The 144,179-nt window shown below is 38.7% G+C and overlaps 5 protein-coding genes, 1 long non-coding RNA gene and 1 other non-coding gene across 9 annotated transcripts in view; 3 read left to right on the top strand and 4 right to left on the bottom strand.

Annotated features, from left to right (window-relative positions):
- Positions 1–65,344: 65,344 nt before the first annotated feature.
- LOC138883248 (uncharacterized) lies at positions 65,345–66,347 on the bottom strand. The gene is made up of 2 exons (XM_070163921.1): positions 66,075–66,347; positions 65,345–65,890 (listed from the first exon to the last, which is right to left on the bottom strand). Exons 1-2 carry the CDS (start codon positions 66,345–66,347, stop codon positions 65,345–65,347), a joined length of 819 nt encoding a protein of 272 aa, XP_070020022.1.
- A 9,259-nt stretch (positions 66,348–75,606) lies between these two features.
- LOC104245595 (small COPII coat GTPase SAR1A) lies at positions 75,607–78,670 on the top strand. Its single transcript, XM_009801214.2, has 3 exons — positions 75,607–76,023; positions 76,695–76,826; positions 78,169–78,670. The coding sequence occupies exons 1-3, from the start codon at positions 75,895–75,897 to the stop codon at positions 78,487–78,489; spliced, it is 582 nt and encodes a 193-aa protein (XP_009799516.1). The 5' UTR covers positions 75,607–75,894; the 3' UTR covers positions 78,490–78,670.
- A 1,798-nt stretch (positions 78,671–80,468) lies between these two features.
- On the top strand, positions 80,469–80,541 carry TRNAA-AGC (transfer RNA alanine (anticodon AGC)). Its single transcript has one exon. It is a non-coding gene; the product is annotated as a tRNA-Ala (tRNA).
- A 4,275-nt stretch (positions 80,542–84,816) lies between these two features.
- On the bottom strand, positions 84,817–96,276 carry LOC138884159 (uncharacterized). Of its 3 annotated transcripts, XM_070165119.1 has the most exons (5): positions 96,139–96,276; positions 94,156–94,407; positions 93,927–94,076; positions 93,781–93,853; positions 84,817–84,937 (listed from the first exon to the last, which is right to left on the bottom strand). In XM_070165119.1, exons 2-4 carry the CDS (start codon positions 94,368–94,370, stop codon positions 93,808–93,810), a joined length of 411 nt encoding a protein of 136 aa, XP_070021220.1. In that variant the 5' UTR covers positions 94,371–94,407; positions 96,139–96,276; the 3' UTR covers positions 84,817–84,937; positions 93,781–93,807. The 3 variants fall into 3 exon arrangements, with proteins under 3 accessions (XP_070021220.1, XP_070021219.1, XP_070021221.1); XM_070165118.1 differs by lacking the exon at positions 84,817–84,937 and having other exon boundaries at positions 90,072–93,853; XM_070165120.1 differs by lacking the exon at positions 84,817–84,937 and having other exon boundaries at positions 90,072–93,853; positions 94,156–94,349; positions 96,139–96,245.
- On the bottom strand, positions 92,456–93,127 carry LOC138883246 (uncharacterized). Its single transcript, XM_070163920.1, has one exon. The coding sequence runs from the start codon at positions 93,125–93,127 to the stop codon at positions 92,456–92,458; it is 672 nt and encodes a 223-aa protein (XP_070020021.1).
- On the bottom strand, positions 96,081–129,018 carry LOC104245596 (uncharacterized). The gene is made up of 10 exons (XM_009801215.2): positions 128,778–129,018; positions 128,587–128,667; positions 128,443–128,467; positions 127,864–127,946; positions 99,731–99,763; positions 98,841–98,919; positions 98,612–98,664; positions 96,836–96,896; positions 96,496–96,578; positions 96,081–96,394 (listed from the first exon to the last, which is right to left on the bottom strand). Exons 1-10 carry the CDS (start codon positions 128,796–128,798, stop codon positions 96,305–96,307), a joined length of 609 nt encoding a protein of 202 aa, XP_009799517.1. The 5' UTR covers positions 128,799–129,018; the 3' UTR covers positions 96,081–96,304.
- Positions 129,019–143,959: 14,941 nt separating this feature from the next.
- LOC104245597 (uncharacterized) overlaps positions 143,960–144,179 on the top strand; it is a 2,383-nt gene continuing 2,163 nt past the window's right edge. The window contains exon 1 of the long non-coding RNA XR_011404407.1: positions 143,960–144,179. This exon is cut by the window's right edge and continues 136 nt beyond it. This is a non-coding gene — a long non-coding RNA (uncharacterized lncRNA).

Here is a 144,179-nt window from a genome sequence, read left to right as displayed (position 1 = left end):
AGCCGCATGTGCGGAAGAAGGAGCGCACATGCGTGACCGGAGGTGCGGGTACTGGACTGCAGATGCGGAAAAGGATGAATAAGTGAAAACCGCAGATGTGGTTGATTTGACCGTAGATGCGGTTGATTTGACCGCAAAAATGGTCCGTAGATACGTGAAAGTGGGCCGCAGGTGCGAGATGCCTGGGTAGAAGGTATTTAAGGAGCCCTTCGCGAATTTTTGGGTGTTCTTCACCATTTCTATCCAGATTTTGGAGATTTTTGGAGGGTTTTGAAGAGGGGATCAAGGGGATACTCATTGAGGTAAGTTATTTGAGTTTAATACTCATGATTATTGTAATTTTCAGTTGATTAAGCCTGAAATTGAAAGAAATTAGGGATGAAATTGAGGGGTTAGGGCTTGGAAATTGGAGTGTTTAATTTGAGGATTTGAGAGGCCATTTGATGTCGGATTTTGATGGTTTTGGTATGTATAGACTAGTAAGAGAAGGGAGTTTCTAGTTTTGTGATTTTTGCCAGATTCCGAGACGTGGGCCCGGGGTCGGGGTTTGGATGAATTTCGGGATTTTCATGTAAATTGTTAGTTTTTCATTTGGAATTAATCCCTTGGCCTATATTGATCATATTGTATTGCTTTTGGTTAGATTCAAGGCGTTTGGAGGCCGATTGCAGAGGCAAGGGCATTGCGGAGTAGGGATTTGATCGGTTCGAGGTAAGTAATGTTTGTAAATCTTGTTTTGAGGGTATGAATCCCCAGATTTCACATCATTTCACTATTTTTTGAGGTGACACACATGCTAGATGATGAGCGTGCAGGCGTGAACCGTTGGGAATTGTGACTTGATCTATCCCGTAGCAACTATTAAGTTGCATAGTCGACTAAAAACTATTTGATACTTATGTGCTTTAGAAAGAATTTCTATGAATTGGGCTGAATGCCATATTTGGGCTTCGTGCCAAGCTGTTTGAACCCTTAGGGGGCCTTTTACTATTATTTCCTTACTGTTTTGACTTAAGATCTGTACTCAGTCATACTATACTTTACTAATTTCATAACTTAGTCTTTATTACTCTATTTTGATGCATAAAATGATATTTTGGGCTGAGCACCCTATTTTACTGATAGCCCGAGTAGCTTGAGAGATTTCTAACTAAGTGAGGCCGAGGGCCTGTGTTGTGAGGATATTATGGGATCGGGCTGCACGCTGCACCATGTTATTACTGATTTGTGATTATGAGAGGCCGATGGACTGATTTATTATGCCACGAGGTGGCTTGTTATAGTGCTTGGGTTGTAGGAGCCCTTCCGGAGTTTGTACACCCCCAGTGAGTGCGGGTACCATGAGCGAGTGATATGATGTTTCCCGAGAGGCTGTTATTGATTCATGTTGTTCCCGAGGGGCTATTTACGAGTGATTGTAAGGTTGCCCGAGGGGCTGATTCTGAGTGATGTTATGCCCGAGGGGCAGTTTATGATAAAAGTTTTTCCTGAGGGGTTATTTATGATTTTTATAACTTTTACTCTAAATTTCATTGAATCTTTGTTGAAGCTGTTGAAAAATATCTTCAAATGATTTTTTTTATCGAAATTAGATTTTAAATGAGATGATTTGAATTCTATATTGATTTGAAAGCATGTTGTAGTTACTAAGATTTCATGACGTGGATTTATGTATTTCTTACTGCTCAGTCTTTATTTACCTTTATTACTTACTGAGTTGGCGTACTAACATTACTCCCTGCACCTTGTGTGCAGATCCAGGGGTTGCTGGACGTGATAGCGAGCACTGATATTTCATCCGTCATAGATATTCGGAGTCGGCAAGGTAGTTGCATGGCGATCAAAGCCTTGCTTTTCTCCCTCTTATCTTCCTTAGACTATATTAGTATTTTCCAGACTGTAATAGTCTTAGTTGTTTCAGATAGTCCTTAGTAGATGCTCGTGACTTGTGACACCTCGATGTCGGGCTTTTGTTTTCTATCTGCGCTTTGTTATTTAGACTTATGCTATGAAGTTTTATTAATTAATAGATTAAAAACATTTTTATTATGAAATGTCGAATTATTTTGGGATTGTGGCGACTGGCCTAGTTCCTTGATAGGCGACATCACGACCGGGTTGGTTTTGGGGTCGTGACAGACTCAACATGATCCCCCTGCCCTATTAGTGATTGACTGAGATCTTGATAGTTATCTCAACTTGATCTCTCTACCCTGTTTGAACCATTTTGCTTTATGACATAACTTAGATCTTCTCTAGTTGATTAGTCTATTATGGAAATCCCAGAATACCTACATGTGTCTACTATCTCATATTGTCCTGAATCTCTGCAATGTCTGTCTTGCATGTGCAATATGTTGTAATTTGTATTAAAACCATTTTCTATCGACTATGATCTTGCTTCTATGCTAATATGTTTCCTAGTCTGTCTTTTCATTTCATACCCTGTTTCTTCCAGTATTTATGTCACGACCCTGAACTGACCCAGTCGTGATGGCGCCTATCGTAAAACTAGGCCAGCCGACACATTCCAAAATTAATCCACATTTCTTTTAAAACTTAATAAAAACCATTTTTCAACTTGAATCCAATAAAATATATAAAGTCAAAATCAAACAAAGCGGAAAAATACAAGCCCGACCTCGGGTGTCACTAAGTCATGAGCCATGCTACAATAGTTCCGAAACAAGACAAGACCAAAAATAGTCTGAAAAGTGAAACTGCAAATCGTTAAGCAGCTACCTCGCTATCTCCGTGAAGTTCGCGACCGGAATAGTCAACAGCCGCTACCATGCCTTGAGATACCTGAATCTGCACACAAGGTGTGGAGGGTAACGTGAGTACACCAACTCAGTAAGTAACAAGTCCAAGCTATGTATAAGGCTCAACAAGGCTCTAATCTCTATGTACCAATGCACAGAAGCATGAAAAATGTACCATGTACCTCTACTCACAAGTGTTCTACCACTCGGTACTGTATATGGCCATTCGGCCTAGGGAAAATCCATCCCGGAACATATACACATCACTGTCCACAGTCATCCGTACCTAGGAAGGCCATTCCAACACTATAGAGAAGATCCATCTCCAGGTATAAATACTTCGGACAAGATCCATGTCCAGGGAAGATCCATCCCTTAATAACATCAACTGCAGTCACTGGGGGTGTATAGACTATGGAGGGGCTCCTTTCAGCCCAAGCACTATAACAAGCCAACGAAGGCATAATCAATATCCCGCTGCAAGTGCAGCCCGATCCCATAATGTCACTCAATATCAGGCTCTCGGCCTCACTCAATCATCACTTCCAGTCTCGCACACACGGGCTCAAAATGTCATAATACTAGCCCGAAACAATGATAGGATGTGCCAAGTAACAATAATCGAGAATGAGGCATGATATAATATGCATAAACAAGACTGAGAACATAATATCAATGAAGCTAATGATATGATAGCAAGAAATGACCTCTCGAGTATCAACAGTAATGACGTGAAGCCTTAACATGATAATTAATATGATTTACAGCTCATTAACTTAATTACATAATCGCAACACAGAATCGACAAGAAAGAGTCACCAAGCGGTGCCATGGAATGATCCAGGCCACGATTTTCATGGTGCACGCCCACACGCCTGTCATTTGGCATTTGCATCACCTCAACAGTAATCATAGAACACGTAGTTCGGGGTTTCAAACCCTCAGAACCATGTTTGAAAGTGTTACTTATCTCAACCAAACCAAAACTCTAACCCACGATGCCCTTGCCTCTCGATCTGGCCTCCAAATGCTCCGAATCTAACCAAAATTAGTATATTACCATCAACATATGCTAAGGGAATGAAACCCATACGAAAATTATCAAATTAGACCCAAAATCCCGAATTTTCACAAACCCGGCCCCCGGTCCCATGTCTCTAAATCCAACAAAAATCGCGAGACTAGAAACTCCCTCCACTCCTGAGTCCATACATACCAAAATCATCAAAATCAGACCTCAAATGGTCCCTCAAATCCCCAATTTAAACTCTCCAATTTCAAGCCCTAATCTCCCAACTTTCTTCCCTAATTTCCACTAATATCATGATTAAACAATGGAAAAATGGTCATAAACACAAGTAATAAAGCTTAAGTAGCTTACCCAACTAGTAACCCTTGATCCCTCTTGAGAAATCATCGCCCAAGCTCAACTCCAGTCTTCAAAAATGGAGAAACGTAGCAAAATTCACGAAGAAGGCCTTTTATACCTTCTGCCCAGTGTTTTCCGCATCTGCGGTCCCAGATTCGCTTCTGTGACACTGCACCTACGGAAAAACCATCGCAGGTGTGGTTTTCACTTAACCCTAGAAATCTCGTTTCTGCGGTCAGCTTCTCGCTCCTGCTGTCTCGCAAATACGGTCCTTGTATGCACTTGCGGTTTTCCACAGCTCCCCAAATCTCCGCATATGTTGTCCAATCCCGCTTCTACAAGGATCTCACTTTCGGTCCCCAATCCGCAGGTGTGGAAATGACTGAAGCAGCAAAGTTTAACTGCTCAAACCAAATCCTAATCCTTTCGTTAACCATCCGAATTCATCCTGAGGCCCTCGGGGCCTCAATCAAAAATACCAACAAGTCATATACCACTATTCAAACTTATCTCAACCTTCGAAACACTCAAAATGACATCGAAACACCAAATCGACATCGGATTCAAACCTAAGTATTTAGAAATTTTCAAATTCCGCAAATGATGCCAAAACCTATCAAACCTCATCCGAATGACCTGCAATTTTGCACACACGTCACAAATGATACAACGGACCTACTCCATTCGATGTTGCTCGTTATCAGGCATAACTGGTACCACAAAATCTTAAGCAGGTGCAACCGACTGGGCTGGTGGTGCCTCCGATGTCTGCAGTCCCTGAACAACCTGCTCGAGTGTACGGGTGGTAGGAGTTTGGGTGCCTCCCCCCGCGTGAGAAGTAGTTGCTGCAGTAGAAACTATGACCGCCCAAGCAAGGCTAGTGCACACTGTCGCACCCCCTTTTTTCCCTTTTTGACGGGGAAGTTCGGGTTTCGACATTCATGGAGGGGGGGGGGGAGGGAATAACTCATTTCCTTTTGGGAATTGGGTATTTGAAGAGTCTCCACCTAACAGATTATGGTGCGTTAGGGCACTTTAGAGTGATTAACTTATGGACTAGTTTGCATTACCAGAGATTAGGGTAAGGGCTCGAAATAACCTTGAGGGAAAAGTGTTAGGCACCCCTCGCGGTCCACAACAGTGCGTCCTGGCTGAACTTAAACTATGTGAATTAGTCATGTTAACAAATAAACAGTTTTAACACATATTTGCAAATAAAGGCATGTTTTTGACATTCTAAGTACATGTATAATTCAAGTAATGAAAGTAAGGGAAAAGGGTTTGAACAATTTGCACATATGTAAAGAAAGTAAATTCATTTAAACAACGGGAGTTGGGAAAAAGGGGTCCTAGGTTGGTTAGCCTACATGATCATACCCACACAATGACCAGTAATCACTCCTTAAGGAGGAGCTACACATGACATTAGCGTGTAGTCATCATATCCTTACTACCCAATTCCTTCTCTTTGGTCATAGCCTAAAGCTTTCTAGCATCCTTAAAAGATATCATATGCGTGCACTACCCGTCCCTTCCTTGTGGCCCTGGAGATATTTAGGACCTCTAATTTAGGTAGTTCTAGACCATCCTAAAGTACTTAAAGGAGAAAAATCTAGGCATCAATAAAACAGTTAGGATTGCATTAAAGAGAACAATTAAAGGCTCACATTTACCTCCATAAATAGAACAAGTAAGTGCACGTCTCAAACAACAGTTTCAGTTATTTAAGAGAAAACCTTAGAGCATGATATTTAGGTGGGCAGAGAATATGCAGTACTGAATTTTGACCAAAGTGTCAAAGACTTATTCAGCTTGCCTACTGATTTTAGACATGTTTGAATATGAGCAGTCACAGATAACAGAACATAGTTTTACAGTTGCAGGATTTTTAAGCACCCTACAGGCTTGCCTAGGTGTAAAATAGTGATGTCCTATGAGCATGGTATCTGTTATTGATTAGGAAGGCAGTAAATCAGTAAACAATTTTAAACGGGTAATTTGGATCCTATAGGCATGCTTTCTAGTGATATTGATTAACACGAAAAGAGTAGGTTATTTAATTAAACTGATTCAAAACTTACCAGTATAAGCTTAGAGTTAAACTGATTTTAGGTCTAACTAAACTGGTTTTAGATCCTATAGGCACGATTTCTATTTGATCATAAGGTGAAGCAAGCAGTATTTATTTGATCAAAGCGAAATCCCTATAGGCGTGATTTCTATTAAGACTGATTTTAATCCTATATGCAAGATTTCTAAGGAGACGAATTTGAATACATGCTATAATGGAAACTGAACTTCAATTGATTTACACCCTATAGGCATGATATCTAATTATAAAGCTGATTTAGGTCCTATAGGCATGGCTTCTAATTATGTGAAAGTAACGCATGCAGAATTTATTTAAACCAAAGCAGATCCTTTAGGCATATTATCTAACAAACACATTTGAATCGAAATAGACCCTATAGGCATGTTATCTACCCGATTTTACCCACAATATGCAACTACCCACCCTTTTTCACTAATCACCCCAATATTTGTTTACAATAATTATTACAGACCAAGAACTGAATATAAATTACATAAATAAAATAGAAGCTAAGCTATAGGGAGCCTGAAGCAGGCCCAAAATAGTCATGGTGTACCAAGCCCTTACTGGTCTCAAATGCCCAAAGTTCTATAGCCCGATTCATGTCCAGGTGTGTCAGAGTTCCATAACGACCTCAAAGATCCCGGGTAGTGCTCACACCCTAACTTTCCTCAAACAAAGACTGATTATGTGCAGTGTGGAAGTGCCGGACCTGATATGCCAGAGTTCAGAGAGATCTCAAGAGTCTCAAAGCAGTACACATATAAGAGGGGCAGGACTTAGTAATCTAAGAGTAATGAGAGAGTGAATAATGATTAGAAAGAGTTTGGTAAGCAGTAGCAAGAGGGACTTAGGAATGAAAAAGGATATTCTAAAACCAGTACATAGTTAGGGTGAAAACAATTTGAGAAAACATAAAGAACATTTTTTGGGATCAGAGAGCAAGTCACCGAACACACAATTTCAGAACAGGCTTCACACAAGGAGAAAGGGGTAGGCGACACCTAGGATGCACCTTACTGGTGGCAAACAAATACACAGATTCCTCAAGAAGTTATGGAATTGACAAGTTAGTTATAAAGTTATGTTGAGAACACACATGTCTTAGACACAAATAGGATCTCATTAGTGAAGTAGAGCAAGTTAGACTTAGATGAACAACTGACAATCACTTTATGAAGCATTCAAGGTTTTAGAAATACTAATCATATACAGAACAAGCAGAATTTAGACATGCAAGGTGATACAGTAAACACAAAATGCAGCTTGGACATACTAGTGAACAAATTATCTAAAGCAGGATTGGCATGCTAAACAGTATACTAGCTATAGCTTTTAACAGAATAAACTTAAACATGTTGAGTGACACAGTAATCTAGGCATCCTGATTGCTCATTGAATAGAATAGCAAATAGAACTGAAAATCACAACTAATGAGTTGCAGCAACAAAGAAAAACACATAGTTTTGGAATGGGAATTGAATTAGGACATACTAGTTAAGGAGAGAATATAGAGTATAGAGCAGAGGTGGTGCAAGTAGCCAGCCTTGGCTTACAACCTGCTGGATTAGTGAGAATTACAAGTGACATAAGAGAATAGAGAGCTTTTGAGAGTATGAGAGTGTAGATGAACTAATGTTCGTGTCCAGAAGTGAGGAGTAAAAGAGAGTATATATAGCAGTTAAGAGCAAGGAAAATAAGGTAAAGGGAATCAACCCTTGTGCAATTAAGGAAGCCACAGAATCAATTATACACCAATTAGTATAATTTTTCCTTAATTAAGGGTAATTAACCAACGGTAAAGGCAGAAAATATTTAAGGAAAGAAAATCAAACGAGCAATTAGGGGTAAATAGTTAGAAGTTTAATTAAGGAAATGATTAGTGAAGAATCAGTGAATATTGTAAGCACGTGATTTTTGCTTCACGGGAATTACTCCAAAAGAAAAGAAAATCAAAATATATGCATAAGTGTTTCTTGTTATTGGTTGATTTTTATTAAATGTAAATTTGTGGGTGTATAATTTTACTTTGTTTTATTTAGAAGCTTTTGGTTTAAATTAAAATAGAAAAGCAAAGGAAAATGAGGATACTCGGATTGGGCCAGAAGTTAGAACAACAGGCCCAAACCGTGTCTGCTATCCGGTCCAAACCAAGCCTGCCCATGCACATCCCGAAACGACGTCGTATAAGGCGTCTGATCTGAGCCATTCAATCACACTCATCCAACGGTCCACACTCACACCCATAACCCGACCTATTTACTCGGGTCAACCCAACCCCTCACCTAAACCAAAACGACCCCGTTCCCATACCAAACGACCCCGTCCTGTCACCTACCAATAGATCCAAGCCGTTCAGATCACTTGATCTAACGGCTCCGATCTATCTTCCCTTTCCGTATATAAACCCTCCATCATACCCCACGCCCCCCTATCCAAACACCCCCCGATTATATCGTCCCCAAGATCCCAACCCTAATTTCCCAAACCCTAGCCGCCCCCCTTCACCTTCACCGTAAAGCCGGCGGCAAGGACATCGGTGACCACCCCCTTAACACCCCCGATGCATCTCACCACCCCGAACCCAAATCTGTTACCCCATGGCCTCGAATCACACTCCATCATCTCGAATCTTGATTTGAAGATTCAGGACCAAACCTCGATCTACACCAAACCAACCCAGATTCACACTGGACAACCCCCTGACATCCCTCGTGACCAAACCAAGCTTGGTTTGGTCCGAATCTACCCACGACTCCAAGAATCTCAAATCTGCAAATCCAAACCCTAGAACACAAGAACCTGGGGAATCCGGCCAGTTTTAATAGAGGTTTGAGGTCTAATAGACCTTAATCAGGGTGTTCTCGGTTGAGAACACCCCGATTAAAGTTTGTTCGGCCTCAAATGGTCAAATCTAATTCGGACTTGGGTCGGCTTTGTTTGAACATTTTCAGTAAGTTTTCCTTTTTCTTTTCTGTTTTATTTGAGTACCGATTGAGTTTGTTAGCATGTTCTGTTGTGATTGTTTGTTATTTTTTGATATTTTTCTTTCAATTTCTTCCATCCTCGTAAAGACCTTTTATTTGGTCGTTTGTTTTTCTGTGTATATGTGAATACGTCTTGTGATAGACATGCTCGATTAGATTAGTCGTCGCATAGATAACTCATATAGATTCTCTGTGTTGTGCAAAGTTGTTAAAGGCAGTCGATTGCCCTGGTCATGTTGTTTATGTGATCGATTGGTTATTTCTTGTCATAATTAGTATAGTCGATTTGATAAATGTCGTCGATTGGTTTTCTATGACTGAATGATCAAATGGTCTGATAACTTCACATGACTGATCGAACCCTGTTGTTGACTGGATGCTTGACATTGTTTGAAATTAGTTTGTTTGCATTGCAAAACAACTGAAAGATGCAGTCCAGGGCAGCTTTGAATTTGAACTTTCAGAGGTTCAAAATGCCCTACGGTTGCAGTGAGTTAATACAGTAATAACCAGGATTAACAGGGGTAATTTGGGTGTTAAAAAGAACAGAAATAATTAGTTTAAGTGATCTAGCAAATAGGGTACTGAATTAGGATTAAATTAATGCCAATGGGGAACAAGACATAAGAGTATAGGAATTAAAATGAATACTTAACTAAACCCATAACCCTTGATTAGAGTAATAAGACAGAGCATGGGGGTTGATTAAGGATTCCGAGAAAGATGCATTTAGGCATGGGGAGTTAAGGGGTATGGGCAGACTGCAATTGGCAGAATCCAGGCAGCTTAACTGCACTGGGTTGTTGGCTTATAAATAAGTTGTTTTCAGAACCTAAAAGGGGCTGGACATTTTTAGTCTTCAGAGAAAACAAGAAACATAAAGTCTCAGAATATTGTAACCAAACACTGTCTGAAAATTACATAAGAGTTCAAGTTGGTCAAGCTGTCTTGGCCAATTATTGTTGGTTGCCTGTTGAGCTGCTTGTGATTGTTGAACTACAGGTGTTGTTACATTGAATACTCTGTTGTTTCTGCTGGTTCACTACTCTATTTCTGGGATTGTTTGTTGTTTGCCCGACCACCTGTGGGTTCAGTGTCTGAAATTGCTGTTGGTTGTTCGTGAACTAGTGGTGCTATTGTTGGTTGTTGTTGCTGTGTTTGTTGTTGTTTACTTGTTGTCGCTGTATTTGCTGCCTACTATTCAGCTGACCATTCTCCTCATTCTTTTGCTTTGCTATACCAGGTACATGATTAATAGTGTCGATGTAACTTGAAAAGTTGAGCAATAATACAAAAGAGAAGAGTTGAAGATTGTTTATTTTTAGACATAGCTTGTATACTGAATATCACGGAATGTATAGTAGTTTTACATTTCTGTTTGGATACTTGAGTTAGCTCTCATACATAGCAAATGTCAATGGTAGGGTAACTTGATACTTTATTATGTGTGTAGGTTGATAGATAAAAGGTTTGACAGTATAATAGGCTATAACTCAGAAATGAGCTATGTCTGTGATTAGCATGTCCATTAATACATGAAAATTTTCCATCATTAGTTAAATCTCCTTCCCTTTTGATATACTACCTTATTATAATTGATAAACCACGCCTTTAAAAAAAAGAACACAAGTTTACGGTCTCAACCTCATGAAGGTCGAGCCCAAGTTGAAACGGACCAAGCAGGACCTCGTCAGAAAGTCAGTGGCCCGGGTTTGGCCAACCCCGCACAAGCTGGGTTTGGGCCCATGAGATTCGATCGCTTGCCCGTGGGCGTGGCCCTGTTTCTGAATTTTGTAAAAGTATTCAAAATCCTGCCGTAAACAACTGGCAAGCATGTAATTAACTAGGGTTATTTCTGCTTTCAATTAGTAGAGACAAACACAACAAGAAACGTAGCTGCTATAGGATATCCTTTTAAAATAAAGACGGGATGAGCCTCGACAAAATAAAAATGCACAAGATGCGGGGCCCTCGTTCAATGTATATATCAAAGCGTTCAGTTTTCCATGGCGGGTCGTTTAGCAAATTTCACGGCCCCACCCAAAGTAATGACACGCTAGTCGCTTTAGGCACGTATTTAACAATGCTATCTCCTTAAACTCGGGTGCACATTTATGTGACCCAAATCCAAATTTCAACGGAATCGAAATGTGTCTCTAATCACGGGTATATTGGTTATGGCGTGGCCCGAGATGCATTTCCATGATGTTGCAAATTCTTTAATAATAAATGAGACGAGCCTTGACAAACAAATGTACAAGTCGCGGGGCCCTCTAAATGTACATATTAAAATACTTAGAATTCGGGACAGGCCGTTTAGCGAATTTTACGGCTTTCCCCAAAATAACAATACGCTAGTCGCTTTAGGCGCGTCTTAATAATTTATTTTCCTTAATTCGGGTGCACATTTATGTGACCCAAATCCAAATCTCAATCGAGTCGAGATATGTCAACAACCACGGGTGCATTTATGTGACGTGGTTCGAGATATATTCTCACGACGTTGCAATTTTCGTAAAAAATAATAATAAAAGTGGTCAAGAGTTAAAATTTGCATATAAGTTCATATTTGCATAAAATCAGATAATCAAGCCGAATATAACAGTTGAGCGACCGTGCTAGAACCACGGAACTCGGGAATGCCTAACACCTTCTCCCGGGTTAACAGAATTCCTTATCCGGATTTCTGGTACGCAGACTGTAATATGGAGTCATCCTTTTCCTCGATTCGGGATTAAAATTGGTGACTTGGGACACCCTAAATCTCCCAAGTGGCGACTCTGAAATAAATAAATAAATCCCGTTTCGACTGTCCTTTAATTGGAAAAACTCCCTTGCACCCTCTCGGGTGCATAAAAAGGAGGTGTGACAGCTCTGGCGACTCTGCTGGGAATCTCTTCCTGACCCAGAACCACTGGTTCAGGGTTAAGAATTCGAGCTTAGAATAATTGTTATTATTCGGCTTTATTTATTATCTAATTTTATTACATGTTTTAACTCAATGTGCTAAATGATACTTTTACTGCTTTGATATTATTTGAATTGTCTATAAACTGTACCGAAACCCTTCTTTTCTTACCTCCAGGGAGAAGCTCGCTGGTCGAGACTCCCTATTCTGTTAGTGTCAATGCCCAAGTAGAAAGAGGCTTGGATAAGTTACAAAGCCGGACGACCCCGCGGGTCCCCGGTACGTAGCCCCCTCCTCGACTCGAGTTATCCGCTCGTGTAATCCAGGTCTAGAACAAAGCCCAGTTTGAAGCTTAGTAAAACATAACTTCATGCCGGATCCCTAGTAGGAAAACGCTTATTTGCATCACGTTGCATTTGACTTAGGGGGCTCAACACAGGGGTTGGGCCCGTCAAGGAATATCAACCTGAAACAAAACAAAAGGGAGACCATCATATGGCATTTTGTCTGTTATCGCATTAATTTGCTTCAAATTTGCATGTTGACCGGCAGGCTGTAACGAGAATTTTGAAATAAATAAATAAATAAATAAATAAACAAATAAATAATGAAGTGATAAAAAAATGAAAAAAGGGAATTTTAAAATTTCTCGCTTGAAAGGCAGTGTCCAAATGTTTTTGAAAATTGTTGATAAAATTCTTACTCGAACTACGTCGGTTTGATTCCCACCGGATATGGGATACGTAGGCAACCCTTATCGGGTCCAACTCCCCAATTATGTTTACCAAAAATTATAGATACCCATGTATGTATATACACATATTATTTCTTGTCTAAAAACACCTTAATAAATGTGCAGAATGAGCACAAATAGGAGTTCATCTGAGGCCATTATAAACAAAGTTCCTCTGGGCTTACGCATGTGGTGGAGCGACTTGGGAAGATCATGGCAAGATACGGTCAAAATATACTTGGGAAATTTGGTCGGATTGCTGGATATCGATCCGCGAGGGGACGTTATTAGGGCTCTAATTTCATTTTGGGACTCGGCCCACAACGTATTTCACTTCTCAGATTTCGAGCTCACCCCGACACTGGAGGAGTTGGCAGGGTACATTGGATGTCCTAACATCCCTATGAAAGAACAGTATCTCATTGCGCCAAGGGTCGTAACCATACACAAATTCCTGGATATCGTAAAGATCCGCAGAACGGTACATAACCCAGAGTTATCAAAGGGGTTTTGTAGTTTTGCATTTCTGTACGATAGGTACGGTCATCTGGGAGGGTTCAACAATCCCGAGAGTAAGATCTGCAGTGGGGAGAACCGGTTGGAATGGGAGAGGCACAGATGTATTGCTTTTATGATAGCCTTTCTGGGTTTTTTGGTGTTCCCTAAAAGAGACGGAAAAATTAACATACAAATTGCTGGGGTCGTCAATACTTTGATCAGACAAGAAAATAGCACTCTGGCACCGCTGATAATCGCGGAAATTTTCCGCGCGCTCACCTTTTGCAAAACCGGAGGAAATTTCTTTGAAGGATGTAATATACTGTTACAAATGTGGATGATAGAGCATCTATGTCATCGCCCTTAATTTTTGAAGTACGTGTCATCTCAAAAGACTTGTATAGAAGAGTTTCCCACCAGGATCGACGGGTTCAGATTGCCGGAAGGAGTCGCCGAATGGGTCACGCTACTGTGCTCCGTTTCAGCAAACCAGATAGAGTGGGCATTCGAGTGGCTACCCCTAGATGAGGTCATACACTTGGCGGCCACCGAATCTTATTTGATGTTGATGGGTCTCCAAAGTATCCAGCCCTACGCACCGTGCAGGGTGTTGAGGCAGTTGGGACGATACCAAGTGATCCCGAAGGAAGAAGATCTCAGTAGCCAGGTGATTGAAATTGGACCTGGTGGGCAGTTCCCTGAAGCATTCGTTCGGAGGATATGGAATGAATGTCAAACCCTGAAGTTAGATACTTGTGTACGAGATCGGGCTAAGGGCGAAGTGTCTCCGAAATACCTCCCGTGGTACAGAAGAGAGCTTGAACATCAGAGACCAACTAAGAGCGCACATCCAAGGCTTTGAGGAATCTTCACAGGCAGAGTGGAGCTGGTTAAAAAGAGAAGAAGGCTAGCGGGATGAAATCGGGAGGCTAAAGCAACAAGTCGAAAGGCTTGTATTTGAGAACAACGTGCAAGTCGCCTCGGAGCATGGCGAAAAGAACAAGATAGCCCAAGAGAACCAGACACTAAAGGCCCGCCTACGCCAAGCCAGCAAAAGTAACATTGACCGACAGAAACGTCGTGCCGACGAAAGGTTGATAGCAAGTTTGAAAAATCAGGTCGTCCAAAGCCAAGAAGAATTAGAACAATCAGAAGCCCGCATATTGAGGATGAAGGACAGATGGGCAAAATGCACAATGGCCCGGAAGCAGCGTCTGCAACAGGTCATAAGGGATTATGAACTGAGCATCGGGACATTAAGGGAAATGAATTCCACTCTTCAAGAGCGGGTCTTCAAGCAAACACGAGATGCCCAAGCCGACAGAAGGCGCTGTTACGATGCAATGACCAGAATGGAAAGGCAAATGGAGATGTTCCAGGATCAACTTGCCAACAATGCGCAAACACTAGGATTAAAGAACCAACAGATAAGGCAGTTATTCGCGGAAAGGGAAAACATTCGAGGAAGGATCGACGAGATTGGGCATTACATCTACATGAGATGCCTGGCATGCGAGCAAATGCCTCGGAAGACCCTCCTTGTTTCCGTCATGGGCTGCGTCCACCGAATCATGAATGAATTGAAAATCCTGCAGAGGGACCTCACACCAAGGGCCGCGAAAAGGCCGAATGATGCCTCGCAGGCCCTTAAGTTGGAAAATTAATCTTTGGTCGAGTCCTGTTTATTTGGCTTTGTTGCTTTCCCATATGTTGTTTCTTTTCTTTTAGTCAAATCAAGTTAAAAACTGTGGAGTCTGTACTGTTGCTATTTTTGTTTGGAGTAATGTGTAATAGCAAATTTTGATAATGAAATTAAGTGACTCCAGAAGAATTTTTATTTGTCTTTACTTTGAGGCAGAACTACTCCTGGTCTGATTTGCGCGGGGACGTGATACGTAGGTAATCCCCATAAGATTCGACCGCTTTTAATAAAGAGAAAAGAAAATACAAAAAAAAATTAAAAAATATAAAATACAGGGTTTCTCAAAGTACTTTAAAAAAGGGACAAATGAGCAAGTCGGGATGACGCATGTTGTTTGAAGCAAAGCATGTAGAAACGGTTAACTGCCTAGGAGCATTGCATCCTCTATGTGTTATGATCAAATCTGTTAAACTCTAACGCTAACAAAGTGTGTTGTTGTCTGATACCAGACAGTTAGTTGTTAAAGAATTCTGGCAACACACTCTTACCAAACCAGATCCAAAGGACCGGTAGCAACAAGCATGACTACTTCAGAGAATAGTAACGAGGAAGAAAGGCCGATGAGCCAATTGTTAAAAGAAGCAATGGAAAAGATTGAAAGGATGGGACTAGAGATGAATGCAATGCAGCTAGCTTTAGCCAAAGCACAAAAGAGCCCTGAGCCACTGGGGCACATGCAGGAGTACCCTCATTCCGGCCCTTCCACAAACCTCCCAAATCCCCGTTATCATCAGGAAAGAAGCCCCCATGATTCCCAAGCTCCACCACCCTATCAACCTCTCCCAACACCAAATATTCGCACTTTTGTGGGACCCACATCAGCCACCTTGCAAAGAACGACCAATGAGCCATTGTTTCAGGCTCATGATACGCAATACTATCCCCCTGAGCCTACATTCCATGCCCCCGAACCACAGGCCTACAATCCGCACTTGGAGGTACCGGCAGAGATTGAAAAGCCGGTTAAAGCCCCTGAACAGGATGAGGTATTGAGGAAGTTCAAAAGCCTGGAGCAGTCCTTCAGGAACCTGCACGGATTGGGCAACCAAGTCAGTGTGGCTTACAAAGATCTGTGCCCTTTCCCAGACGTCCAACTCCCGGTTGGGTTCAAGATGCCTAAGTTTGATTTATATGAAGGGCACGGTGATCCCATGGCACATTTGCGGGGATTCTGTAGCAAAATGAGAGGGGCGGGCGTCAAAGATGAGCTGCTGATAGCTTATTTCGGCCAAAGTCTGAGCAGATCTGCACTAGAATGGTATACCAGGCAGGACTCCGGTAGATGGTACACTTGGGATGATCTGGCGCAGGCTTTCGCGGGTCATTTCCAATACAATCTCGAGATAGTCCCTGACCGTCTCACATTGTTGAGGACCGGGAAGAAGCCCGGGGAAAGTTTTCGCGAGTACGGGTTCCGCTGGAGAGAGCAACTGGCCATAGTCGATCCTTCCATGAGAGAGGTAGAGATGGTGGACTATTTCTTACAAACATTGGATCCAACCTACTTTGGTCACTTGGTGACGACGGTTGGAAAATCCTTCAACGAGGTAGTGAAGATAGGGGTCATGATAGAAGAGGGTATGAGGTCTGACAAAATCTTGAATTATTCGGCACTCAAGGCCACGACCCAAGCTATTCAAAGTGGCACCGGAGGTGCGCTGGGAAGAAGAAAGAAAGAAGAAATTGCCACGATCGAGGCAGGCAGTTGGTCCAGGGATGGCAAGCCACACTACAACCAACCCAGACCTCACAGGCCAAACTACCCATACAACCCGCCACAACATTGCTATCCACCTCCAGAACCACATTGTTCTGTACACCAGGCTCAGACATACACTCAGCCTCCGGTTCGCCCGCAATGGCGTGCGCCGGCTCCCCAGAACACATATGCACCACCACAAAACACCTATCCTCCACCAGGGGCATATAGAAACCCTCCAGGGTCAGGCTTTCGGGGAAACCCAGCTGCTAGGAATGACAGGCTGCGGAAACAAAGAACTTTCACTGAGTTGGGAGAAACCTACACCGCTTTGTTCCACAAATTGAGGCAATTGGGTTTGGTTAGTCCGGTCGAGACTCGAGGACCAAATCCCCCACCCCAAAACTTGGACCAATCAATAAGCTATGAGTAATGCTCAGGGATGTTGGGGCATGATACCGAAAAGTGTTGGAAATTGAGGCATGCCATACAGGATCTTATTGACACCAATAAGATCGAGGTCCAAACACCGGAGGCTCCCAACATCAACCAGAACCCACTGCCAGTGCACCATGAGACTCACATGATTGAGTTGGTGCATGAGGGAGGAGAGTTGAGAAAACCCTCACAGACAGTGATGATGATCCAGGCCGCCCCGAAAGAAGGATCATCCAGTGGGGGAACGAGGGTACAGTCGCAGGGGGAAGGCGTCAAGCCAGTAGTGATATTGGGAAAGAGCCCGTTCGCCATAACAAGCAAACCCGAGCCAAACAAGTCGGTAATATCAGGGACTCCACCCACGCCTGCAGTTGTGTTGAAAGGGGTGTGCAGGGAACTGGTCACTATAAAGCCTGTAGTCCAGCTGCCGATGATTGATCGCAAGGCTATGCCTTGGAAATACGAGAAGGCAGTGGTGATGTACAAAGGAAAACAGGTGGAAGAAGTTAGTTGTGAAGCGCAAGGGTTGACTCGATCAGGTCGGTGTTTTGCTCCGGTGGAGCTAAGAAGAACCAACCCGGCTGCAACCAAGAAACCTGTGTCCGAAGAAGAGGCTGAGGAGTTCCTGAGGAAGATGAAAGTGCAGGACTACTCTGTGGTCGAACAGCTGAGGAAAACACTGGCCCAGATCTCGTTGCTGTCATTACTGATCCATTCTGAGGAGCATCGTCGGGCCTTGATGAAGATATTGAACGAAGCTCATGTGCCCAACGAGATTTCTGTAAACCAGCTGGAAACCATTGCTAACAAGATTTTCGATGTGAACAGGGTAACATTCTCAGATGACGACCTGCCGATGGAAGGTACAGAGCATAACAAAGCTCTCTATCTAACTGTCAAATGTGAAAACTCGGTAGTTACTCGGGTATTGGTGGATAACGGTTCAAGTGCCAATATCTGCCCATTATCCACTCTGAACCAGTTAAAGATCGACTATCCCGCAAGTTTAATAAAGTTCTCTTCTTTTGTCCCATTTTAATTTTGTTTTGTTCTTTTTCTTTCTGAACAGTTCTCTTTTTACTGGTTCTAACGACATGGCATGCACAGCGGATCTTCGACCTAGTCTAATAAATCAATCTGAATCCGACTTAATGACACAAGAGGTCATTTGCGACGATGAATCTGAATATGATGAAGATAAAGCCTTCGAAGAGATAAACCGAGAACTGTGCCAATTTGAAGAAAAATCCAAACCTAACCTAAATGACACTGAGGCTGTAAATCTAGGAGACGCTGATAATGCCTGAGAAACCAAGATCAGCATCCATATTGAGCCGAAGGTCAGGGAAGAATTGATTAAAACCCTCATGGAATTCAAAGATGTTTTTGCATGGTCATATGACGACATGCCGGGATTAAGCACCAATTTAGTGGTTCACAAATTGCCCACTGACCCAGCATACCCTCCGGTCAAGCAAAAGTTAAGGAAATTTAAAACAGAAATGAGTGTAAAGATCAAAGAAGAGGTGATTAAACAGTTGCAGGCGAAAGTCATTCGGGTCACTCGATATCCCGAGTGGATGGCCAATGTGGTACCAGTTCCAAAGAAGGATGGGAAAGTCAGGGTGTGCATCGACTACCGCAACCTCAACAAATCAAGTCCCAAGGACAATTTTCCATTGCCCAACATCCATATCTTGATCGATAATTGCGCCGGGCGCGAGATTGGATCCTTTGTGGATTGCTATGCGGGTTATCATCAGATCCTAATGGACGAGGAAGATGCGGAAAAGACAGCTTTTATTACGCCATGGGGAACTTACTGCTATCGGGTAATGCCGTTCGGGCTGAAGAATATCGGGGCAACGTACATGCGAGCAATGACTGCTGTGTTTCATGACATGATACACAAAGAAATTGAGGTGTATGTCGATGATGTGATCATAAAGTCTTGGCGTCAGGAGGACCATGTAGCAGACCTAAGGAGATTCTTCCAAAGACTCCGAAGGTATGATATCAAGCTTAACCCGGCCAAATGCGCATTCGGGGTTCTATCAGGAAAGTTGTTAGGATTCATCGTCAGTCGATAGGGGATTGAGTTAGACCCATCCAAAATCGAATCCATCCGAGATTTGCCACCGCCAAAGAACAAAACAGAGGTAATGAGTTTGCTGGGTAGACTCAATTACATCAGCAGGTTCATCGCTCAACTCACAGCAACTTGTGAGCCCATATTTCGGCTGCTGAAAAAGGATGCTGCGGTAAGTTGGACGGCAGAGTGTCAAGAGGCTTTCGACCAAATCAAAGGGTATCTGTCTAATCCACCCGTATTGGTCCCGCCTAAGCCAGGGAAGCCCTTAATTCTTTATATGACGGTCCTGGAAAATTCATTTGGTTGTGTACTAGGGCAACAAGATGACACAGGAAGGAAGGAGCAGGCCATCTACTATCTTAGCAAGAAATTCACAGTATATGAAGTCAAGTACACTCAACTCGAGAAAACATGCTGCGCCCTAACTTGGGTAGCTCAGAAGTTGAAGCACTACCTGTCCTCGTATACTACTTATCTCATATCCCGTTTGGACCCATTGAAGTATATCTTTCAGAAACCTATGCCCACAGGGAGGTTGGCAAAATGGCAAATTCTGCTCACAGAGTTTGATATCGTCTATGTGACGAGGACAGCCATGAAAGCCCATGCATTGGCCGACCATTTGGCAGAGAATCCCGTTGATGAAAAATACGAGCCTTTAAGAACGTATTTTCCCGACGAAGAGGTAATGCATACAAATGAGCTGGAGTTACCCGAGGAACCGGGTTGGAAGCTTTTCTTCGATGGAGCTGCAAACGCGAAAGGGGTTGGAATAGGAGCAGTACTCATTTCTGAAACAGGACGCCATTATCCTGTTACGGCTCAACTACGCTTCTATTGCACCAATAATATGGCCGAGTATGAAGCTTGCATTTTGGGTCTGCGATTGGCTGCGGACATGGATGTCCAAGACGTTTTGGTCTTGGGAGACTCGGACCTCTTGGTACATCAGATTCAGGGTGAATGGGAAACGCGAGATTTGAAACTCATACCATATTGACAATGCTTGCATGATCTGAGCAAGCGATTTCGATCGGTGAAGTTCAAACATATCCCGAGAGTTCATAACGAGGTTGTGGATGCATTGGCCACCTTAGCATCAATGTTACACCACCCTGACAAAATGTATATTGATCCTCTGCACATCCAAGTCCGTGATCAGCACGCTTATTGCAACGCCGTAGGAGAGGAAGCAGATGGCGAGCCCTGGTTTCATGATATCAAGGAATACCTTAGAATGGGGATATATCCGGAACAGGCCACTGGAGACCAAAAAAGAGCCCTTCGGCGTTTGTCAAATGGTTTCTTCCTCAGCGGAGGAGTTTTGTACAAAAGAACCCCGGATTTGGGATTGTTGAGATATATAGATGCCGGTCAAGCCACGACGGTTATGGCAGAGGTACATGCTGGAGTTTGCGGGCCACATATGAGCGGATATGTATTGGCAAGGAAGATCCTCAGGGCAGGGTATTATTGGCTCACCATGGAACATGACTGTATCACTTTCGTGAGGAAATGCCATCAGTGTCAGATACATGGAGATCTGATTCATTCTCCGCCAACAGAGTTACATACGATGTCAGCACCCTGGCCGTTTGTGGCATGGGGCATGGATGTCATTGGACCCATCGAGCCAGCAGCATCCAACGGTCATAGGTTTATTCTAGTAACCATTGACTACTTCACCAAATGGGTTGAGGCTAAAACCTTCAAGTCGGTAACTAAAAAGGCAGTGGTGGATTTTGTACACTCCCATATCATCTGCAGATTTGGGATCCCAAAAGTAATCATTACGGATAACGGTGCGAATCTTAACAGTAGCCTGATGAGAGAGGTATGCCAACAATTCAAGATTACACACCGCAATTCCACCCCATATCATCCCAAGGCGAATGGAGCGGTCGAAGCAGCCAATAAGAACATCAAGAAGATACTGCAAAAATGGTGGAAGGATCTAGACAATGGCACGAGAGATTACCCTTTGCTTTGTTGGGTTACCGCACTACCATCCAGACTTTTGTAGGTGCAACTCCTTATTTGTTGGTGTACGGAACTGAGGCCGTAATACCATCGGAGGTCGAAATTCCGTCCCTCCGGATTGTCGCTGAAGCCGAGATTGATGATAATGAATAGGTCAAAGCTCGATTGGAACAGTTGAGCTTGATAGACGAGAAAAGATTGGCAGCAGTGTGCCATGGTCAGCTGTATCAGAAGAGAATGGCGAGAACAATAAGAAGGTACGCCCCAGGAAGTTTGAAGTAGGGCAGCAGGTATTGAAGAAGATCCTCCCACATCAGGTCGAGGAAAAAGGCAAGTTCGCCCCAAATTGGCAATGACCTTATGTCGTGACTAGAGTATTGTCCAATGGAGCTTTGTGTTTGACGGATATCGAGGGAAGATGTGTTGACATGGCTATCAATTCGGATGCAGTCAAGAGATATTATGCGTAATTTCTTTGATTATGTCAATTATTGGTTCGTTTGTTTGTACTTGGTACTTATTGGATAATGAAATGATGGAGGCAATTCTTTTTTCTATCCAAACACTTTTTACCCTTGTTTCCCCCTTTTGAGCCTTAAGTTATTCTTTCATACCCCTCTTTTGGAATCACTAACGGAAAAGATATGTAAAGAGAAAGAAGAAGAAAAGAAAATTTTAAGAGAAAATGAAAAAAAGAAGAAGAAAAAAAAGAGAAAAAGAAGAAGAAGATAAAAATCACAAACCGTTGGGAACTATGTTTGACCTGATTCCTCAAAGAGGATACGTAGGCGCCTCACGGCTCGGTCATAGTGTGCATCATAGTGCACATAGTGTGCATCATAGTGTACATATGTACGCATAATAGGCACAGTGTGCAAATGCACATAGCTCAATATAGAGTAAAAATAAAATCCCCCAAGCAAGAAAACTGGGGCAGAGGCTATGTTTTAAAATTCCAACAAAGGTTTGATTCCAAAAGTTGTAGCGGATCACCCATCAAACTTATTTCATTTTTTTGATAAGCCTTTCTTTTAGCCCCACACCAAAACCAAAATCGACGTCCAAAAGACCTCCCGATCAATATCCAAGAGGTGCCAAGTCAGGCAAATGAAGCCGAGAATAATACACTGATCCCCGGCAAGGAAGAGGATCATAAAATTGGAAATGAATTGATAGTCCAAAGGAATCTCCAAAGATAGGGTCATATCAACAGCACTCCGATTCCTCGCTGAAGAAATCAAATGAGAGAGTCTTATCGGTGAAAACCTTCACATGCACCATAAGGCGACGAAAGATGAGAGATATAAAACGAGAGAGTCTTATCGGTGAAAACCTTCACAGGCACCATAAGGCGCCGGGAGCTGAGAGAAAAGAGAGAGAGTCTCATTAGTGAAAACCCCTCGAAGGGCACTATGAGGCGACAAGGCAGATCAGCAAAAGGGTCCGCGTTCGCAAAGAAGTGGACACTCATTTATCCCCAGCGAGTAAGACCATCAGGCTAGATGATTGATACAAATAGACTAGGTCGGGAATCTATGGTGCACATCATGATCATAAGGACCAGTCATGTCATCCAGATAAGTTTTGGTCCAGAAAGATTTTTCTCCTTTCCTACCTTTTTCATTTTTCTTTCTAAAAATTGGTTTTGAAAAGGATCTTTCAAAGTTTACTACCAGAAACTGAAGGGGTCCAAAGGCAAAATACGAAAGGGATAGGCCAAAAACCAAGAATAAGACAAAAGGCGTCGAATTGCATCAAAAGAAGGGGGACGTAAAAAGGGCGGAAAGTGACGGGTGAAGGACTCGTGGACCAAGTTCCGAGAAGGTTTCCCCGCAGAACGTCGATAAATCACGGACCCAAGTTCGAAGTGGTCAAACTCCATTGGAAAGGGAAATTGATCTGATGCAAGATAACAGTCCCAAAGGTTATCCCCAGGCAGTAAAGTTCTATGCCTTGTAGTTCCCGGAGGAAGTAAACTCTTAAGGGGGTGGTTTCGGGAGGGAAGCAGACTCCCACAGTTGGTTCTATAAAGAGAAAAGCAAAAAGGGGGATAAATGGAAGACCATCCCCATCAAACGGGTCACCCCCAGCAAGCAACTTTGTCCACCAACCAGTTGTGCGGGCACAAAGCCAGAAAAGAGAAAGAAAAAAAAAATCATCTCCCAGCGGAAAGACACCGCTGCCCACCATGATTAAAACTAACTAAAGCCTTTTGTCTGTTGCAGGAAAATAAAGGTTGATGATGGCAGCAAGACGCGATGCCAGAGAAGTCGCCAAAACTAGGGCAGAAAATTTTCTGCCATTGTCAAAATTTTCTCGGAAGAACGAGGAAACAAATTGAATACTTTCTGTTCTAGGTCGCCCACCAGTAAAATGCGGGAATACATTCTGTTCTAGGTCTCCCACCAGTAAAATACGGGAATACTTTATGTTCTCGGTCGCCCACCAGTAAAATGCGGGAATACTTTATGTTCTAGGTCGCCCACCAGTAAAATGCGAGAATACTTTATGTTCTAGGTCGCCCACCAGTAAAATGCGGGAATACTTTCTGTTCTAGGTCGCCCACCAGTAAAATGCGGGAATACTTTCTGTTCTAGGTCGTCCACCAGTAAAATGCGGGAATACTTATGTTCTAGGCCGCCCACCAGTAAAATGCGGGAATACATTCTGTTCTAGGTCGCCCACCAATAAAATGTGGGAATACTTTATGTTCTAGGTCGCCCACCAGTAAAATGCGGGAATACTTTATGTTCTAGGTCGCCCACCAGTAAAATGCGGGAATACTTTCTGTTCTAGGTCGCCCACCAGTAAAATGCGGGAATACTTTATGTTCTAGGTCGCCCACCAGTAAAATGCGGGAATACTTTCTGTTCTAGGTCGCCCACCAGTAAAATGCGGGAATACTTTATGTTCTAGGTCGCCCACTAGTAAAATGCGGGAATACACTTATGTTCTAGGCCGCCCACCAGTAAAATGCGGGAACACTTATGTTCTAGGCCGCCCACCAGTAAAATGCGGGAATACTTTATGTTCTAGGTCGCCCACCAGTAAAATGCGGGAATACACTTATGCTCTAGGCTGCCCACCAGTAAAATGCGGGAATACTTTATGTTCTAGGTCGCCCACCAGTAAAATGCGGGAATACTTTCTGTTCTAGGTCGCCCACCAGTATAATGCGGGAATACTTTTTATATCGCAGATTTTGAAATCCGTAACCCCACCAGAAGGCAGAAGGTAACAACAGGAATCCCCAGCAGGAAACAATAAAACCCCCCTAGCACAGGGAAGCATAAGGTTGCAAACTCAAGTGCATGCGTCAAAAGGAAGAAAGGACGCGTTTTGAATGAAGCGGCTTGTGAACATTAGACCATGCCCAGCATAACAAATCTAATGAAGAGAGCCGTACCACCAAAGGAACTATTGAAAAGCTTAATGAAGAAGGCCATGTCTCCAACGGATCAAGCAAAATGATGAAAGCTGGTACTCAGAAGAGCAAAAGGCCAGTACCATCCCTCTAGTTCACAAAATAAAAGCATCGGAGGAAAACGCAAGGCGACAAGGAAGCAAGGCGACAAGAACAAGTTGAAGATGGATGAGACCTTATGATCCACAGTCTAGCCTAGCTTCTTGTTTTTCCTTTTAGAACGATGTAACAAGGATATCGGTAAGAGGTAACATCCTACAACAGCATGTAAGCAGCACACAACAGCAGCAAACACTACAGTCACACGGTAGTCCCGGCTACCAAAATTTCCCGAACTACATTGACCTGATTCCTGTTCAGCCCAGGATATGTAGGAAACCTCTGAAGCAAAGGTTCAGTCAAATCTTTTTCAAAAAATGCTTCACACGGAGTACTCAGACGAGCAAAAATCGCCCACTTTATCTTTGCGCGAAAACCCTTCGTGTCTTCGGGCAAAGAGGGGCAGCTGTAAGCACGTGATTTTTGCTTCACGGGAATTACTCCAAAAGAAAAGAAAATCAAAATATATGCATAAGTGTTTCTTGTCATTGGTTGATTTTTATTAAATGTAAATTTGTGGGTGTATAATTTTACTTTGTTTTATTCAGAAGCTTTTGGTTTAAATTAAAATAGAAAAGCAAAGGAAAATGAGGATACTCGGATTGGGCCAGAAGTTAGAACAACAGGCCCAAACCGTGTCTGCTATCCGGTCCAAACTAGGCCTGCCCAGGCACATCCCGAAACGACGCCGTATAAGGCGTCTGATCTGAGCCATTCAATCACACTCATCCGACGGTCCACACTCACACCCATAACCTGACCTGTTTACTCGGGTCAACCCAACCCCTCACCTAAACCAAAACGACCCCGTTCCCATACCAAACGACCCTGTCCTGTCACCTACCAATAGATCCAAGCCATTCAGATCACTTGATCTAACGGCTCCGATCTATCTTCCCCTTCCGTATATAAACCCTCCATCATACCCCACGCCCCCTATCCAAACACCCCCTGATTCCATCGTCCCCAAGATCCCAACCCTAATATCCCAAACCCTAGCCGCCCCTCTTCACCTTCACCGTAAAGCCGGCGGCAAGGACGCCGGTGACCACCCCCTTAACACCCCCGATGCATCTCACCACCCCGAACCCAAATCTGTTACCCCCTGGCCTTGAATCACATTCCATCATCTCGAATCTTGATTTGAAGATTCGGGACCAAACCCCGATCTACACCAAACCAACCCATATTCACACTGGACAACCCCCTGACCTCCCTCGTGACCAAACCAAGCTTGGTTTGGTCCGAATCTACCCACGACTCCCAGAATCTCAAATCTGAAAATCCAAACCCTAGAACACAAGAACCTGGGGAATCCGGCCAGTTTTAATAGAGGTTTGAGGTCTAATAGACCTTAATCAGGGTGTTCTCGGTTGAGAACACCCCGATTAAAGTTTGTTCGGCCTCAAATGGTCAAATCTAATTCGGACTTGGGTCGGCTTTGTTTGAACATTTTCAGTAAGTTTTCCTTTTTCTTTTCTGTTTTATTTGAGTACCGATTGAGTTTGTTAGCATGTTCTGTTGTGATTGTTTGTTATTTTTTGATATTTTCTTTCAATTTCTTCCATCCTCGTAAAGACCTTTTATTCTGTCGTTTGTTTTTCTGTGTATATGTGAATACGTCTTGTGATATACATGCTCGATTAGATTAGTCGTCGCATAGATAACTCATATAGATTCTCTGTGTTGCGCAAAGTTGTTAAAGGCAGTCGATTGCCCTGGTCATGTTGTTTATGTGATCGATTGGTTATTTCTTGTCATAATTAGTATAGTCGATTTGATAAATGTCGTCGATTGGTTTTCTATGACTGAATGATCAAATGGTCTGATAACTTCACATAACTGATCGAACCCTGTTGTTGACTGGATGCTTGACATTGTTTGAAATTAGTTTGTTTGCATTGCAAAACAACTGAAAGATGCAGTCCAGGGCAGCTCTGAATTTGAACTTTCAGAGGTTCAAAATGCCCTACGGTTGCAGTGAGTTAATACAGTAATAACCAGGATTAACAGGGGTAATTTGGGTGTTAAAAAGAACAGAAATAATTAGTTTAAGTGAGCTAGCAAATAGGGTACTGAATTAGGATTAAATTAATGTCAATGGGGAACAAGACATAAGAGTATGGGAATTAAAATGAATACTTAACTAAACTCATAACCCTTGATTAGAGTAATAAGACAGAGCATGGGGGTTGATTAAGGATTCCGAGAAAGATGCCTTTAGGCATGGGGAGTTAAGGGGTATGGGCAAACTGCAATTGGCAGAATCCAGGCAGCTTAACTGCACTAGGTTGTTGGCTTATAAATAAGTTGTTTTCAGAACCTAAAAGGGGCTGGACATTTTTAGTCTTCAGAGAAAACAAAAAACATAAAGTATCAGAATATTGTAACCAAACACTGTCTGAAAATTACATAAGAGTTCAAGTTGGTCAAGCTGTCTTGGCCAATTATTGTTGGTTGCCTGTTGAGCTACTTGTGATTGTTGAACTACGGGTGTTGTTACATTGAATACTCTGTTGTTTCTGCTGGTTCACTACTCTGTTTCTGGGATTGTTTGTTATTTGCCCGACCACCTGTGGGTTCAGTGTCTGAAATTGCTGTTGGTCGTTCGTGAACTAGTGGTGCTATTGTTGGTTGTTGTTGCTGTGTTTGTTGTTGTTTACTTGCTGTCGCTGTATTTGCTGCCTACTATTCAGCTGACGATTCTCCTCATTCTTTTGCTTTGCTATACCAGGTACATGATTAATAGTGTCGATGTAACTTGAAAAGTTGAGCATGAATACAAAAGAGAAGAGTTGAAGATTGTTTATTTTTAGACATAGCTTGTATACTGAATATCACAGAATGTATAGTAGTTTTACATTTCTGTTTGGATACTTGAGTTAGCTCTCATACATAGCAAATGTCAATGGTAGGGTAACTTGATACTTTATTATGTGTGTAGGTTGATAGATAAAAGGTTTGACAGTATAATAGGCTATAACTCAGAAATGAGCTATGTCTGTGATTAGCATGTCCAACCGGCAAGCATGTAATTAACTAGGGTTATTTCTGCTTTCAATTAGTAGAGACAAACGCGACAAGAAACATAGCTGCTATAGGATATCCTTTTAAAATAAAGACGGGATGAGCCTCGACAAAATAAAAACGCACAAGATGCAGGGCCCTCGTTCAATGTATATATCAAAGCGTTCAGTTTTCCATGGCGGGTCGTTTAGCAAATTTCACGGCCCCACCCAAAGTAATGACACGCTAGTCGCTTTAGGCACGTATTTAACAATGCTATCTCCTTAAACTCGGGTGCACATTTATGTGACCCAAATCCAAATTTCAACGGAATCGAAATGTGTCTCTAATCACGGGTATATTGGTTATGGCGTGGTCTGAGATGTATTTCCATGACATTGCAAATTCTTTTTAATAATGAATGAGACGAGCCTCGACAAACAAAAAATGCACAAGCTGCGGGGCCCTCTAAATGTATATATTAAAATACTTAGAATTCGAGGACAGGCCGTTTAGCGAATTTTACGGCCTTCCCCAAAATAACAAGACGCTAGTTGCTTTAGGCGCGCCTTTAATAATTTATTTTCCTTAACTCGGGTGCACATTTATGTGACCCAAATCCAAATCTCAACCGAGTCGAGATATGCCAAACAACTACGGGTGCATTGATGTAACGTGGTTCGAGATATGTTTCCACGACGTTGCAATTCTCGTAAAATAATAACAATAAGTAAGAAAGCGGTAAAAAGATAAAATTTTGCACATAAGTTCATATTTGTATAAAATCAGATAATCAAGCCGAATATAACAGTTGAGCGACCGTGCTAGAACCACGGAACTCGGGAATGCCTAACACCTTCTCCCGGGTTAACAGAATTCCTTATCCAGATTTCTGGTACGCAGACTGTAATATGGAGTCATCCTTTTCCTCGATTCGGGATTAAAATTGGTGACTTGGGACACCCTAAATCTCCCAAGTGGCGACTCTGAAATAAATAAATCCCGTTTCGACTGTCCTTTAATTGGAAAAACTCCTTTGCACCCTCTCGGGTGCATAAAAAGGAGGTGTGACAAATATCACGGTTAATTAAATAAGGTAAGAAAGCTAATCAAGATTGTAAATAAAGGAAATAGTCAGGAATTAACACATAGGTCTTAACAAACTGATAAATCAAGAATCCAAATCAATTACTGATTTAAGGAGAAAAGTATAGGTTTACCATGAATAGGTAAAAAATGAACATAGACATATAGAATCAATAGGAAAGTCGAACCAAGAACATCAATAGAGGCACATTAGGATAAAAATCAAAAGACGTCGAATTCGGCTAAAGAAGAATCACAAAAACCAAGCATAGGACAAAGTCAGTACACAAGTAACCTAGACAAACTCAGAATCCAAACAATAATGTCGAAAAATTAGGGTTTTTAAACAAGTTAGGGTTAAAGCAATCTTCATGAAATCGGTTAAAACACACAAGAAACAGAAGATTAAACACTAAAAATCATCAAATGTTTTTGGAGAAAGAAATTTTTAGGAAACCCTAGTTTGGAAAAACTTAAAGAAGAAAACTGGAAGGCGTGTCAACATACAGAGATTCGAACAAATAAGAAGTCATAGAAGTCGAAAAACCTGAAGTATTGTAGTGTTTGAAATCAGTCAGTAGTAAAGGAATAAGAGAAACTTAAAGAAAAATCACAAAAATTTGAAAAACATTTCAAGTATGTAGAGATTCAAATAGTAGATAGCAAAGAACCCAAAATATAGTGTTAAAATCGGTTAACAGTAAAGAAACAAGAGATCTTTAAAGAAAAGTCATTGACAAACTTAGAATCCTTCCAGATCTACAAAGATCGGGATGGATTCATGTCCAAAGATTAGGGTTTTGAGGAGAAAGGGGAGGGGTAAAGAGAACCTGGTTTTGGACCAGAGATTTGAACCATGAACTTTAGTAGAAATTACTCGCAAACCATGGACGAACCCTTGAAGAGATTTGAACGAGATTTGGACCAGATCTCTTCGAGGTTCTTCCACAAAAACCACACAATCGAACAACCAAGGGAATATGAGATAAGTAGAGGCTTCGTGCAGCCATAGGACGCCATAGATCGGACAGGGATTCAAAGGATTAGGGACGATTTTGGGTGATGGCGATTAGGGTTAGGGGTTGGTTTCTGAGAGAACCAGAGAGAAAAGGATTCAAGGGCGGCTGTTGGTGAGAAATGGCTAGGTTTTGGGGTCGTTTGGAACTAAAAAGGAAGGGGTTAATTGTGGCTGTTGATCTCTGTGATCAACGGCTGAGATTGAAAGGGTTTGGGACGGATAGGGTATTAAGGTTTGGGCTGGGTGTGTTTGGGTTAAAATTGGGCTGAGTATTGGGTCCAATTTAGTATTAGAATTGAATATAAAATGGGGCCAGATTTTAAATAGCCAATTTTAACAACTAAATAATTTATAAAAAATAATAAATGAGTACAAAAAATGTCTTTGTTCACTAAAATGATTTAAAATAGTTATTTAAGATTTTAAAAAATATAAAAGATTATTTTATTCATAAATAATGTAATTATACATTAGTATGGGCTATTATTGCAAAGATGTGTAATTTAGCTTGAAAAAATGCAAATGTAATTACAAAAAATGCACTAAAATATTTAAACACTATGTTGGTATAAATAATGAATTTAAGTGACTAAATCATCACAAAAGTAGTATGAAGGATAATTATTGGATATTTATATAATAAAAGAGGAGAAATAAATTGATTTGGAGCCTTTAAAACTATAGAAAATTATTTAAAAAATATTTATGCATGCTTATAACTGAATATATACTATTTTGAAAGTATATATATGTATTAAAAATATGTGAGGGAAAAACTGGGTATCAATACACACGGTCAAGATCTGAGCCAAGGTCTCTTGAAGACCCGAAATAACAATAGGCATAGTCAGTGCCTGAGCTGGTCCTGCTGGAGCATCCGCAACTGGGACCTGATCATGAACTGGGCCGGCTGGCCTAGTTTTATGATAGGTGCTATCACAATCGGGCCGGGTCGGGGTCGTGACAATTTATCACAATGTGTGTCCCCCATCATGTCTAAATACTGATTAGCATGACCCTAGAATGCATGCTTAGCTTAATCTGAACCTCTTAGGTCGCAATTGGTTTAATGTCATGAATGATAATCTATGTATATCTTGCAAACCTGTTTTTTCCCCCAAATTCTTTCAATATGAGGCTATCTATGTGGTGCTTTGTTATCATGCTGAACCTACTGGCCTATTTGATTAATTACTTTATATGCTCAATTTGGCTATGTCTACTTTAGGATATGAATGTATCCCCTGACTTCTGTCCACTCTCCTTACTTGCAACTTATGCTTTTTAGAAGTCTTCATTCTTAGCCGGCTAAAAGCCAAGGCTACCAAGGTTCTATTGTTGGCCTCCCTAGTGTGAGCACTGCTTGGGGTCCAATTGAGACCCTTGTGAACCCTGACGCACTAGGGCTTGGTTCTTAGATACTCCCTCAATCTCAAACTGTTCCTATTCACTCTATTTCCCCTACTATGTTCTGTGTACCTTAATTGGCTGATTTAAATGGTGCAACACTTGGTGCTATGGTTGAGTAAATTGGTTCAGGACTCCTCTATGGATCCTCGAATCATGTATTGAATGTGGCTCATCGTTGAAGGCCTGGGTATGTTGCATAAAAGTTATTGAAGGCCCAGGCAATGCTGGGTATTTTGACTTAGGCCTGTTGTAGGTGTATTCTCACTATTATGTAACATTCGTACTTTTACTCTTTATTGGGCCTGCAATAACCTTTGTATAAACAATTGGGGTATTAGTGAAAAGGGAATGGGTAAAATTTTATATATACATGAACAATGGGTAGATGACATGCATATAGGACTTGACAATGTGTTTGCTATATGTGTTGTTCGATTGCATAAGCACTATAGAAATCGTGACATTAGGAGAAGCACACACAGACACACACTTACTACTTGTTTACCATTAATCATGAGTTCAGATGCTATGTCTACTGCTACATGTGTATAGACAACATGCCTATAGGAAGTGAGCACTCTGCATGACTACTTTCAAATGCATTAGAAACCTACCTAGAGGAACAAATGGCAACAAACTTTCTCTCAATTCTCTTCAGTTATTCACTAGAAATCATTCCTATATGATTTTGATCACTTCATTCACTATTATATCGCATTGATCACTAGAAATCTTGTTTATAGGACTAAGTATAAATAAAGCGAGTTCTAATCATCAACTGTTAGAGATCCTGCCTATAGGAAACAATTGCTTATTAATTGATTAACATTAGACTACTCAAACACTGTTTTTGAGGGTCATTGTTAGGAAAATCTGGATAATTCTAGGACTCTTCCCGGCAAATTCTATTGTACCTAATTGCATAAATCACCTAGGCATTACATATGGGATCGGTAACTTAAAACTGTTAATAATTAGCTTGTAATCCCGTATAATTCCGCCTATAAATAATATCTTGCATCTGAAATTCACCCGCATACTTTGATCGCCTAGAAAACATGTCTGTAGGTTTAAGATTCTGGATTCTGCCAATTCCTAATTGATATACGTGTTTGCGTGCATTTTGCTGCTTAAGTGTGGAGGTGAATGTGAGCCTTTAATTGTATCAATGTGAAGTCTTTGGGTGTTTTGATTGTCGCCTAGCTTTTGCATTTTTGAGCAACCTAGATAAGGTCTAGAACCATCCAAATAGAGGTTCAAAACCTCCTGGACCATAGGTATGGGATGGGTAGTTCATGCATAGGGAACGATTTAGAATTGAATTAGAGCTCTCTTAGGTAAACAACTTTACCATAGTAATCGGGTAGCAGGAGATGATAGTCGGTAGCAGGAGATGATAGTCTGTGCCCGCTGAATAATATGAGTAACACCCTATCTCGAGAGAGTTACAAAAGATTATTTATGTTGCACAGGGTGATCCATTAGGCTAAAAAACTTAGGACCCCCCTCCCATTTTCTTTCTTTTCCTACTAGAATCAAAAAATAGTTGTACCCCTCTGTTCAAGATCTTTTTATGAAATTCTTAAATTTTGTGCTCTCTCTTCGTTTATTTGAACACATAGACTAATCCATATAATATAAGTTCGGCCGGAACCCATAGTTATGGACCTCGAGGAGTGCCTAACACCTTCTCCTTGAGGTAACTTGATCCCTTACCCGATATTTGGGGATGTTGACTAATTAAACCAGAGTCATTTGCAAATAGGTGTCGTAACGCACCTTGAAAATCGTTAGGTGGCGACTCTCGTCTTTTAATACCTTCCTTAAAAGAGTTGTCACGTGTCGAAACCTGCTTTTGCGAGAAAAACGGGCGCGGAAGCATGGCGGCTCTGCTGCGTATATACTTGGGCTCTTACTATAATGAACTTGGCTTATGTGAATTATTTTCTTTGTTATAAAATGCACATCCCTTCCCTTCTCCACATTTATTTGTTTAAATTTGTTATAACATGCACATCCCATCCTCGTTCACCATTATTTGTTATGACTGCTCTTCATTTTGGTTAAAGACTGCTATATCATGCCTATCCCATCCCTACTCCCTTACTTGCTTTATTACATTCTCGCATATATTCCACAAACTTTCTTTCTTTGTCATTCTTTTTTATGTTTTTCATGTTTTACATTAATACTGCATTTGTTGGTTTCACACATTTATTACGCAAATATTTGGCAACGTGTTATATCTTCGCATAAAGCATGCTCCACATCATATTCCACTCGTGCTAATTATCAACATAGCGGTGCTTGATGAGTGTCTACGCTCTTCCAAAATTACCCTTTTAAAATTGAACATTTCTAGAGAGGTGAATATCGTCAAAAGCTTCTTCGACGAGCGTTGAATGACCACATAGCTTACCATCACCCAAAGAGAATGATATTTATCCCAAACAAGTTTGCACAACCTGGAAATGTTGTGAGCTGGCTGCGCTTCTTCGACAATATAATGGACGAGCAGGTACATTGGATGTTCGAATGGTTTCCTAGCAGTGAGTTCATCATCAGATCAAGAGAGACTTCTCATCTAGTACTGATCGGGTTGAGGGGAATTTATCTTTATGCTCCCATATGGGTAATAAGACAAGTGGGAAGAAAACAGGTTATACCTTGGGTTTCCAACATGGTTTAGTACAAAGAAGATTTTAAAGGGGACGTTATACCATTCAAGTTCGAGGCACAGCATATGTGGAATCAGAAGGTCATTGTGGAAAAGGATACTATTGAGCCTGACAGATATCATGTCGGTTATGTGTACTTGTACCCATCATGTCTAGTGGATGATATAGAAGGTGATGTAAAGCCAGGAGTTAATCTGGAAAATAGGATCATAGATGACGTTGCTGTAAGGCCCCGTAAATATTTCTACCCAAAAACTGAAAGCTCGCGGTTCGGACCCTTTGGACTGATCTGTGCATTAAAAAGTTAAGGAATAATGTTTTCCAGAAAAGTGCATTTCCGCGGTCCATTATGCTGTCGCATAATAGCTATGCGGACCGCATAGTCACCGCAAAGTCAGACAATTTGATGGTTAATTTTGAGGTCAACTATGCGGCCAATTATGCGATTGCATAATCAATATGCGGGCCGCATAGTCATCGCATAATCCCCTTGGAATTTTTGCGAGGGGCAGTTCTGCGGTACATTATGCGACCGTAGAACAGATATGCGGACCGCATTCTTGCCGCATACCCGGACAGTTTCAGGTGTTTGGGACTAGTTTTGCGGTCCATTCTGCGGGCCGCATGTCCATTATGTGATCGCATATGCGATCGCAGAGTGTGTCGGGGCTCCTATTTTCTAACTTTTAAAACCTGACCTGATCCCATTAAAACACCTTTTTAGCTCCTTTTTATGATATTTTACTGTAAATAGAGTGAGAGAGGAGGTTCTAGAGGGAGATAGTGATCTTCATCAAGTTTCCCACTCAATCCTTGCTTGAACCCTTGAAGATTATCAAGAGGTGCTAGGCTTTCACCCCAAGAGGTAAGAACTTGAGCCCTAACCTTTAATTTCGAAATCCACACTAGAATGAATAATTAGCAAGTGGGTTCATAGGTAGAATGCGGCTTCTTGCATGCATAAATAATAATAGGGTATGGGGAGGTTGAGAGCTAAAAAGATAGCAATTGGGGTGTAGGATGATAAAAATCTCACAAAAGGGTCCTAAAATCACAATGCACACTAAGTGCTTGATAATATGCTCAAATGAGCTAGAACCTTAATCATGTCTCTAATTCTTGGTTCAATTTGTAATTCTCATAAAATAGATCGAAGTTGCTAGGAAATTCCGGAATTTATTGTAAGGATTTAAGGAAAGCTCTATTGAGGTATGTATGGCTAAAAATCCCTCTTCTTAGAAATTGAGCTTCCATGGTGTTTTTGCAAATGTTATAAGTCCAAAATTTGATTGATGTAGTACTTGTTATATCAAAAGGATCGATGTTGTGAGAATGTATGTGGAAGGTGCGTCTCCATGTGTTTTATATGTTATTCTTTGTAAAATTGAGGATATGTGAAGAACATGAACTATGTGCTAAAATGCCTAAATTTCCAAGTCAAGGTTACACTATGATTATTATGCCGAACTAGATGAATTCCTCTCTATGCTTATAACTTAAAATGCTCTTGTATGTGCGTATGATCTTAAATGGCAAGTTAAATGTTTAAAAATAGGAATAATGTGAAGCGTGAGTTATGGAATGTGGCCTATTGCCAAGTATGATGTGGTAATTGTGGCCCCAAGTGCCGATGAACTAATGTATGTGAAACCAAAAATGGAAGTGAAATGATTAATAGAAAAGGGTAACGTCTTGGTAAGACGGCCTAGCCGATCGGGCCGTGATCGGGCGTCATGCTATATACATGGTGGTAATGTGTTTATAATTGAAACCGGAAAGCAAGAATGAAATGATGATTGAGGTATATGTCTCATATGAGGCAGCCTAGCCGATCGGGCCATGATCGGACTCCGCTCAAGAAAGCGGTGGTATTGTGAATGGTGATGAACAATATTAAAGACCCCAACCTAAAGCTACGAAAATTATGTGAAAGTTATATGATTCTTTTATTTGATGATGTGGTGTTCGTTTAAAGCCTTTGATTGATTCTTTGTGATTTCCTTGTTCATGTATGATAGTTTTTTTCTAATGAGATGGTGTTTAGTTATAAATACTAGTACTATTCCATGGTACTAATGCCCTTTTTGCTGGGGTGCTACATTTTTGAATGAATGTAGGTTGCTCTATAGCGGACAGTGCCGATCGCACGTAGCGGAGTATCTTCCTCTCAAAATCTTGGTGAGCCCCTTTTCCTTCAAGGGGTTATGTTGTACATCTTTTGTTGTAAATTTCCACTTTTGAGGTATAGTCGGGGCCTTGTTGCCGGCATTATCATAACTATCTTTTGTACCATTAGAGTCTTCGTAGATGTTTGTATGGGTTAAGTTCCGGTTGGACGGGTCACTAGACCATGTTGAAATTCTGAACTCCTGTTTCCTCTAAACTGTAAACTGTATGATGTTTTGGGAATATAACCACAGTTTAAGGTTTATGATATAAGATGAACTAACAATGTTGAATGTATGATCTCTCCTAATGTCTAAATAAACAAAAGCATGGTTCCCTTAATCATATTGAGTTGGGTAGGCAAAAGGGTCTTTGAATCTGAAGCTAGGCAACTAGAGCAACACAAATTGAATATGGAAGCAATCAATGAATGGAGGGAAATTGCCACCAAATCAACAGAGAGATTGGAATATTTGGAGCAATGGTTGATGGAACTTGAAGGGAAAATAAGAAAGAGGGTTGCAGGCTGTCAAAACATGGATGGAAATGAAGGAGGGCTCCTCGCAAAGGCTATCTATTGTGGATATGCGCGACTTAGGGAATCTGATCAATAAAGTCAAAAGAGCGAAGCACAGGAAGGGTCCTTCTGAGACAGAGTAGATTAAGGAAATGTTGTTTTACTGCTTTCTAGTTTAGTTTAGATTTCGATTGTAATAAGGCATCTACCATTAGTAACTTTCATTATTGTCGTTTTAGTAAGGATTTGATTTATCTCCACATTAATGAAATGACAATATTATTGGCATCAATTTTCTCCAAGTCTCTGTGTCGCTAGGCCTACCTCGGGCACAACGAGGTCCCCAAATTAGGATGCGAATTTATTCTGCAAAACATGTTCAATATTGCAAGCATTCTTTCAATATTCCTTACTGACTTGGTTACCTTTTATTTTTCTTTTCTTTTGTTTATTCCCATTCCCCAAGGTTGGTCTGTGCATACTGGCCTCATCAACATATTATACTAGATCCAGAGGCCTTCCACCTCCTCCTCCACCTATTGATCCTAATGGCAAAAACAAAGGGAAAGCAAGGATGGAAGATTTAAGTGGTATCAGAAAAGACAATGCAGAAAATGTTGAAACTTCGGACGATCGGAGTACTCCAACACAGAATGAATTGGTCCTGCACCTGGAAAAGAAAAGATTGAAGCTACAAGGGGAGCTTGAGCATTCCCTCACCTTAAATGTCTCCGATTCAACAAGCAAAAAGCAAATGCCCAAAACCCGACACCTCCCTAGAACACACAGAACCAAAACCCACCACCAAATCCTCTCATACCACATTAATACGCCACACCTCCTCAGAACCAAAACCATCTATCGGTACCTACTCCTCAACAACACCATCACCATCCGACTCAATACCCATAAACGACCACATACCACACTCCCCTGAATGCATCACAACCTACTCATGATCCATAAAACTCAACCAATGACCATCATTATGCCCATATTCCCGGAGTCCACCAAAGCAATCCCATATACATGGAAATTTTACCCCAAACCCCACAATAGACCCTATACATACCCGAATCCGCTGAGAAGGACCTGCTCATCAAGAACATGGCGGAAGAACTCAAGAAGCTTACCGGCAGAGTTCAAAGCGTCGAAGGTGGCAAAGGCATTGAGGGCTTGAATTATGAGGATTTATGTATTCAGCCAGATGTAGAACTATCGAAAGGATACAAACCTCCTAAGTTTGAAATGTTCGACAGAACTGGTGATCTGAAAGTGCATTTGAGAACGTATTATGACAAGCTTGTAGGGGTTGGCAAGGACGAACGGATTCGTATAAAAGTGGTCATGAGGAGCCTCACTGGATATGCCTTGTCTTGGTACATCAGTCAGAACCCAAAGAAGTGGGTTAATTGGGTGAGCATGGTGCCAGACTTTATAGACCGATTCAGGTTCAATACAGAAAATGCACCAGACGTTTTCTACATTCAAAATCTCAAGAAGAAACCAACAGAAACCTTCCACGAGTATGCTACTCGATGGAGGTCTAAAGCTGCGAAGGTAAGACCGATGCTTGAAGAAGAACAGATGCATAAGTTCTTCGTCAGAGCTCAAGATCCACAATATTATGAAAGGTTGATGGTTATTGAAAACCATAAGTTCTCTGACATCATCAAATTAGGATAAAGAATAGAAGAAGGGATTAAAAGCGGAATGGTGATAAATTTTGAAGCACTCCAAGCCACAAATAAAGCCTTACAGTCAGGAGGTATCTCCAAGAAGAAAGAAGTAGGTGCAATAATGGTAGCCCAAGGTCCAAAGTTTCCTCTTACATACCAAACACCTCCACCCACATATCATCCTTCACTCCCCCCAGATACCAACAACCTACAACCACTTACCATACTTATAACACCCAACCTACATATTACCACTCACCACCACCAGCCCGCCAAAATTATCAAAAACCAAGACTAATTTTTTACCGCAGACCACCTAGATAATACACCCCAATTGATGAACCCATAGACCAACTTTACGAGAGGCTAAAGTTGCTGGTTATGTCACTCTCATTCCCGATGTTGCTATGGAAAACTCTTCCCAGTAGATTAACCTAAATAAGACATGTGCCTATCACTCGGGAATGAAGGATCATACTATTGATGAGTGTCATACTTTAAAGGATAAGATTCAAACACTAATTGACACTAAAGTCATACAGGCAAAGGAGACTGCACCTAATGTTCGTAACAATCCTCTCCCATATCACAAAGGTGAGGGTGTAAATGTGATAGAGACCGATGAAGAATGGGATCCGGAAGGGTCAATTGGACTCATTCGAGGGAGGGGATGATCCTAAAATATCTCCTGAAGGGTCAATTGGACTCATTCGAGAGGGGGATGATCTTAAAATATTTCCAGTCACCCTCACACCCATTGTAGTGCAAACTTAGGCACCGATTGAAGTTGAGGTAGCCATACCAACTCCGTTTGAGGTTGAAGTAACAACACCCTTCACCGTAATGGTAGCACCTAAGTCGTGTTATATGTCTAATGCTATACCATGGGATTATGTTGTGGAGACAAGAAGGAAAGAAAAGGCAAAAATGGAAGAAACAGGTGCAGCACAAGGCATGACCAAAACCTGTAGGGTTTATACACCCGAGCATTTAGGAGGAACAAGCAAAGAAGCTGCCTCTAAGCTGCCTGTCATTGAGACTGGCCCGGATGACCTTTGGAGAAAGGTGCAAGTAAGAGAATATTTTGTGGTTGATCATCTGAACAAAACCCCTGCTCAAATATCCATTATATCACTACTGTAAAACTCCGAGGCACACAAGAATGCCCTGATGAAGGTGTTGAATGAAGCCTATGTACCCAATAACATCACCAGTGGAGAAATGGAAAACATGGTAGGACAAGTGTTGGAAAGCCACAAAATCACTTTTCATGAAGATGAGCTGCCACTGGAAGGACTAAGCCACAATAGGGCACTACATATCATAGTGCAATTTGAGGACAAATTCATCGTCGGGGTCTTAATAGATGGGGGTTCAAGTCTCAATATATGTCTGCTAACTACTCTGAAGAGGATGGGTAAAAGTCTGCATGAGATACGAGCAGGGAGTATGAATGTGAAAGCATTCGATGGGTCTCAAAGGGCCACGATTGGAGAGATCAACCTCAGCCTACAGATAGGCCCAACCTGGTTTGATGTTGAGTTTCAAGTGCTGGATATATCTGCAACCTACAATCTACTTTTGGGACGACCCTGGATACATACCGTTGGGGTTGTAGCTTCTACTCTGCATCAGGCTGTGAAGTTTGAATGAAATCATCAGGAAGTGATCATCCATGGAGACGGGAGTATTCCCATTTATACCAATCAGACTGTTCCGGTCGTCGAGAATAGAAGGAAGTTGGGTGGAGAAACATACCATCACATCGAGCATGTCAACGTAATTGAGAAAGACAAATGGTGGAGCAACAAGATAGAAAGCATATTGCTATGGACAGGGTATGAACCCGGCAAGGGTCTCGGCAAGAATTTCTAAGGGATCACCAAACCGGTACAGTTGAAGCATCATGGTACGACTTTCGGGCTTGGGTATGAATACACTTGGCAAGAGTATCAAGATTGGTCGCCACCATGGCGTGGTCCTTCTTATCCGTTGGAACAACCAGTACCATATTTGCACCAGACATTTCAACAAGCTGACGTGATATGAGGGTCTAAAGAAGATGAAGCTTTAGCTGGCATAAGGAATCTATTTTTGGATGATGAAGACGTGGACTGTAGTGTGATATTTAAGGAGGAGGAGGAAGGCCTTACTATTCGGATTGTGGAGAAAGGAGTTGTTCTCAAGAACTGGACTGTTGCACCATCCCGGGCCCGTCGAGTTCTTGGGTACCCTGGCAATTAGCATCATTTATTTTTGAAAGCAATTTTATGAGCATCTAAGACATTTTCAATATTTTTGTTTTGAACATATTATGTTTTGAAATAATTGCTTGAGTCATCGAGCCGTACTTGTTTTGATGTTTTCAAGATTTACTTAACGCATTGCTATTTTTAGTATTTATTATTATCCTTTATGTTTTTCTCTACATCTTTATTATTACTTATCCCGATGAACCTACGACTATGACATGTAATGAGACAACACAACATAAGGATAGTGATTCAGAGGATCTGGAAGATGATGTAATACCTGAGGAAATTGTTAGAGAAGTGAATTTTTTTGAAAGTAAGACTAAATCCAATTAGGATGAGACTAAAACAGTTAACTTAGGGGATTCCAAAACAGTCAAGGAAACCCGTATAAGCATTCACCTATGACCATCAGAGAAGGAAGAGTGCATCCTGTTCCTGAAGGAGTATGAAGACATATTTGCATGGTCTTACGATGACATGACTGGCCTAAGCACATTCATAGTGGCTCACAAGTTACCTACCAATCCCACATGTCCACCAGTGAAACAAAAGCTCAAAAAATTCAAACCAAATATGAGTTTAAAGATAAAAGAGGAAGTTACTAAGCAAATCAAAGCCAAGGTTCTTAGAGTGGTTGAATATCTAACTTGGTTAGCCAACATCGTGTTGGTTCTGAAGAAGGAGGAAAAGGTCAGAGTATGTGTCAATTATCGAAATTTAAATAGAGCAAGTCCCAAAGATGATTTTCCATTGCCCAATATACACATACTGATCGACAATTGCGCCAAGCATGAGCTCCAGTCTTTTGTGGATTGCTTCGCGGGGTATCATCAAATCTGGATGGATGAAGAGAATGAGGAAAAGATAGCTTTTATCACTCCATGGGGGATGCATTGCTATAAAATGATGTCGTTTGACCTAAAGAATGTTGGAGCCACTTACATGAGGGCCATGACAATCATTTTCCAAGACATGATACACAAGGAAATAGAGGTGTACGTGGATGATGTTATCATCAAATCCAGAAGAAGCACAGATCATATAGCAAACTTGAGAAAATTCTTTAATCGGCTTCAAAGGTACAATCTGAAACTGAATCCTGCAAACTGTGCCTTCGGAGTCCCTGCTGGAAAATTGCTAGGTTTCATCGTCAATCGCCGAGGGATTAAATTGGACCCGTGAAAGGTCAAAGCTATCCAGGACCTGCCACCTCCAAAGAACAAGAAAGATGTGATGAGTTTCTTAGAGCGTCTCAACTATATCAACCGTTTCATAGCACAATCAACTGTGATCTGTGAACCGATTTCAGAATGTTGAAGAAATATGCTGCAACAAACTAGACTGAAAAATGCCATAAAGCCTTTGACAAAATCAAGGAATATTTGTCCAAACCACCAGTCCTGGTCCTATTGGAACCTGGAAGACCTATGCTACTCTACTTGTCTGTACTAGATGGAGCTTTTGGATGTGTCTTGGGACAACACTACGAGACAGGAAGAAAAGAGCAGGCCATATACTACCTGAGAAAGAAGTTCCCACCTACGAAGCACGATATTCTTTGCTGGAATGCACCTGCTGTGCTATAACATGGATAGCTGAAAAGTTGAGGCATTGCTTTTGTGCCTACACCACATATCTCATATCAAGGATGTGTAGACATGTAATTCTCGACCCTCCCCAAGATTTTACACATTTTAGCGTAAAATTTAGCTTAGTTTTAATATCGTTATTTTAAATAGTTTTGACTCTTTTACTTTATTTTATCACAAAAAAATAAAATAAATATTTCCATCTTTAGGTTAAAGTCAATTAGTATATTTATATTTACAGTATTATAATATTTGAAAATACAAAAAAAATATTAGTTTCACTCGTAGTATTTAGTTTTATATTAGTTTATTTTAATTTAGAGTGATTTTTATATTTTTATAGTTACATTATATTATTTGGTCTTTTTAGCCTAAGTTCAAACCCAAAAGACATGGTCCAACCCAATTACCCTTAGCCCATTCTTCCCAAACCATTAGCCCACTTAAGTACAAGATTTAATCATAGCCATCTATTTTCTTTTAATCCAATGGTCATCATCTCTTCTCACCTCCACATAAAATATCCAATTATAGAAACCATACCCTAAGTTTTTTTCAATTTCTAGAGCTAAAACCTAGCACTCATCTTCTTTCTAAGGCTTCTTGGCTAAAAAACGGCAGCCAATACCAACGACCCTCCCCTAAGAAATCTCTTGGAACCCATCAGATTTGTCTCTTGATCTGATTTGGAAAAAAATAGCAGTCGCGTTCCCCAAACTCTCCAAAAAGCCCTCTGCCATCTCCTAAGCTAACAACATACACACAAAAAAGTTTCTACCAAGCTAACCTCCCTCATTTTCTTCAACCTTCAGTGGCCAACTCACCCTCCATCCAATTCTCCAACACCCAGTGACACCCAATTCCAAAAATACCAACCTAGCCATCTCCCTTCATCAAAAATCACCTGCTAAATAGCCAAAATGCACAAGTTTCAGCCGAGTCCATCAAGGTCATCAAGGTCGCCGTTCGAGTGTTCCTATCACGGTTCTTGTTCGAGTTCTTTATCCGTGTTGTAATCTCTGGGATTCATGTATATTGATGACGTTGGAAGCTTTGCGTTTTGATCTATTGAAGAAGTTTATTTGCTGAGTATAAAGGTTCATTCTCACCTTTTTTAAAATTTTTGTTTGCTCATGAATATTTTCCATGTGTTTTGTTTGGGTTTTGTTAATGCAGTCTTGATGAATTCATGAATGCTTCATTGTGAATGAATTCGGACAACAGTATGTTTTGAGTTTAATTAGAATTAAAAGTTTTGATTTTCAGTTGTTTTAAATAGATAATATACTAAAAGGGGATTTGGCCCGGTAGGAAAATAGTTGGGGTTGTTAATTGTCAATTACTTGAAGCATGAATTTTGGTCATCGAACAAAGTGATTAATTGAAAAGCTGCAGACCTTTTATATATTTCTTTAGAGAAATTGATGAATTGTTTCATTACTGAAAGATTAAATAATTATAGCTATAATAGTTGTTAAACATGTAAACAATCATTTGTGTTTGAGGATTTGCAAGAAACATTAGTCGTCGTTTCTTTTCATTTGAACCAGAAAGCAAACCAATTTGTAGAAATTCGTTTATTGTGTGTATGGATCTTTGTGAGTTTCAATATTTTTAATAAATATTTTATTGGAGTCACGGTGAGGTCCGACTAGAAGAAAAAGGCCAAGTAGACTTTAATGGGAAGCGAAATTAACATTGAGAAACAAAGTATATAGGACTGATATTTAATATTGTACTGATTTGTTATAGACAGTTAAGAGAATTAGTAGTTGTATACTTTATTACTAATAATGTGAGAATAATAATGAATCATCGTGACTATGGGTACGGTTCCCGTGATATGGTTACGATATGTAGTTCCCAAATTCATATGACCCGACCACAACTTCAAACAATAATAAAATAAACATGTTGTAGATCGTGGGTACGGTTCCCGTAACACGATTCGCAATGTGTACCAAACAAACAAGTGTACGACAATCGTAACTTGTTCAAGAAATTTTTTCAAAAATAATTAAAAGCGGTTATAAAGTTAAAAGGGCACAATAGGTTTAAAACATGTAGTAAATCACATAATAGGTCAATTATTTAATAGTTTAAGCGACCGTGCTAGAACCACGGAACCCGAGAATGCCTAACACCTTCTCTCGGGTTAACAGAATTCCTTATCCGGATTTTTGTATTCGCAGATCATAAATAAGAGTCAAACTTCCTCGATTCAGGATTTTAAACCGGTGACTTGGGACACCATAAATTATCCCAAGTGGTGACTCTGAATTTGAATAGATAATCCTGTTTTGATTATTGTCACTTTAATTAGAAAAACTCCTTATTATGCCTCTCGGGTGGTAAAAAGGAGGTATGACAACTCTGGCGACTTTGCTGGGTAAAAGAACTCAGAACTTCTGGTTCAGGGTTCAGAATTCGAGCTTAGAATAACGGTTATGCTTGGCTTTATTTATTATCTGATTTTTTACATGTTTGAGCCTAATGTGCTAAATGCCGCTTTTTACCTCTTTGATACTATTTGAACTATATATAAATTGTTGTGAAACCCCTCTCTTCTAATCTCCTGGGAAGTGCACGCTGGCGTGACTTCTTTTCTGTTAGTGCCATACCCTAATTTAGAAAGAGGATCAGATCAGTTACAAAGTCGGATGTCCTTTTGGTTACCGGTACGTTGCCCCCAGCTCGAGTTGTCCGCTCGGGTAAGTCAGGTCTAGAACAATACACCCAGGTTTTAAACCTAGAATAACATAGCCTCATGTCGGATCCCTAATAGGAACGCTTGTTTGCATCACGTGCATTTGACTTTGGGGACTCAACACAGGGGTTGGGTCCGTCTAGGACAGGTATACCCAAATTAAAAGACCATCCTGATGCATTTTATGACTACTTGCGTATCTGTCTGTTTTGGCTTACATGTTGACTGGCTTCTAGAATAGGGAAAGAAAATGAAAAAAAAAGAGAAAGAAAAAAGAAAAAGGAAAAGAGAGTGAGAGGTAGGTACTTGAAATATCCTGAAAATCTGTCAAAATTTTTTTAAAAAAAAAAAAGAAGAGGAAAAGTCATTTCAAAATAATTCAATTTATGTTCCGTCAAAACTGGACGAACTACGCTGGTCTGATTCTCACCGGATGTGAGATACGTAAGCAAACCTCATCGGTTCCGACCCCAATTTTCAAAAAACAAAAAATATTTTTCTTTACTTCCTTCTTTAGAAAAGTCGTTCTTTGAGACCCCAATTTTAAAAAAAAAAATCCAAAAATATTTTCTTTTATTTTTTTCTAAAAAAATTTCAAAAATATTTTCATTCTTCTTTCAAAAAATTGAAAAGAAAATTCAAGATTCAAAAATATTTCTTTTTTGTTTAGAAGCATTTCTTTCATAAATTCAAATTAAAATTCCAAAAATATTTTCTTTCTTCTTTAGAAGTTTTTTTTTTCGAAATTCCAAAAAACAAAGATAAAAAAATTCAAAATTCAAAAATATTTTCTTTCTTCTTTTTATGTCTTTCTTTCGAAAAAAGTTCAAAATCCAAAAAAAAGAGTTAGTTTATTTATTTTATTCCTAATCTTCGCGAACTACGCAAGATCTGATTCATGTTCCCACATGATACGTAGGCAACCCACATCAGGTTCGATCAACCAAAAAAAATTAAAAATCAAAAAACCAAAAATTATGATAATAATAAGGACTGACTGAGTCCATTCTAATGTGTCTTTTGTTTTGAATTGTGAAGTAAGTTTGAGGTGGTCGGCTTGTGGCAAGCTAACAACACTAAATCCAAAGGGAAAAAATGACAACTGATATCGAAGCTGTTGCAAGCAGTCATGAGACTCAGGGTTAGCGGGTTCGACAAGAGTCTACCCTGTTTGAGGAAAATAGAATACTGAAACAGCAAATGACCAAAATTTGTCAAGCATGTGCCAATGGCCAAGGACAGCCTTGTCATGAGTCACAATTTTCTACCCAACAAGAGCAGTACCACTCTCCTGAGTACCACTCGTACTTGTTTGATCTTCCTGCAAACATTGAGAAGCCTGCCCGAAAGATGACACATGAAGAAATGACCCAAAGAGTAAAAAGCTTAGACAACGGTTGAAAAACATGCAAGGGTTGGCAGGTTAGAAGAGTATTGCCTTCAAGGATCTATGTATGTTCCCCGATGTCCACTTGCCGCCTGGTTTCAAGACTCCCAAATTTGAAAAGTATGATGGACATGGAGACCCCATAACCCATCTGAAAAGGTATTGCAATCAACTAAGAGGTGTGGGAAGAAATGAAGAATTGCTAATAGCTTATTTTGGGGAAAGCCTTACAGGTGTAGCCTCCGAATGGTTTATGGATCAAGACACATCTCGCTGGTATGTCTGGGATAACATGGCAAAAGCCTTTGTCAAACAGTTCCAATACAACATTGACATCTCCCTAGACCGCAATTCCCTTTCAAACCTGAAAAAGAAACCAACTAATGGAGAGAGCAAGCGGCTAGAGTTAAGCCACCCATAGATGACCACGAGCTAATCATTGTCTTCCTTCAGGCGCAAGAGCCAGATTACTTTCAAAACATGATGTCCTTGGCAAATCCTTCTCGAAAGCAATCAAAATGAGAGAAATGGTAGAGAATGGACTTAAGACAGACAGAATTATAAGTCAAGAAGCTCTGAAAGCTGCAACTAGCTGTCCAAATTGAATCTGGTGACACGAATGAGATGGATGAAGAAATAATGAAGACATCAGGGTCGAGAAGAGGTCCTAGGAGAACATCTCGAAGGTATGACCAACCTCGTCTGTTTTTAATTACTCCCCTGAGCATTACTATCCACCTCAGAACCCACAATACTCTGTTGATCCACCTCAGTATGTTGTCCAGCCACCAAAACACCCTAGAACGCGAGCACGAGCACCGCAAAATCTCCACCAGCCTCCACAAAATTTTCAAGTGCATATAACCCACATCCAAGCCATGGGTATAGAAGGGAACAAAGGTTGAAAGATAATTTTACACCAATATAAGAGTCACGTGCAAGCTTATTTGAGAAGTTAAAGCATTATGACATGATTGCACCCATTCCTCCAAATCATGTGGACCCACGTGCAAGAAGCTTTGACCCTTCTAAAAGGTGTGAATACCATTCCAATGCCCAAAGGCACAATGTTGAAAGTTGTCGGGATTTGAAAAGAGAAATACAGAGGATGGTCCAGGAAAACTTAATTGTGATCCAAGATAGTGACGCAGAATTCTTTAGCTGCACATGATGATGCACACTTTGTGGGGATGATGCCTGGTGACATGGAGTATGAGAATCCTCTCGGGAACTTGCCGACTGAAATTGAAGAAGGCCATGGTGCTTCTGATGAGCAAATTTGTGGCTAAATGTCAAGCTTAAAAATTGAAAAGTCATTCTCTCCTTACTAGGAAGGAATCTTGGTAGTTTGTTTTGATGTTTTTTCTACTATCTGGGTTATTTTGGGGTTGTCATCTAGATTTTATTTGTTTTTTTAGTCAAACCCTTCTATCCCTCCATTCTGTTTGTGTGAGTTTTGTCTGTCTGTTCTGTTGCTATTTTCATTATTCGGATTATTTTTAGGGAAGTAACTCGGATCTTAGGTTGTTTGTCTTGTTTTTAAACCCTTCCATCTTTTTACTCAATAAAGTACAGTTTGTCCTTTTGTGTCATTCTGTTCTTAGTTCTTTTCTCGCTAGTTCGAATAACATGACATGCATGGAGAAATTTTGGCCAGATTTTAGAAACTGATTTAATCTGGAATTGGATAGCTGAAAAAAACACTTTTGAGGATGAATAAAGATTTGAAATACTTTGGAATTAAGGTCGAGTAAAATTCACTTTCAAATCATTGTGAAGATCGGGCTTGAGGATGTTTAATCAATTGAAGTTTATTGGAAAGTTTGACATTAAGGGATGGAAAGTATCTTATGACCACGATACACCAAGAAGACAGACATGTTCATCAATGCTGTGATCGCGAAAAGATACTATGTTTGGTGTTCTCGAGGTTGGGAGGCTCTTTTGCTGCTACCTAAACGCTTTATACACATTGTTACCCCTTTTGAGCCTGTGTTATTTTCTTTGGCCACCCTCTTTTGGAATCAAGTTTAGAGTTAAAAGTCAAAAAAAAATGGAAAAGTCCATACCCCCAAAGTACAAACTGGGGCAACTCTTAGAAAGTTCAAGTAAAAAAAAAAGAAAAGAAGAAAAGAACGGTCAAAGGTCCATGCCCCATAAAATAAAAGCTGGTGCAACTTGTTTTACAAAAAAAAAAGAAGAAAAAGGGAAAAAAGAGATACAGAAAGAAAGATGAAAAAAATAGTTAGGTCAGATGTTTGAACTACGTTCGACCTGATTCCTTAAAAAAAGGATACGTAGGCAGCCTTACGGTTCGGTCTAACCAAATAAGAATTCAGAAAAAAAATTCCAAAAAAATCCCCAGTATCTAAAACTGGGGCAAGGATTTTATTTTACTTTTGAAAGAGTCGATTCCAAGAGTTGTAGGTCTACACACCCCCCCCCCTTATTTTGAGTCTACATTGATCCTTCATGCTGACTCTTATGTCCAACCCTATCCAAAACCTTCCTAATAAAGACCTTTTGATATGCCTTCAAGAATGACAAGAGAAGCATGCAATGAGCAATGGTTGCCACGCGACAAAGACTACTGTCAAGTTGCTCACAAAAAAGAAGGGGAAAGAAAAAGAAAAATAAAAATGAGAGAGTCTTATTAGTGAAAACCCTTACGGGCACTGTAAGACGACGGTAAGCAGAGATGAATAAATGAGAGAGACTTGTTGGTAAAAACTCCTCGGGGCACCACTAGTCGAAAGTGAGTCATGAAGCCGATGCAAAGGATCGGCACGAACAAGCCTGACTTCAAAGGTCATAAAAATGGTAAAAGGGAAGATTGGATTAGTTTGATAGATCAGGTCGTTAAGTCCAAAATGCATGTCATGATCATTAAGGCTAGTTATTGGTAAAAAAAAGGAAAAGAAAAAAAACTCTTCCTTCTGTCCTTCCGACAGGGGTATTTCCTGTTAATACTTGTTTCTTTGCATCATTGTGTCCTTCAATCTGAGTCAGTACTGTCAAAACAAGCAAGAAAAAAATTCAAAATTTGCTACTAGCTTTTCAGTTGCATAAAGTAAATTTGGCCAACACACTCGGTTGTTACTGTCAACGTGCCTTGAGGATTCATGCAAAGGCTCCCCCAAAAGACTCTTGTCAGCCTACTTGGCGCAAGCAAAGATAACTGGTGATTCTCTCTGATAGACAAATTGCTCAAAAGCAGGAAGTCATTCAAGATATCAGAAAAGGTCACCTAAGAAAAATCTCCAGTTGGATAAGGTTGATTGAGTCATAAATACAAATGGTACTGGGTGTGAAACAATTAGGGTTGATGCAGAGCAAAAGTCTCTTGAAACCGACTCAAGCTGATTGAGCAGAAGCCAAGCTGCCCAAGACTCAAGGCCACAAACCGATCACCATTTTCAAAACTGACAAATTTTTCTTTGTGTGAAACAGGAACAAAGCAGTGCAAGAAAAGTGGTTAAAAGATTAAAAAAAAAAGAAAAAAAAGAAAAACAAACAAACAAAAAAAAGAAGAGAAGAAAATAAAAAAGAGAGAAGAGCCGACAAAGGGAAGTTTCTCAAGTCTTTGCCTTTATTTGTTTTGTTATTGTGCATAAAATCTTGCCATTGATCTTCACATTTTTCATCCTTGGATAAAAAGTCCTAGTTTGATGGATTTTCCTCCCAATCGAAATCTTAGTCTGATGAATCTTTCTCCTAAGATAGAAATCTTAGTCTGATGAATCTTTCTCCTAATATAGAAATCTTAGTCTGATGAATTTTTTCTCCTAAGATAGAAGACCTAGTCTGATGAATCTTTCTCCTAGGATACAAAATCTTAGTCTGATGAATCTTTCTCCTAAGATAAAAGACCTAGTCTAATGAATCTTTCTCCTAGGATACAAAATCTTAGTCTGATAAATCTTTCTCCAAGGATACAAAATCTTAGTCTGATGAATCTTTCTCCTAAGATAGAAGACCTAGTCTGATGAACTTTCTCCTAGGATAGAAATCTTAGTCTGATGAATCTTTCTCCTAAGACACAAAAAAAAGACCTAGTCTGATGAATTTTTTCATAGGATCAAAGTCTTAGTCTGATGAATCTTTCTCCTAAGATAGAAAACCTAGTCTAATGAACTTTTCTCCTAGGATTAAAATCTTAGTCTGATGAATTTTTCTCCTAAGATAAGAGCCCTAGTCTAATGAATTTTCTCCTAGGACAAGAAATCTTAGTCTGATGAATTTTTCTCCTAAGATAGAAAACCTAGTCTGATAAACCTTCTCCTAGGATAAACGTCTTAGTCTGATGAATTTTTCTCCTAAGATAGAAAACCTAGTCCGATGAATTTTCGCCTAGTATAGAAATCTTAGTCTGATGAATCTTTCTCCTAAGATACCAAAAAAGGAAGAAGAAAAGAGACCTAGTCTGATGAACTTTCTCCTAGGATCAAAATCTTAGTCTGATGAATCTTTCTCCTAAGATAGAAAATCTAGTCTGACGAATTTTCTCCTATGATAATTTGAAAAGAAAAAGGGAAGTCTAGATTTGAAAAAAAAAAGAGGGGCAATTTTTAGTTTTAAGTTATCAATTTTTAGTTTTCTTGAAATCAGGGATCCCGCCTGGAGAATAGGGTCAGTTTTACTTTAGTCAAACTTAGTTTATAGTTTTCCGCAAGCTCAGTCTCAAATTTAGGAGATGCACTTCTTAGTTTGGGTTGAAATTTTCTTATTTTACTCACATGAGACGACATCATAGTCGAGTCTTCAATTTTACTTTCATCAATAGCATAGGTGATTTATAGTTCTACTAACAACTCACAAAAATTCCTAGTGCAAAGTGCAAACTGGGGCAAAAAAGTTTCTTTTGTTTTGTCTGTTTTGTTGTAGTAGTAGGCGCCCACCTGGAGAACAAGGGAACTCATTTCAGAATTAATTTCAGAGTCATGTGAAGTTTCAAATCACTAGCAGGCGCACACCTGGAGAATGAGGGAAGTCCTTTCAGAAGTCAAGTCAAGTTAGAAGTAGCGGAAGCTCGCCTCAAAAATACGAGTCGACAATCCGAGATAACCAAAAGAAGTCTCAATCAAGAATAAAAGAAAAAAAAGAGTGAATCCAAAGTGCAGAAGCGGAGAAAAGATATGGATTGCTCAAGACATAATTGAAGTCACAAGCTCTGCATGTCCCGTCTTGATCTGAAAAAGCTGAAGAAAATCGAACAAACACCTGCAGCTAACAAGCATCAAGATTCAGATTAGAGTCTGCATGAAGAACCAATCAAGACTCAAGATCAAGCTTCAGAAGACTCATAGATAGGAATCTTGTAACTCGTAGCTGATAGGCTTAGTTAGTTTTTTTCATTTTTAATTTTGATGTAATAACAGGACCGCGGACCGCAACCTCAACGACACCTCAATCGGCTCTCCACCTCGGTACTCTATCACTCTTCCTAATTCTGAACTACACGTGGCCTAATTCCTTTATAGCCAAAGATCTGTATGCAGCTCAAATACTAGGGCTTGGTCACATTCTCCTTTCTCTTAGTTTTTGGTCTCTCTAAATAAGGGTCGGGTCAAAAAATCTGCCTCGTCATTCTTTATCTGAAAACTCTTCGCGTTTCCAGTCAAAGAGGGGCAGCTTTAGACATGTAATTTTTGACCCTCCCCAAGATTTTACACATTTTAGCGTAAAATTTAGTTTAGGTTTAATATTTTTTTTTTAAAATAGTTTTGACTCTTTTACAATATTTTATCACCAAAAAATAAAAATTACAAAAAAAATAAAATAAATATTTCCATCTTTAGGTTGAAGTTAATTAGTATATTTATATTTATAGTATTATAACATTTAAAAATATAAAAAAATTAGTTTCACTCGTAGTATTTAGTTTTATATTAGTTTATTTTAATTTAGAGTGATTTTTACATTTTTATAGATACATTGTATTATTTGGTCTTTTTAGCCTAAGTTCAAACCCAAAAGACATGGTCCAACCCAATTACCCTTAGCTCATTCTTCCCAATCCATTAGCCCACTTAAGTGCAAGATTTAATCCTAGTCATCTATTTTATTTTAATCCAATGGTCATCATCCCTTCCCACCTCCATATAAAATACCCAATTATAGAAATCCTACCCTAAGTTTTTTTTAATTCCTAGAGCTAAAACCTAGCACTCATCTTCTTTCTAAGGCTTCTTGGCTGAAAAACGGCAGCCATTACCAACGACCCTCCCCTAAGAAATCTCTTGGAACCCATCAGATTTGTCTCTTGATCTGATTTGAAAAAAAAAAGTAGTCGCGTTCCCCAACCTCTCCGAAAAACCCTCTGCCATATCCTAAGCTAACAACATACACACAAAAAAGCTTTTGCCAAGTTAACCTCCCTCATTTTCTTCAACCCTCAGTGGCCAACTCACCCTCCATCCAATTCTCCAACACCCAGCCACACCCAATTCCAAAAATACCGACCTAGCCATCTCCCTTCATCAAAAATCAGCTGTTAAATAGCCAAAAAACACAAGTTTCAGCCGAGTCCGTCAAGGTCGCCGTTCGAGTGTTCCTGTCACGGGTCTTGTTCGAGTTCTTTATCCGTGTTGTAATCTCTGGGGTTCATATATTTTGATGACGTTGGAAGCTTTACATTTTAATCTATTGAAGAAGTTTATTTGTTGAGTATAAAGGTTCATTCTCACCTTTCCTAAAAATTTTGTTTGCTCATGAATATTTTCCATGTGTTTTGTTTGGGTTCTATTAATACAGTCTTGATGAATTCATGAATGCTTCATTGTGAAAGAATTCGGACAACAGTATGTTTTGAGTTTAATTAGAATTAAAAGTTTTGGTTTTCAGTTGTTTTAAATAGATAATATACTAAAAGGGGATTTGGCCCGGTAGGAAAATAATTGGGATTGTTAATTGTCAATTACTTGAATCATGAATTTTGGTCATCGAACAAAGTGATTAATTGAAAAGCTGCAGACATTTTATGTATTTCTTTAGAGAATTGATGAATTGTTTCATTACTGAAAGATTAAATAATTATAGCTATAATAGTTGTTAAACATGTAAACAATCGTTTGTGTTTTAGGATTTGCAAGAAACATTAGTCGTCGTTTCTTTTCATTTGAACCAAGTAGAAGAAAAAGGCCAAGTAGACTTTAATGGGAAGCAAAATTAACATTGAGAAACAAAGTATATAGGACTTGTTATAAAATATAACCCAAAATAACAATATAGAACAAGCAAAAACAAACTAAGAGAAAGAGAGGAAGAGAGATTCTTATTTCTTCTTCAATTGTGTGTATTTTTCTATCTATTACAAGGTCTTTATATAGGCATAAAAGTTGAAGAAATTATGTCATGGAATATGTCATTGAACATACAAAATATGTCATTGAATATGTCATTAAATATTTGAGATGAAGATCATAAAAGAAGAATAGACATCCAACATAATGTGATATTTATCATAACACTCCCCCTTGGATGTCCATAGATAATATGCCTCGATAAAACCTTATTAGGAATAAACCCTATGGGCAAAAAAAATCCTAGTGAAGGAAAAAGAGTACACATATTTAGAAATACGTCTTTTGGTTGCCTCATTAAAAACCTTGCAAGGAAAACTCAGCGGGACAAAACCTTGTAAGGGAAAAAGAGTGCAACGCGTATTAACTCTCCCTAATGAGAGGATCAACTCACATCCTTGAGCCTTCGCATCCCAATTTTGTACACCAGTTTCTTGAAGGTTGATGTTGGTAGAGATTTGGTGAACAAATCAGCCATATTATCACTTGAATGAATCTGTTGCACATTGATATCACCATTCTTTTAAAGATCATGTTTAAAAAATAATTGTCACGACCCGGATTTCCCGCCCTCGGGAGTCATGATAACGCCTACTAGTGAAATCTAGGCAAGCCAACCAACTAAACTATCTACCTTGTTTCCATTTTTAATATGATAACAGTTAAGGACAATCAGATAACAACAGAATTGAATAAGCGGAAGGCTACATTTTAAAGTTTTAATAATACTGCTAATACCAATCCATAACAAATCTACCCAAGACTGGTGTCACAACTTCACAAATTGTCTAGGAGTACTACAAATAAAGGTCTGAAAGAAATAAATACAACACTATCTCTGGAAATACATGAAGGAAACAGGAATAATAGATAGAAGGAGACACCAAGGCCTGTGGACGCCTGCAGGACTACCTCGAGTCGCCTGATGAACAAGAAACAGCAATCTCGCTATGGTCCGAAGTCTACAACACTGAGATCTGCACAAAAGAGTGCAGAGTGTAGTATCAACACAATCGACCCCATATGCTGGCAAGTGTCTAGCCTAACCTTGGCGAAGTAGTGACGAGGTTAGGACCAGACTACCAAATAAACCTGTGCAATATAGCATACAAAATAATAGGAAGCAGATAACAATGATGGAAGCAATGATCAACCAATGATATAAAAAGCAGGCAACAAGAATCCATAAATGTTCCCCAACAATTAACAAATACAAGTGCAATCAATTAATCAAGTCCTTCAAATATAAATCTCTAAGGTAATATGCTTTTCAATGAATATATTTCCTTTAAATAAATATCTTTCAGATAAGCATCTTTCGAATATAATTCTTTTAAGTAAAGGTCACCTTGTGACGCCTCATTTCATAATCATAAATAATCTTCGTGCACATATTTATATCACAATCGCACGGACAACTCATGTGCCATTAAATAAAACCATAATATTTTCCCCGGCACCTTGTGCCCACATATTTTTGCCTCACATTGCGCAACAATATCCTCATGTTACTCAGTTCATAGGTTCCATAAATCCAATACAATTAAGAATGTTCAAAGAGCCTCATTCACTTAACATAAAGTAGAGTACAGCTTCCAACCCAATTTGGAAATCAACAAGAAAAGATGCAGTTATTTTTAGAAATCATTTGATAAAGAAAATATTATTTTCAATTAAAGTACAATATCGAATGAATCATTACCTTTAATATGAGAAATCAATAAATCAAAACACAGTAGAAATTCCTTTTTAAGTAAAGTACAACCCCAAACGGTTTAAGGAAAATTTAATTGAGAAATCAATTGAGTTAAAAATGTAACAAATTCTGAAATTTGAAGTATTGAACATATAAAAAAAATAAGGCGAGGTATTGTAAACACTATGGATTCCAACACAAAGGATCACAACAGTAAAGGGATCTAAACAGTTAATACACTTGAATTGTTAATAACAAGTAAACACAGCAAACAGAAAGTGCACGGCATCACCCTTCGTGCTTTAACACTCTCTCACCAAAACAATACACACATCACCCTTCGTACTTTACACTCTTCCTCACCCAAGCAACAATCACAAGAAATAAGGGTAAGGGAATCTATAACATCGAAATAAAATCAAGTAACAAAGAAAATCAGTAAATAAACGTAAAGGACAACATAACTCAATTAGAATTAAGAAAAATCAAGGACAAGTGCACGACATCACCCTTCGTGCTTTTACTCTCGTCCTAACCATAAGAATTAATATAAACTGCACGGCATCACCCTTCGTGCTTTTACTCTCATCCTCACCATAAAATTAATATAATCGGCACGAAATTGTACAACGTGCGGCACGACATCACCCTTCGTGCTTTACACTCTTCCTCACAAAATCATACACAGCATCACCCTTCGTGCTTTAACACTCTTCCTCACCAAATCATATACGACATCATCCTTCGTGCTTTAACACTCTTCCTCACCCAAACAACAATCACAAGGAATAAGGGCAAGGAAATAAATGAAATCACAATAAAATTCCGGCAAGGGAACAATAGTACAACAATCAAATCCCGGCAAAGGAAACAACATCAAAACAATAACATCCCAGCAAGGGAGACAATATCATGATTCTCTCTCTCTCCTTTCTTCTTTCACATTTACTTAACAACTCAATTCACAACTTGAGCCAATGCTCTACAATGTTCAACAATTCAATTCTCAACTTGAGCCAATGCTCTACAATGTTCAACAATTGAATTCTCCACTTAAGTCAATGCTTTACCATGTTTAATTAACAATAATACTTCCACAAGTCATATTCCTCAACAGAAATTATCATATAGAGCATATACATTACGAAACGGAGTCACATTAATCAAAGTATAAGACACACGGGCATGCTTGACACCAACGTATAGATACTCGTCATCATGCCTATACGTCGTACTCAACAAATAACACATAACAAATAGGACACAACTCCTAATCCTTCAAGCTAAGGTTAGACCAAACACTTACCTCGCTTTGCAACCAATTCAAAATTCCAACAAGCCTTTGCCTCGCGAATTCGTGCCCAAAATTCTCAAATATAGTCATAAACAATTCGATTCAGTCAATTAAAATTATAGGAATTAATTCCATATGAAATTCTATATTTTCCCTTTAAAATCTGAAATTGCACTAAAAATTTGCTCGTGGGGCCCACGTCTCGGAACCCGACAAAAATTACGGAATCTGAAACCTCATCCAACCACGAGTCCAACCATACCAATTTTACCAAAATCCGACATCAAGTCGACCTTCAAATCTTCAAATTAAACCAAGAGGGTTTTCAAGATTTTCCCAACTAAAATCACCAATTAAATGCCAAAACTAGTAATAGATTCAGGTAATCTAACCAAAATTAAGTTAAGAACACTTACTCCGTTGTTTTCTCTGAAAATCATCCAAAAATCGCCTCTCCCCGAGCTCCAATTTGGTAAAAATGGAAAATGAGACGAAGTCCCATTTTCAGAACTTAACATTCTGTCCAGAATTTTTTGTGCTTACTGTTCACGGTCCTATTCACGGATATTGTACACGGATACTGTTCATGTGTATTGTACACGGGTACTGTACACGAATACTGTTCACACAGGTGCGGTCACTGTTCACACGTGCGAAAAATGCAGAAACTGCCCAGAAAATTTCAGCAGCCTTTTATATCCGTTAACCTTCCGAAATCTACCTAAGGCCCTCGGGACCTCGACAAAATACACCAACAAGTCCTAAAACATGATGCAGACTTAGTCGAAACCTCAAATCGCATCAAATAAAGCTAAAACCGTGAATCACACCCCAATTTAAGCCTAATGAAACTAAGAACGTCCAACTTCTATATTCGATGCAAAAACCTATCAAATCAAGTCCGATTGACTTCAAATTTTGCACACAAGTCATAAATGATATAACAAAGCTATAAAAATTTTCAGAACTAGATTATAACCCCGATATCAAAAAGTGAAATCTCCGGTCAAACTTAAGAAATCTTTAACCTTAGATTTCTAGATTCCGTTAAATGACGATAATTTGATCTAGGGACCTCTAAATTCGATTTCGGGCATATGACCAAGTCTCAAATTATGATACGGAATTACTGGAATGGTCAAAACTTTTATCCGGGTTCATTTGCTCAAAATATTGACCGAAGTCAACTCAATTGAGTTTTAAAACTCTAATTCACAATTTAATCCATTTTTCACATAAGAACCTTTTGAAAAATTATATGGATTGCGCACGCAAGTTGAGGATTTATTGATAGTGCTCTTCAAGGTTTTAAAATACGGAGATAATTATTTAAATTAAAGATGACATTTTGGGTCATCACAATAACTTTGGTGAAATGTGCTTTGTCCTATCTCCTTTTATGAATCCTCCCTTCAATTGGGCTATGCATGCTGCATTATCTTCATACAAAATTGTGGGTAGTTTGTCACACTTCAAACCACATTTGTCTAGGATAAGATGTATTATAGACCTCAACCAAATACATTCTCGACTTGCTTCATGAATAGCAATTATCTCAGCATGATTAGAAGAAGTAGCCACGATTGATTGCTTAGTCGATCGCCAAGATATGGCAGTGCCACCACATGTAAACACATAACCTGTTTGAGATCGAGCCTTATGCGGGTCAGATAAATACCCAGCATCGGCATAACCAACAAGATCGGGATTGCAATCATTGCTATAAAATAAGCCCATATCGGTAGTTCCTTTTAGACATCGCAATATGTGTTTGATCCCATTCCAGTGTCTCCTTGTAGGAGCAGAGCTATATCTTGCTAAGAAATTAACCGAAAAAGTTATGTCAGGCTTTGTAGTGTTAGCAAGATACATTAGTGCACCAATTGGACTAAGATATGGTACTTCAGGACCAAGAAGCTCTTCATTCTTTTCTTGAGGTCAAAACGGGTCCTTATTCACATCAAGTGATCGAACAATCATCGGGGTACTTAATGGATGTGCTCCATCCATGTAAAACCGTTTCAATACCTTTTTTATGTAGGCAGATTAATGAACAAAAATCCCGTTTGTCAAATGTTCAATTTGCAAACCGAGACATAATTTTTGTCTTTCTGAGATCTTTCATCTCGAATTCCTTCTTTAAATAATCAATTGCCTTTTGGAGTTTTGTAAGAGTTCCAATAAGGTTTATGTCATCGACATATATAGCAAGTACAACAAATTCCGATGTTGTTTTCTTTATAAAAACACATGGACAAATGACATCATTTATATAACCCTCCTTTAATAAATATTCACTAAGGTGGTTATACCACATTCTTCCTGATTGTTTTAGACCATACAAAGATCTTTGCAATTTGATTGAAAATATTTCCCGAGACTTTGAATTCTGTGCGTTAGTCATTTTAAATCCCTCGGGAATTTTAATGTATATCTCATTATCAAGTGAGCCGTAAAGGTAGGTTGTAACTACATCCATTAAATGCATGTCAAGCTTTTCATGAACAGCAAGACTAATGAGATAACGGAATGTTATAGCATCCATAACAAGAGAATATGTCTCTTCATAATCGACACCAGGCCTTTGTGAAAATCCTTGTGCATCCTTATATCTTTGTACCTTATTTTTCTCATTCCTTTTGCATACAAAGACCCATTTATAGCCAACAGGCTTAACACCATTAGGTGTTTGGACTACAGACCCAAAAACTTCACGTTTTGCAAGTGAACTTAACTCTAATTGGATTGCTTCTTGCCATTTTGGCCAATCAAGTCTTTGTCGACATTCTCCAATAGATTGAGGTTCAAGATCCTCACTTTCTTGCATAATGCTAGATGCAACATTATATGCAAAGATGTAATCCACCACTATATCCACTCGATTCAAATTTGTCTCAATATCGATTGGATTTATTGATAGTTCCTTATTTTCTTGAGTCTCAGGCTCATTGATTTCCTCATGAATCTCAGGATTGGTTAAATCGTGAATTTCTTTATGAGACTCTTTCATAGTGTCATCTTGATTATTTGTTTTCCTTTTTCTAGGATTTTGATCCTTAGTACCTAATGGTCTGCCACGTTTTAGGCATGCTTTTGACTCATTAGCTATGACACTAGAAGATTGTCCAATATGGACATCAATACGGATTGGAACATTCTCTGCAGGGATATGTGATTTTGTTATCCTTTTCATATCCGTAAATTGTCACGACCCAAATCTCGGTCGTGATGGCGCCCAGCACACTACTAGGCAAGCCCGACCATTATTCAACACTTAACTCAATTTATCAAAAATAGCGGAAAGAAATATCAATTAAGCAAGATTAAAGTACTGAAGAATTTAACAAAATACACAATATAATCTCACTAGGACCCGGTGTCACGAATCTGAGCCTCTAGAATACAGAATATCATCCTAATACACGGTATATCGAAAGTCCGATAATGCGGAAATAAAGAGATAGGATAGGAGGGAGAAGATCAATCGCTGCGAACGCCGTGCAGCTACCTCGATACTCCCAGAGGCTGGATCTGCTGATCAACTGGATCTACTGAGCCTGAGACTGCCCTGGATCTGCACACAAGGTGCAGGGAGTAAAGTGAGTACTCCGACCCAGTGAGTAATAAAAGTAACTACAGTCCGAAGATAAGAAAATCCAGTAAATACACAAAGTAAGCTACAATCCGAATATACAGCAACATATGGAACTGAGCAGCTAAACACCAGTATAAATACAAATACATGAATGCAATGCAATGCATATGATGGTACATTCCAGTACCCACTGCGGCGTGCAGCCCGAGCCATCCATATTTATTTATCGTCGACGGCGCTCACTGGGGGTGTGTACAGACTCCGGAGGGGCTCCTACAGCCCAAGCGCAATATCTTGGTCAGTCATTGTTACCTGACCGGTCAGCCATTGTTACCTGACCAATTTATATCATACAGTGCCATTGTTACCACTGTTCAAGTATATCATCCAGTGTCATTGTTACCACTATTTCAAGTATATCACACAGTGTCATTGTTACCACTGTTTCAAGTATATCACACAGTGTCATTGTTACCACTGTTTCAAGTATATCACACAGTGTCATTGTTACCACTGTTTCAAGTATATCACACAGTGTCATTGTTACCACTGTTTCAAGTCACTTTATAATCAGTCCAGAAAATAATATAATAAGCCCCTTGGGCATTTACAAAACAGAAGTTCCCAGCCCGGAATACATTTAAAAATATCATTTAAGTTTTCAACACTTAGAATTATGGCTGAGTTTGCAAAACAGCATTTAAAACCTTGGACTGAAATTAAATGATATGCAAATCATGCTAAGCAGTAATATCAATCCTCGAAGGATTTTACAAATCGGCACAAGGCCCCAAACATGGCATCAAGCCCAGTAATATCAATGAAGTATGTGTATCAATCACCAGTATAGTATAAACATCACACGGGATGGACCAAGTCACAATCCCCAATAGTATCCGACCCCGCACTCGCCATGGAGTGCGTGTCACGCCTCAATATAGCATTACGATGTGAAAGTCCGGGGTTTCAAACCCTCAGAACAGCATTTACATCTATTACTCACCTCAAGACGGCCAAAAGTCTACTCCGCGATGCCCTTTCCTTTCGAATCGACCTCCTCGCGCGTCAAATCTTGCCAAAACCACAAGGAATATATTACAATAGGCTAAGGGAATATAACTCAATCGAAAAGACTCAAAAAATATCGAAAATCACGAAATTTGCAAAACCCGAGCCCCGGGCCCACTTCTCGAAAAATTACAAAAGTCACATCACCGGATTCCTCGTCTCGCCACGAGTCCGTACATATAAAATTTACCAAAATCGGAGTTCAAATGACCCCTCAAATCTTCATTTTAGAATTTCAATCTCAAGCCCTAATTTCTTATAATTTGGCTATGTTTTCATGGATTTCAAGGATGATTCTTCAATAAAATCATGTATTTAACTCATAAAACTTACCTCCAATCGATCTCAGTTGAAACTCCCTTCAATCCCCGTCCAAAAGCTCTCAAAATGACTGAAAATGGTGGGAAAATGACCCAAAATCGGATATAAACTCATTGCCCATATTTTTCGCAATTACTGTTCACCCGCGCGGTACTGTTCACGCGCGGGTTACTGTTCACTGCTGCTAAAAAAATGCACCAGCAGCCAATTTAAATTGCAGCACAACCATTTTTCACTAAAATGGCTTTAACTCCATCATACGAACTCGGGATTAGACGATTCTTATTCCTGTGAGTCACAAATAATAATACGAACACAACCCTTCAATCGAAACTCAATTCGGAGCTCATTTGCCCAGTGCGATATCCATTTCGCTCGTTAAACAATTACTCATGTTTCGCGTCAAAAACCTAATCGCGACTTGATGAAATTAGACCAAAATTTCCAGATCAATCCTATAATTCATTATCAAAATTCCGAAAGTCTCGGAATCAAATTTGGATCTCTAGAACTAAAAATGAACCTTTAGATCATTACATTTATGCTCAAAACGGCAAAAATCTTCCAAAAACTCTTCCAAAATTTGTCCGAGCCTCATGGGATCCCAACAAAGTATACTAACAAGTCCCATAATATGACACAAACTTAGTTGTTCCTTCGAATCACCAAAAACAACGCAAAAATACTAAATGCACCACAGATTCAAGCCTATGAACTTTGAAACTTCAAATTTTCACATCCGATGTCGAAACACGTCAAAACTAGTCCGAATGATCTCAAATTTTGCAGACAAGTCCAAAATGATATAACGAAGCTACATCAACTCTCAGAATTCCATTCCGAGCCTCGGATCAAAATCTTACCTATCAACCGGAATTCGTCAAAATACTAACTTTGCCGATTCAAGCTTAATTCTACACCGGTCATCACAAAAATATTCCGGACACACTCCTAAGTCCCAAATCACCTAACAAAGCTATCCGAACCATAAAATTTGCATTTCGAGTGCTCTAACACATAAGTCAATATCCGGTTGACTTTTCCAACTTAAGCTTCCTTAACAGAGACTAAGTGTCTCAAACCTTACCAAAATCATTCAGGAATGACTTCAAATTTTGCACACAAGTCACATTCGACATTACAGACTTGCCCCAACTTTTGGAATCGCATTCCGACCCCGATATCAAAATTTCCACTTCCGGTCGAATTTTCTCAAAAACCTTCAAATTTCTATATTTAGCCAAACGGCTCCAAAATGACCTACGGACCTCCGAATTCACTTCCGATCGCGCTCCCAAATCCAGAATCACCATACGGAGCTACTCCCAGTCTCGGAATTCCAAACGGACATCAATAACACTGAAATGCATTTTAAGCCAAACTGATGCAATTTCTTCTAAAATGCTATCTTCCACAATTGGCGCCAAAACGCTCCCGGGTTATCCAAAACCCAATCCGGGCATACGCCCAAGTACTAAATCATCATACGAACCTGCTGAAACCTTCGGATCCCAATTCCGAGGTCTTTTACTCAAAATTCCAATCCTAGTTCATTTCTTCAATTTTAAGCTTTCAAAATGAGAATTTCCATTTAGATTTGACTCCAAACTTCCTGAATTTTAATTTTGACCATACACTCAAGTCAATATACCTGAGATGAAGCTGCTCATGGCCTCAAACTGCTGAATGACGCACCGGAGCTCAAAACGACCGATCGGGTCGTTACATAAATGCATCTGGGATTTGATTTGATATTTTCTGCAAATGGATAATCTTTTGCACCTCTATGTCACAAATAGAGGCATGTGGATCAAGATGAGACAATGATGTATTTTTCCACAAAATTTCACGTTTGGTTTCACTAATTTCTCCCCCTAATTTTGGGAAAAATGCCTCATCGAATCGACAATCTGTAAAACGAGCAGTAACAAATCTCCCGTTAATGTTTCAAGGTAGCGAATAATGGAGGGCGATTCAAACCCAACATATATTCCTAACCTTCTTTGGAGACCCATCTTGGTACGATATGGGGGTATTATAGGCACATTTACAGCGCATCCAAAAATTCTTAGATGAGATATATTAGGTTCATGACCCAAAACTAATTGGAACAGGGAATATTTGTGATAATATATTGGTCTAAGACAAACTAGCATTGCTGCATGCAAAATGGCGTGACCCCAAACAGAAGTGGGCAACTTCGTTTTCATGAGTAACGGTCTTGCTATCAATTGTAGACGTTTAATTAAAAACTCTGCAAGGCCATTTTGAGTGTGAACATGAGCTACAGGATGCTCCACTTTTATCCCAACTGATAAGCAATAATCATTAAATGTTTGGGATGAAAACTCAACAGCATTATCAAGTCTAATAGACTTAATTGGATTATTGGGAAATTGTGCTCATAATCGGATTATTTGTGCCATTAATTTTGCAAACGCGAGGTTGCGAGATGACAATAGGCATACATAAGACCATCTAGAAGATGCATCTATTAAGACCATAAAATATCTAAACGACCCACTAGGTGGGTGAATAGGTCCACAAATGTCCCCTTGTATACGTTCTAAAAATGCAGGGGACTCAATCCCAACCTTTGTTGGTGATGGTCTTATAATTAACTTGCCTTGATAACAAGAAGTGCAAGAAAATTCATTATTTAAAAGAATAGTCAAATTCTTTAATAGATGCCTATTTGAGTTTTCTATGATTCGTCTCATTATATTGATCCAGGATGGCCCAATTGATCATGCCAAAGTACAAAAGTATTGAAAGCAGTAACCTTTTGGTTTAAGGTAGAATGTGCCTCAATTGCACTAATTTTTGCCCAATACAGGCCACAAGATAAAGATGGGAACTTCTCAATAACTCTTTTCTGGCCAGAGACATTCTTGGTAACGATGAGATATTTCATATTATTCTCATATATTGTCTCAATATGAAATCCATTTCTGCGGATATCTTTAAAACTCAACAAGTTCCTCTTGGACTTGGAGGAGAACATTGCATTCTCTATGATAATTATTGTTCCCTTAGGCAGAGTTATAGTAGCTCTTCCAGAGCCTTCAATTAGATTACTACTACCAGAAATTGTAGTAATATCTATCTTACACACACTTAAATGAGAGAAATATTTCTTCTTTTTGAATATTGTATGTGTCGTACATGAATCAATTAAGCAAATACTTTTACAATTGAACTTCGATCCAAGTTTACTTTGAAAGATATCCATATTTGCTTCCCATAGTTTGACATACAAAAGAAATATATGAATAAATATTAGTATTTTTAGAGAAAAATAGAAAAGAAATAAAGTTAAACCAATAATTCAATAGCAGCCTTTAATGCATTTTCTAGCAAATTCTAATTATTATACAAATAATTACGCAAAAAAATAATACAAGTACACATATGACTAATACAACTACAACAAATTTATTTACATGTATAAATTATTTGCATTTTCCTATACATTGTATGAAAAATAATTGATCCGTGTAAGAAAAGAACATACTCATAAAAAAAACAATTGAGGGTGAAGTAACAAAAGTTGTTCCAGGGTACTTGTAAACCTTTTTTTAAGAGAATTAAAGTAACGTAAAGGAAAGTTAAAATCGTTAAAAGATCACTGAGACTAGAATACTAATTAATAGGATATTACTCCTTATTTGTGAAATTTATAAAATTTCAGAAATAAAAATATTCTTAAGAACTACATAAGAAGAATTATAAAGTGCAATAAAAATTACGAGATGTTTATTCATTACATAGTACGAATAGGAAAGTAATTAAATTGCTCCATCATCTCTAACCACAGATCTATCACCGATCAAGTGGTTTATTTTTTCATCAGGGTGCTCAAAAAAATCTGCCACATCCAAGTGGGTGATGTCAAATTCATTGTCATAGACAAGATTGGCTTCAGGACCTTTATTCTTCAGAGATGCTTGATAAAGCTCAACCAAATATTTTGGTATGCGACAAATTTTTGCCCAATGCCCTTTTCCACCGCAACGATAGTATTTAGTTTCTGAATCCTTTGTGTTTCGCTTCTCATCTTTCCCTTTCCATTTTTGGATGTTATTTTTCGTTGGAGGATGATTAACACCAGGAAAATTTCTTCCTTGGATATAGCCACGACCACGACCGTGAATATGGCCACGACTTTTTCCACGATTAGCATAATGGGAATACACCTCATCCTCTTTAGGCAATGGTGTAGACCCAGTGGGTCGATTTTCGTGATTTCTGATAAGCAATTCATTGTTTCGTTCAGCCACAAGTAGAAGAGAAATCAACTGAGAGTACTTTGTGAAACCTTTCTCTCGGTACTGCTATTGCAACACCATATTGGAGGCATGAAACGTTGTAAATGTTTTTTCAAGCATATCATAGTCACTGATATTATCTCCACAGAGTTTCAATTTAGAAGTAATTCTAAACATAGCAGAATTATATTCAGAAACAGACTTAAAGTCTTGGAGCCTCCCAATCATATCGTGCTTGTGGAAGAGTGACCAACTTTAAGTTGTCATATCTTTCCTTTAAACCATTCCACAAAACAAGTGGATCTTTCATTGTGAGATATTTAATTTTCAACCCTTCATCAAGGTGATGGCGCAAGAAAATCAAGGCCTTAGCACAGTCTTGGGTAGATGCCTTATCTTTATCTTTAATGGCGTCTCCAAGACTCATTGCATCTAAATGAATTTCAGCATCCAATACCCATGTCATATAGTTCTTGCCCGAAATTTCAAGGGCAACGAACTTTCTTTTCATAATATCAGACATAATTAAAAAAATACAAATTTGAGAAAAATTATACCTTAATTTTCTCAAAGATCTTCTTGAGATGGTATAGCCTCGTGCTGATAACGTTTTATAAAATATAACCTAAAATAACAATATAGAACAAGCAAAAACAAACTAAGAGATATAGAGAGAAAGAGAGGAAGAGAGATTCTTATTTCTTCTTCAATTGTGTGTATTTTCCTATCTATTACAAGGCCTTTATATAGGCATAAAAAGTGAAGAAAATATGTCATAGAATATGTCATTGAACATACAAAATATGCCATTGAACATTTGAGAAGAAGATCATGGAAGAAGAGTAGATATCCAACATAATGTGATATTTATCATAACATGACTAATATTTAATATTGTACTGATTTGTGTAGACAGTTAAGAGAATTAGTAGTTGTCTACTTTATTACTAATAATGTGAGATTAATAATGAATCATCGTGACTATGGGTACGGTTCCCATGACATGGTTACGATACGTAGTTCCCAAATTCGGGTGCACATTTTATGTGACCCCACCACAACTTCGAACAATAATAAAATAAATATGTTGTAGATCGTGGGTGCGGTTCCCGTATCACGATTCGCAATGTGTACCAAACAAACAAGTGTACGACAATCGTAACTTGTTCAAGAAATATTTCTAAAAATAATTAAAAGCGGTTATAAAGTTAAAAATGCACAATAGGTTTAAAACATGTAGTAAATCAGATAATAGGCCAATTATTAATAGTTTAAGAGACCGTGCTAGAACCACGGAACCCGAGAATACCTAACACCTTCTCTCGGGTTAACAGAATTCCTTACCCGAATTTTTGTGTTCGCAGACCATAAATAAGAGTCAAACTTCCTCGATTCGGGATTTTAAACCGGTGACTTGAGACACCATAAATTATCCTAAGTGGAGACTCTGAATTTGAATAAATAATCTCGTTTCGATTATTATCACTTTAATTAGAAAAACTCCCTATTATCCCTCTCGGGTGGTAAAAAGGAGGTGTGATAGGTGGATCCGCTAAAATACATCTTCCAAAAATCCATGCCTACGGGGAAGTTAGCAAAATGGTAGATACTACTGAGTGAGTTCAACATCATCTACGTAACTCATAAGGCGGTCAAAGGCAAGCATTCGCGGATCATCTTACAGAAAATCCTGTAGGTGGAGAATGTATTTCCCCGATGAAGAGGTATCATTCGTAGGAGAAGATATCACCGAAGCATATGATGGTTGGTGAATGTTCTTCGATGGAGCTGCAAACTTCAAAGGAGTGGGTATTAGAGAAGTTTTAGTGTCAGAAACAGGTCAACACTATCCAGTATCTTCAAAGCTCAGGTTCCCGTGTACCAACAACATGGCAGAATATGAGGCCTGCATCTTAGGACTCAGGTTAGCCATCGACATGAAGGTTCAGGAATTGCTGGTAATTGGAGATTCAGACCTTTTGGTACATCAGGTTCTAGGAGAATGAGCTACAAAGAATACCAAGATATTGCCATATTTGCACTATGTACAAGAGTTGATGATGAGATTCACAAAGATAGAATTCAAACATGTTTCGAGGATTCAAAATGAGTTCACCGATGCATTGGCTACTTTATCTTCCATGATACAACTCCTAGACAAGAATTTCATCAACCCTATCCTAATAGGGATTCAAAATCAGCCGACTTATTGCGCCATGTTGAAAAAGAAACTGATAGAAATCCATGGTTCCGCGACATCAAAGAATATTTGGAAAAAGGAGAATACCCAAAGCGCACAAATCATACTCAGAAACGTACACTCCAAAGGTTATCCAACCATTTCTTACATGGTAGAGGAATTCTGTACAGAAAGACTCCGGATCTGGGGTTATTACGGTGTGTCGACGCCAAAGAAGCATCTAGATTGCTCGAAGAGTTACATGACGGAACTTGCGGACCACACATGAATGACTTCGTCTTAGCTAAGAAGATATTAAGAGCATGATATTTTTGGATGATTATGGAAACAGACTGCATCAGGTATGTCCAAAAGTGTCATCAATGCCAAGTATATGCTGATATGATACGAGTACCACCCAATGAACTCAATGCAACAAGTGCACCGTGGCCTTTATCCTCTTGGGGGTTGGATGTCATCAGACCAATCGAACCTGCCGCTTCAAATGGGCACAGGTTTATTCTAGTGGCCATAGACTATTTCACAAAATGGGTTGAAGCCGCATCCTACAAAGCTGTAACTAAGAAGGTCATTGCAGATTTTGTTAGGGATCGTATTATTTGTCGATTTTGGGGTACCAAAATCAATCATTACCGGCAACGGCGCCAACCTTAACAGTGATTTGATGAGATCCATGTGTGCAACCTTCAAGATCAAGCATAAGAATTCCACGGAATACAAGCCGCAAATGAATGGAGCTGCGGAAGATGCCAATAAGATCATCAAGAAGATATAAAGGAAGATGGTAGATAATCACAAACAATGGCACAAGAAGTTACCATTTGCCCTACTCGGATATCATACCATGGTTCGCACATCAATCGGGGAAACTCCTTATTTGCTGGTCTATGGTACTGAAGCCGTCATTCTCGCCGAAGTAGAAATTCCTTCTTTGAGAATTATACAAGAGGCCAAACTCAGTGATGCAGAATAGATGCAAAGCCGCTATGAACAACTCACCCTCATTTATGGAAAGAGAATGAATGCAGTATGTCACAGTCAACTTTACCAGAACAGAATGTCTAGAGCTTTTAACAAAAGGGGTAGGCCTAGACAATTCGCACCAGGGCAGTTAGTGCTAAAGCGGATCTTCCCGCATCAAGATGAAGCCAAAGGGAAATTTTCACCCAATTGGCAAGGGCCTTACATGGTTCACAGAGTACTAATAGGAGGAGCACTCATACTTGCAGAAATGGACGGAGAAATTTGGCTAAAACCTATCAACTCAGACGCAGTCAAGAGATACTATGTTTAGATTGTTTACACTTCTTCATTTGATGTAACTAAACTACGCTTGACCTGATTTCCATTTAAGAGGGGATATGTAGGCAGCCCTATGGGTTCGGTCACATCTCAATAAAATCTTCATTTTGCCATGGTCAGAAACTGAAGCAAGTCCAGCCAATTTTATCATACGCAGAACAGTCAAAGAATTGCTTTCAAACTGGGGAAAAGTTTTGAGGAGGACCCTCAAAATTCTAAATCAAGGAGGTCGCAATGTCTCTAAAATATGTCACAGTCATTGGTTCACCAGTAATTGCCCACATTTTACTCTATGACCATTCAAATATCTGCCCTGTGATACATTCATAACGTCTTAAATTCACATTCATGACTTCGCATAAATTCATCTGATACTATTGTACCCGAAAGAACATTTTCCGAAACATACAGCCATTTCTATAACAACTCTGTCGGTTTCATTCACCGTTGGATTCAGAACTACACACGGACTGATTCCCGTAACACCAAGGATATGTAGGCAACTCAGGAACCAGGGTTCGGCCCCCATTTTTTCAAAAGTACATATTCCCTCACTCAATTCGGCCAAAATTGGTCATCATTTTCTTTACCCAACAACTCTTTCATCATTCCCGATTAAAGAGGAGCAGCTGTTGATACCCAATTTTGCCCTCATATTTCTTTAAAATATATACATGCCTTCAAAATAGCATTTTATGCATCATTATTTAGTTTACAAATCTATACAACCATTTCCTATAATTTTCCATATTTTTAGAGCTCTTAAATTAATTTTCTTGCATTTAAATTATATAAATATTTATTAATTATCCCTTTAAATTATTTTGTGATGACTTAGTTACCTAAATTATTATTTTGTACCTATAATATATGTCTCATATATATTTATTTCATTTCATGCAATTATATTAGCATTTTTAAGCTATTTATCTAATTTTGCAATAATAACCTATATTCATATATAACTGCTTTTATCTATACTATTGGTGTCAATAAAGCCTTATATATTTTTGTAATGCTAAATTATTATTGTTAATTATTTTAGTGCATAAATAATATTTATTTATTTATTAAGCATTTTTATAAATTGTTTTGATAAATTTTGGGTATTTAAATAACAACCCAATTTTTAACCAATTTTAGGGCCAGAATCAGCCCAATAATCCTAGCCCAAACTAGATAACCCCTTAACCCAAAACCCAGTCGGTAGCCATTATAATTGACCCCCCCCCCCCCCCCCATTTTTTAATCATGGCCGTTGATCTCTCAAGATCAACGTCCCTTGTTCATTCTCTTCTTTTAATTATCCCTAACCCCATTTCCCTTGAGAGCCGCCTCTATTCTCTCTGTCACTCCTCTCTTCTTCACTAAACCCTAGCCGCCTTCCCTAAATCCCTCTTTCAATCCCACTGATAATGGGATTCGACTACTATTCTCTTGCCATATTTGAATTCTTTTGGTACTGGTTGTCTGTTTGTGGTGTTACCTAGGTACTTGCCTAAATATGGCAAGCAATATCTTCCTAAATCGAACCAAAGTGGTTCGAATCTTTGATTTCGAGCACTATTTTGTCTATATACGTTCAATACTACACTGTGTGAGTCTGATTTTGTTTGGATTCTGCTGGTTTACACTTTCCCTAAAAAAACTAGGGTTTACAGATTATTCTCTTAAATTGATTTGCATGTTTCTTTTTCTTGTTTATCGTTTAAATTATTCTATTTCCTTATATGTTTTCTCTATTTTTGGATACTATATAAACCCCTTCATTTTCCCTTTTGGGAGAGACTTTTGAAATTGATTCTTACTAAAATTTGAGTTTTTTGCTACTCTCTTGCTTGGTATTCTGTACTGGCCGGCTGAAAGCCAAGGCCCTTAGCATCTTGTTACATGTTCTTAGTGCGAGCATTACCCTGAGTTCATTGAAGCTCTTGGGAACTTTGACGCGTCGAGGTTTCTGGGTTCTTGTGGATCTTTTGTTCTTTATTGTTGTCCGTTTAACTAGTAAGCTACTTGACTCTTGCAGTTTCATCCCCATGTGCCTTTGATTTGCATGTGTTCTCGCCTCTAAAATTCCTAGCTTAATATGTTTTCTTGATTACTTTTGTGCACAATTTTGTTAATTCTACCTTGTTCTAAGTCTGATAGCATCTAACTTCCTCCTAATGCTACTAGTTCTGAGTTTGCCTAAGTCTAACTTGGATAATCTGATCCTCTTAAGTGTATGGGTGTCTGGATGTTCCCTAATACATGCTTACTTGCTTTGTCCTTAATCTCTATAGTGAATGTTTCATACTTGTGCTAGAACTTCCTATGTTAATTGTGACATGTTCACCTACTATTTTGTCACTCAGCATGATCCCCCTACCCCATTAGTGATTGACTGAGATCTTGACAGTTATCTCAACTTGATCTCTCAACCCTGTATGAACAATTTTGCTTTATGACATAACTTAGATCTTCTCTAGTTGATTAGTCTATTGTGTCAATCACAGAATACCTACATGTGTCTATTATCTCACACTGTCCTGAATCTCTACAATGTCTGTTTTGCATGTGCAATATGTTGCAATTTGTATTAAAACCATTTTCTATCAACTATGGTCTTGCTTCTATACTAATATGTTTCCCAGTCTGTCTTTTGTTCATTTGATACCATATGTCTTTCAGTGTTTATCATAATGTGTATCCCTCGTCATGTCTAAATACTAATTAGCATAACCCTAGAATGTATGCTTAGCTTAATCTGAACCTCTTAGGTTGCAATTAGTTTAGTATCATGAATGATAATCTATGTATATCTTGCAAACCTGTTTCTTCCCCAATTTCTTTCAATATGAGGCTATCTATGTGGTGCTTTATTGTCCTGTTGAACCTACAGGCCTATTTGATTAATTACTTTATATGCTCAATTTGGTTGTGTCCACTTTAGGATATGAATGTATCCCCTAACTTATGTCCACTCTTCTTACTTGCAACTTATGTTATTCTGAACTTTTCATTCTTAGCCGGCTAAAAGCCAAGGCTACCTAGGCCTTTAATAACCTTTAATAAAGTAGTCATGCATGTAGATTTGGACCTTTAATAACCTTTGTATAAATAATTGGGTATTAGTGAAAAGGGAATGGATAGAATTCTATATCTACATGCACAATGTGTAGATAACATGCCTATAGAACTTGACAATGTGTTTGCTATATGTGGCCGATTGCATAAGCACTATAGAGTTCATGACATTAGGAGAAGCGCGCACACACACTACTTATTTACCATTAATCATGAGTTCGATGCTATATATACTGCTACGTGTTTATAGACAGCATACTTATAGGAAGTGAGCACTCTGCATGACTACTTTCAAATGCATTAGAAACCCGCCTAGAGGAACAAATGGCAACGAACTTTCTCTCAATTCTCTTCAGTTATTTACTAGAAATCATGCTTATAGGATTTTGATCATTTCATTCGCTATTATGTCACATTGATCACTAGAAATCTTGTTTATAGGACTAAGTATAAATAAATCGAGTTCTAATCATCAACTGTTAGAGATCCTGCCTATAGGAAATAATTGCTTATTAATTGATTAGCATTAGACTACTCAAACATTGTTTCTAAGCGTCATTGTTAGGAAAATCTAGATAATTCTGGGACTCTTCCCGGCAAATTCTATTTTACCTAATTGCATAAATCACCTAGGCATCACATATGGGATCGGTAACTTAAAACTATTAACAATTAGCTTGTAATCCCGCATAATTTCGCCTATAAACAATATCCTGCATCTGAAATTTACCTACATACTTTGATCGCCTAGAAAACATGTCCGTAGGTTTAAGATTCTGGATTCTGCCAATTCCTAATTGATATACGTGTTTGCGTGCATTTACTGCTTAAGTGTGGAGGTCAATGTGAGCCTTTAATTGCGTCTATGTGAAGTCTTTGGATGTTTTGATTGTCGCCTAGGTTTTGCATTTTTGAGCAACCTAGATAAGTTCTAGAACCATCAAAATAGAGGTCCAAAACCTCCTATACCATAGGTATAGGACGGGTAGTGCACGCATATGGCACGGTTTAGAATTGAATTAGAGCGCTCTTAGGTAAACAACTTTAACATAGTAATCGGGTAGCAGGAGATGATAGTCTATGCCCGCTGAATAATATGAGTAACACCCTATCTCGAGGGAGTTATTATTTATGTTGCATGGGGTGATCCTTTAGGCTAAAAAACTTAGGACCTATCCCCCACCCCGACCCCCCATTTTCTTTCTTTTCCTACTAGAATCAAAAAATAGTTGTACCCCTCTGTTCAAGATCTTTTTATGAAATTCTTAAATTTTTTGCTCTCTCTTCATTTATTTGATCACATAGACTAATTCATATAATTTAAGTTCGGTCGGGACCCACAATTGTGGACCTCAAGGAGTGCCTAACACCTTCTCCTTGAGGTAACTTGAGCCCTTACCCGATCTTTGGCGATATAGACTAATTAAACCAGAGTCATTTGCAAATAGGTGCCCTAACGAACTTTAAAAATCGTTAGGTGGCGACTCTCCTCTTTTAATACCTTCCTTAAAAGAGTTGTCACGTGTCGAAACCTACTTTTGCCAGAAAAAGGGGCGCGACAAAGAGCATAGACATGGCGTTTTACTTGACATGGGACGAGGCTTAAGCCTCAAGACATGGGCGTAAGCTCAACGGATATTTAAATTTTTTAATTTATAAATTAACATTATAACATAAAAAATATAATAAAAACATTAAAAGGTCAAGAAATTTAAAAAAAGAATTAAATAAACTCATAAAAATAAAAGATTTAGCATATTTTACAAGTATAGATAATGCAATACTATTAAATTTACTTTGAAATTTAAATCAACTATAACGTCTTAACTTTCAAACAATTAAAAATTATATTTTCTTTACAAATATTATCAAACTGCTCATTTTATCTTTCTAAAAGTATTAATACTTATTAAATTTTACCAATCCTAAAATTTAAATTATTACTCCTTTATGGTAAATGTAAAATCATTTTTAAATAGTAAAATAGCAAATATAAAGAAGATCTACCAAGTAAAGATATAAAATTTGATTTATCTATTTTCAGAAAAAAATATTCAAATGATATTCACCCTCACAATATTCTCAATTAGTAGATATGCAATATTATGGTTCGTTATTTGAGTTGTTCACAATTTTTATATTCATATAGATGGAAATAATTTTAGCCATTCATTTGTTAAAGAATTTTGATAGCCAACAGTGCTAATTAGTGAATTCGACACATGATTTGCACATGAATTGTTGCGCGAGCCCCAAGCGATAGGCGTATTTAGGGCGTACAATCGGACGCTTAGGGGCGTAAGTCTTACATAATTAAGCCTCAGAAATGAACTTAAGGTGTTTTGATAGTGCATCGTATCAGAGCGAATCCCGAGGTGAGTTCCAAAAATGCCTTTTAAAATACTGACGAAACATAGGGGTGGTGGAGGGGCATAGTTTGGGCAAATCTGAAATCCAAACCAAAATTTGAATTATTTGAAGTTTTGGTTTGGATTTTCGGATTACAGATTAGATTTTGGATTTAATTTTAATTTTTTTTTGGATTTAAAAATTGGATATTAGATTTGGTACTTCGGATTTTTGGATATTCGAAAATTCAAAATTTTTATACTTTATATTTAGTCCATTATCCATATGCCAATGTAATAAGTTCAATACCCTACCCGTTAGATCTTATCTCATATATTTAATATTAATTACTAAGTTACTGTCAGAATACTTTCTATTTAGATATGATTTTACTATTGTTACTTCTTATCGGTCCTATTAATGTCTTTGTTGTATTTTTTTTAATAATAATTTCATTACTTGAATACTTTATTTTGATGATTGCGGCAAGAATGAGGAACTTTTCATATAATTTAACACGAGTACTTCATTTTGGATATTCCTTTTTGTAAAAAGTAGAAATATCAACTTATATGCTCAAAATCGAAATCCATTATATCCAAACCAATTAATCTGAAATCGAACTTAAAAAATACGATCCAATCCGAACTTAAAAAATCCGATTCAATCCGAACTTATTTGAATTGAATTTGGATTGTCATTTCTTTAATCTAAAAATCAAAAATTCAAATTGAAATTTTCATATCCAATCTCAAACTGTCTGAACTCCCCAAGCGAAATATGATAACTAATTTAGAATTGAAGAAGAATAAAATAGAATGGAGAGAGTATTTTTTTAAGGTAAGAAAAGAAATCATTTTGGAATGCGGCTGGGGTATTGACATGTTATGGTATGACTAGAAAATACGCGCAGACACAGACGGGCCACCACTGATGGGCATTTAGTCCCTCTCTCTCTCTCATACGCAAACAAACAACCGCGCTCCTGTACGTTCGCACACTAGCGATAAAGTCTGCCGTTTCGAGTAAAGATTCTCCCTCGAATCCATCGAGAAATTGCGATACTCTTTTTGTTCTTATATCATTCGATCCATCAAGCACCTTTGTCTGTTTTCTTAAATCTGTATCTTAGGGCTTGTAGTCAATCAAAAGAATGTTCTTGGTCGATTGGTTCTACGGAGTTCTCGCATCGCTTGGTCTGTGGCAGAAAGAGGCTAAGATCTTGTTTTTAGGCCTTGATAATGCCGGCAAAACTACCTTGCTTCACATGTTGAAAGACGAGGTCTGTTGCACTTTTTGCATTCATTTTAGTGTAACTATCTGCAATCAAAATTCTATTTTGCATCTTTTCCTGTGTTGATGAAAGGGAAACACATGTGTAATTAGTTGATTTTGTGTCAGAAATCAAGCCTTTATAGGGTTGTCATGTTCTATTCCCATTTCGTTATATTCTAAGAGAACGTGTAATTCTGTCTTATAGACAAATTACTGAATATTTGAATGATATGGAACCAATTAAAGGTAGCCTGACATCAACTAGTTTGGGATTGAGGCGTGGTAGTTGTTTTTTCTTTTTCTTTTTCTTTTCATGCTGTTGAGCCGAGAGTCTCCCGGAAACAGTCTCTCTACCCTTTCGGAGCAGGGGTAAGGTCTACTCTCCCAGACCCAACTAGGGGGATTTTACTGTGTATGTTGTTGTTGTTGTTGTTGTTGTTTTCATGCTATGTTATTATTTTCATTGAGCGGGAGGAAGGACTTCAAGATCCAATTCTAATTTTTGTTTCAACTTTCCTATTTATTATCTCTCTTAATTGTGTCTTGTCAATGATTTTTTGAGCCTTATTCTTAAAGAGTCAGGATTAGTATTTTAATTACGTTGAGCTGTTTGCTTTTGTTTGGTGGACCTCAGTGTGATATTGAGCTTGAAAAAGTTAATGTTTTGGAATTTGGCAGAGATTGGTTCAACATCAGCCTACACAATACCCGACATCTGAGGAGCTTAGTATCGGGAAAATTAAGTTCAAGGCATTTGACTTGGGTGGGCATCAGATTGCTCGTCGAGTGTGGAAAGATTATTACGCTAAGGTATTTTACTTTATGCCACTTGTAGTGATGTATCACATTAGTGATTGCAGTTCTAATGGTGTATCGTTTTTTTTTTTGGGGGATAAGTCTAATGGTGTATCTTTTTTTTTTTTTTTTTTTTTGGGTTGGGGGGGGGGGGGGATAAGTCTAATAGTGTATCCTGTTAATGCTTGACAAGTGTTTAGCTACCTGTGGTGGAAGAATTTCATGTTGGGGAGAGTGTCTTATCATTGCAAAACATAACTTTCTTGAATTCCACTGCCAGAGCTTTGCTCCCTCTGCTACATTGTTTTGAAATGTTTTGACATGCATCTACAAAGAATACTAACACTAATAACATATATAAAGAGGATAATGTAACTATTAGACAAAATTCACAAGTTTGATGATACTGCCTTTGGTTCCAGTGGAGGTATTTCAATAGTACCTTACCACACACTTCCCCAGTATCCGAATTAATGCATCTGTATTCATTGGAAGAATGACAGAATAGTAATACGGGATCTATGAGTGTCGATGTTCTTTTTTTATCAAGTATATGAGTGTCTGTGCCTTGTTTTAAAAGCTTGTGATTGGGCTGACAGCAATGATTCTTCAAGAAGTTCCACTGTCGAATAAGACATGACAAGTTATTCTCCTTCCTATTTACTTCCTCTTCCTCTACTTTATGTCCATCTGCTTAGTGAATGGCAAACAGAAGAGATTCTCTGGACCAGCGCAAAGTAGCTCATCGAGTTCTTTGTTTTCTACTTGTTCTGTTTGTCACGATTCTAGAGTCTTGCTTGTGTCTAGGTATGATAGGTCTACATTTGATCTTTGATAGATAATGAAATTCTCTGAATTGCCAGCAGTTGATGCCACGTGATGAGCTTGGTATAACTTGTGCTCTGTTTCAATATTCTGCCGTTGAAGCTTGTGTGAGCAGATATTCCGAAGTATGAATTTCTGGTTAGTTTCAGAAAACTATCAAAGAGAAGTCTTACATGGAACTTTGTTGATTGGTATTGTGTATCCAATTTTTTTTATAAATAATCTGTAACCTATCACACCTAAATTACAAACTTCTCTATCGAAATAACCAAGTTATGTTTGAGAAGTATTACCACCAAAGAGAGGGAGAGGAGAGAGTGCGCAGACTATAAGGAAGTTCAATTCTTTAGGATTTTGTGCTATGCAGGAAACTTTAGGATTATTTGTGTATTCTGATTGCTGTTAATGCAAAATTACTTATCTGGAAAATATGTCATTTTGTCTCGTGCTCTTCTTTTTGTCCTTCTCTAACAAGCTGCAGGAACTATTTGGCTAATCTTATAGTGCTTTAAACATGCAATTTCATGTGAAGGTGGATGCTGTTGTTTATCTGGTGGATGCCTATGACAAAGAAAGGTTTGCAGAATCTAAGAAAGAGCTGGATGCTCTCCTCTCTGATGAGTCGTTGGCCAGTGTTCCTTTTCTTATACTGGGTAACAAGATAGACATCCCGTATGCTGCATCAGAAGATGAATTGCGTTACCACATGGGCTTAACGGGCATCACAACTGGCAAGGGAAAGGTAAACCTGGCGGAATCCAATGTTCGTCCCCTTGAGGTATTCATGTGCAGCATAGTCCGCAAAATGGGATATGGAGAAGGCTTCAAATGGCTCTCTCAATACATTAAATAACAGATGTAGGAAGTGAGATATTGTTATTCCGTTTTACTTGTGCTTTTGTACTGGATATGAGTTGGAAGGTCTGTTTGAAAGCACAGTTGATTATGCTTCTCTTGTTTTAGCTTTCTAGGAATATGGTGAACGAAAGGATGTTCAAGATTTTCTTGTTACATAACAAAATGTTTTACTGAAACTCTCAACCATTATTTTGTTTGGCTAACAGACAATACTGAACACCCTCGGCTGAGACATTAATCTATTTATTTTGAACTCAGAGGGAAGTTCCAATTCTTTGCTGTCTTGAACAGTGCCAACGTAATAAAAAAGTTGTTTTTCGGAAAATAACAACAAAAATAATCCTAACAAATTTTTTGTTACATCTGAGAATTATCTGTCAAGTAATCATATGGAATGACAAGAGCAATATAATATTGAAACCATCTATCTATATCTATGCTATATTAAAAGTACGAAGGTCTTTAGCGAAATGTCGCTACTCTTTTTTACCCTTTTAGAATATAGTTCACACTAGAAAAAATAGTCATTTGATTATTCTCCTAGCTAATATTTAAGAGTTTAAAATTAAATCAAAATTTATTTTTTTAATCTTTCCTTATTTGAATTAAGTGAGAAGTCCTTAAATTTGAGCTTTAAAATCATTAAAATTTTACCTTATATAAATCCTAGAATTAAAGTATGATTGAGTAAAACTGGAATCTTTATGCCTATAAATAGTGTCTAATTAAACGTTATTTATATGCTCAAAAGAGATTGTTTAATTGTGCTAAATTTTAGGGGAGTAATTATTATGTATACAAAATAAAATAAAGAAAAGATTAAAGAAAGAGAAAGCATTTTGCTTGGTTGTTTATTCCAATTCTAATTAAATTGTAAATGCTCTGAGTAGTCTATGTGAGATTGGTCCACTGAATATTAATTTTATTCTTCGATCAATAATTTGCTTAGATAAATTTTAAAACATAATTAAATATATAATTACAAAAATATTTAATAATAGCAAAGAGAAAGAGAAAAGAAAAATGATTGACAAAAGTCATTTACACTAATGCTTCGACAAATATAAAGTGCCAAAGTTCGAATATTTATCATTTGAAAATAGATCTTTGTGTGGATAAAAACTGTTATAAGTAAATATTTAATATATTGTATGACCTAATATTAACTATTTAAATCCTCTAAATAATTTTTTAAATCTTTTTAAAGAATAATTAAGTATTTAAATAAACTAATTAGCAAAGTAATCTAATTCATTCTTCCCAAAATTCATCATATAGGTAAAACAAATTTTCAAGTTTACACAATCTTGGAATACAAAATTCTTTACATAAAAAAGATATTAGCGATGAAAGAAATTAGAAAATAAAACAAAATCGGTTATAGTTTTAAGAATTAAATTGGTTAAAATGCAAACTTAAAGAAATGATGATGAAATAATAGAAGACAAAATGTATTCCTAAAGAGTATCACATATTATAAGATATGTATCATTATAAAATAATACACAATTAATTTAACTAAATTTACCATCTTTGCATAGTCAGAAGATATTGAATTCAACTATTGTGCCAATGTGATAATATTTACTTTCATCATTTATACAAATATTTTATTTTATATTAACGTTAATGTATATAATTTTAATTGAATAACACTACACACGTACAACACACGTATACTAATACTAGTAATATAATAAAGCAATTCTAAATTGGAAGAAAGATAATAGCCATGGAAGGACTAATCAATTCTACAAAGGGTACTGAAGTGTTTGCACTTCGCTTGGACGAATTTTGTATGAGAAAGTTGGGAAAAATACCTTTAACCCATAGTAAAGCTCTTTATAACCAGAAAAAAGTAAACAAATCTTTTAAGACGACTGACAAGTATCTATCAAGAAAGAATTACGTGGGACGATCCTTAAAAATTGAACATGAAATTTAAGTAATTACTTTACAATATGTAAAGCAATTGGGGATGTAGCTCAGATGGTAGAGCGCTCGCTTAGCATGCGAGAGGTACGGGGATCGATACCCCGCATCTCCACTTTTTTACAATATTCTTTTCTCTTATGAAAAGAAATCGAACCCCAAGAAGCTCCTTACTCAGGCAAAATATCATATCTGTCTGGTATTTATTTAAATATATTGAAAACTATATCATAAACTGTATGTCTGGTTTTAGAGAACAAAAAAAACAGTTCTTACATATATTGAATTTCTTGTTAACGGGAAAAAATCTCTGAATACATAAAAGTTAGAAAACTAAAAAATATAGGCAAGACATACATACGAAATTATTAAACTATATCATAAACTTACAATTGATATATTTTCTTTGCTTAGTAAATAATTTGGTTACATGGATATTTGTTTAGAAAAAATGGTTCTTTATTTTATATATACTAGTCTCTATGTTCGTGCGATGCACGAATATTTGTTGTTAAATATTGTAACGCATACCAAAAGTAAAACACTTTCAATTGCATATATATTCTCAAATTATTTAATAATCTGTTCCTTAAAATAAAAAATAACAAAGTATAACATATAGTGTAAACAAACTCATTAATTTTTTCTTGACGCAATCAAAAAACAAAATGAAACTAAACATTTTGAAATCGCATAGTTTTAGATTTCAGTTGTTAATTCATGTTAAGAATGCAACGGTACCTTCTTTTTGTGATGCAAAAATTTACTTTAGTTCAACCTAAATGATTCATGTTAAGGAGGTCAATTTTAGATTAAGATTTAGTGTATTAATGATAATAATAAACTGATTAATTTTAATAGGTTTCCAATTTAAAATTGAATGAGGAAGTCAAACAATCTGCGTTCTGCAAGAACACGTCCACAGTTGCGAATAGATGACAAATGTCATCTCTTCATTTGATTCTCATATTTATGAAATATAATTACATAGCACTTTTATAAAATTTGCTTAAACGGTAAAAGAAGTTTGATCACATGTATATTCTATTTTTTAAAATTATAATACTATCAAGTTCTTATTAAATATTCCATGGTATCAGGCATCACCAAATTTCAAGGCACTTTTATTTGTTTTATCCAAAAATTAAAAATAAACTTATATTTAAAAGCATATCTATTCTTATGATTAGTTTCCTTCCATCCATCAAGCTCCTCAAAATCTAAGTCCTATTATAATGAAATTAACAACTAATAGGATCAAGTAATCCAAAAGCAAGTTCTTTGTTTTAATTTATTTTCTTTCAATGGAACTTGTCTTAGGGAAAGTACTTTATGACAAAACAACAACTTTCCATTCTTTCTCAATAAAATTCCAAATTATCAATAAATTGTTAAGGTAACAATGATTTACCAAGTTGCTAGACAAAAAAGGATATTTAAAAGCAAACAGAATCTGATTCTTTATAGTGGTTATTAGCAACAACAACAACAACGACCCAGTATAATCCCACAAGTGGGGTCTGGGGAGGGTAATATGTATGCAGACCTTACCCCTACCCCGAAGGGTAGAGAGGCTGTTTCCATATAATTATGTTATTAGCATGTACATATAATTCTTTAACGTAATCCTAAGTTGTTTGAGTAGCAAATCAACTTTCAAAAGCAGTTCTTATTTAGGCTTTTTTCTTTGCTTTGATAAAATAATTTCAATCGCTTAATTTGTTAGCAATATAGTTAATGTAAAAAAATATAGAAGTCTTACATTTGGAACAGGATATGACTATTGTTGAATTTAGTACATTGATGATTCACCAAAGTTAGGCACAATTTTAATTGAATTTTTAAAATTAGGTAAGTTTAAATATAACAATTTTATCCGGCGTTCAATAACAGTTGATCAATGTTTTGAGGATAATTTTGTATATAACTTTTTTAGACTATAAAAATTCAATAATAGACGGAATTGCATATTCTAATAGACAATGAAATTTACGTTTGTCTTGCACTTCATATTTCTTTTTCGAATCAAGCGAGTGCCAAATTCTTTGCGGTTCACGATTGCCGTCTATGGTATAATTGGTAACGTTTTGTATTACTCGTCATACCATTGTAGTGTCTATAGCCTTGTGGTTTGCAAATTATTGTGGAAGCAAAGAAAATTATTGATAGTAAAAGCTCAGAATAGGTCTCTTTTTTTAATTAACTGTATTTGAAAATCTATCTCATTCCTTTTGATAGATGATAGTCCTAATTCTTATTTGAAAATACATACTTTATTAGACGTATATATTCAGTTGAAAGAGTAGTACTTGATTAAAGTGATTCTTTTTAATAAAATTAAACAAATAGTGGCTCTTGAATTTCTTGGCCTAATGTTTCTAGGGTAACAATAACGTGCAATTTGATACGGACTCTTTATAAACTTTATGTTTTAGTCGGATAACTCCCTATTTAATAGAACTCTTCATTGTAATGACAATTATGGCCTTCACCGGTAGAATTAAATTTCAATTGTTCAAGGATATTTTCATATACCAACATTATTATTCGTATTTTTATTAATAATATAGATAGATGTGTATACAGAAGTGTCTTGAATATATAATTTTCTCCACTCGTTAAAATTTTAAAATAGGGGGAAAAAGTAATTAATCAAATTACGACAAAATTAAAGAAGAAAACGATGTTAATAACGTCTTCAATAACAGAATTAATTGTCAAACTGAAAATTCACACATCTATTCCTTTGGTTTTTCCTTCTCTTTCCTTATTCATATCTTCTCTTTATATTTATTCTTTTCTTTGCATTTGTCTATTTATTTTTTGCATACCTTTATATCCTTTGCTTGGAGATGGTGTCCTTTCACAGTAGGAAATGAGTTTTACTGTTAATATTTCTGTAGTTATAAGATTTTATCATGCTATCTTGTAGCGAAAACTGCTGGAGTATCAAATTTTTATAGGAGTATTGATTATTGTTTTATTGAGTATTTCAAGTCGGCAGATTTCTAAGTCTAAATTTTCTCTCTGAAAAAATAAATTCGTCACAAGTACCCTCTCAAACCCATGTGTAATTTGATATATCATTACTATCAACCTCCTTAGAACCCGAAGAAATATTCCAATTTCTGCTTCACTTTTTGATTCTAACACTTTGCAATTTCTCCATGAAAGTACAACTCTCTCCAAACTTGCTTTCCATATAGCACTAAACGCCCTCGAATTAAACTTTCCTACGAGCTGAAATTTCAAGCAGAGAGACATTACATATAAATAAACATTCACTATAAGGAATCGGATGAGACTCTAAACATTTAATATAGGATTTTTGGATATTTTAACATAAGTTGCTAAAACGAACGAACGAAAGAAGCTTGCTATATTCAAATGTAAATTTTTACATAACTGGACATAGTCATAACAGTAAAAATCTGTAGAAACAAAGAAAATATGTCATATGCTATTACATCTCATTGATGAAGACAGTGAAATAGCAAGCTTTCAGTTTTGTAATTAAACTGATTTAACCACGTATCATTAGATATCAAATTAATTACCATTCAAAGCTATCATAAATTGCAAAAGAATTACTCCGATCCACTAACATTTTATATACTTTATACAATAAAATATAGTATTATTTCATCAAGTCAACACAAGAAAAAATCTATAGATTTACAATACCAAGCTTAGAAGTACTTTATTGTAGAAAACATTGGACGCCTGATATTTCAAAGAAGTCTGACCATCATAGAAAATAATAGAAAATATGATTGCCAATTTCGAAGCATCTCCTAATGATGTCCAAAAGAAGAACGAATGGAAGCCTAAGGGATGTTGGGCTTTTGGTTGTTCCTAGTGTATATCGGCTTACTGGCTGTAGGGTGAATTTATTGTGCATAAATAGATGGTATTTCTTGTCTTTTTGGATACATTTTCATTTTATACATGTATTCTACTAAAAACAAAGAAGTTGTTTTTACTTTTCTTTGAAATGGGCTGCTTAAAATATTTCTTTAATAGACCGTTTCAAAAACAGTAAAACGTTATGATCGTTGCATCATTATACTGTGTAATGCTTGCACCGTTACAATCGTAGCATTTATTCGTTTTGGAAAAAACGCCTTTCTCTTTCTATATTTATTATGGAACTGCAGTTAGAATCTCGTTTTTAAGTTTAATAGATATAGAATCTTGTATTAAAATAGAGAAAATCCCAAAAACTTGAGAAAAATAAATACATTTCCTAGCTATCTCTTTGTCCCTCCTTTATATATATATATATCAATATATTGGACAAATTTATTGTGCAAAAAACATAAGAATATAAATTCTCTTAGAAACTTCTTTTTATACTAAATAAATCAAATCGCATGCATATTGATTAATACCATATCACCTTTGCATGTTAGAGACAATAATTTTACCTCCCGAAAATCTAATACCACTTGCAGAAGTTCATTTTGGGCTGCTTCACTTATTGCATCATCAACTACAAAACTTTAGCATCACTGCTTACACCAGCACCAAAAATCACAACTTTAACTAAAGTTATGGTTGAAGATATCAATATTTAGACGAATAGAAATAAAAAATAAACAAATATTGAATATAAAAATCACATACATAGAGAATGGATGTAGATAAACAATGAGCTAGAAAGGAGGACATATAACATAGGAAAATGAAGATTGTGCACTACTTTGGCAAGGAAAGACGAGTTACGAATCAAGCTTGGTTTATTAAGAAGGTGACATAGCCTTACAATGGGTGTCTAAACACATTAGCCCTTTATTTAAACACAATATATGAGATGTTAATGTATCAAATTAATAAGCAATTATGGGGAAGGGAAAGAGTTTGAAACAATAGAAAAAAGTTTAATAAGGTGTCATTTTGAAACGGTAGAAAGTTTAAGAAGGTGTCATTTTGAGTATAATAAAAGTAGGGGAATCAAAAAGACTCAAGCTATTATTGAGCTAATTTACTAAAATAAAAATTAGAGAAAAATGCAAAAAAAAAAAAAAAGAGAAAAAGGATAAATAGGATCCTTGGCCAAAGAGAGGTACCAAGTCACCATGTTTATATATATATATATATATATATTCAGATGAACACAATGAGAAGGCGAGTCCGGAACCCAATTGTGGTCTTTTTGGACTCAAAAGACCGAAATAAGTGGGAAAAAAATTTAGTGACCAAACTATATAAAATGCGATTTTAAACCGCGCTTTACTTTAACGTCCGTTTTGTGGTATTTCTAGACTCAAAAGACCGAAATAAGTGGATAAAAAACTTAGTGACCAAACTATATAAAATGCGGTTTTAAACCGCGCTTTCAAAATACACTTTACCTAAAGCTGATTGGATGTTTAGATAAAACGTAGTTTAATAAAGCGTTTTATATAAAACGCCTTAATAAACCACGCTTTTCATCTTCAAATACCCGTCCTCTTTCCTTCCCTCACGTTCAAACCAGAAACCCCCCCCCCAATTTTAAAATTCGAACCCGCGGTGATCCCCTCCCCCATTAACGAGATAAAAAACTCGAGTTGAATCCCACCCGTCCCATAAAAAGTAAAGAGTGTTGGTCCCACATCCTAGTTAAGGCCTTCTCTCGTCATGGTTGCTCGTTTCGGACTAAAATCTCTAATTCTTCAACTTTCCAAAAAACATAAATCGAGGTATTCCGATTTAGTTTTTGTCGAAACTTGTATAAAAAATGCATATTAATTATTTTACATGTGATCTATGTTGTTTTGTATTTTTTTTTTGCGATCAAACTGGTATTTTATTTTTATCCGGACTTAGATATTAGTGTGCTAAAAAAATATGTTTCAATTGAGAAATTATTATTATTTGTTTAAAAAAATGTTAATAAGTTACTTTTTACTGTTGTATATGTATTTTCGTGAATGTTTTGTAATTAAATATATTTGTTATTTTTTATCTGGTTTATATTATTTATTTGCTTAAAAACTAGTAATATAGTACTCTTTTAGGGTAGTAAAATGTAGTACCTTTTACTGTAGTATCCTTGTAGTTTAAGTATCTCTTATACTCAAAAATACGTCAAAAAAATTGATAGATCAAACACAAACTCTGCGCAGTTATAGCCAACAATCGTAAAAAAAATAACATGAGAAAAGAACAATATTTTTCGGATATCTTGATACTACTGGGCCTCAAATATCGAGCCTGGAACCCATATGTGAATATTTAATAACTAAATATTGTATAATTATAAAAATTAACTATTTAATTTAAAAATAAACATATAAAATTATAAAACTAACATGTAAAATAAGAAAACTAACACATACAAGAATTCAGGCTATCTTTCTACTGGGCCTCAAATATCGAGCATGGAACCCATATGTGAATATTTAATAATTAAATATTATATAATTATAAAGATTTTGCTTATTTAATTTACAAACAAACATATAAATTATAAAACTAACATGTAAAATAATAAAAATAAAACATACAAAAATTCATGATATGTTGGTGCTACTGGGTCTCAAATATCGAGCCTGGAAACCTTATGTGAATATTTAATAATTAAATATTGTATAATTATAAAAATTAAATATTTAATTTAAAAACAAACATATAAAATTATAAAACTAACATGTAAAATAAGAAAACTAACACTTATAAGAATTCAGGATATCTTGATGCTACAGGGCCTCAAATATCGAGCTTAGAACCCTTGTGTGAATATATAATAATTAAATATTATATAATTATAAAAATTAATTATTTAATTTACAAACAAACATATAAAATTATAAAACTAACATGTAATTAATGTTGTTTAATTTACAGTAGATGACATGGAGGTGCCGCCTATTCATCCCGGACCTTCCAGTGATTAGCTACTGTCGTTACAGGGCGATCATATGTCCGCCCACATATGGGAGGGAGAGCTATTGGCCCAGACTCTCTGCATAAGGAGAGTGGACGACATGTGGGACTTTCTAAAGGGAAAAGTTCTCCATCCCAGTATAGTTAGACGCCTGCGGGATACGAGCTTCTACAGGATTTTGGAGAACGGGCGGCTGCAGCTCGATTGGTCTTTGGTCACTGCCTTGATAGAGCGGTGGCGACCGGAGACGCACACATTCCACTTGCCCATTGGCGAGGCCACCATCACACTGCAGGAAGTGGAGGTTATATATGGGCTACCCGTTAATGGATACCCCGTTGCTCTGTCGCATGCCATAAGAGAGATGACAGGTGTGCAGTACCTGGACATGCTGCAGAAACTCACTGGTTTCCGGCCACAAGATGAGAATGTACTGACTGGGACCAATCATTTTTCGTTGACAACTATTCAAGAGTATTTGGAGATATTGCATCCTGACATCGATGGTGATACACCGGATTATCATGTTTACCTATATACGAGGTTGTTGTTACTCCTTATGTTTGGAGGGGTCTTGTTACCGAACTCTTTGGGAAACCTAGTCAGCTTGAGATTTCTTCATCATCTTGAGCGGCTAGATGATTTACCCAGTACAACTGGGGTGCTGCTGCTCTCACCTACTTGTACAAGAAGATGTGCCGGGCGAGCATGGGCACCCAACGTGACGTTGCTGGATTTTTTCCGCTGCTACAGGTGACAACATATTCGAATACTCTATTTATTTTAATATACCTGGTAAAAATATATCTTAAATTTTACGTCAACTTTTTATGTTAGGTTTGGGCCTGGGAGAGGTTCCTGTAGTTCCAGCCACCTCTACCACCATTAGCTCCAGATGTACCACCTCCGTTGCTCCCTCTAGCTAGGAGGTGGGTTCTCCGGCGGGGATATACGTGTGAGTACGAGGCTCGGCATAATCTCTCCTTGTGCATGGATATCTTGGATTTGCTGGAAGGCGCACAGGTAAATGTATACCTAAGTTTACTTGTCATAGCTTCACATGTGTTACGTATACTCACGTTTTTGTTGTTACTTAATAGTTCATCTGGATGACATACAGCAACGAGCTGATAGTTGGCTTGCCCGATTATTGCTCGACCGGCCGACTTATGGGGCTCTTCCGTCCCGTTGATGTACCTTGATATTGTGGAGCAACATGCCACCGAGTGGGTACTTCGCCAGTTTGGCCGTTCGTAGCTCGTACCGATACCGCCCACCTGGCAGACCACATATTTCCAATGGGATGATCGTTCCAGAGTGGACGATGCATATTTGGCATGGCTAGAGGAGTAGATCGATACTTGGGACCGACGATTTGACCTGAATCCTCCCCCTCCCCCCCTTACCGAGTCGGCTGGATACTGATCATATTATATGGGATGGTACTACAGCGTTACCCGACTTTTCATCGGGAAACCCATTCATCGAGCTGGCGGTCAGTACGTTCCATACATCGGGAGGCACGAGGCACTGCTATATTATTTGGTATTTTTACTTATAATTGTAACCTAACGTTCCGTAATTTATATTTTACACGATGTGCAGACTATTGGCCTATATTTATTTCACCAGTTGGGAATGCAGATGCAACAGCATGCCGGTGAGGGAGCGGCCATTTTGCACGAGTATGGCCGGCAGGTTACAAAGCTGGCTACCCGTACACTGCAGTGACCCCAAGAGGATGAGCGCTTTGTATACGACCTTGCTTATGTGGCGCTAGAGTATTACCATCGAGGTAGGGTTGTCCTACAAGGTAGGGGAGCACGAGGCAGGGCTATCCCACAGGATCGTGGGGGCCGGTGAGGAGGTGGTCCCCAGCAAGGGGGTATTGAAGCACCTGTTGAGGATGTTGGAGCTGATCTGTCGGGTGACCTCCATCAGCCAGACAAGCATCACAGCAGCATGTCGCCATTCAGCCTTCAGTTGTTGCTTACTCTAGTGACTTCACAGGTGACCCCATCAGATCCATTGTTGATCACGGGCACGAGCATTACCGGAGAGGATTGGGATCAGTACTTTCCAAGCCCATCGACCGCTGTTGAGGATCGGCCGACCCAACATGTGGATAGTGGGCGCCGGCTGAGCTATGGCTCATCATCGACGGGTGCTAGGGATTTTTCACAGGCGCAGGTATGTTTGTATTACTATTAAATTTAAATTTATTTTTATCTAATTGATTCGCCATAAATAACTTTATAATTTTCCTATTAAGGCTTCATCCCCGCCCGTCACGGAGGCCACTTTGTGCGATGCTGACCTGGATGCAATGAATGTTTTGTATTCAAGAAACCGACGAGACCATGGTAAGACAATTTAAAAAAAATTTGACTTAACACGTCCATTACTAATATATGTTTTCATATACTGAGCTGACTTATTCTTATGTAGGTTGTTGATGGACCGACGACCCCTTCTACCAATCGTGTCAGCACTACTGACGATCATACTGCAGTGCATCCTACGATAAAGAGGCGACATGATGAGGATGATCCTGATAGCGTATCCGGGTGGGATGGGATGCGCCTCAGGTCAGCGGCTGCATTGAAGCACACAGGCTGTGGGACACATTGATTTTTTTTTGTATTTTATGTAAATATTATTTTATGTAAATAATAACAATAATTTTTTATGTTTACATTATATACGCATTATGTTTTTCTTTTCCCGGTTCTTCTTTATTTTAATACTACACCACAAACACAAACATAGCAACTTAACATAATTTAAATTCAGTACAACTAATGAAAACACATGATACGGAAAACATAAAGAAAAAAATACTATACTCAACACATAGATGTCATTGTTTAACCGCCTAATATTATTTGCTCCAACCACTTAAATTTCTCTTCCAGTTGATTTTTTTCTTCTTCCGCCTCTTTTAGTTTCTCCTTCAACTCCGCAATTTCTCGTTTAATTTCAATCTCATTGAGTTCGTATCTCTTGTTCATATCATGATAATACTGCAAAGATCGTTTGTAGCATTCCTGCTTATAGGGTTCATCAAGCCATACCTCAAAATTGCAATAATTTCCGTTGTTGCCTCCAAACATGTTCACACACATACAGTATCTACACCCAACATGACCATCCTCCCAACAGTCCAACACCATACAACGTTTGCCACAATAGTACATTGGTACATAAATGCGTTCAGACATTTGTTAATGAAAAAAAACCCTGCTTTATGGAAAGTGTTGCTATTTGTTTTGGTTAAGCGTAGATAATAACTAAAATTCGCTCGTTATTTATAGGCAAGGCAACACACATAACGTAGTATGTAACCATGCTATGCTTCGCGTGCTAATGATTTTTTACGGTACAATACAGCTTTTCTAGGCGAGCAACTTTTGTAGAATGACAGCTTTATCAGCTCGACAAGACAATACACATAACGTGGTATGTAAGCGTGATATGCTTCGCGTGCTAATGATTCTTTACGGTACAATACAACTTTTCCAGGTGAGTAGCCTTCCAAACAAACACACACAAAGATGACCAGAAGTGATTAGGCATTTGATAAAGGATATTCTAGATATGGAAAAGGCGTTTGTTGTTCATCATTCAATGGATGATCTTAACTTCTTGAGAGGAATGGAGGATCAGTACTGGATTTATTAGAAAATGATAAATTGCATAAAGACAATGATTATCCTGTTTTCCCAACGGTTGTCGAGTAGGAGGGACTACCTAAGTTTCTACCACAGACGTTGGACGTGGGTGTCCCATACTGTTGTAGAAATCAGTCAAGTGGTCTTCTTGATGATAGCGATGAAATGGGAGAAATGTGTGTCAACTAGGGCCTAGATTACGATGCCCTCGGTCCCGAAGGGTACATACATGATGTTGACGACGACATGAAATAGTGTCAGACAGCGACGATAATGGCGAATGGCCATTTTTGGTATTTTAAATAGGTTTATGTTAGATTGTTGTACTGAAGTATTAATGTTAAATATCAAAAAGATATAACAGCAATGGAAACATAATTTTCTTTCATACATTCTGCAAGATAAACAAGTACATACACTTATTACAAACACATTACGAAAACAAAACACTACGTGTATTCTTGATAGTTGGGCACATTAGATGAACTTCCACCAGGAGCTGGATTACCACCGCCACCCAAACCTGCTGAAGGACATTTACGACGGTCGTGTCCTGTTTGCGGGCATATGCCACATTTACGCGCATAAACGGTATCACCAACATCCATTTGGTTCTGTATACACGCTATTTTTGCACTTGTAGCTTACGCAAATAGTCCTTGTTACACACCATTTTAAATGGTTCCGGCAGCCAATAATGCTCAACACTCACTGGTTGCAACTGCCCACTATATGTGTTAAGTATGCAGCAACATTGTATTGCTTATCAACATAGTTGGTTGGCCCTAAACATGTATGTTGAAAGCACTTGATGGCATGTGAGCATGACATGTGGTAGATGGACCATTTCCCACAAGAACACAACCTGTTGGCTTCATTTACGGTGTGTATATTATTCCCTAGATTTTGATAGATAGCGGTGCGAACTTCAAAAATATTTCGCTCGTTGCAATACTGTAAAAATGAATGTCAATGTGCTCGCCTCCTGTATTTCTCAAATCTTTTCATTGGTATTGGCATAAATTCAACACCCCTCTCCATCAATTCTGATGCACATCTATGCCTTTCAACAAACCTCTCCACCACTGTTTGAATGACATCCGCACCATGGCAGTGACAGGCAATCCACATACAGACTTCAGTAACCCGTTGAAAGACTCTGACACATTTGTAATCAGGGTTCCCCATCGTCTGCCACCATCCGCATGTAATGCCCACTTGTGAAGCTCATGTCGCATCAACCAATGATAGGCTATTTTGTCTTCCTGCCGGATCGATTCCATGCGTCTCCTGAATTTGCACTCTTGGTGATCAGTTGCAGCCATCCAAACTAAATCATGCAAGTCCTTATTGGGATATTTCTTCTGGAAATTGGCCTTCAGATGCCTCACACAGTAACAGTGGTATGCATACGGTTCCTATTATTCAGGCAAATGCTCTATAGAACTTAATATACCCTTATCCCGATAAGATATTAGATAAATACCTTAACGTTGTTTGACAGCGTGCTCCTTCAAGTGGTTCAAAAATAGCATCCACGTCTCTTGGCTTTCATTGGCACAGATGGCAAAAGCTAGGGAAAATATTTGTCCGTTGGCATCTTCTGCAACAGCGATCAATAGCTTAATATTATACTTTCCATAGACATGAGTACCGTCTATGGATATTACCGGACGGCAATGCACAAAACCATCAATTGCTGGTTTAAATGCCCAAAACACGTATCTGAATATATATTCTGGTATTCCTGCACTCCGCTCAAGCTTCCATTCAACAATAGTCCCGGGGTTAAGGTGTTGCAATGCTGCCATGTACCTAGGTAGATATGCAAATGACTTATCCTGGTCACCATAAACAATTTCAAATACACGTTTGCGCCCGAGATATGTCTTTCTTTTGGTAATAGTACACCCATATTCCTGGTGGACAGATGTAATACACTCTATGATCTTGTACCTTATGGACGCTTCAATGTGTGGAATCAGGACAAGAGAAATCAAGTTAACATCCAAGTTGAAGTGATTCCCATTGAATGTGTCCATTTCACAAATGTGGGTGCCAATATATTTACCCACTTTCCAGATACCTGTTTTCTTCTTGCCCGCATGCAACATCCAATGACAACCGTAACCATCTACGGCAAACAACCTTGTATACATCTAGACTTGTCTCCTATACCGTCATCTCACGATACTCTTTTACGCTGTATATTTTTGCCGCCCTGCTTAGGCGCGCTTTATCAGGAAAAAGCATGCCATTTGCCAATATCGTTGGTCTAGACTCATCTCACATTGTTGTCCGAATTTCATCAAAATCCTTTGTGTGGCCATCCACATCTGGCATACTTGGCAAATGATCAAGGTAGGGAATATGCTTTGAATGAAACGACACGTGGGACTCGTACACTCTTAGTCTAACGGGAAGTGGAGCATGCTCTCTTGTCAAATCAGGTTCGGCATTCTCTTCCTCATCATCATCACCCTCGTCAGGGAAGGGTGTGTCATCTCCAAACTCATCGGCATTGTTGTCATAATCACTACTCCCTCTGTTCCAGTTTATGTGAACCTATTTCTTTTTTGGTCTGTTCTAAAAAGAATGACCCCTTTCTAAATTTGGAAATAATTTAGTTTAAACTTACAATTCTATCTTTAATGAGAAGCTTTTATAATTACACAAATACTCTGAACCCCTTTTTGACTTGTTTAGGACCACAAATTCCAAAAGTTTTCATTTTTTCTTAAACTTCATGTCTAGTCAAATAGGTTCACATAAATTGGAACGGAGGGAGTATTATCTTCCTGACTCTGCGCACCTGCCAAATCCCGAGTAAATACGTCGTCTACGGCAACTGAGTGAGGACAAGACCATCAAGTTGCTCGTTTTCACTGCACAAACAACAAAATAATAAGCTATTCAAATTGATAAATACTTTACATATAGCTATATCACTTCACTTACAAGTCGTAATGTGTTGACATTCCATTATGGACATTATCCTGTTGGTGATGACTCCCGGATGGACCACCATGATCCAACTCACCAAAACTACGCATATTCCAACTGGGCGTGGGTTCATAACTTGTAAAATTCATATCTGGACGGTACCCCCTGTGGAGAATATAAGTGTTAATACAAATTCAATACAACAAAAATAAATATCGTAACACAAAGGAAAATTGAAGTTTACCAGTCGTCTTGTGGATTATGTAAAGTAGGAGAGAAATCATTTTCTCGCTCCTCATTTGCCCGTGGAGATAAGTTTAGATCCGGCCACACTCTTTCAGCCGAGACATGTTCGGCTAAAATTGCTCCAAAATAACCACCTGATGATTGAAGGTTATCCCTGCTTTGCGCAACCTCATTATTGCAAACTTCTTCAACCTTCACGTAAATTTCCAACATGGTTATCAAATAAATTCACGGTATTCATCCGGAGTCCCTGAAAAAAATTTCTCAGAGTTTCATCATCCTCGATATTAAACTCAGTGTAACAAGCAACCCCTTGCGGAGTAACAGAATACGGATATCTTCCGATTATTTTAAGATTCACCGAACATTTGCTTACACTCATTTTATTACATAACAACGATATCAGTCTATCATACTCCATTGTAAGTGGCAACTTAACATGACTCTGTGGAGATAAACTATACCTCACTGAGTTATTCGCCACCACAACCTCAACCATCCCCCCCTCCCCCAATATAATGAAACCCTTACTTTTCGCTCTTCAGACATTATGAAAAAATGCTTGAGAATTTAACAAGAAAAATTTATCAGGAGTTGAGAATATTTCTGAATGGATTTTTGCAAAACCCTTAACTCTTTTAAATAAGGCAATGCCCAATCCCGGGGGGGGGGGGGTCGATTTTTTGAAGTAAAACGCGTTTTACCCATTTGAATTATTGTTATGTCAGTTAAGTGCAGAAGAGTTATTGGTGGGCCCACAAAATAGGTAAATCATATTTTGAAAACGTGGTTTTAAAATGCGCTTTACCTTAACGTCCCAAACGGATGTTAAAGTAAAGCGCACTTTAAAACCGCATTTTATATAGTTTGGTCACTAAGTTTTTTTTCCACTTATTTCTGTTTTTTGAGTCCAAAACGACCACAAATAGGTTCCAAACTCATGAGAAGGCATCGTTAGTGAAGCTTTTTTCTTTTTCTTCTTCTTCTTCTACAGATTTGTCACAGCTCGATGGACAGGTTAGAGGTAGAGGGATTTTTGAATCTCTCACGTGTAGAAGGATAGTGATGCTTGCCATTTGAATGAACCTGTTTAGGCTTCACCTCTTATCTTTGTATTGATTATCCAAGTTTTTCAAGCTTGCAATTTTTCATCTGCTTCTAACAGGTTGTTCATTACTTGTTTGTAGACTCTCTCTCTCTCCGAGTTAAAAGATTATATCTTGAAGGGTTTTTTTTGAAGTCCCAACCTTTTAACAACGTAAAAATATGACAAATCTTACAATAAAACCACCCCATCTTAGTTGTGCTTGTGACCAGTATTGAGTTTGTTCTATGCATCAAACGAGATACTTTTCAACCTCGCTCTTGTCACTCTGGATCAAATTGCTCCCAACAGGCAGTTGTCATATGCGCTATTCATTGTTACTTTTGTGGCGAAGATGTTTGGTATGTGGCAATAACCCACACCAAAAGATGCAAACAGTATTGTGTACCAAACACACCCTAAGTTAAAAACGACATTCACTTAAGGTGCATTTGGTACGAAGGAAATTGTTTTACTTGGAAAATATTTTTCTGAAAAATGAGTGATTTTATCACTTATTTTCTTATGTTTTGGTTGGCGACCGAAAAACTTTTTCCGTATAATATTTTTTAGTATTTGGATAGTGTGGAGAAAATATTTATTTTGACAAATATAATTTAGGTAAATAGTATGGAAGACGAAATGTGTAAGGGGGGAGGGGACCAGGTAGGGGTTGAGAGGGTGAGGGGTGAGGGGTGAGGGGATGAATGGTTCAGGAGCAGGGGTGAAGTGGGTGGGGTGGGGGTTGGGTAGGGCCGTAAGGGTGGCAAACGGACGGATCAGGTCGAACATGGGCGGGTCGAAACGAATAATGCAAAAACGAATAAATTGGTCAGAAATTTGAGACGTGAAATCAGCAATGAACAATTGAAAAGGCTATGCATAGTCACAACTCACAATCATTTGGTCAGAAACTTCGGAAGGCTATTTTGACAAACTGTCCTGGCTGCATCAAGAGGCATCTCCATCTGTTACACTTTGAACGATTTCAAAAACAATTACTGGCCTCAGCAGAGTAGGCAGATCGAGTTATGCTCTAGCATGAGATAGATGACTAAACGGATCATTTTTTCGAAGACCCGAAACCCCCAAATCCCATCATGGCTGCAACATCAGGGTCTATTTCGGGTTCATCCTCTGCAGCCTTCTCTTTCTGGGTAGAAATACAAATCAACAAATTATCCATCAAACAAAGTTCTATGAGAGAGAGAGAGAAGCTTATCGTTCAAAACAAGCTTTCACGGAGCTACATACCTTTTTCTCTTTCTTCTTTTCTCGACGTTGTCTTTTCCGTTCTTCCTCTTCCTGCTGTTGTTTCAGCAGCCGCTCATCAAAATCTAGAAAGAAACAAAAGATGGTAAATAGCAGTCCCATCTTTGCGTCTAGTAAGCTAAAATAGAGCTGTCATAAAGAAACGAAAACCGGAAAGCTTACAACATAGTTAATAGAGCGAATAACATAATTCAAAGCAAGTACACGCTGTGCTACTAACAAAGAAGCAACAGCCAATGAGCTTTGCTATTATTATCCATTCGTCTTAGCAAATGCATAACCAATCAATATTCTGGGGGACTGATTATTTAAAACTCTTTACCTTGAACAGTGAAGCTCCCCGTATCTTTCCGCTTTTTGAGCGATTCAAATCGTTGTTGAACCTGAAAATCATGATATTAAGCAATCTAGACATATCAATAATACAACTAAGGAATGCAATCAAAATTTATTTCTTAAAAAAAGAAAGAAGTTAAAAAATAGGAATATTAAAAAGTAAAACCTTCAGACATGGAATCTTATCATCTAAAACCTCCAACATATAGCAAGGATCACTTGAATTTCCACTCTGCCCCTTCTTTCCTCTCTCGAAATGGTAAACCCCACTCCCCAATCCAGGAGCCAAACAGTGACTTTTCCCACTTTGTTCTGGCTCAAACCCCCAAACTATGATTGGATGCAGAAGGCACTTCCCATTAGGCTATCCCTCTCTTGTTGATACCTTCGACTGTGCCCTCCAACAGCACACTGTGTGGACAAGTTTTTTGGACATTGTATGAAATTGATATTAGAGGTGGAACCAGAATTTCAATTTTATGGGTTCTGGATTTTAATACAACAATTTTAAGAGCTACTCACTGGGTTTTAAATGTATTTATTTCTACATATTTAATGAATTTTTTAACACAAATACATTGTTTGAGCAAAAAGTTATTGGGTTCGACCGAACCCGCATTCATGCTTCTAGCTCCACCACTGATTGATATGTCACATTTCCATTAGCTCCATTCAAGGTCACCCAGTCCCCCACTTCTGTAACTAACATCCCAGTGTTATCAAAGGTGAAAAACGCAAAAAAACTAAGGTTTGTTGAGGTTTTAAGCTCAAATGCAATTAAAGTGCTGGGTTTGATGAATAATGCACAATTGAAGAATTAAAAAAAAAATTGTATAAGTGATTCAAGTATTAAAATTATAAACACACATAACAATTATATGGACAAAAGGAATTAAAAATTTACAATTATGTGAAATATTTATTCTTTAGCATCGCATAATAAGGACAAAGCCCGTACGTGATGAGGGGTATGCCTTAACCCCTTGGTGAATGCACTGACGCGCCAGCTAAACGAAGCGCTCAACCTGCTTTGCACCTAGCTTCAAGACTTAAGCCCTTTGACAACACTATGACATCCTTTTCTCTTTTTCCATTTTTTTTTTTTTTTGATTAGTGAAACTGACATCACCCAATTACATTTTCAAGTAAATTCAAGTCCTTACCTTATTCCCCTCTTACGAGTGGAGGGGGAAAATAACCTCTAGACCTGTAGCAGTTAGCCATTAATTTGTGCCAAAGCAAGAAAGGAGAACCACTCCCTTCCCCAGAAGGACTTGTTAAACGCCATTCTGCAGGAATGCAGGCAAACTTCCACATCCAGAAGTTGCAGAATCTCAAAATTGTGGAACAGTTAAATGTTTGAGGGGACCATCTCTCCTCACTTTCCATGAGCTTTACGAGGTGGATAACATGGCTAAAGAAAAGAAACAAGGTGGAAAAGATGTGCCTCTTCCCGGGTTAAAGTGAGTTCATTTGAATCTTTCTGAAGACTGCAGAAAACCTACAAAGATAATGACTTAAACTCTGGGTACCGAGCAACTAAATGAAAGATGGATGACACATTAGTCACTTCTACAGAAAGTTATGCTTAGTAAAGCCATCCCTTTTCATTTTGGTAGTGGTTAGTTGGTGTGGAATTTCTCTCTTTACTTCAGTTATGATATGACATGCATTAAACTGAATGTAAATTTTTAAGCATACTCCTGGCGTGTATAGAACTGCAGAAACTATACTCTCTTGCAAGACGTATAGATCAGCCAACCTGCTCTAGCGAGGCTCGTTCTACCCGCATAGACATACCCAATGCTCGCTGATCTGAAAAGAAAAGAATAAACAACTGAGTGTAAATCCTTGGAAGCAAGCCGTCAAGGAAAAAAGATCTCTTTTTTTTTTTTAAATCTTTTACTGAGTCCTCATTGCTAAAGAAAAAAGATCTCGAAGGCAAAATCATAGCAATAAGTGAGAAGGTAACTTATGGCCATATGACATACGCTTCTTCCCATTGATATGGTCCAAGTAGTTTGCAGAATCCTTTACTACACATTCACAAACTCGGCAAAAGTATCCAGCCTGCAAATGCAACAGAAAACATCATTTTATGAAAGGGATACATCTTCTTGCCACTACTGCATGACAAAATTACAGATTGCGTCATGACAAGCATATAAGAATCATCACCAAGCTTTTTTATCCTCAAAGTATTCCCTATACAATAACTTAATACTTTTTTCAGCTACAATGAACAAGCTGGTTAGGAAAGGGCAAGAAACAGGGGCAGCATAAAACTACAGAAAAACCTCTAGGGAATCGTCCAACTCTCAATAGATGTTCCTCAACAATTCAACGTCCATAAGATATTATAGATTCCTTGTAGGCAGATGTATTACCCCAAAGATGGGATTTCTTTTATGAGAGGAACTGTAGGGTACATGAACCCAGTAACAGTTTGCAAGGTGAGACAGATTCCAATTTTAGCAACGTGAATGGAGTAGACGAACAAAGAATTTATGATCAGTACTAAGGAGATTAGGGAGCTATCAGTTCAAAATTCATTCTCCAGATTGGACAAATTCTTCAATGATGAAACCAAATCGAAGTACCTTGGCCTAACTTTCAGCTAACTACAAGACAAAAGAGTCCAGTAAGAGTGCTGAAAAAGGTGGAAAGAAGTTTAAGACTGCAAAAGGACAGGAAGTCTAAAGATTGAATGCCAGAACTAAAGAAAAGAGGGTTTGCCAATCTACCAACATAGTTGCAGCAAATTTTCTTGTCTATAGTACAAATTATTCCAAAGAGTGGAACATGTCCATGCTTTATCATCAACAAAAAAATAGAAAGACATACATCCAGACACACAAATGAGAATTTCATTGGACAATACCTGCTGACTAAGGGGTGCAATTGGAGTAACCACCTGCCAGAAAAGGGATAATGAACAGGTAAGTTCTTCATGAAAAAATTGTAGTAAGTTAGCAACAACTGCTGATAGATTCATTTCAACAGGTAGAAATTGACTACAAAAAGTAAAAGCACATTAGCATGTAACGGGATCGGCGATCCAAGAGAAACTCAAAAAAAAGTAGGGCTTTGACCATGCACTACTTCAACGCTCCCCCGTCCCAACAAAGAGACCAGGGGATGGACTGAAATTTTGGAAAATCACTATCTAGATGTAAAGTGAATCACTTAATATTATAATGAAAGTTGAGAGCCCGAACTCCTACATCAACTACAAAGAACCAAATGTATCCCACTTGTGAGCATGTGATTTTTGCCCTATACGAAATACTCCTATAAAATCCAAGAAAATAGATTTTTTCTTAATTATTTGCTAATTTTAGGAATTTTTGTAGAATTTTCTTAATTATTTGCATTTCTATGCATATTTAATTTTTATTAAATATCATGAAAAAAAAAAACCGAAAATATCATGCATTGCATTTAGGATTTGTTTTTACATTTTTTAAAATTAAACAGTAATTATTTGTTTCATAGAAATTTGAAAATCACAAAAATAGCTCATTTAACATTTTGTCTTTTAATTTTTAGTTTATTGATTTTTCTCTTTTAATTTAGAATTAAGTGATGTTTATAATTTTTATAATTAGTTAAATAGTTTAATTTCACATTTTAAGATAATTTAGGATTTTAATTATTAGGATTTTTAATTTAAAAAAAAAGAAAAAAAAAGAAAAGGGGAAATAAAGAGTTTGATTTTTTGAAATTGGGCTAATTTAACCCAAACCAGCCTAGATCCGTTACCCCCAACCCAAGCCCAAAACAATTATACCCGGTCCAGGTCCCCCATAACCCAAACGACCCCGTTTTTGTAACGCCTGATCACAGCCGTTGGATCTTAGCAATCCAACGGTTCAGAACTAGGGAGTTATTTTATATAAAACTGTCCGAAGAGAACCACCCCCCCCCGGTCTAACCTCTTTCAGTCTTCACTCTCATCTCTTTCTCAATAAACCCTAGCCGCCTCATATCCCCACGCCGCCTCCACTGCAAACCACCGCCGAAAATCGCCTCACGGCGGTTCCGGTGGACCAATCTTCCCCAAAATAACACCATGAGCTCCCCTTCACCTCTTCAATTCATATCTCTAGTTGTCTTCCTTCGAATCACTGCCAAACTCCTCCAATATTAGATTGAAAATCCGGCTAAAAAACCTAATTGTTCCAATCTTAACCAAATTAACACCCCGAACTCCCCTTCATCCCCTCTTTACAAATCCCCAACCCTTTGCCTTCGAATCACTGCCTAGCTGCTCGAATCTTGAATCGAAATTTAGGTTTCTAAAACCCTAATTTCCCCCAAAGCCCACAAATTCATACCAAACAGTCCTCGACCTTCCCTCACCCCTGTCTCACCCTTGATTCCTCAAAAATCTCAGCCAATTTCCCCGAATCTTGAATCTCATAATCGTCGAACCCTAATTTTTTCCCCTTTTCTGATTTTTTCGGTCAAAATTGGTCAAGTGGACTTAGAACCTTCATTAGTTGACTGTTTTAATGGTAGTCAAAGTCCATTTACACTTCAGGGAGTTTGGACGAGTTCGTGGTTCGATCCAGTTTTTGAAATAAAACCCGGTAAATCCCTTTCTTTTTTCTTTTGACTGTCTGATTTTGTTTTGTTTCTTTCCTGCATGTTTAATTGTTCTTGTTTTAACTGCATGTTTTAAATTGATGCTGAAATACCCCCCTTCTTTTAATTCACATACCCCTAGCTCTGTTTGATGTTGGTTTTTTGTTTGATAGATTTTAAAAAAAAAGAAAGAAAAAAAGGAAAAGCATGTTTCCAATTAGCCTAGGTCTCAATCTCTAAGATTCAGCATGTTCAAAATGATTGCTCTTATTTCCTAAACTAGTCTAAAGGCTTATTTTAGGAGGGCTGACAATTATTTAGGTTCGTTTGTTTAAGTTTTGCAAATTGACGTAGTTTGAATTCCAGTTTGTTCCTTGCATTTGCATTTCTGATTTTTGGATTACTGTTTAAATGCATTTTTTTTAGTTTCAGTGTTAGTCAGTTCTAATTGATCAAGCTTTTCCTTCTATTAAGTCTAGACTGCACCTTTTCGACCTGTTTAAGCATTTTGATCCAAATTTTCACCCTTTTTAGTTTTGTCCTTGTTTGTTCTAAATTGCTCACAGATAGAAACTTTAGGGACCTATTTGAACTGAAAAAGTTTAGGTTAAGACTGAAATAAGCAGCAACTTGAAGGTTAAAAATGGGTTTCTACCTAGGCTAAACATCAGAAATTTCCTTGAAAACGGTACAGCTGTCCTAGCTATTACAAAAAGATGCTGAAATATAGGACAGTTGTACTAAGGACAGTACTATTTTTACCCTAGGATAAGGAATATGCCAAAAAAGATACTCTCCCTAGGCAGCCTATATAAGTAGGTTTCCCTCATTCTAAGAAAGAGGATGAACAATCAGTAGTATCATTCTCTGCAGAAAAATTTCCTCTCTTCTCTGAATTTCAGATTTAAAGAAAATCTCAGAAAAACTTCCAAAAAGAAAAAAATCTCTCTTTGTTAACAAGTTAAAAAATGAGTTGAAATGAAGAATTTTCCTAGGAGTATTTACTTAGGATTTCTGGTTTTTCAAGTGTTGGTTTAGTTTTGAAATTCTGGGATTCTTTGAGTCTACTGAAGCTGTGTTGTTCATTGTTTGCTGTTTTCTGCTTCTGAGATTCCTCCAACAGTCTTATCTTCACTTTAGTTGTTACTTAACTGTTGTTTCAAAGTACATATGACCATTTCCTTGTTTGATTGCTTTGTAATTGAAACTTCAGATGAATATGAGCTGTTTCTTTTTGTTTGACACTGTCTGTATATGCTTGTTAAGTTTTACATGCTGAAACTACAATAGTGCTAAAGCTTTTCTTTCTCTCTCACAATGCATAAGTTTCTTTACCATAAAATCACACCTCATTTACACCCCGAGGGGGTACAAGGAAGTTTTTCCAATTAAAGTGACATAAATCGAAATGAGATTAATTAATTTATCAGAGTCGCCGCTTGGAATAGTTTATTTGGTGTTCCAAGTCACTGATTTATTTTAAAATCCCAAATCGAGGAAATTTCGACTTTACTTTATAAGTCTGCGAACCAGAAATTCTAGATAAGGAATTCTATTAACCCGGGAGAAGGTGTTAGGCATTCCCAAGTTCTGTGGTTCTAGCACGGTAGCTTAAACTATTAACATTGGCCTATTATCTAATTTACTACACGTTTTAAATCTATTGTGCATTTTTAGCTTTATAACCGCCTTTTAATTATTTTAACCGCTTTTAGGATTTATGGAATTATTTTGTTAGAACAAGTTACGATTGTCGTACACTTGTTTGTTTTGGAACACGCCGCGTATCACGCTACATGAAATGCACCCGTGATTCACGACATGTGTATTTTATTAATATTCGAAATTGTTATGATCGAGTTACATGAAATGCACCCCCGAATTTGGGAATCAGGTATCATGACGATGCCACGAGAACCGTACTCATAGTCACGATAGTTAATTAATCGCGCCTAAAGCATTTCTACGAGTATTTGATTAAGGCGTAATTTTGAAGTGCACCTAAAGACGTGATTATATCACTAAACTATTCTATATCATGTAACTAGCAGTGTTAAAAAAAGCGTCCGCTTCCTCGCTTTAAGCGAGAAGCGAAGCGGAGCGATGGGTTGGTCGTTACCCCAACTAAAAGCGGCTCAGGTACAGAAAAGCGACCGCTTCTCTCTAAAAAGCGAGAAGCGGTGAAGCGGTCGGGAGCGGAAGAAGCGATCGCTTCTTGAATTAAAAGGCCCAAACGAGTCTTTTTCAATTAAAAGACCCAAATCGTTGAGTCTTCTGTTTTAGACACTTCTTCAGCAACAAACTAGGGTTCTAAACCAGCCTTTTCTTCCTCAAAAAACCAGCGATTTCTTCCTCACATGAAGCAACGATTTGTTCAAGCAAACTAAGGTTCTTCGTCTTTTTCTTCTTCAACATTACAACAGCTTTCAAGTTTCAACAGGTATGTTTTTATTTTCATTCTTCTTCTTCTTCTTCTTTTTTCTAAACGTCCAAAAAGCGCTGAAATACTGGCGAATTTTTTTCAGAAAAATTCTACCTACCCAAATTCTGCCCAGAATCTAGATTCTGCCCAATTGATGCTACTCTTGACAATCTTGTAGAAGAATAGGATGCTCATTTTGTGCTTTAATTGATGCTACTCTTTAGTTTTTTTAATTCAAGTATTGAATATTTGCTTACAATTACATGTGTTGTCTATGCCGTATTTATTTTAATTTTTTTTTTAAAAATTCCGCTTCACTTCAAAAAAGCGGGCGCTTCTCGCTTTTCGTGAAATGGGGGTTGTCGTTTTTCCTCGCTTCACACTATTTTTAACACTGGTAACTAGGTGTAAAGGTACAAAACTACATGAGATACTTATTTGAATTAAATGTGGCAACTTTATTTATTAAATGCCAAACAGGCCCAGATTTTGAAGTTTGGGGCCTGACAAAGGTTAAGTCCAAATGAACTCTAACCTAAGACATATATTGTCTATTATTCAAACAGCTAAATTAATTCTAAAAGAACTTGGGCACGACTTATTTCAAATGAATCTGGCCCAAATAAATTGTTAAGCAATTAATCAATTTAAACGTAATGCATTCAAGAAGATTTGGGCCTACTAATGAGTACAAGTAACTCTGGCCCAAAATCTATTTGTGGACAAATAAATAAACTTAATAATGAGTCCAAGTGAACTCTAGTCCAACACATATTTGAAGGAAATTTGAAATTAATATAACTAATGACAAAATGCAGGATTTTAACTATATTTTTGTTTATCTTTTGAAACAGAAAAGTAAAAAGGGTTTTGAATAAATCAAAATCTGTTAAATTTTAGACAATCTTCCTACTAATTTGCCTAAGTCTTTATATTCGAAATGCTGATTTTGAAGCTTATTTGTATTTCAAAAATGTTGAAGTGTAAATGCTATTGATCAACTCATTTTGTTTTAGTAAAAATCAAAACACAAATTCATAAACCCAATTGGCTTTGGGCCTGAAAATGTATTATGGTTATTACTTAGTTACTTTGTAAAAATCTAATTTTTATGACTTTAAGCTAATAATAATCCAACATTATTTAACTATTAAAAAACAGTGTGGTAAATTGCTAATCTATTAAGCTGGTTTAACACACAAGGAAATGCAGTAAAATTATTACATTTTTTGCTAACTGAATAACCAAACTGCCTATTGCTATTCTAACAGAATTTCTGGAAAATGATTTATGTGATACTACTACATATGAATATACAAATTTTATAAATGTACGAATCTTTAAGCAGATTCTATAATTTTCAGAACACTTTTAAACTAATATATTTGCCTAAAATATTGTAAACAAATTTGCAACATAACAAGCAAGCAAGCTTCAAACTAACATGGTTCATGCAATATTCACACTAATTGCAGATTTATCAACAAATTCCCATCATGATTCAGCAAAAGATTGAAACTTTACACTTTTTGTTAAGAAAAGTACCTTGACAGCAGCAAGAAAACAAACAGAAAGAAAATAGGTCTCTGAAAAGTTGAGTGAGAAACAGCAGCAAATCCAAACAGAAAACCAAAACCAACTTCCAAAAACCCAGAAATCCAGAAGATAGTGTGAAAAAACAGTAGGAGTTCTTTGCTAATAGTGAAAGAAAGAGACTCCAAAGTAGTCTAGAATCAGTGTATTTTTAGGTCCAAAATATATATCCAGCTCAGAACTTTCTGTTTAGGGTTTAAGAATTCGAGCTTAGAATAACTGTTATACTTGGCTTTATTTATTATCTGATTTTTACATGTTTGAGCCTAATGTGCTAAATGCCGCTTTTTTACCGCTTTGATATTGTTTGAAACTGTATATAAATTGTTACAAAACCCTCCTCTCTCTGAGTCTTTTAAATCATCTGGGAAGTGGGCACTTCGTGTAACTTCTTTTCTGTTAGTCATATTCCAATTTTAAAACGAGGTTCGGACAAGTTGCAAAGCCGGTGAAGCTTCTGTATTCCCGGTACGCTGCCCCTCCTCGGCTCGAGCTGTCTGCTCGGGTAAGCCAGGTCTAGAACAATACACTCAGGGTTTTAAAACCTAGTATAACAAAGCCTCATGCCGGATCCCTAGTAGGAACGCTTGTTTGCATCACGTGCATTTGACTTTGGGGACTCAACACAGGGGTTGGGTCCGTCTAGGACAGGTGTACCCGAAATGAAAAGACCATCCTGATGCATTCTATTTGCTACCTGTGCATTTATTATTACTTCGGATTGCATGTTTACCGGCTTTGGAATAATGAAGAAAAGTTGAGAAAAATCAGTTTGAGGATTGAGAGAGATAATTACCTGTCTTTGAAAAACCAGTGTCCAAAAAGTACCGAAACTCTGCCGAAATTTCGAAAAAAAAAAAGAACAATTTTTGCTTAAAAAAAAGTATTTGGTGTTGTTTTCATTATGTCAAAACTGCCCGAACTACGCAAGTTTGATTCTCACCGGATGTGGGATACGTAGGCAACCCTCACCGGGTCCAACTCCATTTTTGCAAAAATAACCCAAAAGGAACAAAAGTTTGTTGTTTTGTCATAAATAAATTAGGTGATGCCGTTCTTGTCTAAATAGCCAAAATGTCCCAAAAGGGCGCCGCAAGGCTGCTTTTGCAAGAATAGCCATCTATTGTTCCTTTTTCAAATTTTGGCCAATTAGCGGACACAGCCCTAAAATCTTCTTTCCTGAGGTGTTGAAGGGTCGTATTTGCAAAGGCGGTTTTTTGTTTTGAAATGAAAATCTTTGAAAAACTGCTAACTTTTTCTTGAGTCAAAATAAATCTTGATCTTTTAACCAATCACTCTAATAAATGTGCAGGATGAGCACAATTGAAAATGAACCCTTCACGGTCCTTGAAGAAATCCCATTAGGACTACATATGTGGTGGAATGACTTAGAAAAATTCAGCAGAGATACTGTGGTAAAAGTGTTGGGCGGTCTTGTTGGTCTTCTGAAAATCAAACCGAGGTTGGATGTAATCGAGGCTTTGATACCTTTTTGGGACCTGACGCATAATGTGTTCCATTTTTCTGATTTTGAGCTAACCCCCACGCTTGAGGAAATAGCGGGTTATGCCGGACTTAGTGGGAATCTCAGAAGTCGGTACCTAGTGGCTCCAAGAACAGTGACTCCTCATAGGTTTTTGGACCTTCTGAGCATTAGTCGGGAGGTTCAAGATGGGAACCTATCTCAAGGATTTTGCACATTCTACTTCTTGTACCAGCGTTATGGCGATCCCCAAGGTTTTGAGGCTTCAGATACTAGCCTAACTCATTCAGGAAACAAAGATAAATGGGAAGCTCGTCGGGGACTGGCTTTTATAGTGGCATTCTTGGGTGTTTTAATCTGCCCAAGAAAGGATGGAAACATAGAATTGGGTCTTGTGGGAATGGTCGACGTCATGATTAAGAAAGCTAATGGCACCCTTGTTCCAATGATCTTAGCGGAGATTTATCGAGCTCTAACTGTCTGCCGAGAAGGGCAAAAATTCTTCGAGGGCTGTAACATGCTTCTACAGCTTTGGATACAAGAACATCTCTGCCACCGCTTGGGGTACATGAGCTATGGCATGACTGGTCTGAATTGCATTGAAGAACATGAAAACCGGATGGTGGGTTATGAATTTCCAGAAGGTACAGAGGCCTGGTTTGCGCATTTGAGTTCCTTAACTTCAAACAAAATTGAGTGGACATTCGGTTGGCTCCCTGTTACTGAAGTCATTTATATGTCAGCTGAGGTGTGCTATTTCCTCTTAATGGGTCTCCGGAGCATTCAGCCATACGCTTCACACAGGGTGCTGCGCCAACTAGGCAAGTTCCAAACTATCCCACATGACGAAGATCTGAGCCGACAAGTCATTGAATTGGGTCCAAAAGTTGTATTCCCAAAAGGAAAAGTTCGTCAGATTTGGAATGAGTGTAGATTTCTAGAGCCAAAGACTCGGGTGCGGGATCTATCTAAAGGCGAGTTAGACCCTAATTACATGACTTGGTTTGGTAAAAGGTTTCAAGTTCATCAGGAGCCCGAACGGCCTGCTAAAAGACCCCACGTCCAGCAATTCACTGATGATTCGAGGGAGATTGGTTGGCAAAAGAGGCAAGCTACAGGGCCAAGATAAGCAAATTGGAGGGACAAATCAACGATCTCAAATTTGACAATAGTGTACAAGTTGTTGTTGATGAAGAGGAAAAGAAGAAGCTGGCTCAAGAAAACAAAGCCCTTCGAGCCCAGATCCAAAAAATGAAGATAGCTGCTGAGAATCAGGAAAGAAGCCAAGCAGATGAAAGGCTCATAAATGCTCTTAGAAGGAAAATATCTGAGTATCAGGATGACTTGGAAAAGTCCGAGGTTTATCTGGCAAGAGCCCGAGCACAGTTGACAAAGAACGCAGAGGGACGGGCAGAGTTTGTACGGCAGTTGAAAAGGAAATATGAGGGAACAGTCACAAATTTGAAGAAAAGGCTAACTACCCTCGAAAATGAGATGGCCAACCAAGCTAAGAACTTTAAAGTAGAAAGGGAACATTGTTATGCATTATTGTCCCAACTAGAGGAAGATATGCAACAGCTACAGGATCAAAACCATCATGACACCCAGGTGCTAGAAGCTAGGTCTCAGCAAATGGGGCGTTTGCTCCAAGAAAAGGGTATCATCAAGGAAAGGGTTAGAGCAATTGCTGACTACATTATCATGAAGTGCCATGCATGTGAAGACATGACTAGAACCACTTTCTTTGCTGCAGTAATGACCTTCGTTCGCCAAATAATAAGTGACCTGGAGCGTCTTTAAGGGGATCTTGCACATAGGCTCGTGGCAAGACCGACTGATGTCCCACGGGCCCCTGGAGTAAAAGCACTTATGTATTTTTGATTTTCATTTTGAGTCTGTATTTCAGTTTCTAGTTTAAATTATGTTTCGAGTCTGTTTGTAGTTTTAAATTCCTAGGAAAAGTATGATGGAGTCTTTTGTAACTCAGAAAGTTAGAAGTTTTTATTAATGAAAATTTGGAAAACCCCAAAAATTGTTTCTTTATTTTTCGTATTTATTCCTTGAACTACGTGATGATCTGATTCACGCGGCGTCGTGATACGTAGGCAATCCTCATCGGATCCGGTCATGATTTTTGTAAATAACTCAAATAAAAGAGGAGTGTGAAAAAGAGAAAACCAAAAAGAAAAGAGAGAAAACAAGGAAAAGAGAATGAGAACAAAAGAGAAAATGAGAATGCAAAAGAGAGCAAGAGAGAAGATCGGGGAGATGAACAAAAGCTGGGATGAGACATGCAATCGTTGCAAAACATGTAGAAACACATTTAACTGTATAGGTGCATCACACCCCCAATGTGCGATTTCCTATCTGTTAATTGCTTCAAACTAACCGGTTTGTTGTCTACTGTTGAGTATAGGTTCTGTTTTTAAGGTGGTTGGTTTGTGTTAACCTGGCTTCACACCCATACTTTACAAGATCTAAGGGCAGTGTAGAAATGTCGTCAGAAGCTCATCCACCAACAATTTTCATCCCAGAGGATAGACCACTATCGGTTATCCCAACCTCAGAGTCAGCGGCAGCTGAAGAGAACAGGGCACTATGCCTCCGAGTGCTGGAAATGTGGGACGCCTGGTCCAATGGGAGAGAACCGCCGATTTCCATACCCGGTTTCCCCGAGCTACTTCCCAGAGCAAGTGGAAATTTCAATGTCCCAATAAATTACCGGAATACCCCACTTGGATACCCCACCGTCTCAGCTCACTTCGCCGAAACACCTTCTGAGGTTCGCCCCCAGGTAGTTTCGGGAGTGGCCTCCAACATATTTACCGTACCACCAACCTCGGCTGCGGTACAGCCGACCGTGCCCAGGCCAAGCTTTGATCCATCATCCTTCACATTCCAAATACCATCTTTTCCACCAGAACCTACCCAGTTCACCACCAATTCTTACCCTCAACAACCCCGGTACGAGTTCACCGCGGGACAGGAGAAGGCTACAAAAAACCCCGAGCAAGAGGAAATTACCTAGAAAATGAGGAGCATGGAACAGAGCCTTAAGAACATACAAGGTTTGAGCGGACAAAAGAGCGTATCCTACGCTGATCTATGTATGTTCCCACATGTGCATTTACCCCTGGGTTTCAAGACCCCAAAGTTCGAAAAGTATGACGGGCACGAGATCCATAGCCCACCTCAAGAGATATTGCAATCAATTAAGAGGGGCAGGCGGAAAAAAAGAGCTCTTAATGGCCTATTTTGGAGAGAGTCTAGTTGGCATTGCATATGAGTGGTACATGGATCAGGACATATCTCGTTGGCATATTTGGGATGATCTGGCTCGAGATTTTGTCAGGCAGTTTCAGTATAACATAGACATAGCTCCCGACAGGAATTCTCTGTCAAATCTCAAGAAAAAGCCATCGAAAAGTTTCCGAGAATATGCTGTTAAATGACGCGAACAAGCGGCCAGGGTCAAGCCCCCGATGGATGAAACAGAAATGGTGAGTGTTTTTCTACAAGCCTAAGAGGCTGACTACTTTCAGAATATAATGTCTGCGATGGGGAAACCGTTTGCTGAGGCCATCAAGATTGTTGAGATGGTCGAGAATGGTCTGAAAACAGGGTGCATATTGAGCCAATCTACCATAAGAGCTACATACCAAGCAATTCAAAGCGGGTCCGGAGGTGTAGCAAACAGAAAGAAGAAAGAAGAGGTGGCGATGGCAACTTCAAGTTTGAGAAACCCCCGTCCACCCAGAGGTTACTTCCCTCCAAGCACCCCACAACATTATTATCCTCATCAGGACGTGGCCTATGCTATGGCTCCTCAACCGTACGCGGTAATGAACGCCCAGCCATACGCTCGGCCACAACAACAGTTCAACCAAAACCGAGCTCCATTTCCTAGAAATCACCCTCCTCACCAAGCTTAGTATAATCCCCGACCTCCACAAATTAACTTCCCCTACAATGCTCGTGCTCGGGAGCCACCCAGGAGAACAAACTTCACGCTTATTGGTGAGTCATACTCTAGCCTTGTCCCTAAACTGGTCCAAATGGGTTTGTTGCAGCCCGTACCCCAAACCAGACAAAACCTAGAGTCGTCCTCCTGTTGAGCCGGTACTCGATGTGCTTACCATTCGGGAGCGAAAGGACATGACACTGAAGACTGTTGGACTCTGAAAAGGACTGTTGAAAATCTCATAGAGTAAAAACGAATAGTGCTAAAGGATGAAGAGATTCCTAATGTGACCAACAACCCATTACCGGCTCACAACAACAGGCCGGTCATTGGAATGATTTGCGAAGATAAGGAGTTTGATCCTGCTTTGAAAGCCATCATTGCAATCGCTGATGTCGAGAAGAAGCCAAAGGCTGCCGCGAAGCAGGATAAGGGAGAGAAGAAAAGTAAACCCACCCCTCAAAGTGCAGAAAAGACAGTGGAAACCAAAACTGGGGCAATCCCCCCAAAAGATGCCATTCTCTATGTTCCCCGGGGTCACAGGAAAGAGCAAATAACATTAAGCCCATCCAAAGAGGTTCGAGCTGAACAAGGGACCTAAAATGTACGTGCCTAAAGGGGCCTATATGGTACGGGGGCCAGTAATTTCACCAAGGCTGAATGAGCCCGTGGTTATTGGCCGCGCACCGCAGATGCCCATGACCGACCCTACTACCGTCCCATGGAATTATAACAAGGCGGTAGCAACCTACAAGGGAAAAGAGGTCCCAGGAGAAGCAAATAAAACTAACCCACCTGAGAAATACCTTAACTTGGAGGATTTGAACAAAGCCAAGAAGAAGCGTTTCCCACTCAAGAAGCCTGTCAGTGCCGAGGAGGCCAAAGAATTCTTCCGTAAAATGAAAACTGCAGACTATGAGGTAATAGACCAACTCCGGAAGTCTCCCGCTTAGGTCTTGCTTCTGTCTCTACTGATAAGCTCAACTGAACATCAGAAAGTGTTGATAAAGACCCTCAATGAGGCTTATGTTCTGATTGAAATCACTGTCGAACAACTGGAAAGGATGGCAGAAAGATTCTTCGCAATCAATCAAATTTCCTTTACCAAGAATGATTTGCCCCCGAAAGGGGCCGCCCATAACAAAGCCCTCCATCTGACAGTTAAATGTGAGGGGTACTATGTAAAAAGAGTCATGGTGGATGGTGGATCGGGGGTTGATATCTGCCCTCTTTCAACTTTGCAAAGAATGGAGATTGGGACTGACAGAATCAGGCCTAATAATGTCTGTGTGCGTGCCTTTTACGGCATTTCCGGTGGATTTCGAGGTGACATTTCATGTCCTAAACATGGACACTTCTTATAATTTCCTCTTGGGAAGACCTTGGATTCACGCGGTAGGGGTCGTACCTTCCACTCTCCACCAGAGGTGAAATTTGAATATGAAGACCAGGAAATTGTGGTTCATGGAGAAGACGAGCAGTCAATTTACCGGGACCCATCAGTCCCATGTCTCGAAGCCAGGGAAGGTAGCGAGCATATAGTTTATCAAGCTTTCGAGGTGGTGGTCGCAGATCAATGTGAGGAGGGAAGCCCTTGTCCTCAGCCTTTTCTGTCAAATGCATCCATCATGGTCACTACTGAAATGATCAAGCATGATTATAAGCCTAGGAAGGGACATGGGGCATCATTGCAAGGTATCACAGAACCTATCACTTTACCCGCCAACGAGAAGTTCTTCGGTGTGGGTTTTCGCGCCACAGAAGCTGATGTGACCTGGGCAAATGAACGAAAGAGCAATGGTTGGGTTTTACCTCAGCCGGTTCTGCATCTATACAAAACATTCGTCAGGCCCAAGTACAACGAAGAAGAAGAAGAAGATGAGGCATTCACGGCCGAGGAAATTGAGGATATATGTGGAGCCATGAGGCAGATGCTATATGAAACTCACATGGTCCAGCCAGGAGAAAGCTCGAGTACCTCTGAGGTGCTGTATATGGGGCCCAATGCCAAGTTGCAAAACTGGAAGGCTACTCCGTTCCCAGTCAGGCGGGAATCCCGGTAGTCCAGTCTTGCCACCTTTTCTACATCACGAGTTATTTCAGGGTGTTACTCGGATGTTTCTTTTTAGTTTATTGTCTTTAAATTCCAATGTAAACCCTGTTATCTTCAAAATTCAATGAAATGAAATCATTATTTCATCGTTCATAAATCTCTCTTTATTCTTTCTGATTTTTGCTACTTTTTCTTATTTCTTCTTTCAGTTCTAATAATGCGGCTTTAAATAACATGACATGCTTGCGGACTTCATGCTCAGATCCAAACAAGCTGTCTAATTGTGAAATAATGAATCAAGAACCAGAATACGATGAAGAGGAGGCTTTTAGGGAAATAAATCAAGAATTGGAATAATTTGAGAATAAGCCTAAGCTAAATCTAAATGAAACCGAGCCAGTAAATTTGGGTAGTCCGGAAGAGGTCCAAGAAACCATGATAAGCATTCACACAGATGAAAGAACTAGGGATGCATTGATCCAACTTTTGTTTGAATTCAAAGATGTGTTTACTTGGTCCTATGATGATATGTCAGGTCTAAGTGTTGATTTGGTGGTCCACAAGTTGCCGACTTACCCCGATTATCCCCCTGTCCAACAAAAGCAAAGGAAGTTCAAAACCGATATCAGTGACAAGATCAAAGGGGAAGTCACGAAACAGTTGAAGGCGGGGGTGATCCGAGTGGTCCGATACACCACATGTTTAGCTAATGTGGTTCCCGTGCCAAAGAAAGATAGGAAAACTCGGGTGTATGTTGACTATCGAGATCTGAACAAAGCAAGTCCCAAAGACAACTTCCCTTTGTCGAACATCCACATCCTTGTTGACAACTGTGCCAAACATGAGATACAATCTTTCGTGGATTGTTATGCAGGATATCATCAGGTGTTGATGGATGAAGAGGACGCGGAAAAGACAGCTTTCGCCACATCCTGGGGCACCTATTGTTACAGGGTCATGCCTTTTGTTCTGAAGAACGCTGGGGCAACATACATGAGAGTTATGACTACCATCTTTCATGACATGATGCACCAAGAAATCGAGGTGTATGTGGACGACGTGATCATCAAATCCAGAACACAAGACGACCATGTTCGGGACCTGAGGAAGCTCTTTGAGCGGCTGCGTAAGTATGATTTAAAGCTGAATATGGCTAAACGTGCATTTGGGGTTCCGTCCGGCAAACTCTAGGGATTTATAGTCAGTCGGAGGGGCATCAAAGCTAGACCCAACAAAGATAAAGTCTATTCAGGATTTGCCTCCTCCAAGAACCAAGAACGAGGTTATGAGCCTGCTGGGAAGGTTGAACTACATTAGCCGATTCATTGCTCAGTTGATTTCCACATGTGAGCCCATCTTCAAGCTGTTGAAGAAAGATGCAGCGATTAAATGGACGGATGAGTGTCAAGAAGCCTTTGACAAAATCAAAGACTATCTATCGAATCCGCCAGTCTTGGTCCCACCTGAACCTGGGAGGCCTTTGTTTTTGTATTTGACAATCTTGGAGAATTCCTTCGAATGTGTCCTCGGGCAACATGATGTGACCGAAAAGAGAGAGCAAGCAATCTACTATCTGAGCAAGAAGTTGACCAGTTATGAAGCCAAACACACTTTGTTGGAAAGGACTTGTTGCGCTATCAAAAGCTTAGGCATTACTTGTTGGCCTACACCACTTATCTCATCACCAGGCTGGACCCTCTAAAGTACATATTCCAAAAGCCGATGCCCACAGGGAGGTTAGCAAAATGGCAGATCCTGCTCACTGAATTTGACATAGTCTATGTCACCCGCACGGCAATGAAAGCCCAGGCTTTAGCAGATCACCTAGCTGAAAACCCTGTTGATGATGAATATCAGCCCTTGAATACTTACTTCCCGACGAGGAGGTGAATTCACATCAGAAGACACCAATGCTTGGAAAATGTTATTCGATGGAGCCGTGAACGCAAAGGGTGTCGGAATTGGGGCAATTTTGATCTCATCCACTGGTCAGCATTATCCAGGCACAGCCCGGCTTCGGTTTTTCTGCATAAACAACACTGCCGAGTATGAAGCCTGCATTATGGGTATGAATATGGCAATCGACCAAGATGTGGAAGAATTGATAATCATGGGAGATTCGGACTTGATTATCCGACAAGCTCAGGGAGAATGGGAAACTCGGGATGTCAAGCTTATTCCATGCAGGCAACATGTGGAGGATCTTAGCAAACGTTTCAAGTCAGTCGAATTCAGGTACATTCCTCGTTTTCACAATGAGTTAGCCGATGCACTCGCTACTTTGGCCTCGATGTTGCCATACCCAGGCAATCTCCACATTGACTCGTTGGAAATCCAAATCCGAGAAAGGCATGGTTACTGCAATACGGTTGAGGTGGAACCAAATGTTCAGCCATGGTATCATGATATCAAGAGATTTCTGAAAACGAAATAATATCCCGAGCAAGCCAATAGAGATCAAAAGAGAACCATTAGAAGGCTTGCTAGTGGTTTCTTTTTGAGTGGCGAGATCTTGTACAAAAGGACTCCAGATCTTAACTTGTTAAGATGTGTGGATGCCGAAGAGGCCAGAAGAATCATGCATGAAGTGCACGCGGGAGTGTGTGGACCCCAAATGAATGGATACGTCCTGGCAAAGAAATCCTTCGAGCGGGCTATTACTGGATAACTATGGAAAAAGATTGCTTAAGTTTTGTCCAAAAATGTCATCAGTGTCAGGTGCACGGTGATCTGATTCATGCACCACCCATAGAACTGCATCCTATGTCAGCACCGTGGCCATTCGTAGCTTGGGGTATGGATGTCATTGGGCCGATCGAGCCAAAAGCTTCAAATGGGCATAGATTCATATTGGTTGCCATTGATTACTTCACAAAATGGGTTGAGGCAGTCACTCTCAAAGTCGTCACTAAGAAAGCAGTGATGGACTTCGTGCACTCCAATATCATCTACCGTTTTGGTATTCCTACGACCATCATTATGGATAATGCTGCAAACTTGAATAGTCATTTGATGAGGGAGATATGCGAACAATTCAAGATTACGCATCGGAACTCTACCCCTTATCGGCCCAAAGCTAATGGTGCCGTTGAAGCAGCAAATAAGAACATCAAGAAGATTCTTAAGAAGACGATCCAAAGTTCCAGGCAATGGCATGAAAAGTTGCCGTTTGCATTGTTGGGATATCGCACTACTGTGCGCACATCAGTCGGAGCAACCCCCTATCTATTGGTTTATGGCACTGAAGCCGTAATACCAGCAGAAGTTGAAATCCCTTCTTTCCGGGTCATTGTGGAAGCTTAGATTGAGGATAGTGAGTGGGTCAAAACCCGTTTAGAATAGTTAAACTTGATTGATGAAAAGCGAATGGCCGCAGTCTGCCACGAGCAGTTGTATCAACAAAGAATAGCCCGTGCCTACAACAAGGTACGGCCTAGGAGCTTTGAAGTGGGGCAACTCGTTTTGAGACGTATTTTCCCTCATCACAAGGAAGCAAAAGGAAAGTTCGCTCCCAACTGGAAAGGCCCGTACATTATAAGAAAGTTGTTGCCAAAAGGGGCATTGTACTTGGGCGACATTGAAGGAAATGATCTCGAAACAGCAGTAAATGCAGACGCAGTCAAAAGGTATTATGTTTAATCTTTCTGCAGCGCCGATACTATCCGACTGGGATGAAGAAGGCTTTCACTCTCGCTACCCCAAACACTCCAATCATTTGCTAACCCTTTAAGCCGGTTACCTTTCTTTCATTACCCTCTTTGGAACTTGAAAACGTTTGTAAAAAAAAATCAAAATCAAAACAAAAGGAAAAAAAAACAAAAACAAAAGTTCCCTGAACTACGTTCGACTTGATTCTGAAAGGATACGTAGGCAGCCTCTCTCTAGGGTTCAGTCACACCAAAATAAAAATCCAAATTTCCCCAAAAGTGAAACTAGGGCAGATGTTATAAATGGTTCGGCGATGGTTCGCCAGAAAGGTTCCAAAGTTGTAATTCAATCCAAACTCTTTTTACCCTAAATCATGTTCATGTTCAAGTCCTTCTGATCAAGCGGAGAGAATGTTCAGGAATCGGAGAATGCGGCTGCTTGGATCCGATGCAATCAAGATGAGAGAAATAAAATGAGAGAATCTTATTGGTGAAAACCCACGGGCACCGTAAGGCGATGGTGAGCAGAGAAATTGAAAATGAGAGTCTTGTTAGTGAAAACTCGTAAATAGCACTATAAGGCGACAGTGAGAAGACAAATGAGAGAGGTCAATTGGCAAAAATCTGCAAAGGGCGCCATTGATCGAAAAGAGGGAATTCCTTAAGATCATCGGCACGGACAAGAGTCCTGGCAAGGTTCCTCGGTTTTGAGATATGGATTATGAAGGGTTTTTGCGAGATCGGATGGCTGCACAGATAGCGCATCCAGTCCAAGAAGCATGTCATGTCTATTGAAGTCTGCATGCACTCTAGATAAGTCCTTTTTCCTCTCCGAAAGGGACACTTCTCTTTAAATTCACTTTCCTGTCCTTTGTTTACTTTTCTTTGAATCCCTTTCAGTTTAATTCTTCTCCGAAACTAATACAAAGAAAAGATGGCAAGATCGGTTTACAGGGTTCTGTTTGACAAAAGCCGAATGCAACGAAAAGCACCCAGCCTCAGCGGGTGCATCAAGTCGATCCCGACTGGCCATGATGGTCGATGCTCCGAAAACAAAATTATTGAAAATGAAAGAACTCCAAAGTCAAGTGCCTATAAAGGCAGAATAAGATGAAAAGGCCGAAGGCCCACACGGGTGAACCATCATGTGAAATTTTGGAAAGTCAAGGTCCTCGGTTTTAGAAGAGAGATCGATCCCCAGAAAGCCAGCAAGCAACAGAGGTTCTCATTAAAAGAGTTGGGCTGAGATCAAGTGATCAAAAACAATCAAGGGCACAAAATCAACCATCGTTTCAAACTAACAATTGTTCTTTGTTTGAAAACATGAAATAGGTGCAATCCAAAGCAACCTTACAAGAAGTAGGTGCAACCGAAAAGAAAATGCGCAAGGGCTAGAAACAGCTCTACAGCAACAATCCATAAAAGGAAAGTCCCCTCCAAAATTCTTTCCCGCGTTCACTCATTCTACGAAATTAAAAAAAAATGGTAGCCTAGGATCCCCAATCTCTATTTATGTTTTTCCAACATAGGGTCTCCACTCCCTAGTTGGTTTTATTTTAGACATAGGGTCTCCACTCCCTAGTCGTCTTTTCCAACATAGGGTCTCCACTCCCTAATTGTTTTTATTTTTAGACATAGGGTCTCCACTCCCTAGTCGCCTTTCCAACATAGGGTCTCCGCTCCCTAGTTGAGTTTATTTCAGACACAGGGTCTCCACTCCCTAGTCGTCTTTGCCAACATAGGGTCTCCACTCCCTAGTTGAGTTTATTTTTAGACATAGGGTCTCCACTCCCTAGTCGCATTTGCCAACATAGAGTCTCCACTCCCTAGTTGAGTTTATTTTTAGACATAGGGTCTCCACTCCCTAGTCGCCTTTCCAACATAGGGTCTCCACTCCATAGTTGAGTTTATTTTTAGACATAGGGTCTCCACTCCCTAGTCGCCTTTGCCAACATAGGGTCTCCACTCCCTAGTTGAGTTTATTTTAGACATAGGGTCTTCACTCCCTAGTCGCCTTTTCCAACATAGGGTCTCCACTCCCTAGTTGAGTATATTTTAGACATAGGGTCTCCACTCCCTAGTCGCCTTTCCAACATAGGGTCTCCGCTCCCTAGTTGAGTTTATTTTTAGACATAGGGTCTCCACTCCCTAGTCGTCTTTGCCAGCATAGGGTCTTCACTCCCTAGTTGAGTTTATTTTTAGACATAGGGTCTCCACTCCCTAGTCGTCTTTCCAACATAAGGTCTTCACTCCCTAGTTGAGTTTATTTTAGACATAGGGTCTCCACTCCCTAGTCGCATTTGCCAACATAGAGTCTCCACTCCCTAGTTGAGTTTATTTTTAGACATAGGGTCTCCACTCCCTAGTCGCCTTTCCAACATAGGGTCTCCACTCCATAGTTGAGTTTATTTTTAGACATAGGGTCTCCACTCCCTAGTCGCCTTTGCCAACATAGGGTATCCTGATTTTATTGCTTTCAATAAAGAAATAGTTTAGATTTTGTTAAAATAACTCACGAAATTTTCCTAGTGAAAACTAGGGCAGAAAAATTTCGTTTGTTTGTTTGCTTTGGTGCCTGAACAGGTTTTTCAACGTGAGGCACAGGGTTTGAGATGACCAAAAGAAGAAGTCTCAACCCAAATAAAAGGGATGAACAAGAAAAGGAGTTGATCTCTAAGTGCAGAAGTGGAGAAAAGATGCGGACTGCCCAAGATATGATTGAACTCACAAGCTTTGCGTGTCCCGCCTTGATCCAAAGAGTTGAAGAAAAATGAACTAGTGTTTGCAGCTAATGAGCATCAAGATTCAGATCAGAGTCCACAAGAAGAACCCGTCAAGACTCAAGATCAAGCATAGAATGTTTATAGATAGGAATCTTGTAACTCATAGCTGATAGGATTAGCTAGTTTTAGTTTTTCATCTTTCATCTTGGTGTAATAAGGAGCTCCGCAAGCAAAAACAGCAGCAACAGTAGTGAAATCATAGTTTCTCGTTAGTCCCAGCTACCAAAACTTCCAAAACTACACTGACCTGATTCCTTTATAGCCAAGGATAGGTAGGCAACCTCTGAAGCAAGGTTCGATCAGGCTTTTTCAAAAGATGTTTCGCATAGAGTTTCAAACAGGCAAAAATCCCTCATAATTGTTTATTTTGTCTTTGCCCGAAAACCCTTCGTGTTTCCGAGCAAAGAGGGGCAGTTATGAGCATGTGATTTTTGCCCTCTACGAAATACTCCTATAAAATCCAAGAAAATAGATTTTTTCTTAATTATTTGCTATTTTTAGGAATTTTTGTAGAATTTTCTTAATTATTTGCATTTCTGTGCATGTTTAATTTTTATTTAAATCATGAAAAAAATACCAAAAATATCATGCATTGCATTTAGGATTTGTTTTTACATTTTTTAAAATTAATCAGTAATTATTTGTTTCATAGAAATTTGAAAATCACAAAAATAGCTCATTTTACATTTTTTGTCTTTTAATTTTTAGTTTATTGATTTTTCTCTTTTAATTTAGAATTAAGTGATGTTTATAATTTTTATAATTAGTTAAATAGTTTAATTTCACATTTTAAGATAATTTAGGATTTTAATTATTAGGATTTTTAATTAAAAAAAAAAGAAAAGAAAAAGAAAAGAAAAGGGGAAATAAAGAGTTTGATTTTTTGAAATTGGGCTAATTTAACCCAAACCAGCCTAGATCTGTTACCCCCAACCCAAGCCCAAAACAATTATACCCGGTCCAGGTCCCCCATAACCCAAACGACCCCATTTTTTGTAACGCCTAATCACAGCCGTTGGATCTTAGCAATCCAACGGTTCAGAACTAGGGAGTTATTTTATATAAAACTGTCCGAAGAGAAACCCACCCACCCCCCACCCGTCTAACCTCTTTCAGTCTTCACTCTCATCTCTTTCTCATATCCCCACGCCGCCTCCACCGCAAACCACCGCCGGAAATCGCCTCACGGCGGTTCCGGTGGACCAATCTTCCCCAAAATAACACCATGAGCTCCCCTTCACCTCTTCAATCCATATCTCTAGTTGTCTTCCTTCGAATCAGTGCCAAACTCCTCGAATATTAGATCGAAAATCCGGCTAAAAAACCTAACTGTTCCAATCTTAACCAAATTAACATCCCGAACTCCCCTTCATCCCCTCTTTACAAATCCCCAACCCTTTGCCTTCGAATCACTGCCTAGCTGCTCGAATCTTGAATCGAAATTTAGGTTTCCAAAACCCTAATTTCCCCCAAAGCCCCCAAATTCATACCAAACAGTCCTCGACCTTCCCTCACCCCTGTCTCACCCTTGATTCCTCAAAAATCCCAGCCAAATTCCTCGAATCTTGAATCTCAGAATCATCGAACCCTAATTTTTTCCCCTTTTCTAATTTTTTCGGTCAAAATTGGTTAAGTGGACTTAGAACCTCCATTAGTCGATTGTTTTAATGGTAGTCAAAGTCCATTTACACTTCAGGGAGTTTGGACGAGTTCGTGGTTCTATCCAGTTTTTGAAATAAAACCCGGTAAATCCCTTTTTTTTTCTTTTGACTGTCTGATTTTATTTTGTTTCTTTCCTGCATGTTTAATTGTTCTTGTTTTAACTGCATGTTTTAAATTGATGCTGAAATACCCGCCTTCTTTTAATTCACAGACCCCCCTAGCTCTGTTTGATGTTGGTTTTTTGTTTGATAGATTTTTAAAAAAAAAAAGAAAGAAAAAAAGGAAAAGCATGTTTCCAATTAGCCTAGGTCTCAATCTCTAAGATTCAGCATGTTCAAAATGATTGCTCTTATTTCCTAAACTAGTCTAAAGGCTTATTTTAGGAGGACCGGCAATTATTTAGGTTCGTTTGTTTAAGTTTTGCAAATTGATGTAGTTTGAATTCCAGTTTGTTCCTTGCATTTGCATTTCTGATTTTTGGATTACTGTTTAAATGCATTTTTTTTTTAGTTTCAGTGTTAGTCAGTTCTAATTGATCAAGCATTTCCTTCTATTAAGTCTAGACTGCACCTTTTTGACCTGTTTAAGCATTTTGATCCAAATTTTCACCCCTTTTAGTTTTGTCCTTGTTTGTTCTAAACTGCTCACGGATAGAAACTTTAGGGACCTATTTGAACTGAAAAAGTTTAGGTTAAGACTGAAATAAGCAGCAACTTGAAGGTTAAAAATGGGTTTCTACCTAGGCTAAAAATCAGAAATTTCCTAGAAAACGGTACAGTTGTCCTAGCTATTACAAAAAGATGCTGAAATATAGGACAGTTGTACCAAGGACAGTACTATTTTTACCCTGGGATAAGGAATATGCCAAAAAAGATAATCTCCCTAGGCAGCCTATATAGGTAGGTTTCCCTCATTCTAAGAAAGAGGATGAACAATCATTAGTGTATCATTCTCTGCAGAAAAATTATCTCTCTTCTCTGAATTTCAGATTTAAAGAAAATCTCAGAAAAACTTCTAAAAAAAGAAACGTCTCTTTGTTAACAAGTTAAAAAATGAGTTGAAATGAAGAATTTTCCTAGGAGTATTTACTTGGGATTTCTGGTTTTTCAAGTGTTGGTTTAGTTTTGAAATTCTGGGATTCTTTGGGTCTGCTGAAGTTGTGTTGTTCATTGTTTGCTGTTTTCTGCTTCTGAGATTCCTCCAACAGTCTTATCTTCATTTTAGTTGTTACCTAACTGTTGTTTCAAGGTACATATGACCCTTTCCTTGTTTGATTGCTTTGTAATTGAAACTTCAGATGAATATGAGCTGTTTCTTTTTGTTTGACACTGTCTGTATATGCTTTTTAAGTTTTACATGCTGAAACTACAATAGTGCTAAAGCTTTTTTTCTCTCTCAGAATGCATGAGTTTCTTTACCTCTAGCTTATGTCATAATGTTCTGTTTCTTTGTTAGATTTTAGTACTGATTATCTTATGCCATGTATGCATCTCTGTTTCTTCTTGTACTGATTAAAACATGTTTAGATTCCCCTCCCTAAAACTAGGTTTGTCCAGGGAGCCTGACCCTTACATGGTCAGGTTCATGGATTGAACTTCCTCTTTCCTTCCTTTTAAGTTTATTCTAGTATTTCACCAAAGCAGCATGCCATGATTTTGGGCTTGAAACCTATAGTGGTTCATGAGTTTAACCTTTAACATGGTTAAACCCATGAATCATAACTGTTTTATTGCATTATGTGTTTATGTTTGGGTCTGACAATATATTGAGTTTGGTATGATTAAAGGCATTTCTGTTGATCTGACCTTTTCACGTGATCAGATTCATGAAATCCTTAGTAGAATAGGAGCTGATTTGGGCATTAAGAAGCTTCAGGTGTGGTGTTTAAACAACCAGCTTGTGAGAAACAGCTCTGTAGTTGATCTCTTGCAAGCTGGTACATTGGTTGTAAAGAGCTTGATGGCAAAAATTCAAGGCTAGAAGACATCTTCCTTTTATTTACCTTTTTTTTAGAACTTTTTTTAAATATTAGTTGTGAGGGACTGTCAGGATAATGGTTCATTGGGTTAAAATCCTTCTTGTAAAAAGTCTTGAACTGGTAATATTGTAAATGGACTGTTAATTTCAATTTAAGTTTAGTTGTTAGTGGACTTTCAATAGTAGATTTTCCTTTTGTAATGAACATGTTTATGGTTGTATAAACTGGGTTGCACTTGCGAACAGGCCCAAGTCTTGGGTTCATTCGAGCAAGTTTGATCTAGGCCATTGGGCCTGGACAGTTTGGACTCAACAGCTCAGCCCAGCTGTAGATGTTTTTTCTTTAGTAAATTACAAGTGTATGTCTTATGAATCTTGCCAATCAATGTAGTGAAATTAATTTTTAGACTAGCTTTGTATTTCGATCTTTTAGAATGAGTTTTTTTTTCTTTTTTTAGCATTTTCGACCAATGCATATAAATGTAAAGGTGGATAGGCCCAGTCAATAATAGCCACAACTGGGCCTACCTATTGTAAGCCCAAATATGGGCAGACCTGGCTGAAGGTCAAAGGTGTCGATGGCCTTTGAGGTTTTCTCATTTCTGGGTTGATTTCAAGCCCAATGCCTTTCAGGCACTACGTCGATCCCTAACCAAAAGACCTAGCGGGCCACTGCTGGCCTAATTCCCTTTAATTGATTTAGGTCCAATGTATGCACCCCAATATTAGTTTATAATCAATAGCTTCCTTGTTAAGTTTAGGTAAGTTTTAAAATAAGAACATCCTTAGAATCCCTTAATTAAATAAACCTCTATTAAAATCAATTGGGGTGTGCCAAACCAAACAAAGCCCTTAACTCACGGCCCTCATAAAACTAGTTAACTCTTATAGAAAATTCGAGGCGTGCCATCAATTAAATTATCCATGGCCCTCACAAATGTTGCTTCTAAATTTGAACCTTCGTAGTTGCTTTAGGCACGTTCTTTAAATAATTCAAACATAGCTACGGATACGGTTCCCGTGACGTAGTTGTGATTTTTAAATTCCGGGTGTACATTTCATGTAACCCAATTTCAATTCCTCAATAATGTTGAATAGAACGTGTTGCGAACCGCGGATGCATTTCATGTAGCGTGGTTCAAGGCATGTTTTAAATAACGTTGAATCTTCCTAAAAGCGGTTTTAAAATTATCAAAAGCGGTTATAAAAGCTAAAATGCACAATAGGTTTAAAACATGTAGTAAATCAAATAATAGGCCAATATTAATAGTTTAAGCGGCCGTGCTAGAACCACGGAACCCGGGAATGCCTAATACCTTCTCCCGGGTTAACAGAATTCTTTATTTAGAATTTCTGGTTCGCAGACTTTTAAATAAAGTCGAAAATTTCCTCGATTTGGGATTTAAAAATAAACCGGTGACTTGGGACACCAAATAAACTATTCCAAGTGGCGACTCTGATATTTAAATAAAAATCTCATTTCGAATAATGTCACTTTAATTGGAAAAACTCCCTTGTACCTCTCTTGGGTGGTAAAAAGGAGGTGTGACACCACCTACAGCTTAGCCTATCTCCTTAACTCAACCGCAAGGACCAGACATCAATGAGGCAATAACTACAGTTTGTCTCCTGCAGCTAATAAATCCTTCCATGAAAAACGTGTGCATATCTGATGGACCCCATGATTCTGCTACTCTTCCCTGAGTGACAACACTTAATGGCAAAATATCCAAAATAAAAAGATATGCAAGTTAATGATGTTCTGCATGTTAACTGATGTTCCATTTTATCAAAAGCATCTGTTGTTCCTTCATTTGTGTAGACTCTTAAGAAATCATATATAAGCTTGTTCTACAATGCAAGGGACGCCTGATAGTTGGTTCTTTGTTGCTCAGTTTTCTCTATGGTGAGAGGTCTCTTTTGTATCAAAAGTGTAGGGGATGCCAGGGATCAATTTACACTGCTTAAGCCCTCCTATTCACCTTGATATATGATATTTTTCCAACAAAAATTAGCTAAGTGTCCATCACCGCACATAAAATTATTGAATTGGTAAAAGGTAGATTTGATGGGGTCAGTTTTTTGTTTAACTGATGTAACAAAAGCCATGACACAAAAATTGGTGATCAATTGAAGAAAAAAGTTGTTCATATTCTGTTTTTTTTTTTTTTGGGAAAGACTAGGGAATTAAGTTGGCCATGACATAGGGAAAGGGAATTAAGTTGGCCATGACATGGGGAAAGGTAAGGCTCTTATTACTTCCCTAGAACTTTGTGCAACTTAATACGGAGAAAAACTTTTGATTTTGACTGAACAAAGAATCAGTGAGGAAATTAGACTTTCCTCCCAATAATACAAGGAAAAGGCAGGAAAACTAACTTCCTTAACCTTTCTATGCTTTAATGCTAAACAAGTTGAGTTTCACATTCTTCCATTGTCAATATTGCTTAGTAAGAATATTTATAGAAACGGCAAAGGGCTAAATATATCCCTCTAGGCCTCTACTTTCAAATATTGTTTACCTGTACCCCTCGTTATACTATTGGGCTATCTATACCCCTACCGTCATACTATTGAGTTATCTATACCCCTATTGTCATACTTTGAAACAAAAATACCCCTATTTAGGATGGAGTGACACGTGGCAACACCGGATTAAAATGACCCATTTCTTTTTTTTTTACCCGACCCGTTTTTAAAAAAAAACACAACCCGACCCCTATTTTCATTTTTTCCCAGCTTTTTTTAAAAATTTCAGTTTTTAAAAAATGAAAATATTTTGTTAAAAAACAAAAAATATTTTTTTTCTGTTTTTACAAAAGAAAAATACAGTTTTTACAAAACAAAATTCTTTTAAAAAACTGAAAAACTGAAAAAAAAATATTTTTCAAAAACGAAAATATTTTGTTGAAAATAATTTTTTCAGTTTTTAAAAAATGAAAATGTTTTTTTCTGTTTTTACAAAAAAAATTCAGTTTATACAAATTTGGTTTTTCAGTTTTTACAAAAATAAAATCTTTAAAAAAAATGAAAAAAATGAAAAAAAAAACATTTTTCAAAAACGAAAATATTTTGTTGGAAATATTTTTTTCAGTTTTTAAAAAAGGAAAATATTTTGTTAAAAACTGAAAAAAAAATTCCAGTTTTTACAATTTTTTTCAGTTTTAACAAATATGTTTTTACAGCTTTTACAAAAAAAATATTTTGTTAAAAAAACGATTTTTTTCGGTTTTTACAATTTTTTTTGCAAAATTTTTTCAGTATCTACTCAGTTTACAAAAACGAAAATATTTTGCAATTTTTTTTAAGTTTTACAAAAAGAAAATTCTTTAAAAAAACTAAAAAATGAAAATATGGTTCGGGTTGTGGGTTTTTTTTGTAAAATGGGTTGGGTAAAAAAAAGAAATGGGTCATTTTAATCTGGTGTCATGTGGCACTCCATCCAAAATAGGGGTATTTTTGTTCCAAAGTATGACGGTAGGGGTATGGATAGCCCAATAGTATAACGAAGGGTACAGGTAAACAATATTTGAAAGTAGAGGGGTATATTTGGCCCTTCGCTGTTGTAGAAATGGAAAATATTGCCTAGTAAGATCATCAAACTAGCATTGCCACTATAAGCAGGAGATGCTCTTCTATGTCCAAGTTTTGCCACTCTATTGGTAAGATTTGTTTAGGAGAAGAAACAAATCCAAGGAACACATCACTAGTGTCTTTCTGAGATAATTAGGTGGAGATACCAAGAAGGTATTTAGAAAGCATAATGAACCTGAAACAAATTCAATCCTATTTTGCTCTTCAAATTTGGAGAATGTACGGATCTCAAAAGATAATTATCTTTGGTAGATTGTTTTATGTTTAGCTTCTATAGTCTTAAACTTTTAGATATAATCACTAGCAAGGTTTTATACAAGGGTCAGACTTCTGTGTCTCCTTTCTGATTTAATTGAAACTGTCAAAATGAAAAAAGATAAAAGGAAGTGGAGTGACATTCTTCGTAGTCCCAAATCTCAGTAACTCTCCTTTTAAATTTATGTTTAACCTACCAGCTGTTCTGCTATTGGTTAAGAAGATACTGATTCCTATGTCAACAACAAAACAAATTCAGATCTCTATAATAGTGGCAGGACAATGGCAGAGGGCTGGGGGGGGGGGGGAGAAGAGAATTTGGGAAAATACTATTGACTTCCATTAAGATTAACCAAAAGCTGAACAGAACTACAACACTATGAAAAAATAAAAAGGGCAGCCCGGTGCACAAGGCATCCCGCGTTCACGCAGGGTCCGGGTAAGGGTCGTAACCCAAGAGGTATGATATAGACCGCCTACCCTAGTGCAAGCATTAGTGGTTGCTTCCACGGTTCGAACCCATGAACTATAGGTCACACAGAGACAACTTTATAGTTGCTCCAAAGCTCCCCTTCAACACTATGAAAAAATGATAGTTGAAAATCACCAGAGGCCACAACTATTCTCCATTCCAATTGAATGAGTTGTGGTTTCGCTGTAGCTTGAAAATGGAAAGAAAAGGTATTATCCATCATATATTCAAACCATTAGAGCTTTAAGTGACATTAGATTATGAAAGATATCTAAAATCTTGAAGTTGTCTGAAAAGTTACACCCAAACCAAAAAAACAGCTCGTCTAATTTACAAAACCTGTTGTACTATGATCTTTCTGACGGATATTTCTCACAGGATGCAGAACTTCATAGACAAGAATACACCAAATCTTCAAAGTAAATGTTCCATTCAATAAAAATATTAAATTTTCGCTGATAACCGAACACACCATAGTAAAAACTATACACAGGGAGGGATGGAGAGGATAATAGAGTTGCTAACCTGAGTCTTTCCCAAGCGAGATTCAAGGTCGACTTGATAATCCCTTTGTTTCAAGGGCTTCCTTTGTACTGGAGGTCCTCTTGCTGCATCAATAATTGTGCACTTTTACTAATGTATGATGTTTAATATCAACTCCATCTATGTGAGTTTCACAATGATAGTCAGTCCTAAGTCCAGATAAAGGAAGAGGGTTTCACAAAATTGGTAATACACGTTTAAATGATCTTATTTATTTATTTATTATGGTGGTGTCTGTCTGGACCAGCTTTAGCGCACCTCGACTATTCCACCGGGTAACTGCTACCTCCCACCAGCACTGGTGGGAGATAGCAGCGTATACATTATCTAACTATGATAAATCTCCGGACTACTGGATCTTGATAGAGTAGAATGGATATAAGGAATTCATGGTTATAAATGATTCATATAACCTACCCTACCTAATCTGGAATAATTCAGGATTGAGGTACAGTTGATTCATTGATTTGATTGTTAAAATGTTTATAGGAGTTCAATGCTCTATGAATGCAGGAAGTAAATAAAACAGAATGATGAGAAGTGATGAAGCAATTGTCTTACACTTGGATTTCTTTCCCTCTGTCTCCTACACAAAATAGTAAATAACCCAACATCAATTAAGAGGAACTCAAATAAACCAGTAAAGCAAAGCTAAAAAATAAGCAAGACGTGCAGCAATTAATCATAGGGATTAAGAAAAAGAACCTTTTCTTCACGTTCACGAGCACGCTGCAAATACTCTTCTTTATCGAATTTTTTCCGAAAAGTATTATCAACTCCAACAACCTGAAACTTAGCAAGCATTAACATCAATTGAATTAAAGTAACAACACATGCACTTAGATGAACGCTAATCTGAAAAAAAAAAAAAGAATAAAGGAAAGAGCTGAACTTACATTATCGCTGGATTGAGCCATATATAGGTTTAGAAATAGGGCTTTGCTGGTGTCCCGGGGTTCAGAGAAGGTGAAATCGAGAGAGGAAGCAAATCGCAAGTGCAAAGAATCAAGTTCTGATTTCGAGTTCAAAAATCAAGGAAAAGTGGACGAAACGGCATCGAGTCTTGTTAAGAAGGAAAATAACTATTCGGTACTAGACGACATATGTGTATGGGTATATTTTCAAAACCAAAAGAGGCAAATATTTACATTACATGTCACGCGGATGCAGGATTTAGAGGCTCCGGTGACAATTTTTTAACTTATTCATATTACAATTTATATTGTCTAAATAAGATATAAATTTAATCGATTTGGTCAATTTGGGTTTCGATTCGAAATATTCATTTTTGAAGTAAATATGAACAAATCGATTACGCAATAATTATGATAACTTTGAAAAAAATATAAAAATTCAACTAAATTATGCAATTTGTACAAGAAAAAGACACGTTATCACTTTATATTTAGATACTTAAGGCAACAACTTATACTAATAAGCACTCTAAATATTAAGAAAGTTTACGGATATTTTTCAATTTATATTTTTTATGAAAATTAACTCACTCGATATTATATACAATTGTCCTGCTTTAGATTTAGCAATCTGACAACAAAATAAACTTTCATCATTGATTAAAACAATAACTTATTCAAGGATTCTTTTTTATTTTGATTTTCTGCAAATAGATTTCTAGAGCTGGGTCCTCGAGAAAACAAAAATTTTCTTTATATATTGATAAATCACGTAGAAGTTAGGAAAGTGCAACAATGGGGATTTCTTTGAATAGATGTGTGAAAGAATTTTTTTTATATTTTCTCTTAAATGTTTAAAGGGAAAAAAGGAATTATGCATTTTGTACAAGAAAAAGACTCGTTACCACTTTATATTTAGATATTGTTTACCTTGAAAATGGTAATAACAATTATATTTGATTTGTGGTTCTAAAAATACGTGATTTATCTTAATACTAGTTGTTATGTGAATAATGCTAAGTGTAAACGAGCAAGAAATGATAAGCAAACTAATATGGTCGTAAGACTGGGATCCTCGAGCTCGGCGATATAGGACCTCGAGGGCGGCCTTTAACGGATGATAATGAACAATAAATGAACCAATGAACTATAAATGAAGAACAATAAATGAACCAATAAACAATAAATGAACAAGTAATAAATTTGTAACGTAATTGTTGAGCACGTTTAGGCAAGAAAAGCAGAGAATGTTCTATTGTATTCAATATTCATGTCTGTTACAAAATGACAAGGGGCCCCTTTATATAGGAGGGGGGAATCCCAACATAGTACATGTCTAATAATGACGAGGAAATGCTATTGGTACAGCTGTGTAATGACCTAGTACGGATTTGTACTATTCTTGCAGACCTGGTCAGTTCTAACCACGTGTACTTGGGGCTTTCCCGCCTTTCCATGACGATCATCGATTGGTCCTGCTCCGAGATTGACCATAGTGAACCTTCGATGTGCTCCCTCGAGGGACACACCTCGGGGTCTCACTTCGCATTCTCCTTCGAGATTCTCGGGGTTGAGCGTGGAGTTCCACAGTAGCCACAAATTCTAACTCCCCAATTTTGGTCGTATACAGATAGTCCCCGTGTGTTCTTATAACGAAGTGATAAGAAACTATCTTGAGTTCTTGCCTCTTCGATACTCCCATTGTGACGTCAGCCAGGTGAGATCACTAAATGGCGTGACAAAAAAGTTGTACAGAGGTCTTGTCAAACACGGTTCTCTAAAAGCCTAAGAACCGCTATTAGCCGCCCTTTTAACTCCTCCAATACACTTAGATGATTCTTATAAATCCAATTCCCTATCTTTTAAACCTTACAACATCTTCAAGTCTTCTAATCTTTGTTAATATTCTTGTCTTTATCCTTCTTCTGTGTTCACTTCTTCGTCAGCTTACTTTGAAACTTTGCTGTAACCATAGCCAAAATTTCTAAGACAGTACCTCAAAAAGAGGAAGCCCTTTCTTCGTCACGCTCGACCAAGAGCAAAAAGATAGCGCCTCCTCGTATTGAGGAGTGTATTCCTGGGCCCTTCGATACATCCTCCGATTTCAAAATTGAAAAACCTTCTTCGGCACCGGGTCGATGTGAGCCCATGTCTCAGTACATTAGTCTAATAACCGACAAAAAGAAAGTGAAAATAGATTGCCGTTGGGGAGAGACGGTATAAGTAGAGATCCCTTCATCGGATGAGGATATAACCACGCAAAGAGCTGGTTTCCTTAGCATATATACGCATCCCTTTACCTTAGGTCCTGTAGATTCTTCTTCTCCACCGATAGACCCGGTGATCCACGATTTTTGCCAACAGTATCGAGTGATGCCTGGTCAAATTTATTCCTCTTTTTAGAGAATTGCCTATTTGATTAGATATTTCTCGAACATGGTCAGGGGGATGAATTTCACCCTCGATCATCTGATTAGATTGTATAGCCCTCGTCTCTATCGAGGGGGCCTAGTCAAACTGTGGTGTCGATCTACCAAAGCATTTTTTGCCAGCATCGACGAAGATAAAAATTAGGGGTGGATGAGCCGCTTCATTCGAGTCATGACTTCGGATCTCATCCCTGCCGAGAAGATGTCATTCCCTGAGGAATGGAATATGAGACGTAAATGTCATTACACTAAGCATGTTTTATCATCTGAATGTCCTCTTTTCCTCTTTCAAACTAATTCTTTTCTTATTTGAATTGATTCTCTTCCGGTTACGGAGCCACCGTATGGTTCCCCAGCGCGGTCAAGGACCTCCCGGGCTGGGTTAAACTCTTAGACTCTGCCTCCTTATATGACAAGCGCGTTTGGTGTGATTTGGCCAAAACTCGATGGGAGGCCAAAAATCATGGTACACCCTCACCACTGTCACTTCTAAATTCCATATAAATAGATTTCTTGGCGGTATGTTTGGCATTTTATGCTTGTGCAGGCCTCGGAGAAGCTATTTCAATGAGACCTCCTCCTTTTGGCGAAGAGGAGACACAAAGACCCGACAAAGATAGAAACAGAAAGAAGGAGATGCTGGCGGAGTCCCCGAAACCAAAGAGAGATAAGGCTCTAAAGCCTAGGGCTGATACAACGATCCTAACTTCGGAAGCTGCTGAGAGTCTTCTTGCTAAAGATGAAGAAGGCGATGGCTTTCCACTGGTACATAGGGTAAGATGAAGTGTTAATGCTTTGAAGGTTGCCGAGCAGAAGACTGCTGAGTCTAAGGTGGCCGATGCGGTCCCACCTCGTATTGAGAAGACCCCGGAGGAGGGTTTGGATGCAGTCCCTAAGCTGACCAATGAATAGGATACAACTTGTGTCGATGAGCACTTGGTTGGCGCATTTGGAGGATCCAGCTCTGAGGCCCTTCGAGGGCGAGAAGAAGCCCCGATAGAAGTTGACGTCATAGGCGATCTTCAACCACGCCCGTTGTTTTCCCCAAGGCAAATACGAGACGCCCAGAATAGGGAGATTCCCGATGTGGGGGGCATCCTGGGGAAAGGATGATGCATTTGGAGATTTTTTACCGGTTTTGAAGAGGATGCTGATCTCGATGCCCCAGTCGTCCTCGAGGAGGCTGCAAAACTCAAAAAATAGGTGCTTTTTGACATAACCTTTGTGCCTTGAGTTTTGATCTTTGGTTTTCTAACTTCTTTCCTCCGTGCTATAGGTCACGATGTTGTATGACCAGGCCTTCTCCAAGTTAAGAGCTGCATTGACTCATTGTGAGGATGAGTTCGAGAAGCTTGCTTCGGAGTCGAAAGAGCTAAAAACACTATACGCCCGAAGGGAGGAGGAACTGAGCAGCCTTCGAGCAAGCTCGGAGAAAGTGCTCCAAGGGTGGGCCAACTTCATCGAGCAGGTATTTCGGTATTCATGAGCTTACTTTTTGTTTTCATAACTTGGTATTTATAACCTTGACTTGGAATTTGCATATTGAGCGCAAGGATGCCCTAGCGGAGTAGCTTCAGGAAGAGATTGCGGCCAAAGATGTCGAGATCCTTGAGCTGAAGCGGTACAAGGATAACATGAACTTGGAAAGGGATACTCTTCGAGGGGAGCAGGCCTCAACCCAGAGTCTTCTTCAAGGTGCTAAAGAGGAGGATCACAAATTCAAGGTGCTTCATGCTGAGTCAGTTGCCGCATTATCCATAGCTAAGTCTAAAGCCGATGCACTCCTATCCTCATATTGGGATGACGCTGCTAAAGAGAATACTTGAGCCAGGAAGATATCTGAAGAGGCTGAGCTCAAACTGGCTCGCACCCTTGCACATGCTCGATTAGAAGCTCGGAGGCAGGCCTTTGAGGAAGTGCATGCCAAAGGTTTCGATCTCTCTGCCGAGTTTGAAGAAGCGAAGGCTTTGGAAGAGGAGTCAGCAACTCCGACTACTTCGGACGAGGGCTTTGCGAGCAACTCGGGGAGTGGCGAAGATGAAGACTAGACCACCTTTGCTCTTTTTACTTCTTCTTCTTTTATATGTGGACTCCGCGTGGGAGTTTGCCTTTTAGTATTCATGCCGAATTTAAGCTTTGAACTTGAATTTAACTTCTTCGAGCTCGATCTTAGAGACCCTTGAGATTAGGTTGTTCTGGTTCCAATCACATACCTTCCTTAGGTCAGGTTGGTAGGGAATCGATTTAACTCCTCGATGCCACGAACACGGTGTGGTGACATCATTCTTGTGACATAACCTTGAAGTGACCAAAATGGCCCCGTCGGTATGTTTTCCAAAAAGTCATAATTGCATTGTGAGAGCTGATTGGCTATCAAAGTTAATGAATAGTCGTCGCTCTTCTTGTATATACTTGTTTTCCTTTCATTGAGGGCTTTGCCGCTTTGTGCAGCTATCTTTCTCTATAGAGTTCATTTTTGTGCTAGTTCTAGCGCCACATCATATCAAAGCTTTCGCCTGAGTTTTTATCTTCCCTTTATTGTTTTGAAGGATCTATGGCTACATGCCCAAATCCGCTCACCAGGAAGAGGGAAGTCCCACCTCTGCTTCCCGCCCGCCCGGTAGTACATTGCTGGCATTTGGTGAGCTAACTTCGAACTGTTTTGTCTCGATGAGAGATTTTATGATAGAGAAACCTCTCAACGTTCCGGGCCATCAAGAACATGCATCGAGTTCATTCTATCAATAGAAGAGAGACACCTCGAGGTTGTGAGGAGAGACTGCGGATGGGGAAAAAAGGTGAGGCTGCAGGTACCCTCCCGGAAAGAGGATATTATGGCCCACGTAGAGGGGTTTCTGAAAGTGTATACGTACCCTTTTATGTTGGGTTCTCTCAACCGACTCGTGCTCGAATTCTGTCGAATATATAGAGTTACTTTGGCTCAGATCCATCCATCTTTCTGGCGGATTGTGTTGATGATGAGATTTTTCGCTGAAAAGGCTGAGCTCGAGTTCACTCTCAGCCATCTCATCAGATTGTATCGGTCTTTGCATCATCGAGGTCTAATTACACAACGACGATGATCCACCAAGCCCTTTATTGCCAGTGATGACGAGGACAAGGATCGAGGGTGGATGAGTCGGTTGGTCCAAGTGAGGACTGTTGACATTATTCATGTGGAGTTCCTGCTGTTTCCCGAGAAATAGAATTTCAAGCGTAAGTGAAACATTGTACACTATTATTTTTGTTCTTGGTGGAGCCAGACTCTGTAAGGACATTTCCTTTCCTTTTCCACAGCGATCCCGTGGATGCCAAATAAGGTTCCCGATCTTGTGTACCGAGCCTATAAGCTGGCGGCCTCTTCGACTTATGACGAGCATAATTGGAGAGATTTGTCGAAGGGAAAATGGGAGGCTAAGCACCATGGTACGTGTTATGTAGTCCTTCTCTCGAGGAGTACTTTCCCTTTCGTACACTAATTTCTTTGTCGCATGCATCAGTGAGTTTTTTTAGGTGAGATCGTCCCCTTTCGAGGAGGAGGAAGGGCCTTCAATTTCTGAGATAGAGAAGGATAATAAAAGGAAAAGGTCCTCGAAGAACGAGGATTATCATAGCAAAGCAAGATCCGCTCGGGGACGTGAGGAGGATGTTGCCGCTGATGAAGATCTCATTTTATCGGTTATTCTGTGGACATCACTGCACCTGGAAAGGATGATTCCACATTGATGGCTCGAACCAGGAGGCCTCCCAAGATTGTTGAGCTTGTTGGGCTTGAGGCCCCTAGTCTCGAGGGAGAGATTCCACAAGAGAGGAGGGGCGAAGGTACTTCATTACCTGATTTGGCAATTGGTTCTCGGACGTCGGGAAGTACTCCGAGGTAAATGGGATTCGACGCATCTCCGCCAATCAGAGCGCCTCGGTTTGCTCTACCGGGGCCGATGAAACCGAGCCGGTAGATGCAAAATTGACTTTCGAGGAGGCTCAGCGACATTGCTATATCGTGAGTTTTGAAGTCATTATAACTTTTCCAACATCATTCTTTCTTCTTTTTAACTGAACTTTTCTTTCTCATAGGCCTTTGATAAGCTCAAGTCTAAGCTGCTTCGCTGTGAAGCTAAGTTGCGTAAAGCCTTGAATGAGGAGAAATCTCTCAGGCTTTTTTGTGATAAAAAGACAAGAGAGCTGATACATCTTCGATCGGAGTTGGACCAAAGTCGTGATTATGAAGGCAACCTCGAGAAACAGGTTACATCTATTTTGAGGGAATACATGTTTCTTCTCCCATCTTTAGAAACTAATGTTTTGGTATCTCAGCTACAGAGAAAGATAGAGACGCTGGAGCACCTTCGGGGCGAAGCCAACCAGGTTAATTCTGAATGCAACGACTTGAAGGCACAAATAGATGCTTATGTTGCGTCTAAAAGGAACTCTTTGGCTAAGGCCTCCGTCCTCGAGATACAAATTTATAATGCTCGAGAAAGAAACTTGGTCCAGGCGAGCAGGTTGCTAAGCTTGAAACAGATCTTTTGAAAATGAAAGCTGAAGTTGTGGATGCTCGAGCTGAAGCCGAAGAGGTCCGAACAAAGGCCGATAAGAAGGTAGCCATCTATTTGAAAGATGTTGCTAAAACTCATACGAAGTTGAGGGGGGCTTCCGATAGAGAGAGGAGAAGCAATGAATATACTCGATGCAAATCCTGAAGGGAAGCTCTCGAGAAGATTCATGGTATGGGCTTCGATCTCTCGGAGGAGATAGAGCATAACAAGGTGGACGAGTTCGACGCTAAGTTCCTCGTTTCCGATGCTGAAGACAATGAGGAGGAGGCCGATAAGGGAGCTGGTCCCGAGAGAGCCGATGGAAACATAGTCCCCGAGGGGGGAAAGGCTAAGTTCCCTAGGGTAGACTAGGTTTTTCTTTCTTGTTCTTCGTATAGGGCTCCCTGTAGGAGTGTTGCAAATGTAACTTTGTACCATTATTTATAATAAAAAAGGAAACCTTTGGTTTTTCCTTTATATGAATTTCCACTTACTTGTGTCTTTGTTTATGTTTTGAGTGTTGATGTTTATCGATAATTAGTCCGATATGTTGGACTTTAAGATAGGAACCCTTAGGTTGTGCTTGATGAGTAATTGATAATAGTTGACCGTTCAGGGCTTGGTCCTCGAATCAAGTTTTGACTCAGGCTCATTGACCCTTAGGTTTTTAACATATTGGCCCTTAGGCTCTTACGTACTTGCCCTTAGGCTCTTTAGGCTGGCCCTTAGGCTCTTACGCATTGACCCTTAGGCTCTTTAGGCTAGCCCTTAGGCTTTTACACATTGGCCCTTAGGCACTTTTAGATTGGGTCGATGCGACCTCTAATATGGCTATAGTGTTCCCCATTTCAGCTAAAGACTTTGAAGTTTTGATTATGCCTTGGCATGTTTTGTGTTCATCTGACTCTTCGACGGCTCAAATAAGAACCTCGATTATGACTCGATATATGACGATAATTGAGTACCTCGGAGGTTATCTTGAAGGCTGATTTTTTGAAGCTTTTATGCTGAAGGCTGATTGTCTCAAAGCCTTTTCATTATTTGGAGCTGATATGATTGAAGCTCCTTTGCTTATGTCGGGGGTAGCCTGATTAACCGGTTCTTTTCAAAGTATTTAAGGACCTTTAATTTTATGGCGGCGGTCGGACGTCTCCGAGCTGCATTAATTTGGCCGAAGCCTTTTGATATGACCGTAGTCTTTATGTTCGGCCATAGACTTTAGTCCCCCAGTGAGATGACCTTGGTGTCTATATCGAGGGTATGTTTTTTTAAGGGTCTTACAAGTTCAGATATATAACATTGGCCTTAATATCAGGGTTATGCCTGTTTTAAGGTCTTATAAGTTTGGGCATGCCTCGTTGAGGTCTTACAGATTTGATGTTGCCTCACTGAGCGCTTACAAGCTCGAAGTTGCATGATCGAGGTCTTACGAATTCAAGTTTTCGATGGCTCGATGAGCTGACTGTCAATGACAGTCCCCAAGTCTTCGAGAGTTTTTGGCCCTTGAGCAGTCTTATGAGAAAGTAATGAATTTCTTCGAGGCACAAAGTGTTTCGGTAAGCAAAGAGGCTTCCTCAAACACTTGATATATGTGTACATGTTTTTTTCCTTTAGAGGATCACTTATTCTACATGGACACAGTTCATTTGACCATTTGGCCCAATACATCATTCTCCCATCGAGGCCATCCTAGGCATAGTTCGATTTCTTTGAATAGGTGACCTCCCGGGGTGATGCCCCCTAGTATTTGAGGTTGATTGAAGAGAAGCCTTGGATATTTGATGAGTTCTCCTTAGGTAGCATATGGATGTTGCCTCATTAAAAACCTCACCGGTAAAACTCGTTTGGGATAAAACCTAGTCTAAAGGAAAAAGAGCGCAACGCATGCTTTAAAACCCAAGGTCTTCAAGCTGGAGAGTGCTTCGATTCCTCTCAATCGAACGCCTGCAATAAGTTAGCATAAAACATAAATTAAAAGGGAGAAGGTTATACCTTAGACTTGATAGCGTTAGAGCCTCGATATGTTTCAATTACTTGCTCCGAGGACGCGGCACAGTCCTTTATTTACTCATTCGGGTGGAGCCGAGAATGTAGGTTGTGGTTGCTATTTGGTTGTTTGCTTGTCTTTTGGCTTCTTCGATGTAGAGGGCATCGATGCTAGTGCCAAGTCATGCACCGCAAACATCTCTCTTGCTGCGTGCTGCTCCCCGTACGCTGCTTTTACTCCATCCTTGGTTGGAAACTTCATCATTTGATGAAGGGTTGAGGGCACTACCCTTATACTGTGTATCTACGGCCTTCCAAGTAATACATTGTATCTCATGTCACCTTTGATAATATGAAACTTGGTATCTTGGATTGTACCAGCTACATTGACCGGGAGGATGACCTCCCTTTTCGTTGTCTCGCTCGCCATGTTGAATCCATTGAGGACTCGAGAGGTGGGTACGATCTGGTTGAGCAGTCCGAGCTGCTCCACCACCCTCGACCTGATTATGTTGGCCGAGCTACCTGGATCCACGAGCACACGTTTAATTTGAAACTTATTCAAAAGAAAAGAAATTACTAGTGCGTCATTATGAGGCTAAGACAAGGTCTCGATGTCCTCTTCGCTGAATGTGAGAGCATCCTCTGGTATGGAACTCCGAGTTCGCTTTTCCCTGGTGATGGATATTTTTGTTCGCTTGACAACGGGTCCTCGTGGGGCGTTGACCCCTCCAATGATCATGTGGATGACATGCTGTGGTTCTTCTGGTTCGTTCTTCCTGTTCGCCCCTCTTTCCCAAAACTAGTTTTTAGCTCGGTCCTTGAGGAACTCTCGAAGGTGCCCTTCACTAATCAGTCGGGCTACCTCTTCTCGAAGCTGTCTGCAATCCTCGGTCCTATGACCGTGAGTGCCGTGATATTTGCATATCAAGTTAGGGTTCCTCTGTGAAGGATCTGATAGTATGGGTTTTGGTCACCTGATATCTTTGATTTTACCTATGGCCGATATGATGTCCGAGACATCGACATTGAAGTTGTACTCAGATAATCGGGTTGCCTCTACCGGCCAGTGTGCCTATCGAACCCGGCTTTACTCATGAGTTCCCGGGAACTTTGACATCGATCTGTCCTTCGATCGCCTCGAGATATATTGCGCCTTGGGGTATTTCTTCGATCTTCCACAAACGGCTGGTATCTTTCCTTATTTGGCCTCGACTCCCTCTATGTAAACCTTTGTTCCTTTGTTAAGAGCCTGCTTGGATATACTGAGCCAGAGAGGGCTCCTAATTAGTCATCCTCGACACTGATATTCGATTGATATTTGTTGTGTACATCTGCCCAAGTCATGGAGGGATACTCAACCAAGTTCTGCTTTAGCTGCTTCGAAGCTATCAAGCTTCACTCGTTCAAGCCCTGATTGAAGGCCTGCACTGTCCAGTCATCGGAGACCGGCGGTAATTCCCTTCGCTCTATCTAGAAGCGAGATACAAATTCCCTCAGCATCTCATTTTCCCTTTATTTGGTCTTGAAGACGTCGGACTTCCTTGTAGCAACCTTGATGGCACTGGCATGTGCCTTCACAAAAGAATCTGCCAACATGGCAAACGAATCCATCGAGTTTGGGGGTAGGTTGTGATACCACATCATGGCTCCCTTCGACAGTGTTTCTCCAAATTTCTTCAGCAAGACGGATTCAATCTCATCATTCCTTTTTACAGCACAAGTATAAGTGGTAATGTGCTAATTAGGGTCTGTGGTCCTATTATACTTCGGGACATCGGGCATTCTGAATTTCTTAGGGATGGGCTTCGGATCCGCACTTGATGGGAATGGTTTCTGCATGAACTTCTTTGAATCTACACCCTTCAGAATGGGGGGTGCGCCCGGGATCTGATAGACCCTCGAGTCATAAATCTCCACCTTTTTATCGTTGGCCTCTATCTTCTTTTCTCCTGACTTGATTCTTTTAGTCAATTCCTCGAGCATTTTTATGATTGTGGGGTCAGTCCCCGAGCTGCTTTCATCGGGTCTTTCTAGCACTGGTTCGTGCTGCATGTTTATTGGTTTGGCGGTGTTAGGGGTTCTATTCTGACTTTGAAGTTGAGTGATGGCGACTTGCTGGCCTGCAACATCTCGAATATCACTTGGAGTCTGACTCTTTCTTCTTCCATTCCTTGTACTTCTTGGCCTCCAACCTGCGCTTCCCAATGTCCATTCCTTACAGGGTTTGCACCTGCTTCCGCATTTAGAGCATTGTGGGAGCTGATATCAACTGGCTCCACGTTTGGCACTCCCTCAGGGTTTACAGGAGGTACACCAAGCCCTATGCCGTTGTGTTCTCCAAGTCCTTCATTGTCATGAGCATGTGCATTTTGTGTGCTAGACATATTTTGGCCTGAAATCAAAAAATCTTTGACAAGAAAAAGTGTGAAGAATAATGTGTGTTATCAGAAAATTAGCACCAAAACAATTATTATTATTTTTAGCCCCACGGTGGGCGCCAAATTGTTTACCTTGAAAATGGTAATAACAATTATATTTGATTTGTGATTCTAAAAATACGTGATTTATCTTAATACTGTTTGTTATGTGAATAATGCTAAGTGTAAACGAGCAAGAAATGATAAGCAAACTAGTATGGTCGTAAGACTGAGGGCTTCAAGCTCGGCGATATAGGACCTCGAGGGCAGACTTTAACAGATGATAATGAACAATAAATGAACCAATGAACAATGATGAAGAACAATAAATGAACTAATGAACAATAATTGAACAAGCAATAAATTTGTAGAGTAATTGTTGAGCACATTTAGGTAAGAAAAGTAGAGAATGTTCTATCGTATTCAATATTCAAGCCTATTACAAAATGACAAGGGTCCCTTTTATAGGGGGAGGGGGAATCCTAACATAGTACATGACTAATAATGACTAGAAAATGCTATTGGTACAACTGTGTAATGACCTAGTACGAATTTGTACTATTCTTACAGATCTGGTCAGCTCTAACCACGTGTACTTGGGAGCTTTTTCGCCTTTCCATGACGATCATCGATTGGTACTGCTCCGAGATTGACCATAGTGAACCTTCGATGTGCTCCCTCGAGGGACGCACCTCGGGGTCACACTTAGCATTCTGCTTCGAGCTTCTCGGGGTTGAGCGTGGAGTTCCACAATAGCCCCAAAGTCGAATTCCCTAATTTTGGCCGTATACAGATACTTAAGGCAAAAACTTATATTAATAAGCACGCTAAATATTAAGAAAGTTTACGGGTATTTTTCAATTTATATTTTTTATGAAAATTAACTCACTCGATATTATATATAATTTGTCCTATTTTAAATTTAGCAATCTGACAACAAAATAAACTTTCATAATTGATTAAAACAATAACGTATTCAAGGATTCTTTTTTTTTTATTTTGATTTCTACAAATAAATTTCCAGAGTTGTGGTCCTTGAGAAAACAATATTTTTTTTATATATTGATAAATCACGTAGAAGTTAGGAAAGTGCAACAATGGGGATTTCTTTGAATAGATTTGTGAAATTTTTTTTATTTATATTTTCTCTTAAATGTTTAAAGGGAAAAAAGGAGAAATAAAATTTCAAAAATAAACTAATAATATCAAAGAAAACAAATCGATTACGCAATAATTATGATAACTTGGAAAAAAAATATAAAAATTCAACTAGATTATGCATTTTGTACAAGAAAAAGACTCGTTATTACTTTATATTTAGATACTTAAGGCAAAAACTTATACTAATAAGCACTCTAAATATTAAGAAAGTTTACGGATATTTTTCAATTTATATTTTTATGAAAATTAACTCACTCGATATTATATACAATTGTCCTACTTTAGATTTAGCTATCTGATAACAAAATAAACTTTCATCATTGATTAAAAAAATAACTTATTCAAGGATTCTTTTTTTATTTTGATTTCTGCAAATAGATTTCTAGAGTGGTGGTCCTCAAGAAAATAAAAAATTTCTTTATGTATTGATAAATCACGTAGAAGTTAGGAAAGTGCAATGGGGATTTCTTTGAATAGATTTGTGAAAGAATTTTTTTTATATTTTCTCTTAAATGGTTAAAGGGAAAAAAGGAGAAATAAAATTTTAAAATAAACTAATAAGATAAAAAAAGTCAATAGGACCTATTAATAAACAAAAAAGAGCAATTAACTAAAGAAAAAGGAGAAACAAAGGATCCTCCTGTAATTGTCTTAAATGCACCAAACAAAAGCTTTTAAAAGTCTTAAATGCACCAAACAAAAGCTTTTAAAAAATTGAGCTCGATTGGATTCAATCCCCCATCATTTGGGTGAAAATTGCAGTGCCTTGCCAGTGGCACCTTGAGCCTTTTTGTTACTGAGGGTGCCACTTATATTGTATACATTCCTTCTATATATACATATATGTATACATATTATTGCATAGTCTTGGCCAAAGCTTGCGGTGGCGTACAATTCCGTCCCTTATACGTAAATCTGCCCCTGCATATCACTATAAATTTCTATGTTGACTCCCTATTTTTTTTAAAATAAATTGTATACCTTTAAAATTACATAAAAGATGTACAAGTTATAGATGCAACAAGCTTGATCACATCTATATCACATGGCAACTCAATGATTGAAAAAATGAATGTACGAAAGGATAACAGATCGATTATTGCAAATACAATCTAATTTATGAGTGAATTAAGAGTCATTCCTACGGAGAGTAGCAATAAATAATTATTATTCTCTTTTTAAATTAGTGATTACTGTTCACACTTTACTAAACTAACTAAAATTTGAAGCTCATAAATCTCTATATGTTAAACTAAGTGTTTGTATCACCTTAAAGACAAGTTAGTTCTAATCCCATCAGTGGCGGATCCATGTGGGTGCTTAAGCACTCATTAACTTTGACCATATTAGGTAAATTTGTATAGACAATTATAAAAATATTTTGATAAATATTGAGTGAACACCCACAACTAAATTCATTTTTCCTTTTCTTTTGAAATATTTTTCGGCAAGCACCCATTACTTTAAAATCCTGAATCCGCCACTGTATCCTATTATATTTAGTGTGTATGATTTTCTTTTAGTCAAAAGATCCACCTTGCTGTTTTTTTTTTGGGGGGGGGGGGAAGGGGGAGGGGGAGGTTAGAATATTTTTTTTTCCTTTTTGCTAAAGGGGATAGAATATCTCCAACAAGTGTGCATATTAACAAATAAAAGTACATGGAGGATGACATACACCTTAGCCTCCAAAGAGTGATGACAATTGATACTAATGATTCATATGCTAAATTACAAAAAGAATATTGCCGAAATATGAGAGGACTCCTCCCTCCAATACACGATTTGTACAAGTAATAGCTTACTTATAATTCACTGCTAATATTCTTCATCTCAATCATTTGGAATATTAAAAGATAAAAATCTGGAATGGCATCTTGCTCTTGCTTCAAGAAAGCTCTAAATTGCCTAGGCAAACATAGAGCTTTCTATGAGAAAAAAGTGATTTTTGTCTCTTTCGCCCAAGCTTAGCATTTGATCTGTAACAACATTTCCTTCCCTAATTGTGCCATGGGGACCTAACTTTCATATTGATTATGTTGACAATCGAAAGAGAGTCGAACTTTACCACAAGCTTTAGTAAATTAAACCTACCAATGCATAAGTTCAAGCCCTGTAGAATTGTCTTAGCTTCTGCCATGCATATTATTGCTACAATGTATGTAGTATCCAGCAAAAGCTACTACCATATGTCCATAATAATCACTGATTATGCTACCCGCTCAAGTACTCCCAGGGTTTACTACAGCCATCTACATTCATTTTTATCTAGTCCTCCTTAGGTTTGGCCCATTTTACCAACTGACTTTGGAGGACTTGTTGCAGTTTTTCCACTCTAGCACATTTATCCTTTCAAGCTAAAGGTAATTGCAACTTAGAGAATTGACACTGGAAAATCAGAGATACTTGATGGCACACTTGCCATATGGATGCCTACCAGACATGTGGAATTTTCAAACCTTGTTCTTAGCAGATTACAGATGATAGGTACTGTAGTAGCATTCCAAGAACTTCATTATTTGGTTTAGTCAGCCACCATTATAATGCCAAGCTTCTAAAAATTCCTGGTGTATACTTAATGCCACAGTTACTAGTAAAGTATGCACAAACTTGTCTTGCTATGTCATTATGCCCAAAAAGGTGTGTAATAGTCTCCTGTTGAGGACAGGTATAATAGTTGCATCTTGAAGGAATCATAAAACCAAACATTTGAGCAGTTTCATCAGTTGGTACTCTATTTTGTTGGAGCCTCATCATGAGAAAGGAGACCTTAAAAGATATTTTTCTGTGCCAAACATACTTGCAAACAAAGATTTTATTTCTAACATTCCTCAATTGTTGCCATGTAGACTTGGT

Source organism: Nicotiana sylvestris, chromosome 12 (genome assembly GCF_000393655.2).
Source record: "Nicotiana sylvestris chromosome 12, ASM39365v2, whole genome shotgun sequence".
In the NCBI taxonomy this organism is placed as follows: domain Eukaryota; kingdom Viridiplantae; phylum Streptophyta; class Magnoliopsida; order Solanales; family Solanaceae; genus Nicotiana; species Nicotiana sylvestris.
The sequence above is the reverse complement of the archived record's forward strand: the minus strand, read 5'-3'. Positions and strand labels throughout refer to the sequence as shown.

Bases quoted from the DNA above. Each gene is read 5' to 3' on its own strand.
- LOC138883248 (XM_070163921.1), bottom strand. From the start codon at position 66,347: ATGTCTGATATTATGAAAAGAAAGTTCGTTGCCCTTGAAATTTCGGGC. The intron at 65,891-66,074 runs GTCACTCTTCCA...GTGTTGCAATAG, and splicing joins GATATGACAACTTAAAGTTG to CAGTACCGAGAGAAAGGTTT.
- LOC104245595 (XM_009801214.2), top strand. From the start codon at position 75,895: ATGTTCTTGGTCGATTGGTTCTACGGAGTTCTCGCATCGCTTGGTCTG. The intron at 76,024-76,694 runs GTCTGTTGCACT...GGAATTTGGCAG, and splicing joins TTCACATGTTGAAAGACGAG to AGATTGGTTCAACATCAGCC. The intron at 76,827-78,168 runs GTATTTTACTTT...TTTCATGTGAAG, and splicing joins GGAAAGATTATTACGCTAAG to GTGGATGCTGTTGTTTATCT.
- LOC138883246 (XM_070163920.1), bottom strand. From the start codon at position 93,127: ATGTATACAAGGTTGTTTGCCGTAGATGGTTACGGTTGTCATTGGATG.
- LOC138884159 (XM_070165119.1), bottom strand. From the start codon at position 94,370: ATGTTGGAAATTTACGTGAAGGTTGAAGAAGTTTGCAATAATGAGGTT. The intron at 94,077-94,155 runs GTAAACTTCAAT...TATTCTCCACAG, and splicing joins CATAATCCACAAGACGACTG to GGGGTACCGTCCAGATATGA. The intron at 93,854-93,926 runs GTAAGTGAAGTG...TTGTTTGTGCAG, and splicing joins ATGTCAACACATTACGACTT to TGAAAACGAGCAACTTGATG.
- LOC104245596 (XM_009801215.2), bottom strand. From the start codon at position 128,798: ATGGCTCAATCCAGCGATAAT. The intron at 127,947-128,442 runs GTAAGACAATTG...TTATTGATGCAG, and splicing joins AGAGGGAAAGAAATCCAAGT to CAAGAGGACCTCCAGTACAA. The intron at 99,764-127,863 runs GTTAGCAACTCT...CTTTTCTGGCAG, and splicing joins CTCGCTTGGGAAAGACTCAG to GTGGTTACTCCAATTGCACC.